The sequence below is a fragment of the Camelus dromedarius genome, chromosome 9, assembly GCF_036321535.1.
Source record: "Camelus dromedarius isolate mCamDro1 chromosome 9, mCamDro1.pat, whole genome shotgun sequence".
Classification (NCBI taxonomy): domain Eukaryota; kingdom Metazoa; phylum Chordata; class Mammalia; order Artiodactyla; family Camelidae; genus Camelus; species Camelus dromedarius.
The window spans coordinates 75,235,240-75,375,097 of NC_087444.1; the positions used below are offsets into that span (position 1 = coordinate 75,235,240).

At 48.8% G+C, this 139,858-nt stretch overlaps 6 protein-coding genes and 2 long non-coding RNA genes across 29 annotated transcripts; 4 read left to right on the plus strand and 4 right to left on the minus strand.

Moving 5' to 3' along the window:
• Positions 1-1,450: 1,450 nt before the first annotated feature.
• LOC105100152 (kallikrein-12) lies at positions 1,451-5,537 on the minus strand. Its single transcript, XM_010993122.3, has 5 exons — positions 5,501-5,537; positions 4,913-5,072; positions 3,671-3,930; positions 2,590-2,723; positions 1,451-1,722 (listed from the first exon to the last, which is right to left on the minus strand). Exons 1-5 carry the CDS (start codon positions 5,535-5,537, stop codon positions 1,567-1,569), a joined length of 747 nt encoding a protein of 248 aa, XP_010991424.2. The 3' UTR covers positions 1,451-1,566.
• Positions 5,538-17,522: 11,985 nt separating this feature from the next.
• On the minus strand, positions 17,523-58,189 carry LOC105100150 (cytoplasmic tRNA 2-thiolation protein 1). 9 transcript variants are annotated; one of them, XM_064489741.1, is made up of 13 exons: positions 58,028-58,189; positions 54,009-54,553; positions 40,089-40,149; positions 39,068-39,239; positions 37,238-37,491; positions 36,861-36,944; positions 36,092-36,250; positions 31,905-31,987; positions 25,780-25,866; positions 22,281-22,470; positions 21,702-21,970; positions 20,388-20,524; positions 17,523-18,738 (listed from the first exon to the last, which is right to left on the minus strand). In XM_064489741.1, the coding sequence occupies exons 2-13, from the start codon at positions 54,514-54,516 to the stop codon at positions 18,550-18,552; spliced, it is 2,193 nt and encodes a 730-aa protein (XP_064345811.1). In that variant the 5' UTR covers positions 54,517-54,553; positions 58,028-58,189; the 3' UTR covers positions 17,523-18,549. The 9 variants fall into 9 exon arrangements, 6 of the variants coding, with proteins under 6 accessions (XP_064345811.1, XP_064345813.1, XP_064345815.1 ...); XR_010382434.1 differs by having other exon boundaries at positions 18,646-18,738; positions 19,648-20,524; XM_064489743.1 differs by lacking the exon at positions 36,861-36,944.
• Positions 58,190-58,288: 99 nt separating this feature from the next.
• On the plus strand, positions 58,289-79,152 carry LOC116154657 (uncharacterized). 4 transcript variants are annotated; one of them, XR_010382451.1, is made up of 4 exons: positions 58,289-62,999; positions 64,473-64,637; positions 73,052-73,279; positions 77,641-79,152. It is a non-coding gene; the product is annotated as an uncharacterized LOC116154657 (long non-coding RNA). The 4 variants fall into 4 exon arrangements; XR_010382449.1 differs by lacking the exon at positions 77,641-79,152 and having other exon boundaries at positions 73,052-74,531; XR_004138581.2 differs by lacking the exons at positions 73,052-73,279; positions 77,641-79,152 and having other exon boundaries at positions 58,289-60,423; positions 62,847-62,999; positions 64,473-65,391.
• On the minus strand, positions 64,516-76,354 carry CEACAM18 (CEA cell adhesion molecule 18). Its single transcript, XM_031457110.2, is given in 8 exon segments — positions 64,516-64,544; positions 66,676-66,731; positions 68,826-68,961; positions 70,566-70,797; positions 70,800-70,852; positions 72,356-72,625; positions 73,845-74,201; positions 76,189-76,354. Coding segments are annotated over 7 exon segments (1,119 nt in total). The 5' UTR covers positions 76,241-76,354; the 3' UTR covers positions 64,516-64,544; positions 66,676-66,712.
• Positions 79,153-86,109: 6,957 nt separating the features above from the next.
• CD33 (CD33 molecule) lies at positions 86,110-92,189 on the plus strand. 2 transcript variants are annotated; one of them, XM_031457111.2, is made up of 7 exons: positions 86,110-86,188; positions 86,251-86,622; positions 86,825-87,103; positions 87,325-87,372; positions 87,554-87,650; positions 87,877-87,961; positions 92,022-92,189. In XM_031457111.2, the coding sequence occupies exons 1-7, from the start codon at positions 86,155-86,157 to the stop codon at positions 92,187-92,189; spliced, it is 1,083 nt and encodes a 360-aa protein (XP_031312971.1). In that variant the 5' UTR covers positions 86,110-86,154. The 2 variants fall into 2 exon arrangements, with proteins under 2 accessions (XP_031312971.1, XP_031312972.1); XM_031457112.2 differs by having other exon boundaries at positions 87,880-87,961.
• Positions 87,644-96,838, minus strand: LOC135322126 (uncharacterized). Of its 3 annotated transcripts, none has more exons than XR_010382455.1 (3): positions 96,698-96,838; positions 88,863-95,600; positions 87,644-88,557 (listed from the first exon to the last, which is right to left on the minus strand). It is a non-coding gene; the product is annotated as an uncharacterized LOC135322126 (long non-coding RNA). The 3 variants fall into 3 exon arrangements; XR_010382453.1 differs by having other exon boundaries at positions 88,863-96,496; XR_010382454.1 differs by lacking the exon at positions 96,698-96,838 and adding an exon at positions 96,382-96,490 and having other exon boundaries at positions 88,863-95,594.
• A 21-nt stretch (positions 96,839-96,859) lies between these two features.
• Positions 96,860-106,594, plus strand: LOC105094775 (sialic acid-binding Ig-like lectin 13). 4 transcript variants are annotated; one of them, XR_010382439.1, is made up of 9 exons: positions 96,860-96,984; positions 97,058-97,438; positions 97,652-97,930; positions 98,156-98,203; positions 100,164-100,421; positions 100,507-100,791; positions 101,240-101,336; positions 101,536-101,755; positions 103,925-103,992. XR_010382439.1 is itself a non-coding variant. In XM_031457095.2 (9 exons), the coding sequence occupies exons 1-9, from the start codon at positions 96,933-96,935 to the stop codon at positions 104,105-104,107; spliced, it is 1,665 nt and encodes a 554-aa protein (XP_031312955.2). In that variant the 5' UTR covers positions 96,860-96,932; the 3' UTR covers positions 104,108-106,594. The 4 variants fall into 4 exon arrangements, 1 of the variants encoding a protein (XP_031312955.2); XR_010382438.1 differs by having other exon boundaries at positions 100,507-100,769; XR_010382440.1 differs by having other exon boundaries at positions 100,507-100,769; positions 101,674-101,755; positions 103,925-103,982.
• Positions 106,595-107,388: 794 nt separating this feature from the next.
• SIGLECL1 (SIGLEC family like 1) lies at positions 107,389-124,678 on the plus strand. Of its 5 annotated transcripts, XM_064489873.1 has the most exons (7): positions 107,389-110,994; positions 113,499-113,662; positions 114,613-114,765; positions 120,103-120,240; positions 121,514-121,795; positions 121,919-122,024; positions 124,368-124,678. In XM_064489873.1, the coding sequence occupies exons 4-7, from the start codon at positions 120,216-120,218 to the stop codon at positions 124,402-124,404; spliced, it is 450 nt and encodes a 149-aa protein (XP_064345943.1). In that variant the 5' UTR covers positions 107,389-110,994; positions 113,499-113,662; positions 114,613-114,765; positions 120,103-120,215; the 3' UTR covers positions 124,405-124,678. The 5 variants fall into 5 exon arrangements, with proteins under 5 accessions (XP_064345943.1, XP_064345942.1, XP_064345944.1 ...); XM_064489872.1 differs by lacking the exon at positions 107,389-110,994 and having other exon boundaries at positions 113,398-113,662; XM_064489874.1 differs by lacking the exons at positions 107,389-110,994; positions 114,613-114,765 and having other exon boundaries at positions 113,398-113,662.
• The last annotated feature ends 15,180 nt before the right edge of the window (positions 124,679-139,858 follow it).

Sequence of the window (139,858 nt, forward strand, 5' to 3'; positions counted from 1 at the left end):
GCCCAGTCTCTCTGTGTCTCCTATCCCTGCCCCTCCCTCCCCACAGCCCCAGCTCCGGTGGGCCCGTGGCCTCCTCTGGGCCCCCTCCCTTCTCCATTCTAAGGGGGCAGGGGACTGGGGCATCACACAGGTGGGGCTGCTGCCTGGCAGAGGGGCAGGCAGGAGGGTGAGGGAGGCAGGTTGGGGCCTGTGAGAGTCAGGGCCCAGGGGAGGGAAGTCTTCCCTCTGCAAGTGCCCCAACGCCCAGGGCTCCTCTGAGGCTTCACTTCTCTGCCCACGCCCACCTTTCTGTCCGACCCCTTCTCCCCATCTCCTAGGCTGCCAGGAACCCCGGGATCCTCAGAATCCAGTCAAGACACTTACTCGCTGTGTGACCTAGGTCCGATGACTTCCCGAATCTGAGCCACCTCAAATTCCTTGTCTGCAAAACTCAAGTGCCGATCCCTGTTTCTCCCGGCTTGGTTGCTATCAGATCAGTCAGATCTCCCTCCGTCTTGCCCTCCTCTCTTCCCTAACCAGGTGCGGAGCAAGACTACGGGGTAGATCTGGGTTCTGACAGCAGTCAGCCCTGGCCCCAAAGCCGGCACTGCCTCTTCCTACCACAGTGACGTGGGATTGGGACTCCACCCGGTGAGGCTCGGTTTCTTCATCTGTGAGATGGGGGTGACAGCCCTGCCTCAGGGGGTTGGGATGAGGGCTCCAGGAGAGCCAAGTTCAGTAGGCACCCAGCAAATGCTCCCACAGCTGTCACGGTCACCCCGCACCCTCTCCCACCTCCAATTCCCCTTCCATTCACCTGGGAGGGGAAATCCTCTTTCCACCTCCTGGAGAAGCTGTGAAGACAAAGTACCTAAGAGGTGGGCAGAACTATTCTAAGACCTAGGCTGGGTCCTCTTGCCTTCCGAGCCTGCACCCCACCCTCCATCACTGCAAACATATTAAAACAAACGTGTATCCCACATGAAATATATGTGTGTCCTCAATTACAGGCGAGTCAAGTTGCAACTGGCTAGTTGGAAGAATGTAAGGTTTTACAGACATTTAATCCAATGGTTGTGAATTTTGATTTTGCAGTTTTCAGGGGGCATTTTGGAGCCAGTAATTCCCTCTCCCCAACCCCCTCCCCTCTTCAGGTCCTTCAGGGCCTTTAAAAAGCTTATAAGCTCTAGGCTGTGTTCCTGTTGTGCCTGATGGAGGAAAATGTCCCTTACTTTTACTGTTAACTTTCTCTACTCCATTCCTGTGTGGCCACTGCCGGGAAAACCCTCACCCTCTCTGATAATTATTTCTACACCAGTGAGTAGGGTGACTGACAAGCCCTCCCTCCAATCCCAACCAGCATGGGGATATCAAAGAGACACAGCCCCTCCTCCATTTATATTTATTTCAGATCGTCACACACTTCCTCCTCCCCCAACCATGGATCTTAGAAGGGCCGGCTGGAGTTGGAGTTCCGGGAAGATCCCCAGTCTACGAAGAGTGGGAACTGGGGTTGATGATGGAAGAGGTGTTGGTGCTGACGGTCAGAGTGGCCCCAAGCAGAGGCATGAAGGTGGAGGGAGCAGGTCAGTTGTTCCTCATGACCATCCGGATCCAGTCCACATATTTGCAAACTTTGGTGTAGACCCCTGGGATGCCTTCTTGCCCACAAGGCCCCACGGATCCCCAGGACACCAGACCCTGAAGGACTCCTCCGCATACCAGGGGGCCCCCAGAGTCACCCTGGAAGGCAGAAGGAGAAAGAATATTGCATGAATATGGGAGAAATACCGTTTCAGTTTTCCTCTCCCTCTGCACACCATCCTAGTCCTCCCAAACCATTCCTGAGCCTTGAGGACTGGGGCTCCAAGCCTCATCACCAGACCAAAAACAAAAAACAAACAAACAAACAAACAAAAAACAAAACCAGGTTCCCAGAGGACAACAGAAATGACTGGCCAATAGAGAGGAACACACTGTTTCTAACAGCCAATCCCAGGGGAGGAGGGCGGGACTCCATGCATGGTAGAAGAGTCCCTCAAGGACAATGGCTGGAGCCCTGACCAATGAGGGAAGAGCGCAGAGGCACCAATGCCCAATCCCAGTGAAGGAGGGCGGAACTCCTTTAGAGTTCTTTCCAGGACAATGGCTGGGGCCGTGGCCAGTAGGGAGGGGCAATCGTCTCTTTCTGGAGGACGTGAGAGGAAAAGGTAGCCAAATTACAGGAAGTGAGAGTCCTCCAGACCCCTTTCCTATTCCATCGTGGAATCTCTCACCCTCACCCGGGCCAGCATCAACAGGAGGATGGTGTGGGGAAGAACTGGAGAGACAGCCCGTTACCTGCCTGAGCTCCAAATGCTGGCTAACTCTTTGCCCTCCTTCATCTTCTCTGTCTCTTTCTCCCCCTCTTTTTGTGCCCCACCCATTTTTCCTTCTCGGTTTCCGCCCTCCCTCTGACTTCCATTCCCTGGCTCTCCCTCCCACATTCTGTGCCTCTCTTTTCTTTCTGACCTCATCTCTTTCCCCATCCCCTTTCCCTGACGTGCCCTCCCTACCCCTCAATTCTCTCTCCCCTATTTCCTGTCCTGGGTGTTGCCTGCAGTCGCTTACCTGGCAGGCATCCTGCCCAGCGATGCCACCAGCACACACCATGTTGTCTGTGATTCTCCCCGGGAACACTGCCTGGCAGGTGGCATTGGAGACAATGGAGAGGTTGAGGCATTGGAGCCGGTCTGGGAATGGATCTGAGGATGGAAGATGGATACTGCTGGATCCCCCAAAGCTTCCCTCATCTCCCCCAAAGCTTTGGGGCCACATCCTTCTTCTCAAGAAGCCCAATCCAAGTCCATAATCCACCCCTTCCTATGGCCTCCTCTACAATCCTCAAACCTCTAAATTTCAGATTTATGACTTGATTGCATGGTGACTATTCACTCCAGTTCATTGACCCAGTCCCGCCTGACCTTTAACCTATGACTTTGGTACTATAACTCAAGATCCTCCTGGTCCTTCCAACCTCAGATATAATGAATCTAGACCTGACTTTCTCCTTCAATCCTAGCTACTGTGACCTTTCACCTTCAGTCTTATTACCTTTTGATCTCAACTTGGCCTCATGTCTTCTGTCTCTTGGCCCCATGTTCCTTGTCTTCACCTTAACCTCCAACCTCAGCTCTACATCTTCTAAACCACTGGTCCCTACTCCAAAGTGACCTCTGATCCTAGTTTATTTGACCCCAGACTCCATGACCTCTAACTGCTGGCTCCACACACCGAACCCTATGGTTTCCAATCCCATACTAGTGGTCCCTGGTAGAATCCTAGTTCCCATCCTCAGACTGTGGCCAACATCTGGATCCCATGACCTCAACTCTGCAATGACTAACACCAGAGTCCCTGACCCATGACCCCAAGATCCTATTTACATATGCCTTTTGCTCCAGTCTGATGACCCTTAACATCACTCTGACCTCTAACCACATCCCTGACCCATGACTTCTGACTCCACACCCAACCACGTAACCACTTTTACTCCCAAGACCCCTGATGACCCATGAGCTCAGAGCCCAAAGCATGATCCTGATTTGTGACCCTTTACCCATCCATCTGCTGAGCTAGCATAACTCCTGACCTCTCACCCTACCCTCCAAACTTTTGCCCATCCTGACCTCTGACCCCAGGCCCCACTTACTCAATGGTCGGTTGGTGGTGCCCCAGCCCGAGATGTGGCACTCAGTGCCAGCCGGGGCACAGGTGGTGGGCAGGGGTAGGGGCTGGACGCTGCGGGTCAGGAGAACAGGGGTACCCAGTCGCAGAAGCCGGAGGTCATGGTCATGGCTGTGCAGGGCTCCCTGGTAGCCGGGGTGTGTCACGGAGAAGCCACTGCGCCGGATCTGTTCCGTCCAGTCCAGCTTGCTGAGGCTGTGTTCCCCAAGGCGCACCCAGTACCTGCTGAATTTCATGGCGGCTCAGTGGGTGACAGGTGTGCCATCCACGGGCTCCCAGACCCCTTGTCTCTCTCTGCAGTTCTGCATTTTGATGGCTGTCCTCTCCCTCACTCCTTCCCTTGCTCTCAGTCTCTCTCTGCCTCTTCCTGACTCTTGGTCTCTATTTCCATTGCCAGCTTTCCATTTCTAGTGTTCTTTGCATTTCTTCTCTCCATGCCACTGCAACTGTGTCGCTTTCTGATTCTCTTAGCTGGTGAGGCCCACGGGAGCAGGGCCATCTGCTTGTCCTGTTCACTGCCCTGATCCTACCGCTTAGGAGACGATATGAGCCATCAACATTGTCAACTAAGTCAACAGGGGAATAATGAGTGGGCTCTCTCTATCCTGCTTGTGTTTCTCCCTGTCCCCAAATCTCTCTGCCCCTCAGGGGGAGAGAGTATAGCTCAGTGGTAGAGCGCATGCTTAGCACGCACGAGGTTCTGGATTCAATTCCCAATACCTCCATTAAAATAAATAAGTAAATTAATAAACCTAATTACCTCCCTCTCAAAACAAAAACAAAAAAACAAATAAATCTCTGTCTCTCCATGTCTGGAAATTCTCTTTTGCAAAAAATTCCAGAGCATCAAACCTACAAAGCCCAATTCCTACACTTTACAGATTGGACCGCTGGGGTCCAGACAGGTGCCAGATGTAGCCTTTGAGGCTGCACAAAGGGTTTGGCTCAGACATGGGCCCATGACCCACACTGCATCAGGGGATGCCATATGGAAGGAAGTGGGACACAAGGGAATGTAGGTGGTGGGTGGGCAGGTCCAGGACCCCCCCAGGACCATTGTGAGTTAGTCCTACTCCTTTGCTAACCTCAGACCTTCTTGCTGAAGGACCATCTCCTTACTCCTGTGCACCCCTTTGCCCAGCGCTCCTTTTCCCATCACCCGCCCTTTGACCACCCTGGAAAAGGAGGGACCCATATGGGGGCTTACCTGCTACTGCAGTGAGCGGCTGTGAGAACCCACCTGCGGTCAATGAGGACCCCCCCACAGCGCAGGTGGATGCCCTCAAACAGCCCCACCTGCCAAGGCTGCGAGTGAGGGACACACTCCTCGCCATTATAAATCTTCTCCGTGGCCTGGTGGCTGAGCCCTGAGGACGTGGGCCAGAGAGATGGGGTCAGAGTCCTAGAGATAGTGGCTCAGATAGGAGGAAGGACACAGAAAGAGCAAGATAGAGGTGAGAGAGAGAGTCAGAGGCAGTGAGACACAGAGCCAGTGATGTATAGAAAAAGACACAGTGAAACACCCACAGTGACACAGGGAGGAAGAGAGAGAGAGAGAGAGAGATGCTTAAAGATAAGAGAGAACTAGAGATTCAGAGAGAGAGAAAAGACAGGCATAGTGACAGGAAGAGACAGAGGGGAGATGGATCAGAAGATACAGAGAGAGAGAGGTACACAGGACCCCTGGAGATGGAGGCGAATGGAGTCATAGAGTCGGCCCCGCTTCCCTCCTCAGTGCCAGGCATCATCATGAGGGAGGGGGGCAGGGGACTCCTTTTCCCTCTGGGGAACTCACCAATAAGACACAGGAGCAAAAAGATGCTGGACTCCATGGTGGGCCACCTCCAGGTTCTGGGGGGGAAGTTAGGACATCTCAGAGATGACCCTTTCCTGGTCAACCAGACCTTCCCTTTCCCCATCCTTTCCACCAGCAGCAACCTGAGAAGGGGATGGTCCACATGCTCATCCCTCCTCATGCCCGTCTCCTGCATGTCACCCTGCGCCGGTGATGGCCTGCCCCTCCTCACCTTGTCTCTGTGCTCGCTGGGTTGTCCATGCGGCTGTTGCAATTTCAGCCTGTCGGTCTCTCTGCACTCTGCCTGGCCACCTACCCTCCTGTCCTTTCATCTGCCGGCCATCCTGCTGGTCAACTCTCCCGCTGTCCACCTGGCCTCTCAGCCACCTGTCATGCTGCCTCGCCTGCCCCCTCCTTCTGTCTGTCTGTCCCAGACCAGCAGCTGACACAGCTTTTAACTCTCTTTGTCCCAGCCCATGCATCTTCCGGGTTGAGGGAAGGGGACAAGGAGATATGGGTGGGGCGCCCTCTAATCCTGTAGAAACTCTTCCTGGCTAATGACACATAATTGTGCTTTACAGTTAAATAGAGGGGAAGCGAGGAGGAGGGGGACAGGATGGCTTTGGAGAGAAGACCCAGCCCGTACCTTCTCCCTCCTCTCCAAACCAGCCAGCAGCCCTGAGACCAGTGACTCAAGGTGATGTGGGAGCTGGGTTCTAATCCCAACTCCAGTGACAAAGCCTCAGGGAGGGTGGAGCCCGTGGATACCTGGGACTCCTCCCTGAGTGGTGCAGGAAAGGGGCAGGAGGGTGGAGAGGCTAAGAGAGCAGGAGAGTGAAAATGAGAGGCTGAGAAAGAAGAGGAGGAAAAGGAAGAGCTTTCAAAATAGGCGAGACATTGTATATAAATCTCACATATTTATCCAATAATCTATATTGAGAAAGAATGTGAAAAGGAATATATGTATGGCTGAATCACTGTGCTGTACACCAGAAACTCACACAACATTGTAAATCGACTATACTTCAATTTAAAAAATAAATAAATAGGTGAGACAGAGGAGTTTCCAAACTGGGATCCCAGGAAGTCTGGTTCTCACTGAATTTTTTAAATGCAGAATCAGTTCTGTTCCCTGCTTCCAGAAGCACAGGTCTTACTGTATATATGAGGTCAATTTATTGAATTCTATGAAAGTTTTTGTTTGTTTGTTTGTTTGTTTGTTTGTTTGCTTTTTTTGGCACCAACAGAGAGAGACAGAGGACAGAGAGGGAAGGGAGAGAGAGAGATTCAGGATTCAGAATCCCTTTCTCACTCTCTCTTTTTGCTTTTATCTCTTTTTTTTTTTTTTGAAGTAATATTTACACAACATAAAATCCAGCCTTGGAGCCAATTTAAAGTCTACAGTTCAGTGAATTGCACTGCACTCATGATGTTACGCAACCGTCACCCCAATCTTAATTCCAGAGCATTTTCATCACCCCCAAAAGAGACCCCTTACCCATTAAGCTGATGTCCATCAACTGGTAAATGGATAAATAAAATATGATGTATCCATGGTATGGAGTAGCATTCAGCTATAAAACGAACGTAGTCCTGATGTGTGCTACAGAAGGATGAACCCTGAAAATGTTATGCAGAGTGAAAGAAGTCAGTCACAAAGAACCACAAGCTGTATGATCCCTTTTATATGAAAAATCCACAATAGATAGATGATGGAGCAGATGAGTGGTTGCCTGGGGCTGCAGGGAGTGAGGATGGGGAGTGCCTGCCTGCTTAGTGGGTCTCTTTTGACGCACAGATTTGCAGCTTGTGGCTTCTGGATAAAGCCAGTCTTTTTGTAGCTGGAGGGTCCAAGAGAACAGACCTCCTGCTTTCAGAGGAAGCTCTGAGCACCTTTGCCACCTCCGCCCAGGGAGTCCCCAGAATTCTCAAGTCCTGCTGCCTCACGCTTTACTCTCAGGCATCAGCAGTAGCTCGATATGAAGCCCATTCCCTAAAGAGAACTCGGCCACCCCAACACGCGGGGTGACGTCCGGGAGCACAGGTTTTCATAGACATGGAAACTGAGGCATGCCTAGATGAAGGCACTTGCCCAAAGTCACACAGCTGGTAATAGGCAGAACTGGAGTTTGAACCCAGGTCGGGTGCTGTATAAAATATATATATATATTTAATTGAAGTGTAGTTGATTTACAATGTTGTGTTAGTTTCTGGTGTACAGCATAGTGATTCAGCCATACATATATCTACTCTTTTTCATGTTCTTTATCATTATAGGTTATTACAAGATATTGAATATAGTTCCCTGTGCTGTACAGTAGAAACTTGTTGTTTATCTGTTTTGTATATAGTAGTATGAATCTGCTGATACCAAACTCCTAATTTATCCCTGCCCCTCTTTCCCCTTTAGTAACCCTAAATTTATTTTCTATGTCTGAATCTGTTTCTGCTTTGTAAATAAGTTCATTTGTATCATTTTTTAAGATTCCACATATAAATGGTATCATGTGTTGTCTTTATCTGGCTTACTTCACTTAATATGATAATCTCAGTCCATCTGTGTTGCTGCAAATGGCATTATTTTATTCTTTTTTATGCCTCAGTAGTATTCCATTGCATATATACACCACATCTTCTTTATCCCATCGTCTGTCGATGGACATCTAGGTTGCTTCCATGTCTTGGCTATTGTAAGTAGTGCTGCTGTGGATATTATGGTGCGTGTATCTTTTGGAATTGGAGTTCCCTCCAGACATATATGCCCAAGAGTGGGGTTGCTGGATCATATGGTAAGTCTATTTTTAGTTTTTAAGGGACCATCATACTGTTTTCCATAGTCTAGAACCTGTATTGTTAATCATCATCCAAACATATGAATGAATGAATGAATGAGTGTACTGAGAAGAGACGAACGTATACATGCTTCTGCAGGTTTCAGAAAAAGAGGATAGCTTTTGACAACATTCATACTGGGTTGAAACCTCAGTTCATCTCATGACTCACTGGCAGCCACTGGGACACTCTCTTGTCCTGTCCTCAGTTTGCCCCTCTGAAAAATGGGGCTGGGAGGAAGCTAAATGTCTACCTGCCACTTCCTCTTGAGGTCATCAAACAAGGCAACAAAAGATGGGTTGAGGGTGTCAGCGATGCTAAAGGTAGACATGACTAAAATTGCCCTTACCAGTTTACTTCTTTGTAAAGGAGTTGTCAAAGCTGACTTCGATGACAGAATCTTTTTTTCTATTTATCTTTACCTCTCTCTCATTTTATTTCTGTCTCATTCACTCATTCATGCATATATTTGGATGATTCATATATTTGGATGACGATTAACATCAAACATTTTGCAGTATCCCGTGTGCCCAGTTCTTTTCTGGGCAATGCTGGGACCACAGAGTTTAAGCAGAACCAGAGGCCCTACACTTCTTCTCAGTTACTGCTCTGTTCCTCTACCATCCTTCCCAGCAAAACATCTCCATGGATATCTACTCACTGCCTGCACCCCACAGCCATAGCATTTTGGGTCTCCAGAGATTTCCATGTTGAGCAATCCAGCGGCCACCTGTCGGTCTCTATCTTACTCAACCTTTCCGCAGCATTCATCTCGGCCGGCCCCTCCTCTCCTGGCTTCCGGGACAGGGCACCATGCATTTCTGGTTTCCCTCCTACTTTGCGGGCTCTCCTACCTTCATGAATAGGCCTTTTTTTCCTGCATCAGTGCCTGTACAAACAAAGGTGTTCCCAGAGCTCTGTGCTTAGCCATGTTCCCTGCATTGACTGTATACACCTGACAGTTTCACCTGTCACCCGGGGCAGGTTGGTTCTTAGGTCTCTCCCCAGCTTCAGTCATGGGCTTCCCACAGCCTCCTGGGCAACCCAAACCTACCTCATCATCTGTCCCCACCAACCTGTTCTCATCCACTTGGTCCCCCATCCAGACCCTTGGGAGATCTGTTCTCTCCAGGATCCAGCTTGCTTTTTTTCCTTCTGGGACATCCTATCCTTCCCAAGCTGGATTCAACCATTTGCATCTCCCTGTCTCTGAAACCTGTCTCCTGAGCTCTGACCCTCCCCATATACAGCCAGAGGCTTCCCTGATGCCCCTAGACCCATCTCCCACTGTGGCCCCCGTAATCTCAGCATCATCCCCCTCCCTGGTCCTCTAGCTCAGGGAGGCTCCACCACCTGCCAGTTAACTAAGCTGAATCTAGACACCATCCTCCTCCTTGCCCCTCCTCAGGCCTGTTCCACCCTTCTCCGATTCTCTTCAGCCCCAGCTTGCCTCATCCCTACCTCCTTGGACCCTCACCCAAGCCTCCTCCCTGGATCCTCAGTCTCCAGGCTCCCTGTCCCTCTAGCCCACCCCCTAGACAGCCCCAGAGGGGTCTTTTAATGTCCAGAACCAACCTTCTCTCCAGCTCACAGCCCTCCCATGGGTCTCTAGCATACATCTGGTTTTCTTCCTGGATTCTGGTTAGAATTTTTTAAAATTCTTGGAGTTTCCTGACTGGTAGGGGAAGTGAAGAGCATCTTTTGTTATTTGTAATAAACCCCAGTAACCCCACTTGAGTTTATGTTAATGAGGTGAAGGAGAGAAGGGAGGGGGAAGAAATGGGGGTTGTTACCAGGGAAACCAACCAAGGGATTAGAAGATTGGAACTTTCAGTCCCAACCCCTGACCTCTGGAAAGAGAGAGGCACCCAGGTCCCAGCTGGAGACCTGGAGGAGGCACACAACCCATTGCCAGTTGAAGGAGGTCCCCCATCCCATACCCTGTTCCTGAACATCAACTATGAAAACTTCTGACATAGTTCTGTTAAACCTACGACAGAGACTCCTTAGTTCTCAGCAAATGTAGTACCAAGCAGCACCCCTCAAAACCCACGGCAGCAGGGCCAGTGAGCAGGGCAGCACGATGAGAAAGATCCTGGAGGTTGTGAATGGAAAACGTCACCTGCCATGTCAATAAACAAAAGATGTTGCAAACATCAAGTCAACAGCCAATGAAGCCACTCTGGACTATGCACCCTGAGGGGATTCGGGATGGAGTAAAACAGGGCACTGGCCCTAGCTTGTTAAGGTGCATATCAAAGGAATGATGTCAATGAACCCAGACTCTTGCATCTTCCACCTACAAGCAAAGAGCTGAGTTCATTAACTTAAGATGTTTGTTTTTTTCCTTTAATTAACAGTATTCTTTTGATGTTCCGACTACCTGGTTTTTGTTGCAAAAACTCCTATATATCCTGGCTCCTCCTCTACCTCTTTGGAACAGCCCCTCAGAGCTATATGAGAGGCTGTCTCCCGGGCTTAAGTCATCAGTATGTCAGCTGAATAAAACGTAATTCTCAACTTTTAGGTTATGCGTTTTTGTTTGTTTTTTCCAGCCGATAAGATAATGGTCCTATCCATACTCCCACTCACAGTGCCAATTGTGATCACCCCACAGAGGCAGGAGGGACTCTTTGGTGCATGTGTGGCATCATGAATCGTGGCATATGAACCAACTCTTAGAAGAAAGAGTCCATCCTATTTCTATGGAACGTCTGCAATATTCTTCTTCAATAGCCCCTCCTCCCACAAGCCTGACTCGGGTCTCTGACCCCCTTAGCCCTCTCACAACCTGTCTGCTTTTCTCATCTTGACTTTGAAATCTGTAGAATGGAACTGTGGGCTTACAAACCCATTACTCCCATTTGCCTAGAAAGTCTAACTTAGTCCCTTATACAAGGTTTCACAAATGGGGCAGTGGCTGAGCTTGGCCTGGAACCTCCAGACTAGAGGGGAGATGTCCCTGGGGATGTCTGCAGCAGAGACGCACAGGAATGTGTCTCCATCAGCCTGGATGGTTTCCACTCACTGGTGGATCATCCTTAGTCTAGGGCCACACTTCTGAAAGACGGGGAGCTGATATTTCCCCCTTGGGAGAACGACATGAAAGCGCTTTGTCTGCTGGGCCAATGACAAGAAGTATGGTTATCTCTTTCACACCTCTCTCTCTTTGCTCTGGTCTCTTCCCCAGTCTCCTTCACCTTCTCTCTCGCTCCCTCAGCCTCCAAATTCCTTCTTGCACAGAACCTCATTGTTACTAAAGTTCCCCTGGGCAAAAACAGGAAGAAGAGGGCGTGTGGCGGCAATGTTCCTGGAGAGGGAGGGTGGAGGGCGGTCTGAGGAGCCTGTCACCTGGCTGGCTTTCCTGAATTAAGGCCCTGTTGGCAGTCAGAATCTCAGCTCAGCTACGTCATTATTTTCTGTTCCACTGGGAGGATTTGGGCAGCCATCTCCTGTTCTTTCAAATACCGAGCTGCCACCCAAGGTGGCTTGCTGTGGCACTGGGGCCTTGGAACATCATAACAATGACATCAGTAATGACAACAATACTAATGACAGCTGCCACTTCGTAAGCACTCACTCAGTACCAGGTGTGTGCTGAGTGCTTTCACACGTTAAATCGACCCTCCCAAGAACTCTCCCGAGTAGGTGCTAGTTTTTTCAAGTTTATTAATATGCTAAGATAGTTCTTACTCCTCAGATGTAGAGAATTGAATTAGTTGGTGGCTCATTATCATTAGAAATCTGTGCACATCCCTTTCTTTGTTCTCCTTATTTATATTTTTTAGAATTTATTTACTTATTTATTTTATTGATATATATATATTGTTTTATTGAAGTCTAGTCAGTTTACAATGTTGTGTCAATTTCTGGGGTACAGCATAATAATTCAGTCACATAGGAACATACATACATTCGTTGTCATATTCTTTTCCATTGTAAGTTATTACAAGATATGGAATATAGTTCCCTGCGCTACACGGTGTAAACTTGTTCTTTATCTCCTTATTTATTTTATTACCTTTTATCCTCAGTTCCTTCTGCTGTTGCCTTTCCCACTGTGCATCTTTTGCTATTATCTTTGTTATTGAGTGTCCTTTGCTATTGGTTTTATTATTGTGTATCCTCTGCTATTATTTTTGTTATTGTGTATCCTTTGTTAGTATCTTTATTATTGTGTCTCTTCTGCTATTATATTTATCATACAGCTTTTTTGAAAAATTAAGGTGAAATTTACATGTTGTAAAATTAACCATTTAAAATGCACAGTGGAATTTAATATATTCACCATGTTGTATATATATACACACACATATATATATTTTATTGGTGTATGTTCTTACAAATTGTGTATGGTTTTGTGTGCAAAACAAATTATGTATTGTTTTGTGTAATTTTAATTTATGTCAGTGGTGCTGTGGTACATAACTTATTCTTTTCTTTTTCCTAGCTCAGAATCATGCTTTTTCATTTTAAAATTAAGTATTATTTACATAAACTCAAAAATCCATTTGCTTAAAGTGTTCAACTTGATGAAGTTTGGAAATTAGATGCAGTCGTGTAACAACACTATAATCAAAACATAGAACAGTCCCACTCAACTTACCCCCATCCTTAAGCTGCCCTGTGTTCCTTTTGCAAAAGTTCCTCTCCCTTGGGGGAGGGTATAGCTGAGTGGTAGAGCATGCACCTAGCATGCACAAGGTCCTGGGTTCAACCCCCAGTTCCTCCATCAAAACAAATAAATACCTAATTACCTCCCCCAAAACAAAAACAAAACAAAAAGTTCCCCTCCCCACCCCAACCCCAGGCAGTCACTGACCTACTCTCTGCCACTATAGCTTTGCCTTTTTCAAACCATCGTATAAATGTTTGGTTTCCCTCATTAGCATAATGCATTTTAGATTCATCCACGTTTTTGCATTTATCTGTGACCAAGTCATTCCTTTATATTGCTGAGCTGTGTTCTATACAGGTTGGAAGTACCACCCTTTGTTTAGTCATTCACCAATTGTGGGATATTTGGGTTGCTTCCGGCTCCTGGCTATGACAAATCATGCCACTGTGAATACTCATCTACAAATCATTCTGTGGACATTTGTTTTTCATTTCTCTTGTGCACACACCTAGAAGTGGAATTGCTAGATGGTATACTGGGTGTTTGCTTAACTTTATAAGGAATTGCCAAATTTTTTTTAAATTAGCCTTACCATTTTGCATTGCCACCAGCAGTGTATTAGTGTTCCAGTTGCCCCACATCTTCGCCAGCACTCAGTACTGTCATTCGCTTTAACTTTCACCATCAAGGTTGGTAGCACTATGCCTTTAAGATTCCGTTTGTGTTGCTCTGCGTTATATCTAATCTGTTGTTTTTTTGCTTTTTTTTTTTTTTTTTTTTTTTTGCTGGGGGGAGGTAATTAGGTTTATTTGTTTATTTTTGGAGGAGATACTGAGGATTGAACCCAGGACCTCATCCATGCTAAGCGTGTGCTCTGCCACTTGAGCTATATTCTCTCCCTAATCTGTTGCTTTTAATTGCTGTTTAGTCTCCACCACATCCTACCATCCACAACCTCCTTACTGGGCACCTGGCTTTCCTTTAATTCCCAACACAGCAAACAGATCAGTGACCGACACTTTGCATTTGCCCCTTTGTGACCTGCACAGTCCCTGCCTTAGGACAGACATCCAGGAGTAGAACTACTAGGATGTGTATATACTAATTTGACCAAGGAGTGCCAAATTACATTCCAAAATAACTGCACTGATTTGCATTCACACCAGCTGCGCACTAGGGTGCCTGTGTCTCTGAGTACCTGCCAATGTTTGGGGTTATTTAAAGATCTTTAATCCATCTAATAAATATAAAGTGATATGTTATTTCTATTTGCATTTCTCAGATAATTCATGAGTCTGATCATCTTTCCACATGGTTTGGGGGATTTCCTCTTCTACAAACATATTGTTCATATCCTTTAACATTTTTCTTATTTATGTGTGGGATTTCTTTGCACATTTGAGGTAACAATCCTGGGCCAACATTGCACACTGCAAATATCTTTTCTTGGGCCATCACCCATCTATTTACTTTGTCCATGTTATCTTTTTTTAAAAAATTTATTTATTTTTAATGGAGGTACTGAGGATTGAATGCAGGGCCTTGTGCATGCTAGGCACACACTCTACTGCTGATCTATACCCACCCCTCAACCCTTTCCGTGCTCTTTTGTTGAACAGAAATCCTTAACTTTGATGTAATCAAAGTAAACAAGTTTTGCTTATGATTAGTCCTTCTGAGGTTTTAAAAAGTCCTGCCTCATCCTTAGGTCATCGCAATTTTTCTCTGCCACTATCTTTTATGAACTTTATAGTTTGACCTTTTGCTTTTAGGTCTTTAAGCCATTTGGTATTAAATACTGATGAAATAAAATTCATATTTTATGGCAAGACAAGAAAATTTAAACATACAATTTTATGGGTGCCTCCCTCCCCATTAGAGTATTATGTGCATCTGCTTTAATCAGACCTCCTTAGGAGATAACCTTCCTTCTCAATCTTCTGAGGGGGCCATGATGACCCATGACCCCCTATTGGCTTTGTACATGTAGATCTGAATCCTGTAAACTGTTAATGATAGGTTATTTGACGTATACCCATTGGTCTCGAAAACTTACACAACTGTGCTTTGACCTCTAATAGGCAGAATAGTCCTCTAACTGTCAGAAAGACTGTCTCCTGGGTTCTAATCCTCAGGTTGGCACAAATAAAACTTCCCATTTCTTTCTTAGATTGACTATTGATTCATTTTTTTCACTAATAGTATCTTTGTTATACCCATTTGAGTGACAGGAAGATGGAGGCATGAAGAAGGTAAGTCACATGGCTAAATAAGTGGCAGAGCAGGCATTCAAATCCAGGCGGCCTGGCCTCAGAAACCATGCTCTGCACTACAGCATGCGGCTTCTCCATCAATGGGGGTTTCTAATTCAGCAGTTGCTGAGTGCAGAGCTTTTAAATATCAGTCTTTCACTCAATCGACCCAGTAGCCCTGCACAGGAGGTCCTATTAGTATCAGATGAGGAAACAGGCCCCTAGAAGATAAAGATTCTTCATCCCAAAAACCAGATCCTTCGCAAGCCACTCTCTTTTGCTTTTAAACAGGAACATAGAGTCTCCCCCTGAATGAACCAAGGATGATGGAAGAATCACCCGTGACCTGTGTCTCTTCACCTTCAAATATTTGAAAATTTGCCTATTCACCAAAATTTATCGGTAGCCCCAAAACCAACACTCGAGGGGCTTTAGCGGCCATTCGCAGACATGCTCAGAGTGGTGAAAGTTTGAGTCGCCTCCTCCATTCAGCTCTCACACTATAAACAAGTGTCCTTTTCACCGTCTACTTAGTGCCATGTTTTGCATTTTTGTGACTTTTCTGGGTGATTCACTTGTTTAAAATGCTCCCCAACCCCCAGCATACCACCTGAAGTGTTGACTAGTGCCCTTAAGCACAAGAAGGCTGCAACGGAGAAAATACACGTGTAAGATGAGCTTCCTTCAGGCACAGGTTACAGTGTTGTTGGCCTTGAGTTCAGTGTGAATGAATCAGCAACCTATAATAAGTAACGTGTCTTTAAATAGGAACACCCATAACGCCAGATGACATATTGATTAGTTGGTGAAAACACTGTGACCAGAAGCTCATGGGAAACTCAGCCTGTATGTCTCCCGGGAGGCACTGGTTCAGTATCCTGAATTCAGTGCCCATAGTGACTTTACAGACCATGACTACTGTGAATGAGAATCAATCGTATCACTAGGCGGGTTTGATGTTCCTGCAAACTCTCTCTCCAATCCATCCATGTCTTTTCATGTCTCCTGGCCCAAGATACTGCCTTCCCTTGCCCACTCAGTCACTGCCCGGTCTGCCCCAGATTAGTCTCTCTGCTTCCATGCCCCCACCGTCTTGTCTTCACCTCCCACTCCACAGCCAGAATGATGGTATAATCTCGGATTGGATCCTTCCCCCAGTTCACCCCTCTCAAGGGCTCCCCATCACGCTGGAAGAAAGACCAAACTGTACCACAGCCAGAAAAGATCCTGCGTATGTATTTGCTCTGTTGAATCCCCTAGTCTCCTTCCCTACAGAGGCACTTGGCCATTACTCCAAGATAACACTGGCCTTCCCACAGATTCTGGAATAAGTTAAACTCAGGGACTGTGCCCTGGTGCCTGTCTCTTTTAGGGATATTCCCCCTATTTTTGCAAAAGTGGCTCTTTCTCACCTCAAGATCTTCAGCCAAATGCCAACTCCTTCAAGAAGCCCTCCCTGACCACTTTACTTAAATTAGCATTCCTCCCTAATTCTCTAACACAAAGCCTTGTTTATGTCCTTCAAGGATCACATTTATTACAGAAATCATCACAATGTGCAGTTATTTACTTTGGGTATTTGTTTGCATTCTGTGATTCTCCTAAGGGCAGTTTATTACCATTTAGCTGTCTAATAATCCCTTCAAACAGATCCAGAATCTGACCTCTTAACTCCTCCGAGGGTGTCACCCTGGTCTGGGCATCATCACTTCCCACCTGAGCTATTGCAGTTGTTTCCACACCGACCTCTTCACCCTCTTCACTGATCTTTAGATGCATCAGGTAGGCTCCTGCCTCAGGGCCTTTGCACTTGCTGTATTCTCCACTTGGGATGCTGCTCTCCAGATGTGCACCAGACTCCCTTTCTCCATCCTTTCAGTCTTTAAGTGTCACCATTTCAGTTAGGTCTTCTTACCAGACCAATCTATTTAAAAGAGCAACTTCACCCACTTCCCCAACCCAACATTCCCTGCCTTTCATTCCTGCTTTTTTATTTTATTTTATTTTTTTGCCATGGTTCATATCACCACCTGACAGTTCTTCTGTTTATTCATCTTTTTTTAACCTGGGCTTCCCTGCAAAGAATGTACTGTCTACAAAGGCAGAAGTTTTTGTCTGTTTAATTCACTGTTTATTACCTGTGTCTGCAACAGTGCTTGGCTTGTGACATGTACCAATGTTTCTTGAATAAACAAACAAAGGTGTATTTGCCAACACCCAGGAAAGTACTTACACAAGGTTGGCAATAAATAAATGTCTACTGAGAAAAATAAATGAACACAACACTTTTTGGATGCTGCAAATTTGAGGAGTTGTTATTAATAGCCTAAGGTAGTATTTTATAGGGAACCACAGAAATATTAACAGTGGTAAGTGCTTAACATTTATCCTCATAACAATGCTATGGGGAAAATTATGAGCTCCATTTTACAGATGAAGAAACAGAGGTTGTGAGTTTTATGACTTATTCAAAGCAAGGATTCCTGTGGCTGAGTATTTAACCACAGCAGTTTGGGGTCATAGACAAATATGTAACAGCACGGGGCATTGAACAAGGATGCTTTGGATAAAAGTACAGAATACTTGGTGGACAAGAGGTTCTAGGCATGGAGGGACAGATACTCCGTGCCACTTGGGATGCAAACCCCATCACCCTGGAGTTTAGAGTGTGTTGATGTTTAGTGAGCAAGGAGATTCAGAGACAGGGAATATTGGCAGAATGTGGAATGTAGGTGGGAATGGGACAATTTGGGAGATCCAGAAATGTCCCCAGGAATTTCCTGGGTTCATTTGAAAGAATGAACCATTGTGAGGACCCAGTGTTGGCCATGACAAATCAGAGGTGCATACAGTGTTGTCGGGGTAGACGACTATACACACAAGAGAATATTTTCAGGAAGAAACGTCATGGGAGTCTAGAACCTTCTTGAGTACAAAACATAGAAGGATCTAGAATATTGGCAATGAATAAATATTTGAAGGGGTATAGGATGTCGTCGAGGACATTGCATTCACGGAACATAGACTCTTGTTGAGATGGGCTGATGGAGGTATTTAAGAGAGTTCCACAGGTAGAATATTCAGTCGGTGATCCAGGTTTATGTTGAAACAGTTGGGAGACCTGGAACATTGTCTGGGTTGGGACGTTCAGGGGACTGGGATGTTGCAGGGATGCAATGTCTGGGAGACGATGATGCTGAAAGTAACTAAATGCTTTTGAAACAGCTAATGTCCGCTGGAATTGGGCATTTTGAGAACGTGGATCACTGGTTCAAGTGGAGAACTTTGGGAGGGACAGAGCAGCGTTGGACAAACCAAGTAAGAAGGCAGGTAAGCCAACCCGACTTTCATTGTGGGCCCCTCGTCCATTTCTGCTCCTGGGTTTTCCGTTCTCGGATTGTTTTGTGGATCCATGGAACATACTGAGAGACTCGGGTGTAGACGCCAGGCCGGTTGGGCTGCCCGCATGGGAAGTCTCCCCAGGAGATGATGCCATGGAGTGTTCCATTACACATCAGGGGACCCCCGGAGTCACCCTGAGTTGGGGGAGAGAGGGAGGGGTTCGTGCTGGGGCTAAACAAAAGCAGAGATGGGGACATGTGGGGAGAGAGTGAAAGATGGAGACAGAGAGAGACACACCGATGGAGGCAGAGATAAAGAGAGACAGAGGAATACAGAGAGTGGGTGAGAGGGAGCAACAGTGAGAAACAGAGATAAGGAGACAGAGAGACAGGAAAAGAGAGAAAGATGGTGGTAGATACTCAGAGAGACAGGCAGACGGACAGACAGACACTTCTGTGTCTCTCCCTGTTTTCCTGTTCCTCAGTGTCATTAAAGTGGTAACAACTTACCTCATCACCTGTTCTTGGTTCTCTGGCCCCAAATCCCACCTTGCACCTCCCTCTTCTAACCCTGAGCCTTGCTTCGGGCTTGCAATTCCTTGGTATCGGCTTGCTATTAAGTTAGTCAGTCACATCTGGGTACGGTGTGCAACACCCCTGTGCTGGCACTTCTCTCTCTGGGCCCAGGGCAGACGTTCCTAACTGATAAGGCACGTATCATGACTTCATGGTCATTCTCTTTCCCACAGAACCAAAACTCAATCTAAGAAGCATCCTCTATTGGGCAGGTTGTTTTTTGTTTGTGTGTTTGTTTGTTTGTTTGTTTCTTTGTTTTTGCCCACGTATCCATTTCCCTTTATTTCGATGACAGCCTCCCGATTTTTTCATTTGGGAAATGACCCCTCTCCCACTCTCAATCCACGCAACCTGTCCCTGCCCCTACCCGCCCCCACCATTAGTCATGGGACTCAGACTCGGTCCACCAGAGAATCCCACAGATCTGGCCAGAGTGGTGGCTCAGGGTACACTACAGCTGACCCTTGAACAGTGCAAGGGACAGGGGCGCTGACCCTCCGCAGAGCTGAAGATCCTCCTACAACTTACAGTCGGCCCTCAGGACACTCCAGTCCTCAGTCTCCGTGGCTCCTCGTCCGCAGATTCAGTCAACTGCAGACCCTGTAGTACTGCAGTACTTACTACTGAAAAAATATCCGAGCCTAAGTGGACCCGTGCAGTTCAAACTCGTGTTGTTCAAGGGTCAGCTGTAGTTAAGTCAGCTTAGTGAGAATGAAGCTCAAGATGCCTGTGTACACTGTTGGAAAAGGGATGTCCTCTCTTTCCAGGAGGGTCCTTCGAGGGCGGGATGTTAGCCCAGTGCTGCTGGGGCCATCTCACTATCATATGGGAAGAAGCTTAATTGAGAATGAAGCCAAAAAAGGAGGGAAGAGCTGAGAATTAAAGAGAGACAGACCCCAACATCATTTGTGTACCTCGATCCCTGTGCCTGAAACAAGACACCTCTGGGCTTTTCAGTTACAAAAGTCAGTGTTTTGCTTAAGTTGTTTTGAGTTGGGTTTCTGTTGCTTGCAACCAAAAGAATCCCAGCGTTTACACATCTCAACACAAGGATCTGGGCAGCCACTGTCAGTCAAAGCCCAGGTTTAAGATGAACTCTATTTGTCAGCCTTTTTATCTTGACCTTCTATGCTAGGAGATGTCTCACCTTGCAAAGACTGGTTCCCCTCAGGCTGGAAGCAAATCCTTTCCCCAAGCGTATGTCCCCACTTCCATTCTGTTTTCCCCTCCCAGCCCATGACGACATACTTACTACCCCTTGGCCTCACCTCACAGGAGTCCTTGCCACCCTCTTCTGTGCCAGCACAGAGCATGTTGGGTGTGATCTTCCCCGGGTAGGCTTGACGACACTCTTTATCTGATCGTAGCTGGATGTTGGCACACTGGAGGGTTTGGGGGTAAGTCACTGGGAAGGAGAGAAAGGATATCTGAGGGTATCTGTCCTGGACAGGCTGTGGGGTGGAGGTTGGGTGGGCAGAGAGTTGGTAGAAAATAAAGATGGGTAGAGAAAGATGGGAGAAGAGATGGGCTATGTATCTGGGTAAAGTGATGGAAGACAGAAATGTGGAAAGAAGTAGGGGGAGAGGTGGAAGAAGAGAAGAGAAGAAAAGTGGAGGGAAAGATGGAAGGAAGGTGGTGGGAAGAGACAGGAGGGCAGAGGTGGTGAGAGAACTGTAGATGAGGAAAACACAAGGAGGAAGAAAGATGGAAAGAGAGGTGGGAGAGTGGGAAAGAGTGGTGGAGAGAAGGATGGGGCACGTTGGGAAGAAAGATATGGAAATGAGACTGGCTGCTAAGGAGATGCGAAGGGCTCTTGTTGCTATAGAGTTCAACTTTATGTTCATATGTACATAATTTATATACAAAAGATATATTTATATTCTATTGTATTTAATGAATATATAATCAATATATTAAATTATTTCTAAATTATAAATGATATATTTATGTTTAAATATGTATTTATGTATAATGTATGGATTATTTATATACAAGTATATTTAAATAAATACATAAACATATCATTTATAGATTAAGAAATAAATCTAATTTCTACAATTTATATATTTAAATACAGATGTATAATTATGCATATCCATTTAAATAAAACATGCATCTATACTATATAGTGTATATTTTATATATGTATAAATTTATATACATTTTATAAAGGAAACATACTTTTATATATGGTGTATAACATATATGTAATACATAACTTTATATTCATAAATTTATGTATATTTATATAAAGGATAACTATATAATATATGATACATAATATATCATAAATAACTATACAGTTAAATTTCATATTTATATATTCTATAAGGATATATAAAACTATACATTATATATTATCTATAACATTTTACAATTTTATATATTTATACATTTATATGAAAAATAGATTTAACTGTATATATTATATACATTTTATATGTGATATCTGATTTATCACATATACAAGCATATATTTTAAATTTTTTATTTATAAAGAATCCTCCAACCTATCCTCCCATCTCTGCCCCAGTTTCCCCAGACAAACTGTGAGATCTCAGGCCACTTGTGTGGGTGCATACCCTGGGGGCTGGTGGTGGTACCCCAACCAGACACCAGGCAGCTGGTGCCAGGAGGGAGGCAGTCATCGTGGGAGAGGGGCAGGGTTTGGATGTGGCTGGTGAGCTGGACGGAGGACTGCAGTTCCAGAAGCATGATGTCATGGTCATGGTTCAGGTGGGTGGGGCTGATTTGGTAGTGAGGGTGGGGGATAGATCGAACTACCTCCCTCACCTGCTCTCCAGCCTCCACACACCCCAGGGCATGCTTGCCCAGGTATACTGTGTATCCCCTGTGGGTGCAGGAAGAGGGTGGTTAGAGGACCTCAGGAGCCCATCTCCATCCCCAGTCTAACCCTCCCCGATCCCACCTTCCACATCTCCAAACATGTCTCCTTCCACACTCTCAAGTCCAACCCCATCCAAATCCTCTACTTTGACTCCACTCCCACACCCAACCCCCACATCTCCACCTCCAAACTCATTCTCACCCTTGTGCCCATCCCAACTCAACTCCAACCTCATCCTCAAATTCAGCTCCACCCACCCACCACCCCAGTCCCAGTCTCATCCCTACCCGAAGCTCCCCCAGCCCCCACATACTCCTTTAGACAGTGTGCTGCAGTGAGGACCCATCTGGGGTGGACCAGGACTCCCCCACAGAGCAGCCGCCCTTGCACTAGCAGGGCTGCCTGCCAAGGCTGAGAGTGGGGGAGGCAGGTGTAGCCACCCTGGAGAAACCCATTGGTCCCGTTGGTGCCGTTGAGAATCTTGGGATACTCCCGAGGGATGCCTGGTGAAGAAGAGAGAATGTTAGAGAACTGGGGCTCCCAGGGAAAGGAGGCCTGGAGTTGTGGTCCCTGGGCTTGGAGACGCAGTCAGAATTTTGCTCTGGGTGACACATTTGTTTATTTGTCGGTCTCTTGGACTTGCCGTTTTCTATGTAGTGGAGATGAGTCAGGACAAAGAGGTGATGTCTTTTTCTGTAGAAGTGCCAAACCCTCCACTGGAGGTTAAAAGAAGATATCATAGAATGGGGATGCTTCTGATAGGTAAGCCAAAGGCTGACTTTCTTCCCAACTAAATTTTCTCTCTTGTTCCAGCCTGGGGACAGATTTCAGGAGGTAGAAGTGAGCCTAACCTACATATCTACCCAGGCAGTATCCATCCATGCGTCCATGCATCCATCCATCATCCATCCATCCATCCATCCATCCAACCCTCCATCCTTTTAACACATATTTTATTAGGTGGCTCCAAGGCTTTAAATACCATTCATAGGCTAACTACTTCCAAATTCAAAGTTTGAAGGACTTTGCATCATCTGACCCTTGCTAGCTTCTTTAACCCCTTCCCTCACCTCTCCACTCACTCTGCTCCAGACTCATGGACCTGTTCTTCAAACATACCAGATCATTGTGCTTGCAGCCTCTTCTTTATGGACAGTTCTTTCTCTAGACCTGCACTGTTCAGTACAGTAGCCACCAGCCACAAGTGGCTACCTCAATTTAAATGAAATAAAAAATTCAGTTCTCCAATCACACCAGTCATATTTGAAATGTTCAATAGCCCCACATGGTCAGTAGCTACCACATAGCACAGTGCAGATATAGGACATCATACATGTGAAATAGTCTGCCGGATGGCACTCAGAATCTAAATGTTACATGTCTGGGTCCCTTTTGACTCTGAGAGCCGAGTTCAGATGTCACCTCCTTAGAGAGGCCATCCCAGGTCCCTGGCCACCTAGTCTAATACTGCCCCTCTTAGCCCCCCATCCCCATTATTCCCCAAGACATCCCCCTAGTTGAGTTTCATCATAGCTACAGTCACTATGCATTTCTCTTTATACTTGTTTGCATTTAGTCTCCTCACCTTGACTGTAAGGACCACTGACAACAGGCACCGTAACTGCTCTGTTCAGTGCTGCACCCCAGGACCTCGGACAGCACCCAGCACACAGGCGGTGCTCAACCAATGGATGGTGTTTGTGCTAGGCACTATGCCTGGCACTGGACCCACAGCAGTGGGCAACAGGACAGAGAAAGCCTCATCCTGAATGTGCCACTTTCTGGCTGGGTGATCCTGTACGAGTCTCCAGCCTGTTTTCTTAGCTGTAAAGAAGGAACAGCAATAGCCTGTCTCTCACAGGGCAGTCGTAGGATCCCTAAGATCTTGCATCGAAGACACGACAGGACCTGGCTCAAAGCGAGCACTCAGTGAGTGGGGACTGTTATTAATAGCACCCTCAGAAACTGAATCACCATCATTTCTCTTTCAATTCTGATTTTTGTCAGGAGAAAGTCTCACAGTGGTGGTAATATGCTTAAAAGCTTAATATGCTTGTGTGTGTGTGTGTGTGTGTGTGTGTGTGGCATTGTTGCTTTTCAATCTTATACGTCATTGCTAACAATTTTACCATAAAGCTAAGATAGGAGGTTATGCCATTCTGCTTAATAAAATATTGATAGCTTAAAAAATGCCTGTCTAGTTTCACCAAATTAACTTTTTAAAACCAGGAGAAAGCAAAAGTTGTCTTCCTCCAGCAACCTAAAAATTAAGTTGAATCATTTTGTGGGAGGTCAAAAAGGGTCAACTATTGGCAATCTCTGGTGGAAATGAAACATATTGTTTTGGGTTCATTGTGCAGGATTGATTTTTTTTTTCCTCTTAGCTTTTACTTATAGCAAAGGATGCTGTTTTCCATAAGGACAGTGATATAAACTTTCAATATGCCTTAAGTGAAAAAAAAAGTTGCCTCTAAGAAGACCATTAGGTTTAAAATAATGATGATTTGCTGGCATGCACAGTGTGACAGACAGGGCAGGCAAGATGGATTAGGGTCCTGACTCAGGCACCACCGGGTGCCTCAGAATCCTGGGTTTTTCAGCTGTGAGACTGGGGTAATTCGTGCAGCTACCTCATAAGTCCAGTGAGGGTTCCACAAAATGGTGGAGCTCCCAGCCTGAGGCTTGGTACCCAGGAGGGCTGAGGACACAGTCATGAATCCTGGGAATGCCAACAAAGGAAGTAAGCCACCCCACCTTCCGGCCCAGGGTGGTGATGGGTACCTGAGGCCCCTCCCCCTGCTCCAGGTACCAGCTCAAGGGTCAGGTCCTTTGGGGGACCCCTTCCAGGCCAGGAATTGCCATTACATCTCTTGGTTTCTTTTGGATTAGCTCCTTGAAGCTATCACCTCGCAACACTGTTCTAATTGTTATCTAATCATTTGGGTAATTATTTGAATGATGGCTGCATCCATCTCTACTAGGATCTGGGTACTGAGAGCAGGAACTGTGTCTCTGCTTGTAGAGCACCTAGCACAGTGCCTGGTGCTCTACAGTTGTTTGTTGAATGAATGCATGACGCATGAATGGAGGTTTCCAGAAAACTTGGCTGCAAATACAGGCAAAGGGCTTAAATGTGAGGAGTGGAATCTTTGGGGGCCAATTCTGGGCAGAATCATAAATCTGGGGTCACCCCAAGGATTAAAGAACACACTAGAAGGTTCTGGAAGTTCCTGAGAATGGAGACAGAATACTAATAAAGTCGTAATAACGACTAACTTTCCAGGCTCTTCCATCTCCTACGCACATGACGAAGTGTGTTGCCTCATATCAATATTTACAGCCACCCTTTGTGCTAAGGACTTAATGTTCCCATTCTACAGTTGAAAGAAAGGAAGCTAAGCTACTTGCTCAAAGTGGCAGCGTCAGGATTTGAACCCCCGTGTATGTCTCGTCTAACTCTCAGGGAGGCCTTGGACGTGGGAGGGGTTTGGGGTGGACTTTTCAGGGCAGAGTAGGATAATCAGGGAAGGGGCTAGTGCGGAAGATCTAGAAGACTTTAAAAATAGGGCAGGCCCATCTGAACTGAGATGCCCCAGGGAGAGGTCGGTGGGGAGAGGGGGCAGACCCCAGCCGGGAAACCAGGTCACGCCGGGACAAGCAGGAAGCCCTCAGCGTGTCCTGGCAGGACCCGGCCCTAGTGGGCGGGGGCGGAGCTCGCGGCTTCCACGCCCCCTCCCCCTCCCCCTCCCCCTCCCATCCCTCCTACCATTGTCTGGAGTGGCCACCCCGCCTCCACCCCCACGCATTCTTACCTCCTGACAAGGCCGCGGTCAGGAAGGCAGTCACAGCGGCCAGGGGCCACATGGCGACTCTGAGGTGGAGGGCAGGGCGCTCAGAGCCTGAGAAGTTGAAGGACATGTTAAGGGCTGGCCGGAACCCCCGTCTCTGGACACCACCCACCTCTGCTCCCGCAGTTCTCAGTATTGAATCTCCTCTCGTTTACTCTGAAAACTCTGATGCTGGAATCTTCACCCTCACCCCCAGTTCCATCTTTGTGGGGAGCAGTAATGAGGCGGAAGGGGCGGCGTGCACTCCTCCCCCTGTAGCCCTCCCCGCTCTCCCAAGCACCTCCCCCCCACGCCCCGCCCCGTCCCGCACCGGCTTGCAGCCCCTCGTCCCAGGTGGCCAGGCCCTCCACGCCTGCCCTCCAGCACGCTGGGTCCTTATGCACTGTCCTGCCTCTCTTGACCCTCTCCGTCCCCTTCGTCCCCTTTCTCCCCTCTCTGGGTGGGTCCCAGGCGGCTGGTCTCACACTGAGCATCCGCGTGCTTCATTCACCTCTCAACACCTCTGCAGATTTCTATCTCTAGAACCAAGCCTCTGGCTTCTGTCTCCATCTCCCTGACTCAGCTCTTTCCCTCTTTCCCCTCCCCTCCTCCCCTCCAGTGCTCTCTCCCGGATCCAGGCAGACCCTACCTGGGTCAGGGGCCCTGGTGAAGAGCTTCTGCCAGCTGCCTCCAACTTCAGCCCCGACCCATGGCTTTTAACCCCTGAACTCCCTCCCCCAGCGCCTTCAGCATTTCCCTGTTGCTGGCCTTCCCCTCTCCACCCTCAATGGCTCAGCAGGCTGTCGCCAGGCACCCCCCAGCCTGGGCTTGGCCCTCCGCTTGGGGCGGAGCTTCCAGGACAAGCTAAGACCCAGATCTAGGTCCGCCCAAGCCCGAGTTGAACCCACTGTGAACTTTCAGGCAGCAAGACCCACCTGGAGGGAAGGGAAAGGCTCATTTCTCTCCCCAGGCCCACCTGAAATCCCTATGGACTTCCCTAACATCAACCCATTTTCCACCCCACTATCTCCCCTCCAACCCTATGCACGTTCTTAATATACGTCAGCCCTCCATTCTCAACTCACTACCTAATTTTAACCGAATCCCTTATCATCAGCCTATCCCTGAGACCCAATCCCATTGAAACGCTCTACAGCAAACCCAACGCGGCTGAATTCCAGTACTCAGCCTCATCTGTAGCCCCAACTCCATCTCCAGGCCTTTTTCTTCTTAAACACACAGGAATGCCCACATTTATTCTACCCTTCAGACACAAGAAAGAACTCTTCAGATGGGTGGGTAAAAAGTCAGCTTGGGCTTGGATGGGGCAGGGATTGGACCTGGGAAAACAATATTTCAGATAAATGGCCTTTTAGGAGCAGGGCTGGATGGGGTGAGGGAGTTCATGTGGAGAAGAAACTGGGGAGAAAGAAGCAAGAATCGGAAAACTCGGTTGTGGGGGGGGGGCGCTGGGATGAGGGGGAAGAGGAAGGAGGAAGAGATGTTGTTTCAGGAAGGAGTAGGTGTCTCCTGGAACTGTGACTGGGTGGGGCCATGAGTTAATCCTAGGGGGTGGAGGGGGCAGGATTAGGGGTTATGGAGGACAGAGGTGGGGTCAGAATTCGGAAGGAAGCCAGGGATGGAGACCAGTTGGAGTTTAGATAGAGAGACACAGTGGTGTTATGATAAGGATAAAGGGTTGAGATGGATGGAATAAGGGTTCACATCAAAACTGGTGTGGTCCAGGGGGCAGGGCATAGCCCAGGGGTAGAGTGCATGCTGCACAAGGTCCTGGGTTCAATCCCCAGGACCTCCATTAAAACAAACAAACAAACAAATAAACCTAATTACTCCCCCAAACAAAACCAAAGAAACAAACAAAACTGGTGTGGTCCATACCAGGGGAGTTAAAGTTTGGACACAGGGGTCCAATCTAGTATTAAAAGATAATTTTTCAAAAAAAATGATCTAGCCATGACTCTTCCTGCATCTATAAAATGAGCAGATATCAAAGATGTTGTCTTCATTCATTAATAAATGATGGATCTAGGAAAGAACCACACATGTACAGGCAATAAGGAATGCTGAAATGAATTTACAAATAGATGCAAAACTGGCTTATTCTATATGGAAGGGAGGGAATTGCACTTCCCCCCGACAAAACTCATTTGCACAGTTATGGACAAGAATTATTTATATTTTTATATAGTTATAATTTACGGAGTTGTAAAGCAGCTCAAAGACAGTGAAAGAAACAGACCTCATAAAATCGGATAACCTGTCTAGTTTTTCACTGATGATACCTGTTGGATATATCTTAAAGTCTTTCATAGGTTTTCCCTCCCCTAGGAGGAGAAGTCTGTGGTCAGGTTTAGCAGGGAGTTAGGGGAGTTCTGATGATAGTGTTGGGGATGCAATTGAGTTTGGGGAAGAGAGTGAACACAGGGTGAGGATGGGGTGGGAGTTGGGTTTTGGCGATAGGATTGAGTTGTAGATGAGGGAGACCTGGGGATAAGGCTGTTGATGGAGCCCTGTTGGGTTGGGGCTGAAGATGGGGCCAAAGCTGAGGCTTTGGATGGGGAGGTGTTGAAATAAAGTGGAGTTGGTGTTGTGGGTTGACGCTGATGCTGAAGATGAGATGTGCTGTCGAGTGTCTGTGTTGGGGGTAGGGTTTTGGTGGGAGCAGGGTGGGTCAGAGCTGTGAGTGCCTCTCAAGGTGACAGAGAGGCTGCTGTCCTTCCCCACCTGGGAATTACCCCACCTTCCAGGGCTGGGCCCAGAGTGGGGACTGGGTTCACTCTTTCTGAGTAGAGTGGGGTTCAGGCTGAGTGACAGGAGGAAGGATGCCAGGTTAAGTGAGGTAACAGGCTTGTGTGGGAAGTCGGGGTACCTGTGCCCTCTTGTGGCTTGGGTCCAGAAAAAAAGCCTTTTTCACTTGGGAAGGGCTGGAATCTGGAGTCAAAGTGGCTGGCTTTGGCATTTGCTAAGGGGTGAGCACCAGGTCAACACTGATTTCAGGGCTTATGATTGGCTGACTGTTGTTGAAGGGAGGTCTGGACCCACCAACGATTGGATGCCTTCCACCCCCTCACTTGACTGATAGGGCAGCTGGGGCCCACGGGGTCAGTGAGCTGCTGCAAGCCACGCAACAACCAGACCAAATCCAGGTATACCGTCTCATAGATCAGGGTCTTTCCTCCTCAAAGAGCAGGGCTGGAGAAAGAAGGAGTACGGACTAGAAGAAGAGACGGTGCTCCTAGTGGTTCAGAGCTGAGACTCTTGAGCGAAACTGCCTGCTTTCAAGTGACATGGCCACTCTGTGCCTCAGTGTCCCATTTGTAGATGGATGTTGTCAACAGTACATGCCTCACAGAGGAGAGTTAAGTGAGTTAATATTTGAAGGCACTTAGACGAGAGTCTGACACGAACCAAGGGCCACAAATGTGCTTGTTCAATAAGTAAAGGCAGAGATGGAGGCAGTGCAAGGTTCCTGGGGGCCCCACCCTAGGTTGGCTTCAAAATGGAGTTCTTTTGTCAAGTAGGAACTGGAAGTTCTGGTTGGAAGTGCTGGCTGGGACCAGAAAGTTGGCCCCACACCCAGGCCTGGAGCAGAGGTCCCAATGTAAACGTGAAAGGAGGGGGAGACAGAGAAAGACACAAAGGGATAAATACACAAATAGAAAAACAGGGTGGATGGGAGAGGGCAGAGGAAGCGTAGGGAGAGACAAAGGCACAAAGGCCTTAGAGGTAGAAAGACAGAGAGACGCCTGGGGAAAAACCAGACTTGGGCTTTTGGAGAGAAGTTGAGACCTGTGAGTTTTTCTTTAGAGCTGGATCCATGTGATTAAGGATGTTGGCCCCAGTCATCATCTTTGTCATGCAGCAGCGAAAAACACCACTTTCCACCCATCAGAATAGCAAAAACTAGAAAGGTCAGTCTTGCCATCTACCTGCATCTGTGCCCACATCCTCTGCCTCCTCTCCCATGTCTACAGATGAACAGTCTTTGCCTCCGTCTAAGACGGACCCCTCCACCTGTGCCCGGTGTCCCATCCCCTCTCACCTCCCTGAGGACATAGTTCCCGCCATCAGTTCTCTGCTCCCTTGCCTGCATCATCAGTTTCCTCCCCAGTGAGCAGTCCCATTAACACACAAACATGCTACAATTTCTCCCACATTCCATCAAAAGAATTAAAAAAAACAAAAAAAAACAAAAAACCTTCTCTTAACCTTCATGCTCTCCTTCCACCCTGGTCCAGTTTTGGTGCCCCTGACTGCAATTCTCTGAAACCTTGGCCACACGTACTGTCTGCAGGTCCTCTCCTCCTGTTGTCTCGTGAGCCCACTCCATGCAAACTTCCTCCCCGGCTACTCCACCAACTATGGCCCAGTTAAGGGCACCCATGTTGCAGAACCCATCAGCTAGCTCTTTGGGGTTCATCTTACTTGAGTAATCAGCAGCATTTAACAAGTGGATCACTCCCTTTTCCTTCCAAGTCTTCCCTCGGCTTCTGAGACGCTACCCCTTCTTCATCTGCCTCATAATTCACTGACTGCTTCTCATCCATGTCTGGTGCTGTTTTGTCCTCCGGTCTCCAACCTCTCCATGGTGGAGCACCCCAGGGCTCAGCACTTGGCCCTCTGGGTTCTCTGTGTCTACGCTCACTCCCTCAGTGATCTCGTTGGCTCTCGTGGCTTTAAATACCATCAACATGCTGACGACTCCCAAATTTTATGTCTCCATCCAGACCTCGCTCTGAACAGCCAATTGCCTACTCAACAAATTCACGTTCAAAACTAGACTCCTGTCCTCCGCCCCAGCACGTTCCAGATAGCCTCCTCTGACAGTCTTGGTCTTCTCAGTAAAGGGTCCCTTTATTCTTCCGTATTCCTTGGCCAAAACCCTAGTCTCCTTCTTGAGTCCCTTTTCTCACATCCATTTTGTTACCAAACCTTGCCAGCTCTACCTTCAAAATAGATCCCAAATCAGACCATTTCTCCACACCTGCCATCCCTGCCACCCTGGTCCCTCCCAGCCACCATCATCTCTCACCTGGGTTACCTCCAGTTTCTCACCTGGTCTTGTTTTTGTCCTTGTCTGCCTACACTCTATTTACAACACAACCACCAGAGCGATCTTTCAAAACGTAAGTCAGGGCAGGTCATTCCTCTTCTCAAAAGCCTGCAGTGCCTCCCACCTCACTCAGAATGAAAGTCAGGTTTTCTTATGGTGGCGGAGAGGGCTCCACGCCATCTGGCCCCAGTAGTCCTCTGACATCATCTACCCTCTCTTCTTTTCCAGCCCTGCTTATGCCAGGTGCGCTCGCACCTCACAACCTGAATACCTGTTGTTCCCACTCGTGGAGCCCGCTTCCAAATCAGGCCTCTGCCTGGTTTCTTCCATTCTTGTCATCCTCTCCCTGAAGACTTCCCTGACCACTGTAGCTGGGGATCCCTGAGACAGGTTCAGGGGATCACTAGAAGGACTCATAGAACTCAGAAAAGCTCCTGGGCTCACAGGTTTGGCTTATCACAGTAAAACAGGAAGGCACACGGGGCTGAGGCCTAGAAAGACCAGGCGCCAGCTGCCAGCTGTCCTCTCCCGGTGGCTTTGCCTGGACCACCTCGCCTTGCCCAGCAACAGTGTGTGATGACACGCACAGAATGTTGTCCACCAGGGAAGCTCAGCTGAGTCCTGGAATCTGGGTTTTTTACTGGGGGGTCAGTCACACAGATACGTGGCTGTCCCCTGGCATGGCTGACCTCAGTCTCCAGCCCCTCCACGGGTCAAACATGCCCCCAGACCTCCACCACAAATGACCTTACTCAGATACCTATCTGCATAGCCCAAGGCCCCAAGGTAGACAAGGACACTGCCAATAGGCAGAATGTGCCAAGGGCTCAGAGGTTATCTCCGGAAGTCAGGCAAGGGCCAAACTTTTCTTTGTAATGTTCAGGGTTTGGACGACACAGGCTTGCTGTGTTAACCCCTCACTGCACAACCACCTGCTTAAAATGATCACCTTCTCTGACATTCTCTGTCTCCTTACTCCACTTCACTTTTCTCCAAGGCACTTACTCCCATCTGTGATTCTTTATGTTTTACTTACCCATTTGTTTCTTGTTTGACTCTCCTCTAGAAGTGAGTTCTCCGAGGGCAACAATATTATCTGCTTTGTTCCTAGAACAATACCTGGCAAATAATAGGATTCAATGAATATTTGCTGAATGAATGAACTACAGGTATTTTTGAGGGTGTAGGGAGATACAAATCCTTTTTTTTTTTTAATTGGGGTATAGTTGATTTACAACATTATGTTAGTTATCTGGTGTACAGCATAGTGATTCAGTTACACATATATATGTATATATATATATATATATTCTTTTTCATTACAAGTTATTGCAAGATATTGAATATAGTTCCCTGTGTTATTCAGTAGGATCTTGTTGTTTATTTTATTTTGAAAATTTGTGTGTGGGGTGCTAATTAGTTTATTTATTCATTCATTCATTTATTTCTCATGGAGGTACTGGGTATTGAACACAAGACCTTGTGATTGCTAAGCATCTGTTCTATCACTGAGCTATACCCTCCACCTCCAATCTATTTTATATATAGTAGTTTGTATCTGCTAATCCCAAACTCCTAATTTATCCCTTCCTCAGCTTGAATCCTTATCTGGATGAAATTTGCCAGTACCTGAGGAAATTGATTAAGATTACGCCTTTTGGTCCAATGGTCCTGCTCCTGTGAATATTCCAGAGATGCCTTCTGTCGGTATTTAAGGGGCATGCTCCCCAAACAGTCGTTGCACTGTTGCTTAGATAGTGGAAGGACCATAGATGTCCATCTCTGGGGACACATGGTAGAGGCATACCATGGAGTGGTGCTTTTCAGACTCTAACAAGCATGAGTCCCCTGGGGATCTTGTTAAAATGCAGATTCTGGTTCAGTTGGTCTGGGCTGAGGTCCAAGACTCTGACTTCCAATAAGCTCCAGATAATTCCCATACTGCTATTCCCTGGACCACAGTAGACTAAAGTATTCCTGTCCAATAGAACTTTCGCAATAATGGAAATCTAGTTCTCTGCGCTGTCCAATATGGCAGCCATGTCTGGTTACCAAGCATCAGAAAGATGGTGAGTGTGATCGAGGAATGGAATCTTAATGTGTATAAAATCTAGCTAATCTTAGCTTAAAAATTAAATGACCACACATGGCTAGTGGCTACTATATTGGACAGCACGGGTTGAGAGGACACTGTGGCAGTGAGGAGTAACATACCAGATGAGCAGATGACAGCATAGATAGACTGTTAACACACCGTTCTGGCCATCTTTGGTGAAATAAGATCACCTGTTTAATACGGCAACCTGACTCTTCACCCACACTCACCTTCCTTCGTACCCCATTTCACCAAATGCTTCGATCGACTGACGCTATTGTTTTGTATACCACTAAGAAAGGAAAAGGAGCTGTCGACTGAATTGGGATGCCGTGCTAAGACATAACGCTGTCGGTTAGTTGTAAGATGCCTTCTTCTTTCAGAGATGTTAAAAATGGGAGAGGAATGTGCATCTGAGAAGCAATACAATAGGGTGTTCAACCATTACAACTGGAAAGACGAGTTGGAAATCTGATTAAAGTGATCTTTAAACTGCTTTTACTTAGCTTTATAGAAGGATGCAGACAAAGAATTACAGTATGGGCTATATCTTCATCTCTCTGGGGGCCCAAAGCTACTCAAGTACACAGCTGCTTTCAACCCCTTTCCTTCTCAGAGCCCGTATGGCCACCCCATGTGAGAGCCAAGGTGTGGCTGTATCACCTCAAAGAAAGGTGCAGCTCCACTTCCCAGCAACCTTTTTTTCTTTTTTGACTGAAGTATAGTTGGTGTACAATATTATATGTTACAGGTGTATGACAGAGTGATTCACAATTGTTAAAGGTTATGTTCCATTTATAGTTATTGTAAAATATCGGCTATATTCCCCCCTCCCCCTCCAGCAATCTTTTGAGCTGCTGTAGCTGGCAGGTCCCAGACCTCTGGGTCTCAGGATTTTCTGACCCCGTGCTGTCTCCCTGTGCAAAGCAGGTGAACACTTGTGTGGCCACACAGCCTCCTACTGTATCTGAGTTCTGCGGCATCCAAGCACAGAACCATGAGAAGAGGGACAGTTGGGAAGGGATGTGCAGATGCTCACCATGACAGAAGTAATGTGATAGATATAAACAGCCTCCAAGCAGAGATATCTGTAAAAAATTATTAGGAATGGATGGGTTTGGAGTATTTATTGACTTTTAAAAATACATTATTTAATTGTAAGTTTATGTAATTGAATTTTTAATAAATGGCTGTGTTTAGCAATGGCCTCTCTGAATTCCTGCAAATTTGCCAGCAGGCTCATTCATCCGGGGTGGTGTGAGCTGGCTCTGGCACACAGACAGGGCCTGCCACCCAGCCCAAGTGTAATGGCCTTTTTATTTATAGGGACTCTCTACTTTTAAATTATGTTTACTGTTTCTTGTCTGTCACCTCCTGCTAGAATGTAAGCGCTGGGAGGAGAAGCGTTTGGATTTGCCTGGTGTGTTCACAGCTCTACTTCCAGCACCTGGAACAACGCCTGGCATGTAGAAGGTGCCCATAAATAGACGAGGGCCTGGCATGTAGGAGGCACCCAGTAAATAGCCATTCTTGAATGAAAGTAAGAAAGAGAATGAACGACCAGTACTACAGAAATACAAAAATAAATAAATAAATAAATAAATAAATAAATAAATAAGAGAATACTATGAACAACTATCTGGAGACAAACTGGACAACCTAGAAGAAATGGATAAGTTTCTGGAAACACACAATCCACGAAGACTGAATCAAAAAGAAATAGACCACTTGAACAGACCACTAGAAATCACTAGAAATGAAATAGAATCAGCAATAGAAAACCTCCCTACGAACAAAAGTCCAGGACCAACTACATATAAAAATAGATTTTAAGAAGTTTCTTTTGTATAGCACAGGGAACTATATTCAGTATCTTATAATAACCTTTAATGGAAAAAATATGAAAACAAATATACATATGGATATGCATGACTGGGACATTGTGCTGTACACCAGAGATAGACACATGGTAATTGACTGCACTTCAAAAAAAAAAAAAAAGGCCAGGACCAGATGGCTTTTCTGGAGAATTCTACCAAACATACAAAGAAGAACGCATACCGATCCTTCTCAAACTCTTCCAAAAGACTGAAAACTCATTCTTTGAAGCCACCATCACCCTGATACCAAAACCAGACAAAGACACTACCAGAAAAATAGATACACTGGTTGGGACTGGAGCAGAGTTAGGGGAGGGGGGTAACTGGATTTGTTCATCCATCTGTTAATTAATTGTTGCGTTTTAAAATACTTGATAAATGAAACTTAAAATAAACAAAGAAAGAGAATGAGATTCAGAACACAGTGATTTCATGCAAATTAGAAGCAACACAATGTGACAACACCCGTGTTCCAAGGATGCTTGGTATTTGAGGCCATTTGTGTTGGTGCCTGTGGGGAGGGAGGGGACCAGGGCCAAGGAGGACAGGTCTCTGTCAGGACTTGCACTCAAGGGTGTGATTAATTCAACTCTCCTCACTGAGATCTGATTAGGAAAATGAGGACCTCTCTATTTGAATAGAGTTTTCCAGGAAACAAGGTAGGTCTTTGCCCTCCCTGCCCTGGACTTTAGAGAGGAGGCTTGGGGAGGGGCAGTCCTGCTCAGGGCCACACTGCAAGGCTGGGGCGTTTCTTTCTACCATACCAGGTACAGTGGACGGTGAGGGGGCAGACCCCCAGGGGACACCGTGCACCTCTTTTTGGGACACAGCTCCTGACTGGGTCTGTTGGGGCTGCTCTGTGCCCATCGTGGATGAATTAAATGAATAGATAAATGGAACTTAGGGTTGTTAAAATTTTATTAGTAGTAATTATCCAGTTTTGAGAGACACTAAGAGTTTTGAAAATTGTCTCCCTTGGAATATGGTAACAGTTCGGTGCCTTTTGTCTTCATGCTCCTGCTCTGTGTGACTTAAGGACACCTTGAATAATGATGGGGGTGTTGTGGGGGTGGGGAGAGAACCCCTGAAGGAACTGCTCTGGGAGAGGGGAGTTCTGAGCCAGGGGTCAGGGTCAGGATGCTGGGGTCTTGGTCTGAGGGAGGAGGAGCTGGGGGCCAGGCTCCCTGGGTCTTGACTGGAAAGAGCAGGGTCTTGGGAAGCAGGCGGGGAGGTGGTATTCTACCACACCGGCTATGAACTGCTCCGCATGGTTTCCTGGATCCAGGTGTGGTACTTGCACAGGTTGGTGTAGACGCCGGGGAAGCCAGGCTGGGCACAGTGCTCCATCCCCCAGGACACGAGGCCCTGGAGCTGTCCTCTGCACACCAGGGGTCCCCCGGAGTCACCCTGAGTGGGGAGAGACAGAGATGGAGACACCTACCAACAGTTGGCCAGAGCTGTGGGTGTGGAGAGCCCAAGAGGCAAAGATGGGGCGGGGGTGGGCTGAGACTGGACATCTCAGCCCCTGGGCATTGTGGGTCTCTTCCTTCCCTCTTCACGGTTCCCACTCTATCTCGGTCCCTTGGGTCTCTTGGGCCCCTGTTCCACTTAGCTCCATCTCCAGAAACCTGTGTGCCTCCAGATCTCCTGTCTCTGGAGTCATCTCTCAGGATGGGTGACGCTCCCTAGAGGCCCTGAGCACAGCCGTCTAGGTGCCCATATGTAATGACGGCAGTGACAGCAGTGATCAGAGCTCTGTACTCCTTCCGTGGACCAGTCCATCTAATTCCACCAACTAAGCCATGCTACGCCTGTGGGGCAGGTGAGGAAACTGAAGCCCGGAAGGTTAGGTCCATTACTCAGGGCGAGCAGCTAGGAGGCAGCCTGGTTATCACAACCCTTCTTGGTCTCTGGGTTGGAGGCGGGGGGAACGCCACTGGTCTTCATGCTCTTGAGGTCCTTTGTAAGTTCCAGCCCCAAACACCCCCCTTCCTCAGGCTGTCTCCCTGGGCCTCACCTGACAAGAGTCCTTCCCTCCTTGGGGGACCCCTGCACAGACCATGCCAGCAGTGATGGCTCCAGGGTAGGCCTGCTGACACCTCTGATGGGAGATGATGTTGACGTTCACGCATTGCAGAAGGTTGGGCAACCTAGCTTTAGGGGGCACTGAAGGGTTAGAACGGGGATACCTTCCAACAGGACCCAGGAGTCTGAGCCTGAGCCCCTCCTCCCTCAGACCCAGGGGTCCATTCCCCAGCCCCACCTCCCTCAGACCCAGGACTCAGGCCCCCAGCCCCTCCTCCCTTGGACCCAGGGCTCAGGCCCACAGCCCCTCCTCCCTCGGACCCAGGGTTCAGGCCTAGCCCCCGTCTTCCCCGATGCAGGACTCCTCACTGGTAGGACTGGAAATGGTGCCCCAGCCCGACACAAGGCAGGGAGTCTCCGGGCTGGCACAGGAGCTGGCGGTGGCGATCGGCTGCACCGCCCTCCCCAGCCGCACGGGCCGCTCCAGCCGCAGCAGCATCAGGTCGTTCTCGTTGGTCCGGGAGTTGTACTGGGGGTGGCGCACCTGGCGAACCACGTGCAGCACCTGCTGTGTGGCCTCCCAGCCGCGCAGGTTGTGCTTGCCCAGGGCTACTCGAAGTGTCCTGGCCCATGACCCACAAGAGTGGTGCTGCTCAGCATCTGCCATGGAGACCCCTCCCCACCCTCCAGCCCCGCCCCCTCCCCTGGAGATGAGTTTTCCTCAAGCCTAACCTACCTGCCTTTAACTGCAGGCTGTGTTTGCTGTTCTCCTGTACCCTTTCCCCCAGCCTGGGCATTCTCTCGGGGCCCAATTCCACCACCCTCCCCATCCCCTCTTGGGCTGTGTTCTGCCTTCTAACTTGGGTATAAGGTGATGGTTGGGCATTCTTGGCTGAGTTCTGAGGTCTGTGCCTGGTTCTATAATTTGGGTTCTAAGTGAGACTCTGGGCTCTGGCTCTAGGCTCTAAATCAGAATTGGTATTCTGGAGTTGGCCCCAGGGAGGCTCCATCCCAGTTCTAGCCTGGCCTTTGGGTTCTAGACATCTTGAAATTTGACGCTAAGCTAGGAGCTGAGTTCTAGACTGAGTCCGGATTACAGCATACTTTCTAGATACTGGTGTGTGCTCCAGTTTCTAGGTTGAGTTCTGGGCTCTTGATTAAGTTCTGGCTATGAACTGGGTTGTAGACAATGGTTTGAGCTCTGTGCTCCAGTTGGGCTCAGGGTTCTAAACACTGGTCTGAATTTTTGATTCTAGGTCAAGATCTAATTTAGATCAAATTGCAGGTGATAGTCTGGGCTCTTGGTTCTAAACTCTGGTCTGAGCCCTTGGCCTCTGGTTGGCCTCTGGGTTCTAGATGGAGCTCCAGGTTGTGGTCAGGATCCCAGGTTCTAGATGTTGTTTGCATTCTGAGCTTTATGTTCTAGACTCTGGGCTGAGCTCTGGGCTCTGGGTTCTGTACTGAACTTCAGTTTATGGCATTGGCTCTGGTTTACGGGCACTGGGTGAGCATTCATCTGGACTTGGACTTCTAGTCTGGGGTCTAAGGTAGAGGTTTAGATCTAGAATCTGGGAGGGGCTCTGGGTTCTGTTTTAGATTGTGGCCTGCATTCTGGGATGTAGATGTTGGGTTAAGGTCTGGGTTCTAGGCTTATCAAAGAGGAGCTATAGACTAGACTCTGGATTAAACATTGGATCTAGAAGACAACCTGGCTCCAGGTCCTTTCTCCTATGCCTTGAGCCATAAGCAGGGTTCTGGAACCCACAAGCTGGACTGTGGGTTCTGAACCTTACTCTGGATTCTAGGCAGTGTTATGAGAGGGGTCGTGAGTTTCTGGAGGTAGATTGTGCCCTGAATTCAACCATCAGTCTGGAACAGGCTCCTAATCTTAGTCTCTATATAGAGCTTGGCCTCTGGATGGATCTCTAGGTTATATGTTAGGTTCTAGGTTCTGTGTGGGGCCCTAAGCTGTTGTATGGGTTCTAACCTGTTGATCTGCTTTTAGAATCTCAACTGAGTTCAAGATGTATGGCTGGATTCCATATTCTGAGCTGGGTCTGTGCTTCTAGGCTCTTATCTAGACCCCAAACCAGGACCCAGCTACTACACTGGGTTCTAACAGGCTGGAGGGGCCCAGCTGAGCTCTGTGGCTCCAGACTCCGGGACTCACTTGGCCCAGGATGGGAAGGGGTGACTCACGGGCGGGCGCAGTGAGCAGCAGTGATGGCCCACTGGTCGGACAGCAGGACCCCTCCACAGAGGAAGCGACGCGAGGGGCCTGTCAGCAGGGCCGCCTGCCACGGCTGGGAGTTCCGGGTGCAGGTGTAGCCACCAATTATCTTGTTCTCGTTCCCTTGGCTCTGTGCCAGGGCTAGGGAGAGGCAGGGGTGAGGTGGGGTGGGGAAAGCAAATGAACTCAGGCCCTCCACCCCCCAAACCTTTAGGGCATCTGGGACCACAAATCCCCATTTCTTTGCCTAATCCTTAAACCACCCGCTTTTATCTCCCCTACTCAATAGGAGACATGCCAAACATCGCCCCCATTACTGTCCCAACACAACCAGGGGGTTTTCTGACACCCCCTTACCCCTAGGCACCTCCATAGTGTCTATTATTGGACCCCAGGGCTACTTTATCCAGGGCCCTGATCCATCTCCTAACATTGCCTCCACTTGCCCACAAGCGTTTTCTATCAGTACTTTTCACAATACACCACAATTCCAACCAGTAACCCTCCAGCACAATCAGGGAGCTCCCCGTCCCTCCCCCAGACGTCTCACTCAGTGTGACCCTGCCCCGCGCCCCAGGATGCACTCTGTCACCCCACGCCCACTCTGCAGGCCACACCACTCTCCTTACCAGGAGCCCACCACCCCGGCATCACCCCCTCCACCATTTCTGACAACACGCTGTCTCTCCCGTATTCGCTCTTTCTCTGACACAATCAAGAAGTGTCCCGTGGCCCTCCTTTCTAAGAAGACCCAGTCAAGACCTGCTGGTTCTGCACAATTCCTCATTTATTTACCTCTGTCTCCTACAAGCCTGCAATCTCCTAATATCTCCACGACTCAGAACTTGGGCATCGCCTCCAGCGCCCTCCTGTGCCAGGATCCCCAAGCTACACCCCACTCCTTCCCACCAGGTCACCTGCGAGCATCCCTGGTCCCCAGAATCCTTCCCCATCTCTTCTCAGAGTCCTCAGACCCCACTGCTATCTTACCTACAGCCAAGATCTGAAGTGCTGTCAGCAGGAGGAACATTCTGGGGGTTGGGGTTGGATTCTGGCAAATGGAAAGAAAGAAAGTGAGGAAGAAGGAGGCTGCAAGAGACCCAGAGGTGGTGGGACAGAGACAGAGAGAGCCTCTCATGCAGAGACAAAGGTGCTTAGAGACATGGATGAGGCGTAGGGTAGAAGCCAGAGACCTGGAGGGCAGGGTCTGGGGGCTCCTTGGTGGCTGAGAAGGGCTTGGGTCCTGCCTTGCTGTCTCCTGCCTGGAGGAAGTGGGGATCGTGTCCTCCTTCTCTGTCACTCGTGGAGGCCTTTTATCCCTGGTCTGAGTAGCTGGCCCTGCCCCCCGCCCATCTCTTGACCTTTTTTTTTAATTGCCTAGTTCCCATTCCAGGATCGCTGGTCCCATCTCCTCCCTCCACCTCTCCGGCCAGAGAAGCAGCCACAATTGTTAATGAGAACCTGCCTGCCCAGTGGGTGAAGGTGTTATAATCTAGGAGGAACCCAGGGCGAGGGACCCCAGGGCAGGGTGGATGGGGTGGTAGTGGAGGTTCAGGGAAAAGTGCTGGGAGGTGCTGAGAGAGGGAGGGACAGAGGCAGAGAAACAGTAAGAGAAACAGGCCAGAGGAAGAAGTGTCAGAGGGAGAGGGGCTTGAGGGAGATGGAGGAAGGGCAGGAAGATGAATGTCGATGGGACAGAGGCAAAAAGACAAGCTAGGCGGGGGGTGGGCACAGAGCCCGAGATTCACAGAGAGATGAGAGTGGAAGAGCCAGAGAGAGAAGCAGAGAAACAGAGGGAGGAAGGGGAAGACAGAACAGAAACAGGAGCAGAGAAAGAAGGCGGAGAGAGAGAAAAGAGGCAGAGGTACCCCACCCTCCAAACGCGCACACACAGAACAACAGCAGCGCTGATGCAAGGAGGGGGAGGTGGTGCTGCGCTGGGAGACAAGGAGGCGGGAGATGCAGGACCAGGCAGAGGACAGCAGGGCGATGGGGGAGTCAGGGAGGCAGATACGAAAGACGACAGGAAGAGAGGGAGGCAGGGGGTGGGGATGGGGAAACGGCAGGAGGAGGAGGTGCTGGAGGCACCTGGTGCTGGGCCTGCCTGTCCCCCACACTTTCTCCCTTTGTGGTCCTCACAGTCCTGAGAGGTGGGAGAGCAGGGACCCCGGCAGGGGGCTGGGAAGGGGGATCAGGGCAGAACTGGTGCCCCCAACTAGGGCTCTGCAGAGAGGCTGGGGAACAGAGAGGTACAGAGACCCAGAGAGAGGGGGACAGGGACCCAGAAGGAGAGAGAGGGAGACAGGGACCAGAGAGGGGGCGTATAGAGACCCAGAGACAGCAGGAGAGACAGAGCGATGCAATGGGGAGCCTGAGGTGGGTCTGGGTTCGAGGCACCCATCCTAACTTGGGGCAGGGCCCGCTGCCCTCAGCTCCTCCCCCAGCCTCTTAAATTCCCTAATGACTGCAATTTGTCCCTGGGCCTGGGCAGCCCATCCCAGACCACCACGCAGTGACTCAGGAGGCCACGTCTCTGCACTCTCCCTCCATCAGCAACCCCGGGGCTGACTCCCAAACCACTTTCCTCCCGTCTCCGCCCCAGGGCCGTTCCCTGCTCCTGGGGAGTCTCTGTGCTTCTGAATCCTCACAGGGCAGCGGCAGGCGCACCTCCTCTGTGAAGGTGTGTTTAGGGCAGTGGGAGGAGAATATCCTCCAGGTGGGTGGGGAGGGATCTGGTCCAGGCTCTCCCCAGCCCCATCCCATGTCTACCCACCAAGGGAGCCATGGCCATCTCACCCCCACCCCTACCACCTTCACGCCAAGGCTGTTCGCACCAGCTGCTGCAGACAACAAATGGAGCTGATGTACCAAATCCGCAGTGTCCTTTTAGCCTGCACTTTTTTTATAAGGGGCAAAAGGAAACTCAGTCTGGTGTGATGTGTGCTCTGACCAGGGGTGTTGAGGGCCTGATGAAGTCCCAGGGGCAGGGAAAAGTGTTCCCAGAGGGCGGGCTGTCTAAGCCGGGCACTGCGGATGAGTAGGAGTTCATCGGGGGGGATGGGCGGAGTGAGGTGTGGGGGTGGGAGGGAGGAGCGCAGCTCTGAGTAGGGACCTTCAGTCAGTCAGGAGGATGGCGCCGGCCCAGGGTGCTAGAGGGACAGGTGGCCATGAGGGCAGGGCCAAGGGTGATTCTAAGCAGCGGAGAGAAGAGCCTTTAAGCTTCTCACTGCAGACCTTGGGCCAGAGCTTAGGAGCGCTGTCTGGTTAGAGACACTGGTGGGGTGTTACCAGCACAGACAGACGGCCCTGGAAACCAGAGCACCGCGGGGCTCACATGGGGAGATTGTACAGAGTGGGGAGACCAGGGGCATCTTCCTGGGACCACAAGAAGACCCCTAGTTTAGGGGGTAGGAGGCCAAGAAGGAGTGATGGAAGACTTAGGGAGAAGCCAGATTTTTGAAGAAAGTATTGATGGGAGTGGGAGCCGGGGCTGTGGGCAGAGACGAGCGTGGAGCAGAGGAGACCCTGGGCAAAGAGGACTCTCTGATGCAGAGGGACAGGGAGGGTATAGCTCAGTGGTAGAGCGCATGCTTAGCCTGCACAAGGTCCTGGGGTTCAATCCCCAGTACCTCTATTGAAAAAAAAAAAAACACAAGGACAAAATACACTGAAGTGCATTTGGAGCAGGGTAATAGCTTAGTGGTAGAACACATGCTTAGCATGCACGAGGTTCTGGGTTCTATCCCCAGGACCACCATCAGAAAAAAAAAAAGTTGTGGAGGGAGGAGATGGTGTCTGAAGTCTGGTTATGAGAGGAAAGAACAAAACAACACTCATGTTACTGAGGGTTTGGCCCAGCCAGGAGCTGTGCTCTGTTCTTTCTGCTTTTTTTTTTTTTTTAAGTTTTCATGTTCCAAACTTTTTAAAAAATTCATTTTTTATTGCAGTGAAATGCACATAACATGAAATTTACCTTTTAAATCATGTTTAGGGTACAGTTCAGTGGTATTAAGTACATTCGCAAGGTTGTGCAACAATCCCCACCATCCGTCTCCAAATCCTTGTCATCTCCCCCAGTTGAAACTCTGTCTCCATTAAACACAGGTGGCTCTCCATCCTCCGTCCCCCAGACCCTGGTAGCCTCCATCCTACTTTCTGTCTCTAAGAATTTGACCACACCAGGTATTCCTGTAAGTGGCATCCTACAGCAAATGTGTGCTTACTTTTTGTGTGTCCGGCTTATTTCACTGATCCTAACGTCCTCAAGGTTCGCCCTCGCTGTCGCGTGTCAGAACTTCCTTCCTTCTTAAGGCTGAATCCTGTACCATCATGTGGATGAGCCGTATTTTGTCTACCCAGGTAACTTCTTTATGTGGGTTAGCGTCTTTCCTTCCTCCTCCCCTCCCTCCCCTCCTCTCTCCCTTTCTTCCTCTTTCTCCTGCCTGCCTTTCTTTATTCTCTCTCCCTCCATTCAACAAATATTTATTGAGCATCTACTATGTTAGTAGTCATGGGTTTAAATGCTGAGGATACAGTAATGAGCAAAATAGACCGAGATCCCTGCCCTATTGATGGAATGAAAGGCAACCCCGGAAAAGAAAGTTAAATAAATACAGTGTATATTACAAGCTCTGCAGTGCTGTGATGCTGTGAAGAACCATAAGAAAGCAGGGAGAAAGGCTGGGTCGGGACCCAGGTGACCTTTGAGCAAAGAGCTAAAGGTAGAGGGATATCTGGGGGAAGACTGTGCCAGACAGAGACACAGCAAGTGCAAAGGCCCTGAGGTGGAAGGTCTGGTGTGTCCAGGGACCAGTGAGGGAGCCAGCGTAGCTGGGGCAGAGTGAGCAAGGGAAGAGAATAGGAGGAAATGAGGGCTGTGAAGTCATGGAAAGTCCAGACAGACCAGGTACTATGTTGTGCCCATTTTACAGCCTGAGAAGTGGAGGCTGAGATGGGGGAAGCGGCTTGTCCAAGGTCATCCAAGCACAGGAGGAAACGCACAAACTCAGGACTATCTGAATCTTCTCTCTGCCGTCTCCCGAGGCGACTTGAGCATCAATTCCATCTGAGCACTAAGTTGGGCGTCCAACACTGTTTCTATGCATTTTTCATAAATTAACTCACCGGACCCTCCCGACGGTCTCGTGAGAAAGGTGCTCTTGTCATCCTCCGTGCGCGGACGGGGAAGTGGCGACGCCCGGCCACGGTTACACAACGCGGGTGGCCGCGCCATGACTTGAACCCAGGCGGCCGCGCCGTGACTTGAACCCAGGCGGAGAGTTCTAAACAACCGCACGGAACTTGATGCCCGACAACAAAGGGGCTGATGGTGCAACCATCCAAGAGGTGGGATTAACCCCGGACAAGAGGGAAGCCGCCTCTTCCATTGTTTAGGAAGGAAGAAGGAAAGGGCGGGTGAGGATGTGGCCGGAAGTGGAGGGAGGGTCGTCCAGGGAGACCGGGAGGCCGAGGCCAGCTCACCTCAAGGGGCACCTGGACGGGGGGGGGGGGGGGGGGGGGGGGCTGGAGAGGTGAGGATGGCAGGTACCCAGGTGAGGTTGGCGATCAAGGATTTAAAGAGGCATCCGCTGAGCGGCTAGATGATTTTGTTCTGTTTTGTTTCCCTCCAGCGAAGAGCAGGCACTTGCAGGGCTGGGTGATGGTGGGAGGAAGGCTGAGAGGGGAGCTGAGGGCAGCGTGGGAGAGGGGCTGGGGATAAGGCGCACTGTGGGGGTAAAGGAAGGGCAGATAGAAGGGGCTTGGGGAGGCTGCATGAGGAGGGTCGGGGTGCCTTTCAGGTGGAAAAACAGGTGTGGCAAAGCCACCCACAGCTCTGGGAGCGTGGGAGGGGGTGGTCAGGGAGTGGGGTGCTGGATTTTGTGGTTTCAGAGGTGGAGCCCGTTCGGATGGAGATAAGGGCCAGGGTGTGACTGTGGGAATGGTGGTCTCTGGCCACATCGAGGGTGAGGGACTGAGAAACCAGGGGGTCCTCTCTCCCTGGGTCTGCTGACTCCCCATGTCAGCGAATGCCTTTTTCTACCTCCACTTGTAACCAAGGACTTTGCCTCACAAGAGCTTTATGAGATTAGAGACTCATTAGTACCACATTAGAGATGAGGAAACCAGATCTCAGATAGAAGTCACTTGTGCAGATGACATAGCTGGGATCTAACCAGGGAACCAGGGTCGTTTGTCTGCTAAATGCCATGCCACTCTGTCTCCAAATCTGCCTCCATGCCATCGAGGGCAGGGAATTCTCTGCTGGACCCTTGTCTCCTGAAACAGTCCTGTGTGAATGTGCATGAGATGCATGTTTGAGCGATGGGCAAACAGACCCTCACTTCTGCCTTCTGTCCCCCGCCGGTTTGGGGTTGGCAATTTCTCTAGTACCTCCCGAGTGTCACGTCTTGCTTAATTCCCCCATCAGCCCTGTGTGGTGCACACAATCACTCCCATTCTACAGATGAGGAAACTGAGAAATAAGGTCAGTTGCCCAACACGAGCCACTCGTGGAGCTGCGATTCGAACCTGGGCCCGGCTGACTCCATGTCCCTCTGCTGCTGATCTCACGTGTCTCTTTGATTACCCAAACTCTCCCTGGGTAATCTCTCAGATGGCTCTGAGCCAGCACCTGCATCTGCTACGTGCCAAGAAGCTTCTGCATGCATACCTGGGCACCCCTGATGCTCGGTCCACAGCCGACGAACATCTCTGCCCCACCTCCTTCCATCTTCATCATCAACCACTTATTTCTATTTAGGCTCCATGGTCCACCTCCTCCTTCCTCGAGTCTTCCCTTTGTTAGTAATAACACCATCCTCTCCTCAGTTGCTTCTGTCAGAAGCTGGGAGTGGTCCTTGATCCCTCCCTCACGCCCACTTCCCACTTTGGCAATTCCTGTCACCTTAGCGCCAAATAGATGCCAAATCCACCCACTCACTTCCTCTCACTCATCTGTGCCTAAGCTGCCTTAATCTCTCACCTGGACAGGTGCAACAGCATCCAAACTAGTCTCCACACTTCCACATTCGAACCCCGTTCCCATCTCCCCAACTCCCACCCAAGTCCATTCTCCACTTGGCAGCCAATATGTGTGTATATATATATATATTTATTTATATATATATAAAATATAAAACAATATCACATTAAAACCTGCTTAAAACCCATCCATGATTTCCCACTGCAATTATGATAAAAACCTAAACACTTCCAAGGTACTCCATGTCTGGCTTTATGTCCGCCTCTCCAACCTCATCATTCCATCACGCACTGTGCCTCAGGCTCCCCCCGCCTGGGACTTCCTTGATTTTCTTCACATGGTAGGTGCCTTCCCACCTCAGGGCCTTTGTCTTTGCTGTTCCCTCTGCCTGGACATGTTTCCCAACATTCTGCCCATGATCACTTTCTCTAGAGTAGACATTCCACTCTAGTTTCTATCTCAGCCCCCTGTTGGTTTCCTTTCTATGCCTCATTTCAATCTATAATTGCTTTATGTGTTTGCCTCCTTGTTTATTGTTGCTGTTCTTTTTCCTTTATGGCGTTTATCACCATCGATGTCCCCATGTTTTATTTACTTCCTTTTATGTGTAGACTGTCTCCCACAACTTGAGTGTCAACTCCAACAGGGCAGGGGGTTTTGCCTTCTTTATCTGTGTTCCCTGGCACAGAGTAGGTGCTCAGTCAACATTTGTGGGGATAAAGAAACATCTCTCTCACTCAAACTGAGGCTTCATGATGGCAGAGACCTTGTCTAGCGTGCTCACTGCTGAATCCCTGGAGCCTGGCTCTGTGAAAACAGGCTGAATGAGAGTGAGATTATCGAGAACCTTCTTCTCCCCAGACTCTCTGCCTCCCTCCAGAATATCTGCTTCTCCCCAGACTCTCTGCACCCAGTGCCTCTACATCTTCAGACCTTTACATCTTTAGACCTACAGTCATCTCCAATTACCCAGCCCTGGGAGAGCACACACTGAGGGAAAGATGGAGAAACCCATCTTTTTGAGATTGGGCTCCAAATTCTTGCAGGGAAGAATGCTTCTGACTCCAGGGGGATGGTACCCCAGCATGGGGCATGGGGATTTCTACCTCACCAGCCCTGGTCCTTTCACAGACCTATTGCCACGTTCCATAACTATAAAGGACCCCTTGTATTTATGTAGGGGCTGTGTTTACCAAGTCCACAGGCCTCAGCAGAAGCCCTGCTCCGTGATGACTGGAGCTTCCTACCTCAGCAACAACCCTGCCCCACCCGCGGTGTTTTCTATGGCTTTCTCCCGCAGCAAGACTCTCCCGTGTACACTACGGCTGTCTGCCTAAGTGGCAAACTTTATTTCTGTTCAGTCTGTTTAGTGAGGCTTCTCTTGTATTTACAACTTTGGGTTTACGCTGGAGCTCTTGCACTTACAAAACACACCTTAGGGTTTAGTAGGATTTCCACCTCTCTTAAGTCGCCCTCATGTCTGTTCCCACCATTCCCACCCCCTTGGCTTTGGCTTCTCCCTGGCTTCCTGGCCTATAAATTTTCCCCCTCCAGTCCTCCTAGAATCGGCCCCAGAAAGCTGTTTCTGACACCAGGGCGAGCTCCGTCTGCTCTAAACCCTTCCCGGTGCCCCATCACCCCCATGGAAAGCCCGCCTTGAGCAGTGGTATTCTGCCCCTCCCCAGGGGCCTGGCCTCCCCCCTCCAGCCCCTCCCCAGCCGGCCTGCTCCAGGAGCAGCGCTTCCGCCCTGGTTCCAAGCGCTTCCTTGCCTGCAGGCCTTTCCACCTGCTGTGCTTTCGGCGGTACACTGGGCCCCCTCCCCTCCCCTTTCCCGTGCTCATTCTTACTCATCTTCTGGGTCCTGGTTTAAACACTGCCTCCTTCAGAAAGCATTCCATGACGCCCCACGCTGAGTTAGCGGCCCCACCTCTGCGCTCCCCTGGGCCCTTACTAATCCCCGCCGGGACACGTATCCCCGTGGGTCTTGATTTACCCACGTCCCTGCAGCCTCTCCCACCAGACGGGGAGCCCATTGAGGGCAGGGACTGGGGCTGAGTCAGCTCTGTTTCCCCACTGCCCCGTGCAGGGCCTGGCTCCTGGGAGGCACTGGCAAATGTTTGCTTCATAAATAAAGGGATTATCCTCATCACTCATTGGCTCAAAAATTCCTGTGGATTCCATCTCAAAACCAGAGCCACACTTATGCAGTCTGGCCACTCACCCCCTCCATCACTCCCTTGCCTCCCTTGGAGTTTGCACCTGCTGCTGCTCTGCCAGCAGTGCTCTTCCTAGGAATCTGCAGAGCCCACTGCCTCCCCTTGTGTGGGTCTCTGCTCAGCTGTCACCTTCTCCACGAGGTCTTCCCTTTCCACCCTACTCACATGTGTGGCATGCTCCCCGTCTCCAACTTATCAATTTATCACCACCTGACATACTGCACGGTCTCCCTATTGTTCTCCTCTCTTTTCTGGCCTCTCCCGGGGCAGGTTTTTGCTTTCGGCCACTCCTGTCAAAAGTTGTGTGCTTCGATATTTGCAGGGTGACTGAATGAATGGACACCTGGGTCTTGAGGTCATGGAAGGTTTCCAGTGTTCATAGGGGACCTTCAGATTCCTGCCAGACTGTCTCTTGCCCTTGGAGGCTGGCTCAGACCAGGGGGCCCAGGAGGGAGGTGGGAGGAGAGAGCAGAACTCCCCAACCAGGCAGCTGGAAGCAGACCTTGCTATGCAGTCAATGGCCACCCAATGCAAAGTGGGGTCACAGTGACCCCTTGTGGCTGAGGCTGAGAACAGCATCTTCCCCAGCTCTCAAGTGGGATCTTCTGGTCACATTCCCCACTGAACGAACTGTGGGTGAGTTTGAATGAAGTGAGCTGTGTTTAACATACACAGAGGATTTTGAAACTTTAGTACCTAAAAAAGGTAAAATAGCTCAAGGTTTTAAAAATATTGATTACATGTTAAATTAGAAATATTTTTGATATAATGGGTCAAATAAAATATATTAAAATTTCACTTGTTCCCTTTCCCCTCTTAAAAAATATGGCTATTAGAAATTTTTTAATTACACATACGGTTCACATTATATTCCCATTGGCTAGTGCTACAACAGAAATTTCACCAACCACCCACCTCCTGGTATGAAGGGAGAAACTGGGTTACAGAAGAGAAAAGTGCCTTGCTCAAACCATGCGGTCAATCAGTGGCTGACCTGCAATAAGGTCCCAGGTCCCCTGGCTTCCAGCTGACAGAATAGCAAGAGTCAAAAGCCCCAACTCCTTCACCGATTTGGTGCTGTGTGACTTTGGGCAAATGACCTCACCTCTCTGCGCCACAAGTCTACCCTTTGTAAAGTTGCGGATCAAAACGCAGTACATCACGTCACTGATCGAACACAACGGAGGGGTACTCCGCAGTGCCCGGCACCAGAGAATCATCCCAATTGACCGTGATCATCTTGCGCCCCCTACAGTCCGTTGTCTCCACCGCAGCTAGAGTGATTTTTAGAAAATGGAAGTGGGATCCTATCTCCGCGAGACCCTGCAGGACCCGCCCTGGCCGCTGCCTCATCTCATCTCTTGCTGTTTTTCTCTGTCCACTCTGTTCTGGCCACACTTCCTTGCTATTCCCTGTACTTACCAACTTTATTCCCAGCTCTGGGCTCTTGCATCGACTGTTCTCTCTGCCTGGAAAGCTCTTCCCCAAGATGGTTTTAGGATTCATTCCTTTGCTTTATTCAGGTCTCTGCTCAAACACCACCTCCTCAAAGAGGCCTTGCCCAGACCCCATGGTCACTGGCTCTTGCTCTCTCCTTATCCTGCTTTATTTTTATTTGTTGCATTAATCACTACCGGATATTATATATTCATTTTCTTATCTGCTTCTCTGTGAACTTCATGGGGCCACGGGGCTTTTGTCTTTTGCTCACTTTAAGTATTACTAGTACTGGCACATGGGCCGCAGACGAGGTACTCAATGAACGTTTGTTGAATGAATAATTAACCTGATGCTCGATTAACTCACAGAAGAGGCAGGACATCTGATCCCTGTCCTCCAGCAGAATCTAATTAGGAAACGTGAGACCCAAAGAGTGTGGATGGCCACATATGAGGACAGGACCCAGGGGCTGGGGTCTGGGGGAGTCCTAACATCCTGGGTTGGGCAGGTGGGAGGAGAGAATCATTAGGACCCTGGAGCATGTGGGCAGGAAGATGAGAAAGGAGGGCATTCCTGAAAAGGGACCGGCCCGGCAAAGCTTGGAGGTGGGACTCAGAACACCACATCTCCCCAGGGGTCAAGTAGGAAGCCTCTGGGTCTCACGCCTGTCTGAATGGGCAGAGCGGCAACTCTGAAACCCAGAGCCCCCTGGTGGCCAAACCTTAATAAGAACAACCAAGTCTGACACCATTTATTGAGTACTTTATCAAACACAACAGTGCTTTGATGGGAAGCTTTGATTCTATTTTCAGAGAGGTTAAGTCTTTGACCTCCAGAATCGGAGGTCTGGGAAGCCCACCCCTGCTGCTCCCGAACCATCAAACAGAGATACAGGTGGTGGGGCGGGGGAGTTAAGGACTAACCAGCGCCTGCAGTATGCGGGGTGCTCACAGAGAAGCATCATGATTACTGTAACTGACGTGTGTCCATCAAGTTAAGTGGTTTGCTTATCCCACTGCTGGCAAACATGAAACATCAGGCACACAGTAGGCGCTCAAGAAGGGTTAGGACTATCCGAGCATGCCCAGAACCCCACAGCCGTGCAGGCAAGCAGCCCCCTAACTCCCACTCGCTCAGGAGTGGGAAGCTGTTCAGTCCTCTCCTCCCTGAGACTCAGGAGTCCCGGCCCCCAGGCGCCTCCCCCGCCCCAGGAGCCCAGCGCCCCAGTTTCTGCAGGGTCACAGGTTGCAGTTCCCGTTTCCCTCCCCACCTCGCACCGAAGCCGGAGGCCAAAGTAACTCAGGTTTATCCACAGTGTCATCTGCAGGCGGCCCCGCGCTCCCACGGCGTCGGATCCCCGCGGAGAACTGGCGTCTCTAGAAGGCGGGGACCGGCTCGGAGGCCGGGGGTCCGGACGGCTCCGGCTCCGCCTCCCGCGGCGGCCCGTCCTCGTCCAGCCCCCGGCGGCCCTTGCCGATGGCCAGGCGGGGCCGGCCGCGGTTCAGGCCGTCCAGGAGGGCGCAGGCCTGGCAGAGCGCGCGGCTGGCCAGCGCCCCGCAGCGGGCGCAGGCGCCGGGCGGCGGGGGCCGCGCGGCCGGGGCCAGCGCCAGGCGCTCGGCCGAGTGCACGAGGTCCAGCACCGCCGACGGCCGCGCCGCCTCCAGCCGCTTGAGCAGGTCGCGCGCGTGGCCGCGGAAGGCCTCGGGCGCGTACACGCACTCCTCGGAGAAGTAGTCGAGGCGGCGGAAGTGCGCGTACAGCACCACCTCCTTCTGCGAGGCCAGCTGCAGCGGGCGGCAGCGCGGCAGCGCGCCCCCCTCGCCCGGCGAGCCCAGGCCCCCGCCCCGCGCCAGGCGGCCCGCGTCGCCCCGCAGGAAGTTCATGAGCACGGTCTCCGCCATGTCGTCGGCGTTGTGTCCTGCGAGGGGGAGAGACGCGGGGCAGGTGAGGCGGGGGGGCGCCGGGGGGGAGGGGGCGCGGCGAGGAACGAGGGGGGACCCCACCCAGGCTCCCGTGGAGCAACCTGGGAAGCCCCCCTTTGCCCCCCACTTATTGCAAACCAGGCCCCGTTTCATGTCGTGAGTACAAGTGCTTTCAGCTACAAATATTATTTCAGCCCCACTTGGAAGTGTACTTCAGAAGTCAAAATGGGAGGGAAGATATAGCTCCGTGTAGGGCACGTGCTTAGCACACACAAGGTCCTGGGTTCAATCCCCAGTACCTCCATTGAATAAATAAATAAATAAGCCTAATTACCCCCTCCCCCAATAAATAAATAAATGAAAATTATTTTTTTAAAAAAGTCAAAATGGCATTGAATGGAGATTGTACAGGGGATTGTTGTGGTAAGCAGAATTCACACCCCCACCCTCACCCCAATATGTTGGGTCACATGGCAAAGGGTATAAAGGTTGCAGACACAATGAGGGTTACCAATCAGCTGACCTTAAGATTAAAAAAAAGCAGCCTGGATTATCCAGGCAGGCCCTATGTAATGACAAGGGTCCTTAAAATGGGAGAATCAGGATGGGAGACGTGGGGACTGACACAAGTGCAGATGACGAAAGGTGGGACGGATTCAGCCCGAAGCTGCTGGCTTTGAAGCTGGAGGAAGGGGCCAAGGAACGAGGGTAGCCTCTAAACACCAGAAGAGGCAAGAAAACAGATTCTCCCGTAGACTCTTCAGAAGGAATGTCACCCTGCAACACCTTGATCCCACGGAGACACTTGCCTGGCTTCTAACCCCCAGAACTGCCAGCTAGTAAATCTGTGTTGTTTTAAGCCACTCAATTGGTGGTAATTTGTTACAGCAGCCATAGAAAAACTCATAGTTGTTGACACAAGCGCCTTTGACTACACAGACTGCAGTGTTTTTGTGTTATCTTTGTTTACAGAGACCAGGGAGAAGGTAAGTGAATATTTACACATCATTTTAAAAATGCATTGATTGTCACAACCGTCCTCTCTCACCTGGACCACCTCAGCTGCCTCCCTCCAAGCTCATTTCCTTTGTTCTGCCCTCGCCCCTCCGACTCAGACTCCTCACCACTGCTAAGGTGAACTTCTCAAAGTCAGAGTCCTTAGGTCATGTCCACTGCTTTCCCCGCTACTCAAAGGATCAGGTCAGGTGTTAACTCCTCATGGCCATAGGGGCCCCTGGAGCCAAGCCCCGCCCACTGCTAGGGCCTGACACCACACCCCACTTCCTTCTTGGGGCATCTCAAACTGGCCTCTGCATAGATGGTTCTCTCTGCCTGGAGCAACCTCCCCTATGCCCACTGCCTCCTCACCCTGAGCCTTCAGATCTCAAAAAACCTCCTTGATCCCTCTCTGCATGTCATATTTTGCTCACACAGTCTATGTAATTTTTTTCAGTACCACTTATAATCATTTATTATTTCATATTTGAATTGTGCAGAGGTATGGGCTTATTTCTGTCTAGTGCATATTTTCTCAGCCCTAGCATGATGATGATGATAGCATATACAATATATATGTGTAATACCTACTATATATTAATATATACACTATATGTAATCTGTAAATTACAGTACAGATAATAGTGTATATATACACACATATACTTTATTCCTACCAACTCATCTGTCATAACAAATGCATGAGCCAGAAACCATTAATATTCTCATTTTAAAGATGAGAAAATAGAGGTAAAGAGGTTAAGAATTTGCTATGGCTACAGCTTGGATCTGGCATATATTAGAAACCAGTAGTTGTTTGCTGAAGGGATGGATGAGAGTGAGAGAATAAAAGAGTTATCGAAGAGAAGAGATGCCAACAAGAAAAAGGAGGTAAGAGGTGGAGAGATACTTTACAGAGACAGAGAAGGATTCTGAAGAGATATTTGGGGACCATGAGATCAAGAGTACTAGAGGCAATTAAAAATAAGTAAATAATCAAAAACTTAATCCCCAGAGACTAACTCCCACCCTCTTCTCCAGCCCTCCTCACCAATCTGTGTACACCAGGTTGGTGGCCAAGAACCAAAGTCTTTTAGATACCCTAGCTGGCCCCATCCCTAACACAACCCATTCTGTCCCTCAGGGTATGAACCATGGGGGGTGGGGCTCCCGCCCTACGCTGGAGCATGCGCATATCCCCTTTTTCCTGCTCGTTTCTTCCCCTAGGACACTCGCAGTCTCCTTTACCACTTCTTAGGCCTGCGCCCCAATTCCCTTGCGGTTTCCGCCCCTCGCCCGCGCATGCGCCCGTTCCTTCCCATACGCTCCTCCTGCTACGGCGCCTGCGCTCACCTGTCACAACGTGCGTGGCTCCCACGAGGCGCGCCCCTTCTTCCAGCGCCCGGCGCCGCAGCACCCCGCAGAAGGTGCAGCAGGAGCGGCTGCGGCCGGAGCCGGCTGTGCTGCGGGCCACGGCGTCCATCGTCCAGCCCCCGAAGAGGTCTGCGTAGGCCACGACGGTGAGCGGGAGCTCCCAGCGCGCCGCCTGGCGCCGCACGGCCGCCAGCGCCGCGTCCCGGTAGCCGCCGATGCCCTCGTCCACGGCCACGAGGCGCAGCGAGATGCCCAGGCGCGGGGCCAGCTCGCGCAGCACGTGCGCCAGTACCGTGGAGTCCTTGCCGCCCGAGGCGCCCACGGCCACCACGGCGCCGGGCGGCAGCAGGCGGCCCGCGACCACTGTGTGCAGCACCTCGGCCTCGAAGGCGGCGCAGAAGCAGGTGCCGCACAGCGCCTGGCCCGAGCGCGGGCGGCGGAGGGCGGCGCGCGCCTTGTTGCAGGAGGCGCACTGTGGGGCTGGCATCTCGGGGTCCGGGCGAGGCGGAAAGGGTAGGCTTCTCCTGGATGGGGAGAGAGAGGAGGCGGGTTACATGTGGATTTCGGATTGCAAGGGTCCTTGCCTACAGAGAGGTTGCCGGGATAGTGTTCCTGCCAGGAATAGACCAGGATGAAGTACGCTTCTTCCGGAATAAGGGAGGGTTACCTGTATAGAGCTGACCCTTGAACTATGTGGGGGTTAGAGGCGCAGTCAAAATACCCATAACTTTGGCCCTCTATATCCTCCCTAGTCCCACGTCCGCAGATTCAACCAACTCGGGGACAGAATAGTACTGTGTGTATTTATTGAAAAAAATCCAAGTATCAGTGGACCAGCGCAGTTCAAACCCATGTTGTTCAAGGGTCAACTGTATTCTGGTTTAAGGAGGCTGGTGCCTCCAGGAAGTCTTCTTGGATTACACGCATTACACACCAAGAAGAGAAGGAGCCTAAGAATTGGTTGGCGCGTGAGGGGAGAGTGAGAGACAGGCAAGTTACACCCGGAATTAGGCTTGATTCTGTTTGGAGGGATAGAGGGGCATATTAAGGACCAGTTTCGTTCTCCAAGGAGGCCACTCCTGTTACAGCCCTGATCAGAGACAGGATGATTATCACTGACTTGGGCTTCCAGGGCCCTTCAGAGAGCTTGGGAGGGGTCAGTGACCTAAGTAAGGCCAGGGAGGCCAGGGGACTGCAGCTCTGTTAGAGGAAGGGGGATGAGCAGGAAAGACCAACTGGATTTCACTTTGGTGGAGGTGGGATAGCCTCCAGGAACGGGTCCCGACTGCATCGTCTGATCACCACCTCCAGGGAGACACAGAAGCAGCATGGATCATACCTCCAAGGAGACCAACTAGGGCTGTTTTGGGGGTGGGAGGTGTGTGGGCCTACAGGATTGCTGTGGTATCAGAATCTCCTGCAAGCTTCTGTGGGTTTACCAAGACATGGGAGAGGGAGGGTATAGCTCAGTCATAGAATGCGTGCTTAGCATACACGAGATCCTGGGCTCAATCCCTAGTACCTCCGTTTAAACAAAATAAAATCGTGGCGCTATTAAAAAAAAAAAAAAGGCATGGATCAGCCCATCCTGGACTTTCTGTTCCTCCCTCCTTCCCTCCCCCCTCCCAAGTCCTCCCCACCCAGAATTCTAGCCCCCTGACACCCCCTCGTTTGACCCACCTGTGCATACATTCTGTGACTGTATGCTTACTGTCTGCAACTTGTGATGGGAGGGACCACTCAGACATCTGACAGGCATCTCAAAACCCAGATTCCTGATTCCCTTTCCCAAACTTGCTTCTCTTGCAGTAAAGGGCCACTCTGTCCCTCCAATTGCTCAGGGCAGGAGCCTTGGGGTCCAGGACCCTGGACAGCTCTTTCTTCTCTCCCTGGCTGCCTCTCCCCACTCTATCTGTGGGTGACTCCAAATTGCAATATCAAGTCCCAACCTTTGGTACAAATGCCCCAGAGGGGCATCCTCAGACCTCATCACCCAAGCACCCAACCAGATTGTGGCAAATCCTGTTTTCAGAACAGATCCAGAAGCCAAACACTCTTTGCCATCTCTACAGCTGTGACCCTAGTCTGTCTGAGCCAAGTTTCTCTCCTGGTTATTGCAGAAAGCTCCTCCCTGGTCTCCTGGCCCCATGCTCCCCTCCTCCGCACGCTCAGTTCTCCACAAAACAGCCAGTGGGCTCCTTCCCAGGACCTCTGCATCCTCCATGCAACTCATCTCACTTGATTCAGAGCTTATGGCCTCTGAGACTCCCTTTTCCTCTGACCTCATGCCCCACACTTCTCCAGCCACTCTGGTCTCTGCTCTCAAACTCCCCAGGGAACACCTACTGCAAAGTGTTAACACTGCTCTTCTCTGTCGCTGGGCCCAGCAAGCAGCCCCCAGGACCTATGGACCATGACCATTTGGCACATCTGTCACACCTGAACAATGCCCCCTTGAAATCTATCTACTCCCTACTCCCACCCTCCCAGCCTTGACTTGATTCTCCCTTGCTCTCCTGGTTTTCCTCCTGCTCAGCCTCCAGTCTCTTGGAGAATCCTCTTCGTGGTTCTCAGGTCCTGCTCAGCTCATTTTCCTTGTGGGTGGCTCTAAATCATGATGGCCACCAGGCTGGTCCTCCAAATGCCCCACAAGGACCCCGCTGGTCCTCTCGGATCCTAAATGCCTGAACTGACCAGTCTCCCCCTCCCCAGGCAGAAACTTGTTCTTGTCCAGCTGTTTCCAGCCTCCTGAGAGCACCATCACCTTCCACCCAGCTCCTCTGCAGGACAGGACATACATAAAGTCACTCTCGACGCATCTCTCTTCTCCCCCTAAATCTACAGTCTCTCAGTCCTCGGAGGTTACCTCCTGAACGAGGAGATGAGTCTGTGCAGATTGCCAGAGGCTCATAAGCCACAACACGAAGTTTTAACTTTATTCAGAGAGAGATGGGAGCCATGGGAGGGTTTTGTGCAAAGAAAGGATAGGATCTGCCTTAGGTTTTAAAAAGGGTCCCTTTGGCTGCTGTGCGGGGAACAGACTGTGGCAGGCAGGGGCAGAGGCAGGGAGGCCAGTGAGGAGGTGATGGCAACAGTCAGTAAGATCATGGTGGCCTGGACTGGGGGTGTGGGGTGGGGTGTTGGCAGTGGAACTGACAAGAAATGGTGGGATTTGGGATCTATTTTGAAGGTAGAGGCCACAGGATGTGCACAAGACTTGGATTAGGGTAGAGGGTGGGGTCGTGAGAAAAGAGAGGAGTTAAGGATGACTTGGAGGTTTGGGCCTGAGTACCTGGGAGGAAGATGGGACCACTTAGTCAGGAGGGTCGCTGACCAGATTTCCATTTGGACATCCCAGGTTTGAAGCGCCTGTTAAGCATCTTCCGCTTGAAGAGTTTATAGACCCCAGGCTATAAACTCTGGGCTAGAAGAGCCCCTTGTATACCTCCATCCCATCCTGACCATGATTCCACCATTCCTGGTGACTGGCCTGTGTCCCCTGCTGTACTGTGAGCTCACTAAAGGCAGGGAGTGGGTCTGCTTCGTCCACCACTGACTTCTTCTGCCTCGTACGGGACTTGGCAGAGGATCAGTGCTCAGGAAAGACGTGTAGGATGAGGGAATAGTAAATGCACCCAGAAGACGGGCCCCAGGCCCCAGGGATGCCTAAGACTGAAGCTTTATCAGAAGGACAGGTAATGTGTAACGTCATTCTATCAGGACAGAGGTTCCAGGACAGAGTAGGGGCCTTCTGAACGTACCCAATTGGAGGCGGGGTCAGGGAAATGGTCGAATCCCAACCAGTGGGAGGGGGTGAGGGGGCAAGAGACATACCGAACCGCTGCGTCCAAGTGGAGGTCCTGGTAAGAAGGCCTCTATAGGCGTTGGGAAGTCAGAGGCGCGTGTCATCACCCCCAGAGAGACCCTCAGCCCTCTCACGGCACCGCAACAAAGAGCGGGCGCTCACGGGCCAACCAGCTGAGGGAGGAAATACTCACCTGAGCAGAATGCGGTGCAGGGATGTCCAAACTGCGTTACACGCGGAACTCTGGCACGGAGATGGCTCCGGAAACTGGACTCCCACAAGGCCTTGGGGGCTGTCTTGCCTGCGGCTCCCAGAACCCCATGCAGCGGCTCTACCGGAAGCGCCCTTTGTTACAGAGCCCGCTTGGCCTACAACTCCCAGCAACCCTTGTGGCCCATTCCCCGCCCACCATTCCCTAAATACACTGCCCTGTTTCCTTTCTGCGCCTGCGCACGGGCCTGGGATGGCGCTATGCTGCGTGTCCTTGGAGGCAACGAGCTGTCACTGTACAGGACGCTTGAAAGGCTAAGTGGCTGCATTCGGATTATCTGCTTTTATGGGATTGTTATAGGCTTTTAGAGGCATTGTAGAGCATATTATTTTTATCCTTTGAGATGGGGTTGCGGGTAGGAATTGAAGTTGGGAGTGCGGGGCTTGGTCGCGGGTGTAAAAGGAGGGGACAGCGCATGCGCGGGGCAGAAACTGAGGAAAGCGGTATTTGCAGTGGATCTACGCGTACATTGAATGGGTAGTAATGGTGCGCGCGAGCGTGTCGAATGGAGAAAGGGAGCAGTGTTTGAGCTGAGATCTCTGCGCTTGCCTCAGCCCTAGAGGCTCCAACTTCTGAGACCGGGGGGTTCCAAAGGCTCAGGTCCCTGAAACCCACTAGTGCCTAGGCCCAGGGTCGTGGAGACTCCGAGTTCCAGAAACCCAGAGATCCAGACCCCTGACACTTCCAGCAGCCAAGAGAACCAGGACTCCAGAGACAGGTCTCCCCCACCAAAGCCCGGGAACCTAGAGACTTCATCCCTCTACCAAAGACCAAGGACCTCGGAGACTCCTGAAACTGAAATTTAGAGGCCAAGGGAGTCACAAGACTCAGATCTCTGAGACGCAGGAGACCGGAGATCCTGGGGGCTAAGAAACTGAGAGTCAGGGTCCCCAAACCCAGATTCCCCCCAAAACCGGGGCTCAAAATTCCTCACAATGAAGGGACCAGAGCCTCAGGGATCCCGAGACTGAGAGGTGCACAGCCCAAGGGGTGTGGACCTTAGTGAGTGATGACAAGAAGGACAAGACAGACTCTGTGGAGGCTATGTTTTCTTCATGACAGGGGAGCCATGATGCCTAATTTAAGATGAGATGGCCTCCATGAAGTCACCATCAAGGGTCATCACGAGCCAGTGATGGTTGTCACTGGCTTATTGGTTCCTTTGTGGAATGATCATTTCCTGAGGTCTTCTTGTGCCAGGTTGGCCCTGTGCTAGATACTAGTGACACAAGTGAGGTCGTGGTCCTCTGAGTCCCCTGCCTGGTGTGGGAAGAGGGAGAGAAACACAGTTAATACGGTGATAAAGCTTGATATGGATGTTAGGAACTCTGGAAGCTGAGTCTCAACTACTGCCAGTCAAGGCATCAGGAAAAAAAAATCAACCAGAGATTACTAGGCACCGTGCTGTTCTTTACGTGCACTGTCTCAGTTTGTTCATCTGTAAAATGGGGATGATAATAGCAGAACTTGCCTCTTAGCGTTTATATGAAGTCAAATTGAATTAACAACACCTACAAAGCGTTTAGAACAGTGCCTGGCAGATAGTACCTGCTCAATAGATGGTTATTGCTTGTTCCGGGCTCTTGTAGGCAGCCTTGTAAGGTGGTCCCCAATGACCCCCACCTCCTGGTATTCATGCCTTGTGTGCAGGCTAGACCCAATGGCTTTCTTCTAATGAACAGAATACAATCAAGGTGGTAAATATTACTACCAAGATTATCTTACAAAAGACTGTGACTCTTTCTCTGTTCTTTCTCTCACTCTCTTTCTCACTTCATGAAGCCCAGATGTCACATTGTGAGCTGCTTACCTTGAGAAGACCTGGGGCTGGCTTTCATTGGACAACCAATGAGGAACTTTAAATCAACTGGCATCATGATTACAGCCTATAAGAGACCCTAAGCCATATAACCCAACTAAGCTGCACTCCAATTCCAGCCCCAATGAAACTGTTGAGATGATAAATGTGGGGTTTTTTTGTTTGTTTTGGTTTTTGTTTTAGGCCACTGAGCTTTAAGGTAAAAATAACCTCTGGTCCCTCTGTCCTAGGCAGGGGTTGGGGGAAGGCTAGAGGGTGGAGCCTAAATTCTCAACATTGGGGTCTCCAAAGGGGGACCACCCCTCTCCCACCTCAGGCATCCTTCCAGCCCCTTAAGAGAGAAAACAGAGGAGGAGGGTCCATCTGCCCACTGCACCCTGAGCTCTCTGTCCACTTCACTCAGAGTGAGGTCCCACAGGAAGAAAGTAGCAAGGCCAGCAGCAGGCATGGGAGACACGGGTGTGGAGGTGCAGACACTGTCACATGGTCAGTCTCTCAGGTGAGTGACCTGGTATCTCGCCATCCAGCATTCTGCCTGGACACCTCCCCAGGATGGCCTCCTAGATTGCTCTGCTCAGCATGGCCAGGGTTGCTCTCCTCATCTCCTCCTCCTCCCCACAAGCTGGCATCTCTCCCTGGATTCCCCATCTTGCTAACAGCCCCCCGCCTCTTTCTTTCAGGCCAGTCTCTGAGGAGTCAGCTTCCCCCATCCTCCCTTTCTCCTGCTGCCTCCAAAAAGTCACCACATCTTGTTCACTTTTTCCTAAGAACAGCTAGCATCAGCCCCCCCAACCCTTCTCAACCCTTATCATTTCCAAGGCTTCCTGGACCCCCTCATCTTCCTACCTTCACTTCCCTTGACCTACATGGGGACAATCATCTAAAAGCCATCACTGTCCAGTCCTTCTGCATTTAAACATTTGTTTGCCCCTTTGTCTAGAGCAGAGGGTGGCAAACTTTTTAAATAAAGGGGCAGATAGTCAAGATTTTTGTCTTTTCAGGACATACAATCTCTGTTGTAGCCACACGACTCTGCCTTTATAGCATAAAGGCAGCCCCAGACCACATGTAAATGAATGGGCATGACTGTGTTCCAATAAAACTATTTAAAAACACAGGCAGTGGGCCAGATTTGACACATGGGTGGGGCTGGTCTGTAGTCTGTCCATCCCTTACCAAGAGGATAAACCCCAAACTCAGCCTGCAGCCTTACATGTTCTGACCTCTCAAAAGCCTGCTTCTCCAGAAGGGCTGGGATTAGGGTGAGATTAGTAAGGCACCCACCTCAGAGGCAAAATTTAAGAGGGTGCCAAAAATCTCAGTAACTGAGATAAATAATGTTTTAAAAGTGCAAATTAATGGCAAAAATACCTGATGAGCAGACTGTCAAAAAATCTAAATAACGACAGAATCAGTAAACTGAAGTTAGTAAAAAATTATTTTAAGATCGTGACTTAGTAAAGAGAAATTGTCAATCAGGGCAGTGTTCTCAGTTAAAAATCTGAGAAGCAGGGTAGATTTTGAAAATATTCTTCCTGCATTTGCTTCTAGGAAAGCACAATTAGAATCAGTTCTGGCTTGGGTATAAATAAAATCAATGTAAACTAATGTTACGATACACACCACTTTTCAAGTGTGCAATAATATTTCAGTTATTTTAATGTCCTGGGGGAAAACTGACCATTAAAAATACCTTAAAAAACACAGTGAAAGGGGCATACATTTTTTCCCTCTGCCTCAGGCTCCAATTGGTTCAGAAGGACACTCTTACAAATCCCACATTTATTTAAATTTTTGATACTGTGTTCTCCACAGATTATTTTTTGCATTCATTGTGATTTTTAAAAGCTGGGGAAGGGGAGAGTATAGCTCAGTGGTAGATCGCATGCTTAGCATGCATGAGGTCTTGGGTTCAGTCCCCTGTACCTCCATTAAAAAATAAATAAGTAAATAAGTAATACAAAATCTAATTATGTCCCCCGAAAAAAATTACAAATAAAAATAAATAATATATAAAATTTTAAAATATTTTTTTACTAAAACCTGGCATTAAAATATTATTTATCTCCATTACTGAGGTTTTGAGTACCCCTTTTATTTTGTACTCACCCTAACCTCAGTGCTGCTCTCCAACTCTTTTTCTACCACTCCCCCCACTTCCCTTTTTCAGCCTGTCCCCCCTGGACTTTTCATTAGCCTCAAACATGACAAGGTCATTTGTGCCTCTGGGTTTTTGCATGAGATGTTCCTCCCTCCTCAAATGCCCTTCCCTCCCCTTTCCACTTCTCATTCCTGTTCTGCCTTCATGCTCTTATGTGAACATCACATTTTTCATTTATTTATTGTATTTAGAGTGTGAGTGAAAGCCTTTGGAGGGTTTTGAGCGGTTGAGTAATTTGCATCCTTTCAGTCAGACTCGTAGAAATCAAACTCTGTCCCATTTTTAAAAGAATCTTATATTGTAGATTAGACAAAACTGTGTGAATGTGGTGCCAGGACATTGGAGGAGACCTCGTAAACCAGGAGCCCTAAGCTTAGGTTTCATCAGCTTTTTTTTAAAATTTTTTTATTGTTGAAGTACAGTCAGTTGCAATGTGTCAATTTCTGTTGTACAGCACAGTGTCCCAGTCCTGCATATACATATGTATATTCATCTTCATATTCTTTTTCATTGAAGGTTATTACCAGATATTAAATATAGTTCCCTGTGCCATACAGAAGAAATTTGTTTTTTAATCTATCTTTATATGTAGTGGCTAACATTTGCAACTTTCAAACTCCCAAATTTATCCCTTCCCACCCCCTTTCCCCCAGTGACCGTAAGACTGTTTACTTTGTCTGCGAGTATCTTATTTTTTTTATGGCGGCTACTAAAACTTTCTAAATTACTCATGTGGCTTGCACTGTATTTCTTTTGGACAGCATTGCTCTAGAAGAAAACTTAGAAGAATGTTTGCGGCTATGCAAAGATTTCTTAAAGGACATCCAAAATACTAAGCAAATTATACATTTATATATGTATTAGACTTCATTAGAAACTTCTGTTCATCAAAGACAGAGCTAAGAAGATGAAAGGTAAGCCATAAACGAAGAGAAAATTATATCTACATAGATAGATAGATAGATATCCCTGAAAGGGAAGTTGAACTTAAATATATAAAAGAATTCTTACTAGTTAATGAAGTAACAGGGCCCAAATGGAGCCACATGGGCTAAGCTTCCCGTCAGCAAACCAAGACTTAATACCTAACCTAATTGCGGCAATTAGGAAAGATCCAGGAATGTGACCTTTAACCAGCCTACCTGGAATTTCCTGGTCAGCACTAGTAAGATAATATCCCATATAGACCTTTTCTGTCGCCTAAAGAAAGATGAGGTAATTTGTTCTTTCCTTGTCCCTGCCCCGCCCACCGCCCCCGCCCCCGCCTCCGCCTCTGCCTCTAAGAGCCTTCCGTTCTGTACAGCTCATTGGAGCGCCTTTCTGCTTATTAAATAGGATGCTGCCTGATTCATGAATTGTTTAATAAAGCCAATTAGATCTTCAGATTTACTTGATTGAATTTTGTTTCTTAACACCAATGACAACCTAACTTAAAAAAAAATTTTTTTTTTTTGTGGGGGAAGGTAATCAGGTTTATTTATGTATTATTGGAGGTACTGGGAATTGAACCCAGGCCCTTGTGCATGCTAAGCATATGCTCTAGCACTGAGCTATACCCTCCCCCCTCAACAACCCTGATTCTTAAAATGGGGGAATAAAAGACTGGATCATACATTTTGTAAGAGAAGAGATCCAAATGGCTGATAAGTACATGGAAAGGTCCTCAGTATTGTTGGGTGCCAAGGAAATGACAATGAAAATCACAATGGGTACCCTGTCACATCTGCTACAGCGGCTGAAGTTTAAAAGCCTGAGCACACCAAATGCCGGAGAGGGTGGGGAGGAACAGGAACTCACACATTTCTTGGGGAGGGCCGCTGACATCCACACAGGGTGTTCTTGGTGAAGTAAAATCTCCCTTGTGGCATGTGCAGTCCCTCAGGAAAAAGATCCTCGTTCAAATAACAGGGCTTGGCCACTGTCCAGCCCTGCCCAGGACGCCTTCTGGGTTTGAAGAGGGAAATTCTAACTGCCCCCCACCACCACCGCCACCCCTGCATCCCCGCAGTTCAGACCAGGGATTAATTCCAGCAGGCGGTTTTCACTTCTGAATCAGACTGGGGATTGCAGCTGGGGTGTGGAAGGTCTTCGGTGCCCTTGCTGGGTCTGAACTGGGCGTTGGAGTCTGACAGTAGCTTTCTTCTAAGAAACAATCAGACACAGGCGTGGCCTCCTGGGCCATTTGCCAAGCACCTGGCATGTGTGCCGGACTTTGCCAGGTGCTCTGACAGAGCCTGTGAAACACAGAGTGTCATTTCATCATGTAGTTGGGGAAACAGGCACAGAGAGGTTATTCGGCTGCTTCAGGGTCACTCAGCTGCTCAGGGCAGGGCTGGGATTGAACCCCTCGCCCGATTCTGAGGATCTCTTCTTTCATCCACCACCAGGTCAAGTAACCAGCAGACACCTTGGCCACATGTTTGCAGGAAATAGCATCACTTGAAGACTTTTTATTTTTCCTATAGAAGGGGGGGGAAATGACCCAGACTCAGGGACAAGACAGATGCAGATGAGGAGATGAAGGCTAGAGGACCCCAGCCCACTTCCTTTGGGTAAGTTGTTCGTTTATTTCTTTGTTTTCCTCCAGATTTTCAAAACATCTTTTTAATATTGAGGCAAAATTTACCAAAAATGAAATACACAGTTCTTTGGGTACAATACCATGAGTTTTGCCAAATGTGCACACCTGTATGATCAACGTCCCAATCAGGGATGTACAGGTTTTCCGTCAGCCCCAGAAAGATCTGGGTGCCCCGTCCCAGACAGTCTGCAACCCAACAGCCGCTATTCTGTGATTTCTGTCACCAGAGATTAGTTTTCAATGTCCTTGAACTTTATATAATTAGAATTACATAAATTAGTAGAATCATATAACTGAAATAGGTTATATTAATTATAATCTATAAATATATTTGTATTATTAATACTACATTATATAATATAAACTAATATTAATTAATGTATATAACATAAAATGATGCTATATATTAATATGCCAACACTATGATTAATGTTAATAGTATGATTTGTTATATAATTGTAATTTATAAAATAAATTTTATAAATTATAAACTATATAATGATTTATATAATTAAAATGCAGTATGCACTGTAGTGTCTTTTTTTTTTTTTCCACTCAGCAGCCATATTTTGAGGTTCATCCGTGTTATTTTATCAGTATTATGTTCCTTTTTGTTGCTGAGTAGGATTCCAGTGTATCACAGTTGGTTTACCCATTAATCTGTTGATGTGAATTGGGTTTGTTTCCAGCTTTCTGCGATTGTGAATAAAGCTGCTGTGCACATACTTGTACAAGGCTGTGTTGAGGTGTACTTTCATTTCTCTCAGGTGTTGGGAGGCAGGGCTGAGATGCGGACAATGAGGTTAAAGTCACATGTTGGCAGCTCAAGGGTGTCTGGAGACCCCACCCCACCCCCAGCTGCCAGGGAGACCAGCGTCCAGCAGGCAGATAGATGGGAAGATGGTCTGGATCTCAGGAGGAAGGTAGAGACTGGGCATGGACAATGGAAAACATCAAGGGGTCCAGTAGCCCTGGCGTGAATACCTGCCATTGTGGGTTGAACTGATACAAAAAAGATACATTCAAGTCCTCACCCCTGATAGCTGTGAATATGATTTCATTTGGAGATAGGATCTTTGCAGATGTGATCAAGTTAGTATGCGGTCCGGCTGGACTTGGTAGGGGAGTGCGAAATCCAGTGACTGTCCTTATACAAACAGGGAAGTTTGGACACACGTAGGGAGGAAGGGCATGGGACGAAGGAGGCAGAGATTAGAGTTAACGTTGCCACAAGTCAAGAAATGCCGAGGATTGCCGGCGATGGCCAGAAGCTGCAAGAGGCAGGGAAGGATCCGCCCTAGAACCTTGCAAGGATGTGTAGCCCTGATTGAACACCTTGATTTTGGTCTTCCGGCCTCTGCAGCTGCGAGAGTGTACATTTCTGCTATTTTAAGGCACCCAGTTTGTGGTAATTTGTCACAGCAGCCCTAGGAAACTAATACATTCGCTTAGCACCTGCTGGGCATCAAATCCTCATGTATTCTGTCTCATCCAGTCCTCACTGTGAGTCTTGAGAGAATCAGAATTATCCTGGGTCAGGAGGCCACAGTGAGCTGCTCAAAGCCTCAGAGGCCAGCAAGTGGAGGGACCAGGTTGAACACGGGTCCGTGGCCCCTGTACCAGAAGGGGTCTTAACCAGTGGCCCCTGGGATTGCCTTGTATCCAGGCACTGACCTGACTGCTTTGTGTACATTCATAGTCAAACAGTTCCTAAGAGTAGTGATGTCCACAGGGGCAGGCCGGCCATTCACACGTCCCACATTCAGCCAGGAAAGGGTCTCTCTTTCTTCCCCTCTCCCTCCCTCCCTCCCTTCCTCCCTTCCTTCCTTCTTTCCTCCCTTCTTTCCTTCTTTCCTCCCTCCCTTCCTCCCCATCCTTCCAGTTTAACTGCCATGAAAATGAACAATCCCCACGTGACTGGGCTGGTTCCCACTCTTGACCGTCCCCTCTAACCTGTCCCTGAGCCCTTTCCACTTTCCAGCCTAGCCCGCCCCTATGGGGTCTCTCACCTCTTTTCCCATCTGGTCTTGTCCTCCAGGTCTGAGGTCATGTACCCCAATGTGACCTATGGGGAGAAATTAAGGAAGAAGTCAGATCTGGGTTCCGTAAGAAACTGCCAGAACACAGGAGAGTCCTGGGTAGATGAGGGATCAGCTTCTTTCCAAGACCCCACCCTTCTAAGGGATCTGATGAATCGGGGGGCATAGCCTTTATGCCAAGAGTCCCCAGCATTCCCCACACTTTTAATATTTCTGACGACTTCAGGTCCCTGCAGAAAGATACCACGGGGCAGGGGCTCGGGGATGGAAAGGAGGATGGATGTACCTGGGAAAGGAATTGGCACTGCCCGGCCTGATTTCTGAGAATGGTGATGATGATAACGAATTTCACACCTGTTGTATGCCAGGCACTCTGCTAGATGATTTACAGAAATTATCTTAACCCCTCCCAACAGTTACACAAGGTAGATACGTTAACCCCACTTTATGGATGAAGAAACAGGAGTTCAGAGAGGTGATGTCACTCGCCCAAAGTCACATAGCAAGACAGCGACAGAAGCCAGTATTCTAGACCTGGCCTCTGACTCCCAGCCCCCTGCTCTCATGCCAGACGGGAGACCTCAGACTGCAGAGAACATGACAGCTCTAAGGGGAGTGGAAGAGTAGAGATGTCAGGTTGACACCTGGCTGGGGAGAGGGGGTTATGCCTGGCTAGGGGGCTTCTTCCAGGATGTGGAAGAAGAGGGGACCCAGACCTCCCTGAAATACTCTCACTCCCTGGAATTTATCACAACCGGTTTGGAATAGTACATCCAATAATGATAATGATCATGACTGTGGATGGGTCTATTCAGTGCTTACGATGTGCCAAAGCCTTGTTCTAAGTTCTTCATCAGTAATACGTGACTTTACCCCCATAGCGGATATCCCTGTGACATTGGTACCAGAAGTACTCCCATTTTACAGATGGCAAACTAAGGCACAGAAGGGCCAACTTGCTATTGTCACATTGATGGTCAATACTGTAAGCTTCTTGATATAGAGACCTTGCAATGATCACAAATAGGCTTGATATCTAAATACTAAAAAAATGAAAAGAATGTATCTTCTAAAATCTTCACCATCATCACCACAATCAGTATCACCACCACCAGTATCACCATTGTCACAACCACCCCCATGACAACCCTCATCACTGTTACCACCACCATGACTGTCATCACTGTTCTTATTAATTCCCCATCCTCTCTGTCACCATTGTTCTGATAATTTCCATCATCATCATCTCCATCACACTGCTATTCTTAACATCTGCTCTGGTGGTTCTCAGCCAGTGCAATTTTGGCCCCCATGGGACCTTTGTAATGCTTTGAGTCATTCTTGGTTGTCTGAACTGAGGGTGATGGTGGCTGTTGCTACAGGCATCCAGTGCATAAAGACCACTCGTCCTACAGTGCACAGGACAGCCTTACCCCCCACCACTGAAATAATGATCAGACCCCAGGTGTTGACAGTGCTCAGGCTGAAACCCTCGGGTCTGCTCTGTGCTGATAACACCGCTAAGCCCTTCACCGTCCATGCGGTGTGTCCAACCCCCACATCACCCTCCAGGGCAGGTACTACTCTCCACACCCTCCACGTGGGGCTGGGAGGATCTGAGAGGAGGAATGAGCTGCTCAAGATTACCCATCCAGCTGGAGGCAGATCTGGGATTTGAACCCAGATTTTAATCATGACTCCACCCAATCTCTTTCCCCTGCATACTGACCTCTGTTACCTGTTTCCCCAACTTCTCTTGGTAACTAGTGAGTACCATGTACAAAACACATGCTGGATGCTTGACACACACCCCTGTCGTTCACACACCTGCCCTTCTACGTGGACCTTCAGTATCTACACTGTAAACAGAAAGCAACAGGGCTTAAGAGAAGCCACTGCATGAAACCCCTCTGGTATTTAGAGACATGACTGACTCCAGACCCCCTACTCTCTGCTATAAGCATCTGGTCCTCAAGACCTATTTGTTTGCCCAGATGATCCCTGACAACCCAGTGCCTGGCTTGTCCCTTCCCCCTCTGGTTCCCCCTCTCAAGGATGTGCTGGCTCTTGAGTCCTAGTCCCCAGCCACCATCCCACCCTGGGACCAGGGTGACCCGTACCTGGTGGAGTAATGTTTGATCAGGGTATGGATCAGGATGATACAGAAGAAGCCACCTCCCAGGACTGTCATCAAGATGAGAAGCACCACCCAGGTTCCTGAGATGGTGAAAGTTTTGGTAACAATGGTCCTGCGCCCTAGAAGGAGAGGATACATGGAGGTCAGGACCACCATTCACTCATCCATTCATTCGTCCACACATCTGTTCTTGGAAGATTTATCAGCATCTGCTGTGTGCAAAGCACTGTTCCAGCTATTCAGGACTCAGCAGTGAACAAAACAAACTTCCGGCTCTGACAGGGCTGATATTCCAGCTAGGAAGTGGACAGCTGACATTTAAGCAAAGAGGTGTCTAATATCAGGGCAGGCAGCAGTACACGCTCCAGAAAAGCACGAAGTGATGTAAGTGGAGAGAGAGCGACAGGGTAGGGGGTGCGGTTACACAAGGTCATTAACTCCTCCCACAGATACTCATTCACTGAGCACCAGCTATGTGCCAGGCACCATCTTATGTCCTGGGGACAAATGGTTATCAAAGAGCTTGCCCAGTCTCTGTCAGTCTTGAAGTTTTATAGTCCAGGGAGGGTCGACAGGTGTGAATTGGGCGGTCCCACAAAACACCGTGTCTGGTGCATCGTTGGTCAGCAGTGTGGAGTGGCTGAAATAGCTGTCTCCACCCCTCACTCAGTATCTGCGTGTGGCTTTCTCTGCGAGCCAGGCTGATGGCTCTGGTACCCTGTCTGATGTCCTTGCAGCAGCTCCGTTGTGTAGGATCCTTACTATCTCAGCACTGCAGAGGGGGCACCTGGGGCTCAGGGAGGTGATGCTGCTTGTCTCTGCATCGTGCACGGCAGCAGCAGAGCTGGGATTTGAACTCAGGTCATCGAGTTCCAGAGCCCTGCTCTGCATGCCTGCTCTCTCCCTGAGTGTGTCAGCCTCTCTCCTTGGTGCTGATGATGGGACCAGAGCTTGCTGCAAAGGTGCTTGCCCCATTTACAGATCCCTTCCCAAGCCCAGTTTCTGAGGCCACATCCACCAACAGACCTCTGCTTCCCCTGCACCACCTCTGCTGGCATCTCTCCACGTCCTCACCTCAAAGCAGCCAAACAGATCCGTTGAGGGCACAGGCTGTGAGGTCAGACTGCCAGGGTTTGAGTCCTGCCTCCAATGCCAGTTAGAACTGGAACATTGAATAAAGCCCTCGAATTCCTTGCAGCTTGATTTGCTCACCTGTAAACTGGAGGTGATGCTAATAACAGTCACTTACTCTGTAGGGAGACTTGGAGTGTCATACAGATGAGAACGGCGGCTCCAGGCACAAGTCAGTGCTCAGCAAATGCTGGCCGACCTCATCTCCCTGGAACCCACCCTGACTGATCTGAGGACTTTGGGGGCTTCATAAAGGAGGCAGTTTCTCCCTTTCCTCCTTCCTTCCTTCCTTCCTTCCTGCCTGCCTTCCTTCCTGCCTTCCTTCCTTCTTTCCTTTCTTCCTTCCTTTCAAATCGAGGTCCTGGGGATTGAACTCAGGACGCCATGCAGGCTGTGACTGAGCTATATCCCTCTCTCTCAAGGAGGCAGTTTGGACTCAAACGTCGGCGGGTGGGGGGATCTTGCCCAACCACGGTGAGCACGGCACTACAGGGTGGAGACGGCAGTCCTGAGGACAGGCACCGCCCAGCAGAGGCATGGAGGCGGGGAGACTGGGCAGCGTGAACCCCAGCGGGGCAGCGGCTGCACTCACAGGGCGCCTGCACCTGGACTTCCTGGTAAAAGGTCAGCTGGGTGACGGGGTTCTCCCCGATGCATCTGTATCTGCCCATCTGGTCCCAGGTCAGATTCAGGAGGGTGATGTTTTTCTCTGAGAAGCTCAGGAGGGAGCCATTGTGCATCCAGCGGTACTTGGATTCCGGTCTGGAGTAGGAGACACACTCCATCTCCACCTGGGAGCCGATCTCAGCGGACAGGACGCCATTGGGACGCCATTGAAGTCATTCGGATTGGTCCACAACAGCACATAGTAGGGTCCAACTGCAGAGACAGCGCAGGAGACCCGGAGCTGTGCCTCTGACCGCTCCGGGTCCCGTCTCCTTCCCTCAATCCACATGCAGTCCTCCCGGAGCCAGGAGGTGACCCCACTCTGCACCCCAGTCAGACCCCCAGACCCACCCCAGGCAAGGCAGCTGGGCCAACAACAATGACAATAATAGTAGTGGCTTCTGTCACCTGCACTCACTGTGGGCCAGCCCCATGGGTGCCCTTGGTGCCATAATAAAATAGGTGTCTCTGAAGCAAGCAGCAGGTCCCTGCATGCCAGACACTGTTTTAAACACGATACACATTCACCCACTCACTTAATCCCCACACAAGCAATGCAACCAAGTCCACCCTGGATCCATTTCATAGATGAGAAAAACGAGGCTTCGAGGAGAGGATTAGGGAATCAGCGGTCCCCGGTCGACTAAGGACTAAGCAAGTACCGCTATGACCTGGGAGGAACTTCGCTAAACAGCTGCAGCCCCTGGGTCCTGGGTCTTGATTCCAAACCTCTGACTATAAGCAGAGGATGATGGTCAGAAATTGTCTGCTCTGGGACAGGTTTCTCTGGAACTGTGACCACAGCCCATGTGTTAGGACACCTGAGCTTCTGCAAGAGTGGTTCCTGATTTAAATGTGAAAACAATCCTAGACTGGTGATTTTTCCCAGTCGAAGGTGATATAAGAGTTGGATAAATGTGAACAGTCCTGGAATGTTTCAAAGATTCCGAGTTTTATAGCATCTCTAAGTTCAATGTCTTTGATTTACAAGACCCGTTTAAGAATTTGAGCAAGTCTTGTTGGGATGCCAACTTGCCTTGGTGGGCAGCAGCATGGTTAGAAGTAACAGAGAATGTATGAAACACATAACTGAGCTTTTAAAGCGAACTGTCTAAGGGAGTATAGTCAGTTCCATCCCAGGAAAAGCAAACGTGAAGGTCATTTTACTGTATCTAGAAGAACAGCATAAAATAATCAATGAGCTGAATTGGAAAGCTCAGGGAAAGAAAGGTTTTGAAACCGAAGAAATGGAATTGAAGAAACAACTGGTTGTGAGGAGGGGAGGGTCGAGCTCAGTGGTAGAGAGCATGCTTAGCATACACGAAGTCCTGGGTTCAATCCCCAGTACCGCCATTAAAAAAGAAATAAAATAGTAAAAGTAAATAAATAAACTTAATGACCCCACCCCAAAAAAAGAAAAAAGAAACAGTTGGTTGTAAGCAGTCCCTTCTTTACACAAAAGCCTGATGGCAACAAACTCATAGTACTTCTAATCTGAGAAGCAGGGACTCGGGCCTCTATTAGAAATTGAGTGGAGGCCGGTTCTGAGCAGTGAGGACGGTTCTGAGGTCCAAAGAGTTAAATGGCCGTAGCTGGGATTCGAACCCAGGGCAGCTGGCTCATGCTTCCTCTCCAGGTCTGCCTGTCTTATTGTTACATCCTTGGAAGACCCTGAGCCCGTCCCTGGCTTCACTCCCATGACCCCAGAACACTCACAGAACACTGTCAAAGAGATGGGTTCACTTCTTTGAATAATCTCTGGGAGGATTTCTATCCCACACTGAAGTGGTTTGTCGGAGTGGCTGAATCTTTGGATGATGAGGGTCTTGCCATCTGGGGAGACTGTCATCCGGCTGTTGCTGGACACTGGTATGTAATCCACATACCATGTGACGTTGGTGGCATTGGTGTCGCAGACGGCAGCCACGGATTCCATGTCCTCTACCACGGAGCTGGTGTTGACCGAGATGCCCGGGATTTCTAACTCTGGGTGGATGAAGCAGGAAGGAGGAGATTAGGGTTTGGATCTGCCTCCCCAAAGCTCTGCTTTTCTCCAAAGAGAGGTTTCAGGTTATGTTGGTGACAAGCCAAGAATCGTAAGATGGGATCTGGGGTCTTGGCAGGAGAGCATCCCTGGGGCTGCCAGGGACAGAGAAGTAGGGAGTGGGCAGAAGGCAGTCAGGATGCGGGCGCTTTCCTGAGCTCATCGACTTATGCACTGAGCCAGCTCTGTGGCAGCCGTTGCAATAATGGTGAGTTCTTAGCATAGGTGTGTGGCCTAATGGTTGTTTCTGAACCCCAAAACCAGGACACCCCCATCCAAGGAGCTGTGGGTAGAATTCAGAGTGAGAGGTGGCTTTTGGATTCTCCATAACAATTCCTCCCATAATCTGAGCCCCTTTCTCTTTACAGATACTTCCTCCAACCTTACAACAGACCACAATGGTAGACAGTATGCCCATTCTACAGATGAGAAAACTGAGGCTCACAGAATGAAGACAAAGACCATGTGGTATATATGGAGACAGAAGTAAACAAAGGTATTTTCAGTCTTCAAAATCTATGCCGACCTGCCGTAGCCCTGTAGAGCTGTCTGGAGTAGACAGAACTCCAAGAAGGCCCCACGATCTCCACTCCTTGGTATGCACCCTGTTTAATCGCCTCGCCTCAAATGTGAGTGGGATTTGTGACTTTCTTTTAGCCTAGGGAATATGGCAAAGGTGATGAGCTATCACTCCTACCGTTAGATTTTTTTTATGTAAGACTCCTTCCTAGCCGACTAGAGAGAGATGCTTCAGATGAACTTGAAGAAGCAAAGAGCCATGGTGTGAAATCTCCCTGGACAGAGTCACACACATGAGAACACAGCCCCGGTCAACATTTTGTGAGTCTCAGCATATGGAATCGGCTAAGCCATGCCTAGACTTCTGACTCACAGAAATGAGCGTTGTTCTAAGCTGCTAAGTTTGAGGCTATTTGCCATGCAGCAGTGGATAACATATACACTGACAGTGTAACTGGAACCCCTGAAGGTAGTGAGTGCTCCATCTCTGGAGAGAAGCTAGACGACCATCTGCCAAGGCTCCCAGTGTCATCTGGAAGTGGATGGGAAACTGGACAATTTGAGCTCCAAGAGGCCTCACTGCCCATACCTCCAGGTCCAACTCCCCTTGCAGTCAGACAAGGGGGCAACCTGCCCACTCACCTTGAATCTTGAGCCAGCCAGTTGCTCTCTGGGTCCCGTTGATGGCATCCACCCGCACAGTGTAGTTCCCCGTGTCATTTAATTGAGCCCGAATGATCAGCAGGTTACCTGCGTTAGACAGGGCTTCCCGGCCACTGTACATGGGCCCATACTGCCGGGAATCAGACGTGCTGTCGTAGCTAATAATCATGTTTCCCTCGGTGTCATTTGCACCCCGGTGCCAGCTATATTCCTGAGCATCCTCAGGGGCGTTCCCGAGGACCAGGTAGCTCCGATATCCCTCCACCCCTACGAGTGTGTCTGGGATGATGTAGATTTGGCTGGAGGACTGGCGGATCCCACAGGCCAGCAAACTGACTGAGGAAGACAAAGAGAAAAAGACACACAGACTGATTTACACCCCCAGGCAATGATCCACAGAGACACTGGTGAACAGGCTAAGGGTTTCTAGCTCCTGAATGACTCCCTAGCTTGTCCCTTCCTCTCCACTCCCTCAGCCCCTGCCCTGGTCCATTCTTTCCTCATCCTTTTCCAGCTTGACCTCCTCCCTGGACACTCAGCCTCCAATCCATCCTCACATGAAAGTTATGTGGATCCTTATAAAGCCCCACTGGTGACCCTGCTCTCCCCCTGCTCAAGTATCTTCCATGGCTCCCCAGTACTCTCACAGTAAATTTCAAACTCTTAGCATGGCTTATGAGATAGTTTTTTTAAAACTGAAGTATAGACAGTTTACAATGTTGTGTCAACTTCTGGTGTACAGCACAATGCTTCAGTCATACATATACATACACATATTTGTTTTCATATTCTTTTTCATTATAGGTTACTATAAAATATTGAATATAGTTCCCTGTGCTGTACAGTAGAACCTTGTTGTTTATCTATTTTATATACAGTAGTTAGTATCTGCAAATCTCGAACTCCCAATTTATCTCTCCGCACTCCCTTTCTTCCCTGTTAACCATAAGTTTGTTTTCTATGTCTGTGAGTCTGTTTCTGTTTTGTAAGTAAGTTCATTTGTGTCTTTTTAATTTTTTTGAGTCCACATATAATGATAGCATATAGTATTTGTCTTTCTCTTTCTGGCTTGCTTCACTTAGAAGGACAATCTCCAGGTCCATGCATGTTGCTGTAAGTGGCATCATTTTATTCTTTTTTATGGCTGAGCAGTATTCCATTGTGTGTGTGTGTATACACACACACACACACACACATATATATATATACACACACACACACACCCCACATCTTCTTTATATGAGACACCCTTAGAGAGAACTGGTTTTTAGGACCCATCTAGCCTCTTCTTGGATCACATCTACCTCACCCCATCACCCCACGTACTTCCTTATTCATTCATTCATTGACGAGAAGACCCAACATCCATGCTGTGTGTCTCAGTGGCACATACAGCTCTCTCTGGACATACCACACACTCTCCTGACTTCAGGCTTTCTCCAGTGCTCTTCCTCATTTGTGGACCACTGATCGCTGCCCTCCCCACCTCATCTCCATCCTCCTTGTTGACTCACTTCTTCTCATCCTTCAGTGTTCAGCTTTGGTGTCTTCTCCTCCCCAGCCTGGGTCGGCCACCCTCTCAGGGCTCCCCCAGCCCCCTCTTCCCAGTCCCCATCACTCTGGGTTATCAGAGTCTGGTGACAAATCTTCCTGTTCCACTGGACTGTGAGCTCACTGGCCACCTCGGTGACCACTGCGTCCCCAGCACCCTGAACACAGGGTGGAACCCAGCAGGAGTGTGCTCAGCATGAGTATGTGGGTGGATAAAACGGCCCCAAGACTGTCAGCATGTGTCTTTGATTTAGCACCTAAGTTCAGTGGAGTGAATGTGAATGGGGGAGGGGACCTGTTATGTCCTAAGTCATGGGTGAGCATCTGATGCTCTGTGACCCCTAAGCCGTGACTCCGTGGAGGAGACAGCTGAGAACCCCTGCTGCAGGGCTCCAGGTGTGGACCCTGGAGTTGTTTGAGGACACTATACGTGGCCATCAGGGAAACATGAAAGGCATGCATATCAGGGGGAGGCAGAGAGTCCTGGGGGAAAGTGAGGGATTTGGAAGGGGTCCAGCTGGAGAGGTGGGGCAGGGCATCAGATCCTATGGGCACCCAGATGAGGTGATTGCTTGGAGGTGTGCATGGGGGTCCCAGTTCATCATTCCGCGGCTGCATAAAAATGAACATGTATGTGTGTGTGTGTGTGTGTGTGTGTGTGTCTGTGTCTGTGTGTCTGTGTACCCAGGGATGTGAGCTCACGAAAGTCCTGGTGAGCATCCTGGGCCCTTCACTTCCTCCTCCCCTCTCCCAGCAAGCCCAGATCTCTTACCCACAAGGACCAGTTCCCTCCAGACGCTGCACCTGGGTGTGGAACAGTCCATGAGCTGTGTGGGTCCTTCTGGTGGAAGGGTCTCTCCAGGGACCGGGCAGCCTCCTGATCCCTTTATACAGCTGCTTTATAGAGCTGCGTTGCCTCAGGCCTGAGCTGTTGTCTCCTCCCCCATCCTTCCTCAGGGATGGACTCTGAACCTCAGAGTGGGAGGGGCTGTCTGGGAGGCATTCCTCTGAATCTGCCATTGTCTTTAAGGCTTTATACCCACAAGGAAGGACCATGGACCAATGGCAATTGAGAATATCAATGGCCATTATGGGGAACTTTTGAAATCCCGAAACTTACTTAACACTGAATTGGACCACTTGGGAACAGAAAAAAGCACAAAGAGCATCACTCATCACCCATATACACGGGGTTAAGTCACAACCCACTGCAATTACCTACCAACAGTCCACCCTGAGAGCAATTCAGAGGAAAAAAAGTGAGTCACTGTGCGCTTTGGATAAGGCGGCCCCAAGGTCCATATCTCAGGAAGAATCTCAGTGACCCTAAGCTCTTGCATCTTCCCGTACATAAAAAAAAAGCACTAAAATCATTAACTTGAGATAGCTGTTGTTTGTGATGAGCAGTGATCTTTTACCAACGATGTGCTTGCCTACACATATTTTCCAGCTCAAAAATTCAAGTATGTAGATAAACAACAACTTTATACCTTCCAGCACAGGGAAGTATATTCAATATCTTATAGTAACCTACAATGAAAAAGAATATGAAAATGTACATACAGATGTATATGTATGTGTTAATTTCTGGTGTATAGCATAGTGATTCAGTGTTACATATATATATTCCTTTTAATATTCTTTTTCATTATAGGTTATTACAAAATATTGCTTGTAGTTCCCTGGGCTATACAGTAGGACCTTGTTGTTTATCTATTTTATATATAGTAGTAGTAGTAGCAGCAAATCCCGAACTCACAATTTATCTCTCCACCCACCCCTTCCACCACTGTGAGTTTTCTATGTCTGCAAGTCTGTTTCTGTTTTGTAAATAAGTTCATTTGTGTCATTTTTTTAGATTCCACATATAAGTGATATCGTATGATATTTGCCTTTCTCTGTCTGACTTACTTCACTTTGTATGAAGATCTCCAGGTCCAACCAAATTGCTGCAAATGGCATTATTTTATTCTTTTTTATGGCTGAGTAGTATTCTATAGTGTGTGTGTGTGTGTGTGTGTGTGTGTGTGTGTGTGTGTGTGTGTGTGTCACAATTTATATATCCAGTCATTTGTTGATGGACATTTAGGTTGTTTCCATATCTTGGTGACTGTAAAGAGTTGTGCTCAGTTTTCAAATTGTGGCATCCCAGTTTTTACTACCAGATGCTCCCCCCTCAACCCCAGCTACCCACCTCAACATATTGTACTTTTCTCCTTGTCAGTGACTGGCCCGCTGCACGGCCATTTTGAACGGCTGCAAGGCAGGCTGTGATATGCCAACCAGCACTGACAGGACCCGTTCCCTCGGCGTTGATCTGATTCCTCACGTCCAGCAGCAGGGCTCACGCGGCGTGGGGCGGGGAGCGCGGGGAGGAGCGGAAGGCGCTCCTGGCAGAGGGCGTGGAGGAGGGGAGCCGAGCTGTGCGGAGCTGCGACGGGTCTGCACACTGAGACCAGACCGAGACAGACAGACCAGGGCGCGCGGAGAGAGAGGGGAGGTGGCTGGCTGAGCGAGACACAGAGACGCGGGGGAGAGAGAGCACATCCCAGAAATGTTCAACCAACAAGGTCTTTCAGACTGTACTTGGGAATATGTTCATCTTTTATCTTTATAACAACATGTACTACTTTTTTTTCATTTTTCCATTTTATTAGGTAAAATTGGTACAATTTGACTGCACGTGTACAATATATTGCATGTAAATACATACATACAATATACTGCTCATATTTTTAAAATTTACATATATGTGCTGTTCACTGTTTCTAAGAATAGCTTAGACCTTTAGCTTTTTAAACTTACATAGTTGTTAAAGGAATAAAGCCAACCGCAAAATAAGAATCAACAGAATGCGGTAATCCAACCATAAAGGACAGTCAGATGTGCTTACACATATTCAAGAGATCAATCATCTAAGTTATAAATAATTAGTTCATTTGTGTCCTTTTTGTTTTTAGATTCCACATACAAGCAACAAGTGTTACTTCTTTAATTGCAAAAGGAATGCACTGGCTGCAGAAAATTTAGAAAATGCTTAACAAACAAAAAGAAGATAGAACTATACCATTTTAATAAGAATTTTAAATAAAATAATCTATTATGCATAGCTTCCAAATACATATTTATAAATATATAAATATTTATAATAAATGCTTTTAATTAGATGAAGATTCACATATTTATGTAAATATTTACACATGTATACATTTCACATGTATAATTATCTAGATAAATTAAAATAGTTTATAAAGAAAATAAATATACAATTATTTATTATAATTTAATTAATACCATTAAAGATCACCGGTAGTAATTTGATCACCTGGAGGTATATCCAGCTTTTTCCTACATATATTTTCAGTTTTGATGTATTATATATACACGCATGCACGTATCTGTATTTTTACCGAAGTGGAATCATACCATTAAAAAGAAATAACGGGCCCAAAGTGGAGTCAATTTTGCAGAGCCACATCACCAGACCAAAACTTAGTAACTAACCTGAGGGCAGTTTCAGTCTCTCCCAGGAGTGGCACCAGTGAGTTAATCCACACAATCAGACCCCCTGCCTTTCCCTTCCCCCGAAGAAAGGTGACTTTGCCTGAAACAATCCTGGTTTTCCTCTTGCTAATAACTTGCCCCACCCTCTTCTGCTTAGTAAAAAAATTTCCATTTCGTACCACCCCTCGGAGTGCCTTCCTACTTGCTAGATGGAGTGCTGCCTGATTTGTGACCTGCTAAATAAATTTTCAAATCTACTTGGTTGAATTCTGTTTTTCTTCTTAACCATACCATGAAATATCCTTCTTTATTTGAGCCAAAAGTCACAACCAAGCCAAAGATTGGGAGAAGGAAGGAATTTATAACTCGCAGCAAGTAAAGAGAGCACACCAGAGATCTTTCCCAAAGCGTTGTCTCCCCCAACAGCCAAATGGGGAAGTTTTAAGCTAAGAGCACATGCATATTCATGGTGGGGCTTAGGTGGTTTATGCATATTCATGAGGGGGCTTGAGCAGAGGAGAGGTCAGCATAGAATTGGGACATAGGTCGGCAGAGTCAAAGCTTTAGTTGATGGAAGCCATGAGGGCCAGAAGAGATCAGCGTGTCATCCCTTTGGTTGCAGTGGACCTGGTGGTTGGCTGAGCACTGGAGGGGGTTTCAGTTCCACAAAACAGCTAATCTTTCCTATTGTAACAGAACTGGGAGGCTTTACAACTGATGTGTTATCTTTGCTATTGTTACTTCTCTTGCCTGATAACAGTCTTTTGTTCCTGCCTTCCTTTGCTCCCTTAAGATCATTAATTACTGAGCCCTGTTCCAGGGCAAGCATTGTGGCCGGGCTTAGATCACAAAATGGCTTAGGTCAAAAATGGTTTCTCTTATGTCAAGACACCCATTCCTGGTTCTCTTTCTCCGGAGACCCCTTTACCTTATCTGCTTACACCATTTGTGAATTTTACATGGGTCCCAGAGGCAGACTTGGGTAGTAAAGAATTTAACTTTAACCAAAGAGGGGTCTAGTCTTTGCCGTCAGCTCCTGGGAGGGAACTTCTGAGCCTTAGAATCTCCTTCTTCTTTTTTTGTTCTGTTTTTTAAATAATTTTGTTTGGGGTTTTTTTGGGGGGGGGTTGTTTGTTTTTTGTTTTGGAGGCGAGATAATTAGATTTACTTAGTTCTTTTAATGGAGGTACTGAGGATTGAACCCAGGACCCCCTGCTTGCTAAGCATGTGCTCTACCACTGAGCGCTACCCTCCCCCCTAGAATTTCTTTTCCTTTCTTTTTTCTGACATCTGTCTTAGCAATAATTTTTTTCCCTTCTTCAGTTCTATTAGGTAGAATTATCAGAGTTCAGCTGCACATACACATTATTAGAGTCTCTTCCTTGACACATGCCTTTGTTTACCTGGGGACTGGAGCCACAGCAGATAGTCTAGCAATGGAATTTATGATGGAGGCTTTGGGTCACGAGGTATCAGCTCTAATTCTGAAGAGGCTGGAGTCTGGGGTCAGCCATGTGGCAGTCAAGCGTAGCTATGTGACAGAGCCTCAATGAAAACCCTCAGGGGAGCTTCCCTGGCGGGCACGTTGTCACCCATCAGTGCTGGGAAGAGGCAGTGCTGTCCACGACTCCATGGGGAGGACAACTGGAAAGTCCACACTGGGAAATCCACCGGACCCTCCCCCATGCATCCTCCCTTAACTGATGTGAATCTGTATCTTTTCGCTGTAATAAACTATAACCATGGAGATAACAGCTTTTAGTGAGTTCTGTGAATCCTTCCAGTGAATTATCAAAACTGAGGGTGGTCTTGGGGACCCCTGGAGTTGCAACTCACGTCAGGAGTGAAGGTGGTCTTGGGGACTGCCCCCTAACTAAGCAGAACTCCTGGATGGTGCAAAGCATTTGAGGAGAGAGTGTGGTTATAGAGGGGACTCTCCGACCCCACTGCCAGGGTTCCCATCCAAATGCTGCCACTTATCTGCTAAGTAATCTTAGGCAAGTAACCTTCTTCCCCTAAGCCTCACTTTCTCCACCTGTAAAATGGGGATATTAAATGCCTCCTGTCCCTAGGGTGTTCTGAGAATTAAATGAGTTAATACACACAAATGACTGAGAACAATGCTTCACACGTACACAGTTTCAGTAAATGTCAATTCCTGTAATTATGCATATTTTGAAATCTTTTTATACCTATTACTGAACTTAAGAAAAGAAAAAAGAAAAACTTGCTCTAACAGGATTATCCCATTACATTATCACATTTTTTTTTCCAGAGAAGGAAGTTGAGTGTACTCAAGGAGTGTTTTCTTAATAGAATTGGGCACTTCTGTGGAGAAAGCAAATCCAGCTATATAATTTGTGGGGCCCAGTGCAAGATGAAAATTCAGGGCCCCTTGTTCAAAAATCAGGGGAAAGATGTCATTAAAGGTACTAAGATATAAATCTTTTCCTTTTTTTCTGCAGCCTTTCTCTTGACTCATCAGGGTGTTTTATATTTGCTGTTCAATGTCATTCTAAGAAAAATTAAAATTTATACAATTAGCCTAAATTTCCCCATTCATCTTTGCCAGTTATAAACACAGATATAAGAACATTAAACTCCCACAGGAAGGCATGCACTTTGCACGATTCCTAATTTGTAGATGGTATGTATTTTGCTCTTAACAGAATAGCGGAAACACTGCACAGCATTCACTCAGCTTTTTGGGAGATGGTGAAACACATCTAGCATAAATTTGACTGTTTTAGCCACTTTTAAGTACTACTCAGCGCAGGGGCATTGAGTACATTCACATGGTGTCACCATGCCCACCGTCCCTCTCCAAAACGTTTTCATCTTCTGAAAGTGGAATCTGCACTCATACAAAAACGCTCTGAGTTGGTCTTCTCAGGATGTCATAATATAGTACCATCGACTGTGTGGTTTAAACATTTACTTCCTCACAGTTCTGGAGCCTAGAAGTCCAAGATCAGGGTGTCTGGTTCCTTCTGGGGCGCCTCTCCTCCACTTGTATATGGCTTGTTTCTTCCTATGTCCTAGCAGGGTCTTGCCTCTTGGTAGTCTTTGCCCTCATCGCCTCTTCTTAGATGGACACCAGTCAGATTAGGTTAAGATCCACCCTAATGACCTCATTTTAATTTAATTATGTCTCTAAATGTCCCAACTGGGGGTTAGGACTTCAACATACAAGGTTTGTGGTTTTTCTTTAAATTTTTTTTTTTAAACGGAGGTACTGGGGATTGAACCCAGGACTTTGTACATGCTACGCTCTTGCTATAGCGCTGAGCTATGCCCTGCCCGCAACATATGAGTTTGGGGCGGGGGGGGACACAGTGGGTCCATAAGATTCCCTGTTACCTGAACAGTTTTTATTTTTCATTTCACTTCATGATACAGGCACATTCCAGCAACTTTCTCCTCCTGCAGCTTCCTGATGAATAAGAAAGGACTGAAAGGGGAAAAAACTCTGGGGCCCTCTCTTTCCATTTTCTTCTGAGTCATCATTTGCCACCTAAGTTGTTGGCTAATGCAGGGAATTCATGTGATAAGAAGGGTTATAATAGGATTCTTTGGTCTTTTGTGTTTCTTAGAATGTCCTTGCAAGTTCCAGTTTGAACGAAAAGGGTGGCGTTTCTCAGGGTCATTAGCACCCCCACTTTCTCAGTCTTAGACAGAACACACTTAACCTTTTTTGTGGGGGAAGGTAATTAGGTTTATTTATTTATCTTTTAAAGGCGGTACTGGGGACTGAACCCAGGACCTCTGGCATGCTAAGCACGCGCTCTACCTCTGGGCTCTACCCTCCCCCAGAACACGCTTACCTTGATTCACGGTGAGTCTCACCAGACTCCCACACCTTGTGGTGCTACCAGAATTCTGCACCTGGGTCATCTTGAATGTTATCTACCCAAAGGGCAGAGAGGAATGGGTGTCTGTGGCGGTGATGGAGGATTGTTTTCACTAAGGGGAAGGGGGGAATAACTGGGGGAGACCAGCAGCCTCTGCCACAGAGAGCATCTGATTGGATCTGCTTAGCATCACCCAGCACGGAGCATCCCCCTCACACAGAGCTTTGTGCCAAGTTAGTGCAGAAGAGTGTCCCTCTCTTTTACCCGGACCATACGTGGCCAGCGATGACTGGTCTGGTGAGTCAGGACTGAAATGGATAGATAGTAAGAACTGGTTTCGTTCAGAGCCTAGTTCCGGTTGGTGGCATGAACCTGAGCGTTTAATGCCCTCCAGAGGTTGGAACACATCCTCTCCTGCCTTTAAGCAGATCCCAGGGCTGGACCTGACCCCTTCCACCCTGGATTCCCCATAACGTGGAACACCTTGACTGGACCTTAGTCAGGAGTGCGAGGCTTCCTCTGTTATCAGCCACTGAACACCCCAAATTGGAGAAGTCTGACAGATGTTGGGGAATTGGTTCCCTCCAGAAAGACATGTTAATACCGGATGCAGCTTTCCTTAGCCCGCCCCGGGGCTCCCCTGGGAGCAAGGAGCAGCCGGCGGAGCCGTCTTAGGGAGCCCCGAATCTCTTTCTGGAGTCCAGCTTTGTACTTTCTTATTAGAAGAGAAAAATATGACAACCCCTCCTAGGGCAACGTTCTGCCGGGTGCAGCATGGACGTTAATAAGGCTCCACTCTTACCGGTGTATCAGGCCTGGAGATCACAAGGAATATTAACTTGGGATCTTTGCGGAAATGTAAACGAAGTGGAGCCATGATAACCCCCAGCCTGCGTCCTCGTGGACCAGCCTGGGCAAACCAAGTGCATCGGACCACCAGGGGGAGCCATGGAGTTGTGAAATGCAGCGACCTTGATTTGGTCTCCATCTTCATAGGGGTGCGGTAAGAACTGGGTAGACAGGGTAAGAGGCAGGAACGCCTACCAGCTTCCAGAGAAGAAGGAAGTGGAATGGGAAAACAATAAACCAATATTAATATAGCATTGTTAATAACAACCAATAATAATAACTATTTCCTATTTATCATTCCTATGTAGAAAGACTGAAAATCTTTATTCTAATAGCTTTGTTTTATTTAGTACTGTATTATTTAATTATTTTACTTTGATGGGGGGAGGTAACTAAGTTTTATTTTTAGAGGAGGTGCTGGGGATTGAACCCAGGACCTCAAGCGTGCTTAACAAGCACTCTACCACTTGAGCTATACCCTACCCCCAAGACTGTAAATCTTGAGATAGATTAGCCTCTGAATGAAGGGATGGGTTCGGAGCTAGGAGTCAGGAAAAGCAATTGATGGTGAAAGAATAGGAACTGAAAAATATGGACTGAGGATGGTGGAAACCCGGGGCAGCGATCCCGGTAACTCCCTAGATGAGCAGCAGAGGGCGCCCTACCAACGTTCTGCAAGGAACGTTGAGCTGGCGGCACAGCCGCAAGGGGGCGTCATGGGGGCAGTAGGTGCACAGAGTCCAGTTTCTGAAGGAAAATTACTTGACTTCGGTGGGCTTCAGTGTCTTCATCTGCAAAGTGGACATCGCAGCTCCTACCTTTGTGAATCTGAGAATGAAAAACCAGGCTGAACAAAGTCAGCACCAACAACACAAGAAAAGCAAGGAAAGAGAGAAGGCCGTCCATCATAGGCACCCTGGAATCCAGCCACATCTAAAGCCAGGTCTAATTGTGTCCCGAATGAAAAATAAATAAATAAAGGGGACTCAGGACGCAGAGACATACAAGACAGGAGTCCGAGCCCTGGTGGACAAGTTAGTACTTACTCCAGTCCACATTTTGTCCCTCACTAGTTAGTTATATTTGTGTACAGGGGCGGCGGGGGGGTGGGGGGAGGTGGGAATCTGGAGCGTAGAGTTAAAAACAGATGCTTTAGGGACAAGAAGATGAGATTCAAATCCTGTCTCCAGGCATGAGCTGTATCTGTTCTCTAGAAAGCGAGGTCGTGAAATAGCGCAGTGTTGTAATGGTCTATTTGCTGTGAACTGATAACCAAGGAACTTTAATCACATAAACAAGTTCTACGATTTCGCCCCCAACACTTTATGTTCTTCGTGTCACAGTTTACATCGTTTTAGCTTGTGTGTCCATTAACAAACTGTTGTGGTCATCACTATCCTTAATGCTTTTGTCTTTTAACTTTTATACTAAAATTAAAAGTGATGTACACACCACCATGGCCCTGACACAGTGATCTGTACTTGTCTCTGTATTTACCTTTACCAGTGAGTTTTATGCTCCCACGTGCTGTCATGTTTTTAAGTTTATTGTTCTTTATCAGGAATTGACAGATAAGAGGATAACTTTTTTATTTCCACTAGGATATCTATTTTTATTTTATTTACTTATTTATTTATCTAAATGGCAGCACCGGGGATTGAACCCAGGACCCTGTGTGTGCTAAGCACATGCTCTAGCACTGAGCTCTACCCTCCCTGCTTATACTACTCCTTACCATCCTTTTACTTGAACTGGAAGACCTCTCTTAAGCATTTCTTGTAAGGCATTACGCTAAGGGGAAGCAAGCCAGTCACAGAAGACAAATGCCTCATGACTCCACTTGTATGAAGTCTCTAAAATAGTCAAATTCACAGGAGCAGACTTTCTCCATCCCAGCAGTGTTGACCTTCAGGCTACATGATTTGTTGGGGAGGGGGGGTGCTCAGGGAGCACAGCATGTTTAGAAATTTCCTGGTCTGTACCCACCAGATGCCAGTTTCACCCAATTCCCAAACTGTGACAGTCAGATGTGTCTGGACACTGTCAGATGTCCCCTGGGAGAGGGGCAGGGGTAAGAACCACAGGTCGGACAACAGTGTGACCCTCTCCGACCAGGGCAGCAGGACTCAGACAACCCCCACCCCCGTCTCATGCCTCGGAGGCCTACAGAGGCCCCTGCTGAATCCCTCGCTGGTGAGGGTGGACCTCGCCAAGGCCCAGAGGCCTGATGGACAGAGCCCATATGCCTGGTCCTGGCTCTGGCGCTGCAGGCACGCGCCCGAGATGGGGGGCAGGGCAGGGGTCTCCTCCTTGCCTGCTCCTCTCCGGGCAGGTCTCCAGGGTCCCTGGGCCGAGGGGTGTCCTTCGCTCTGTGCAGAGAGGGGACCAGCTCCGGCTCCCGAGTTCCTCTTCTGTGAACGGCCGAGTCTCGTGCTCCTCCCGGCTTCCCGTGGGTCTCCCCGGGGCCCTCCCTCCCTTTCACTTTCCCCTTCTCTTTTCAGACACAGGACGCGCAGAAACCCTCCGACTCAGAGATGCTGCGGCTGCTGCTGCCCCTGCTGTGGGCGGGTGCGCGGGCGCGCGGGCGCGGGGAGGCGGCGCGGGCTGGGCTCACCCCGGTTTCCCCGCAGGGTCCCTGGCTCAGGTACCCCGGCTGGAAGTGCAGGAGTCCGTGGCGGTGCAGGAAGGCCTGTGTGTCCGCGTGCCCTGCTCCATCCGTCCTTGGGGCTACTGGGCCATCTCTAGTCCAGTTCATGGCTACTGGTTCCGGGAAGGGGCCAGCGTGTTCCAGGATGCTCCTGTGGCCACGAACAACCCAGATCGTGAGGTGCTGAGGGAGACCCGGGGCCGATTCCGCCTCCTTGGAGACCCCCGGAATAACGACTGCTCCCTGGACATCAGAGATGCCAGGAGGAGCGACGAAGGTTCATACTTTTTCCAAGTAGAAGGAGGAAGTTTGAGATGGAGTTACATGTTTAACCGGCTCTCCTTGCATGTGACGGGTAAGGAGTGGGGTCCAGGAGAAGCCACAAGGGAAGAACATGGGGGTCCTTGGCAAAGCTGGGATGGGAGCCCCTCCTCAGAGGGCATTGGGGGTAAAGCAGGTGGGGGCTCAGAAGGAGGAACTGGACCAAAGCCTGAGGTTTCTCTTGAGGTCACATGTCTAACCCTCCTCCACATCCTCCTGTCTCCTTGCCTCGGCAGCCCTGACCCACACACCCAACATCCTCATTTCTGGGGCTCTGGACGCTGGCCGCCCCAGGAGCCTGACCTGCTCAGTGCCCTGGGCCTGTGAGCGGGGCACACCCCCCATCTTCTCCTGGACGTCAGCCGCCCTCACCTCTCTGGGCCCCAGGACCCTCCTCTCCTCAGTGCTCACCCTCACCCCACGGCCCCAGGACCATGGCACCAACCTCACGTGTCAGGTGATGTTCCCCACAACTGGGGTGATCGTGGAAAGGACCATCCAGCTCATCGTCACCTGTGAGTGCTGAAGCAGAATGCTGGGGTTCTGAGGGTGTCAGACCAGGAGGTCCAGGCTGGGGTTGCTGGGTGCTCTAGCCCTGGAGGCCCGACTGAAGGACACCAGCCGTGGCCCTCCTGCATATCTGTGGCTTCTGGGGTGGAGTGGGTTGGGGAGATGCCTATACTTATTTCACTCCATGCCCCCAACTGAAGAAGGAAATCCACTCTCCCCATCCTAGGTGCTCCACAGAATCCAGCAGTCAGCGTCTGCCTGGGGGACGGCACAGGTAGGAAAGAGCTCCCCAGCCATGGGGCATTGATAGTGGTGGGTTCTCGTCCAGGTTGGGCCAGAGCTGGACTTTCTGTGCTCAGATGATGCGGTCAGGTGGGGTGCTGTGATTGGACATGAGAAGCCCCTGTTGGTCCTCTTCCCCCAATATCCTCTCCCCAAGTCTCTCTTGTCTGCAGGGGAATCAGGGACCAGGGCAGGAGTGATTCAGGGGGCCATCGGGGGAGCCGGTGTCACCATGCTGCTTGCTGTCTGCCTTGGCTTCATCTTCTTCATGTGAGCTGGGTTGGGTGTGGGCCAGAGGTGGAGAAGAGGAACCCAAAGGGTTGTGAGGACCCAGAGCAAAGGCCAGCCCTGGTCTCAGACATCCAGGATTGGGAGGGGGGTGGGGGGTGGGGCTTGTCATAAAGCCTTGTTATAAAATTTCCCGGGATCTCCCTACCCTTGACCTGCCTCAGTCCCCTCACTCCAGCCTCAAAAAAGTGACCCTGATGTCTCCCAGCAGGGTGAAGACCTACAGGAAGAAGGCAGCCAGGCCAGCAGTGGGTGTGGAGGACATCCACCCTGCTGTGGGGACAGCTTCCCTGGTGAGTGACACAGGCATCCGGGCATGCAGCTCCCCCTGCACATCTCCCAGGGTGGCCCAGAGTCCTGCTCTATTCAGTGTGTCCAGAAATGAGCCCACCACCTTCCTGCCTGTTTGAAAATGCCGATTTTATTACTACTCAGATATGGGAGGCCAGCAGATCAGGAGGCAGCTGATTGCCATGGAAAAGACAGCTTGTTACAGTTCCCAGAGGAGGGGGCATGCCACAGCATACAGGGCCATGAGGGGCAGCACCAGGGTCTGTGAGGAGACAGAGGGAGCGAGGCAGAAACCTGAGCAAGAGATTTTATTGTGGTTTATGCAGAAAGGAACAGGCGAGGAGGGGTAAGCAGGTTTGGAGTTGTCTGTGAATAACTGCGGCGCGCTCTGGGGTGTAGGGGCTGTCTCTAGCTGTCTGGTACCTGACCCTGAAGTGATGAGAGCAGGAGGATGACGGTCCAGCATGTAAGAGTTGGATAAAGGAAGTGGTGGGGGTCGTGAGCTTTGGGCTGATGGGTTTGCAACATCAAAGGCAGGCTTGCAAGCAGATCCCTTAGACTCTCTAGACATTGACCAGCCCTGGCAGGGGCAGTCCCTCTAGAATTAGCAAAGCCCAGATGTCAACACTTCAGAAACACATGGTTAATACAACGCTAAACATACTTCTCCTGCTGGGTCCTCTGTCTCCCTGATGCTACTCTTGTCCCTGACTCCCAACCAGAGACCTACCCCTGTCCCACCCCAGTACCCCCCACCCCTTCCTGTACTGAGACACGACAGAGCATGTCTGTGCTTCTTCTAAATACAGTTTAATACAAACACCCCGTTTGAGCTGAGATCTCCTCTTCATCTGCATCCTGCTTCAGCCCTCCCACCCCTCCTCCCCAGCACATCAGCCTTACCTCCATCAGAAACCATTAACCCCTCATGCCCAAGTCTGAAATGCACGGCTTCTCCACACTGCCAAACAACCTGGGGGACCTTTAAGGCAGGAAAACCATTTACTTATTAGATTACCGGTTTATTATGAAAGGATATAGCTCAGGAATGCATGAAAAGCCAGATGAAGAGATACACAGGGCAAAGTATGTGGGACGGGGTGCAGGGTTTCCAACTCCCCTTCCAGACACATCACCCTCCCAGGACCTCCACCTGGTCACCATCCCAGAACCTTCTCGAACCCCATACTATTGGGACTTTTATTAAGGCTTCATCATGATTAACTCCATGATTGATGTATAACTCAATTTCCAGTCCCTCTTCCTTTTCTGGACCATAGGGGATTCCAGGCTCCTAGTCATGGCTTTCTCTGTCCCATCCAAGAGCCATTTTGGAACCAACCTAGGGTTGCCTCATTAGAATGAAAGACACTCCTATCACCCAGGAAATTCCGCAGGATTTAGGATCTCTGTGTGAGGAACCAACATGAGACAGATGATGCTCCCAGTGCTCCTGTCACTTGGGAAATTACAAGAGTTTTAAGGCCTCCGTACCAGGAACTGAGGGCAGAGACCAGTATATATATATATATATATATATTCTAATACTTCACAAGTGATGCACTGACCCTCGTTTTAAATGCGATCACACTGGCTGCTGTGTTGAGAAAGTCTGTAGTGGGATGGGGTAGAAGAAAGGAGCCTAGGTAAGGAAGACGCTCAGACAGCCCAGGCAAGGGATGGAACAGCATGGAGTAGTCTGCCAGGGCTGCCATAACAGGATACCATGGACTGGGAGGCTTAAACCACGGAAATTAATTTGCTCACAGTTCGGGAGGCTGGAAGTCCAAGGTCAAGGTGGCAGCAAGCCTGGTCTCCCCTGACGCCTCTCTCGGTGCCTTGCAGACGGCACTTTCTTGCTGCGTTCCCACATGGTCTTCACTGCGTGCTGTGCGTCCCTGATCCCTCTTCCTCTTCTCATAAGGACGTCGGTCATTTGGGGTCCTGTTCTAATGGCATCGTTTAAACTTAATGACTTACCTCTTTAAAAGTCCTATCTCCAGACACAGTCACGGTGGAGGTTAGAGCTTCAACATATGAATTTGGGGCAGACACAGCTTAGTCCATGAGACAGACTTAGTCTAGGGTAGAATGATGATTCTGATGTGAAGCGGTTGGGTTGTGGACACATTTTGAAGGTAAAGCCAACAGGATATGCTAATGGAGTGGCAGAGTACATGTGGGGTGTGAGCAAACAGAGCTCCCTGCTTCTACCTCATAGGAGCCATAGATGTGCAAGATGACACCACAGGTGTCCTTAGATGTCCTTGGATACCCTTAAATGTCTATAAATGTCCTAAGATGTCCATAGATGTCCTTAGATGTCCATAGACATCCATAAATGTCTATAAATGTCCTTAGATGTCCTTAGACGCCAAAGATGACTCCAGTGTGGTTGCCCTGAACAACATGAAGAATTGAATTGCCAGTTCCTAAAATTGCTGTCTCTGAAGGAGGAGTATACCTGCAAGAAGGGAATCAAACTTTTATCTTGGTTACTGTGAGTTTGAGCTGCCTCTGAGACACCCAAGTGTAGATGACAAGCAGACGGCAAGAGTCTGGAGCACAAGAGGGGAATCCGGGTGGGATACACAGAGGTTCAAGGGATCATCTACACCAAAGTCTGATAGTAGATGAAATCACAAAGAAGAGGAAGGGTCCACAGACAGAGTCTGTGACCCTCCATCATTTAGAGTCAAGAAGATAAGGTTGAAATAGCAAGACAACCACTGAGGAAGAATAAATGACCAGGAGAATGTAGGGGGGGGTCCCGGTAGTCAAGGAGAGATGGAGCTTCAAGGAGAGAGAGCCCATTTGTTTCAAATGCTGAGTAAGATAAGGTCTGAGAAACAACCATACGTGCTATCATAGCTGATCTTGACAAAAGATCTGGTAACCTGATGGAGGCAGTTATCTTGATTGGAGTGAGTTCAAGAGAGAGCATGAGGAGATGGAGTGGAAAGACTTTTTTGAGAAATGTTGCAATAAACCTAGAGCTAAGAAATATAACTGCAGCAGAAGATGGTTGTACTCCTAAATCCCATGGAACTTCCTGGGTGAGACCACCATCTTTTGTTCTAATGAGGCAATTAGGCTCCTGGATCAAGGCTGGTCATCAGAAGGACCAAGCTGAGATTAGAAGCTTGAAATCTTCAGCCCCACTTCCCACTCCCCAGAAAGGGGAGAGGGGCTAGAAATGGAGTTAATCAGTATACATGCCTATGTGATGAAGTCTCCATAAAAATCCCCAAAGTATGGCGTTTAGAGAGCTTCTGGGTTGGCAAAGGAGCTGGGAATATGGTGCACTCAAAGAGAACATAAAAGCTCCTTGCTCCTTCCTACACGCCTTGCCGTACGCATCTCTTCCATCTGGATGTTCATCTGCATCCTTCATCGTATCATTTTATAATAAGCCGAAACACAGTAAGCAAACTCTTTTTCTGCGTTTTGTGAGCCACTCTAGCAAACTCATTTAACCCAAGGAAGAGGTCCTAGGAACCTCTGATTTATAGCCAGTTGATCATAAACACAGGTGACAACCTGGACATGGAGGGAGAGGGCGGTCTCATGGGACAGTGCCCTTAACCTGTGGGACCTCACACTGCCTCCAGGCAAGTAGTGTCAGAATTGAGTTAAATTGTAGGACACCCAGCTGCCGTGGGAGAGCTGCTTGGCGGGGAGGAGCTTGTCCTCAACGCCCTCCTGTGTATCCAGTGCTGGGCACTTAGGAGGCATCAGAGCGTCCAGGAGTGGAGTTTGTGATCGATAGACATGCGACCTCGGGAAGCACTTAACTTCTCTGAGGTTTAGTTTCTCTCTCTGTAACGTAATAGTATTTTCTGCATAGGTCTGTGTGCATGTTCAGTGGAACTGGAAAACAACCTACAGTGTTCTATTTGCTGGATGACTGAATATATGCAAACTTGAGAAATGTTTGGTTAAAAAGAAAAAGGAAGAATGAATAAATGTTCTGTTCCAGAGTCAAATTCACTTCATGGACCCTTTCTGCCCTCTCCCCCTACAACTTCCTTGATTGGACCCCTTTCTCTGCTCTCCACCCAGGGTCTCCAGCAAGAGTCCAAGGTGGAGGGTCCTGATGAGCCCACGAGCTCCACAGGGACCGCCCCCACCTTGAGGATGGAGCAGGAGCTGCATTACGCCTCCCTCGCCTTTCACGGGATGACTCAGGAGGGCACCTACACAGACTATGCAGAGATCAGAACCCAGTGAGAGAGCATCAGCCTCGGCCAGAGCGTCCACATCCCCTGCAGGAAAGGGGACTCAAGGGTTGATTCCTGGAGACGTCACATCCCCGTGGGCCAACTCCAAGAGTTTGTGAGCTTCCGGCTATGTGGGCGCTAGCTTAGACTTTGCAATCAGAGCGACCTGGGATCGACCCACACTCTTTCATTTACTACGGGCATGGCATCAGGTGAGCCACCTTACCTCCCCTGCCTCGGTCTCCTGCTTTGTGGAGGAGGTGTGAGAAGTCCAGCCTCACAGGGTTTCTGCGAGGATTAAAGAAAAGTATGTATGAGAAACACACAGCAGAAGGCCTGGTATGTTGTGACCTTTGTCAACTGAAAAAAAAAAAAAGCACAGCCTAAAAATTGTGAGTTATGTTTGATTCAGGGACCTCACTGAGGACACAGCCTGGGAGACAGCCTCTCCGCTAGCTCTGAGGAACTGCTCCAGAGGTAAGGGAGGAGCCAGGCTGTACAGAGCTTTTGCTGAAAAACACAAACATGTGGTTGATCAAAAGATTACTGTTCATCACAAAAATCAGACATCTCAAGGAATTGATTCTAGTGCTTTTCTACGTATGGGTAGATGCAAATATCTGGGCTCACTGAAATCGTTCCTTAGATGCACACCTTAACTCTCTAGAGTGGTGTCCCGTTTTTGTCCAGCCTGAATTCGCCTCAGGGCTCACGTTTGGGAGAGGCTGCCGTGGCTGACGGCAGCATCTTTTGCTTTCTGAAATGGCAGGTAACATTTTTTTGCCCTCACATTTCACCCAGAGGTTAGGTATGTCCTGCCCTGGACACCACATCAGCCACATGTCTGTCAACTCTTTACTCAGAGCCCTTCCGTGGATCCCTTCCTTGACCTGACCTCCAGCACCACGTCTCTCCATTCCTGAATCTTCCCTTTCCATCCTGCCTGCCTCCTACTAGCCCTGCTATAGGCAAAATCACATATTAACCTTTAGAGAACTTCCTAAAGCTTAGAGCTGACTGCAGCCAGAATACTGCTCTGTCTCCTTAACCCAAAAGAATAATTTACAAACTTCTTGGGTTGACACTATAGGTCAGGGGTCAAGACACCTTTTTGGTAAACAGCCAGATAGTAAATATTTAGGCTTTTCAAGCCACAGGGTCTTTGTGGCAACTATTCAACTCTGCAGTACAGAAGCAGCCAGAGGCACTTTGCACATGAATTAATACAGCTGTGTCCCAACACAATTGTATTCACAAAAGCTGGCTTCCCCCGGGCTGTAGTTTTCTGACTTCTGTTCTAGGTTATCCTTAATCTCATCCAGTCTGCTTCTCCATCACCACATCCTAAAACCATCAATCCCTCCAGCCATTCTCTCTGTAGCCCTCCCGGAAGCACTCCTCACTGTCCTGGAGAATCTGCATCTCTCCTTAGCCCCAGGTCACCACCTGGCTAACGCCTTCTTATCCTCAAAAATGTACATCTAGGTTGAGAAGGTGGAGGAAAGCAGAAGCTAGTTTGTAAACTTCCTCCTAAAAAGCCTAACATTCTAATTTTCCTAAAAAATCAGTTGAAAGAAAAATAGCCCCAAATATACCAGCAGCACCCAAACCATGACAGGGATAAAGCATGATGCCTCAGTTCATTAAGTGACACTTACAGAAACAAATGGAAGATTCTGGCGTGGTGGAAAAAACGCATAGTGCCCCCACCCCCTGCCCGACACCCAGATGGAACACTTGGGTCAGACTTCTGTTTATGATAATGTCAGGCTGTGCGATGTGAGTCAACCCATCTGTCGAATACGTTAAAGGTGAACGGTTAGACTTCCAGTCCAGACAAGATGGCATTGGCTCATTGTTCCCTCCGGCTGCCCTCTGTTGACAGCTTAAAACTCTGTGAATGGTGCAAGGAACAATCAAAGGAGAATTCTGGAGACTGGTAAGAAGATGGAGAGTTGGCTTAGGACCCCAGGGCTGTAGGCACAGTACAGAGGCAGGGCATCTCAGTCCCCACACCCAACCGAGGACAGACACTCAGACCCGCCATTTCCCAAACCCTGACCGAGAAAAGGAAGGCAGCCAGGTAGGCTCATTCCTGGATGTGGAGGGGAGGGGGCAGGGCACAACTGTTAAAGGAATGACACAGGTACCTGGACCTCCCACGCTGGCCCGTGACCCCCAGAGCCCACGGCTCCTCGTTCCTTGACTCTTACCCCCTCCCCCTAACCCCTGCCACCTCACCACAGCCCAGCCCTCCAGGACACTCTGCTCAGCAGATGGGAGACAGGCAGGCACCCAGGGTGCAGGAGCAGTGACCAGCTCAGCCAGCAGAGGGACCGGCCTGAGCAGAGGCCTGCGGAGCACGTCGTGTCCTGGGGAGGCGAGCGGAAGTGCGGCCCGTGGAGTGAGAGCCAGCGGAGTTCAGAGCCAGTGTGCGGAGGGGAAACAGAGGTTGCCTCAGGTTACCACATCGTTCCCTTCCCCTTTCTCCTCCCGTCCTCAGATCCGCCCCAACCTGCAGGCTGACGGCTGGCCTCTGTGTGGGCTGCGTCCATCGTGGGCCGCTCTAGGCCGCTCTGGGCATTTCACTTGTACGAACACGTCAGATCTTCGAGGTGACCCCATCTGTTCATTTGCTAGGCCTGCCACTACGAAGTACCACCGCCTGGGCGGCTTAAACAGCAGAAGTTCATTTTCTCAGGACTCTGGAGGTTAGAGATCTGAGATAAAGCCGTCTGCAGGGCTGGTCCTTCTGAGGCCCATCCCCTTGGCCTGCAGACAGCCGTCTGCTCCCTGTGTCTTCCCTCCGGTGTGTGTCTGTGTCCTCACCCATTCTTCTTACAAAGACGTGGGCCCTATTGGCTTAGGGCTCACCCCAGTGACCTCATTTTGTTACCTAGTTGATCGCTGGTTGACTGAACCCACACCAGGATCCTAGCCCAGGCCGAGACCTGCTGTCCGATCGGATTTGCACAGCCAGTAATGAAACTGATGATGACAGAGGGAGAGTACAGGCTTTATCCAACGGCCAGAGAAAGGAGAAGTGGGAACCAAGTCCATAAATCAACTCCTCAACCCAATTTGGGTGGACACACCAAATATGTAGGAGGGTGGAAGTAAAAGGAGGGAATTGCAAAGAGTAGGAGGAATATTCATGCGTTATCCGAGGCCAGAGGTGTGGTTTGGACCGAGAACTGATGCAATTTTCCTTTCCAGTTCTTATGTGGGCTTTTCCAGTTGTTGTCATGGCAACTGTCAACTGTCTTGGCGCTGGTGAGTGTGTCATTTAGCACGCTAATGCATTACAATGAGTGTATAATGAGGCTCAAAGGTCCACTGGAAGTCAAATCCTCTGCCATCTTGGGCCTAGTTGGTTCTAACTGGTTCTTGTTTTTTTTCTCCTTGAAGCTTCCTCCTGAAACTTAGATAAGAGTAATTTGTTTCTATTTAAGGGAGGGGTAGGGGTATGATCCTGGGGCACCAGCCTCAGTAACAATTTTACCTTAATTACCTCTTAAAAGGTCCTGTCTCCAAATACAATGACATTTAGAGGTACTGGGGGTTAGGTTAGGGTGACACGATTCAGCCCCCAGCACTCTGTGATCATAGGCACTGGAGCCCACACAGAGTGGTTAAGCCCCTGACTAAGGCAGCACAGCAAGCATCAGGGAACCAGGCTCCAGCCTAGAGCCATCAAGCTGCGGAGCCTATGCCCTGCCCCTTTGTCGGAGGCCTCAGATGATGAAGCCCCAGGGAAGCACTGACAACAACGCTCTCACTGAGGGAAGGACTCAGAATGACCCCTGAGGAATGGGCAGAGCCAGGCACTTGAGCTACGAGACTGCCACACCAGTCTGCAGAAAACACCCACCTCCATCCTCGAATCAGATTTTCCTACAGATGAGCGTTGAAAATTGTGATCTCCCCATGTGACAGATGAGAAAACTGAGACTCAGAGGGGAGAAGAGCCAGGCCCACCTGCCCCCAAAGCCCAGCGCTCCCAGCGTCGTGCTGGGCTGTCATCTTGCTCCAAGTGTCCGGCTCCCAGACCTGGCGTGTGCAGCCACCACCAGGGATGCCTGGAGCAAGGGGCTGTGAGCAGGTCGGTCAGTAAGCCTCCTGCCCACCTGTAGCATCATGTCCTCGTGACCCCCTCCAGTCCTGGTCCCATCCACTCTGGCCATTTATATGAGGGAACTTGCCTTCTTGCTGCATGGAGCAATCGGGCTTCCTGCAAGCCCCTGCCTGTGCTGCCAGCATCACACACGGTACCAACGGGAGCTGGGGTTCCTCCGCCCCTCAGGCCTCGGAGAAGTTCTCAGGGACAGAGACAAAGTCTGTTACATTCTCCCCTTGGACTCTACTCCCCTGAAAGGAGTAGATACTCGTGTGCCCTTGACATGTTCATGCAGTAATTATTCACCACCTCCTTCGCCCCTGCGGGACCCATCCTCATCTTTCCCGCCTGGAGTGTCCCCGGCCGGCCCTTGCTGAGTCCCACACCCAGCGGGGACTCACCGGCCTGCTTTCCGGTGGGAGGACATGGAGCTGCGAGCAGCGACTGGGCTGCGCTTGCTGCGTGCGACCCTCAGCCGGCCCTCAACTGGAAAGTAGAAGGGGTTATTCTCCAAGGTCCACGCAGCTCCGGCAGCGAGCGGATGCCTCGTTCCTCTTTTGCGGTCAGTCACCTTTCTGACTTCAGTCCTGGGCTTCCTGCTGGGGCTTCCTCTCAGTCCCGTGACACCAGGGCCCCATGATTCTCACCCCAGAGATGCTGCGGCTGCTGCTGCCCCTGCTGTGGGCAGGTGAGCGGGCGCGGGGAGGCGGCGCGGGTGCGGGGAGGCGGCGTGGGCTGGGCTCACCCTGGTTTCCCCGCAGGGTCCCTGGCTCTGTATGATGTACACCGGCTGGAAGTGCAGGAGTCCGTGGCGGTGCAGGAAGGCCTGTGTGTCCACGTGCCCTGCTCCTTCCAGCCTTGGGGCTACCGGGCCAGCTCTAAGCCAGTTTATGGCTACTGGTTCCGGGAAGGGGCCAGCGTGTTCCAGGATGCTCCCGTGGCCACGAACAACCCAGATCGTGAGGTGCTGAGGGAGACCCGGGACCGATTCCACCTCCTCGGAGACCCCTGGAATAACGATTGCTCCCTGGACATCAGAGACGCACAGAGAGGGGACACGGGGACGTACTTTTTTAGGGTGGATGGAGGGCCTTTTATGAAATATAATTACAAACAGGACCAGCTCTCTGTGCACGTGATGGGTAAGGATGGGGTCAAGGAGAGGACACATGCAGGGGTCCTGAGGGCCCCCAGCGCAGGGCAGGGAGGGGATCCACTCTCTTCTCATCCTGGGAGGGACCCAGGGGGACCCAGGGGACAGGATACTGGGGCTGGCCTGAGGCAGAGACTGCTCTTGGGGGCACATTTGGGGTCCCCACCTCCAGGGTGTGTGTCTGTGTCTCCCTCCTTTCCAGCTCTGACACAGACACCTGACATCCAGGTCCAGGGAACCCTAGAATCTGGCCGCCCCAGGAACATCACCTGTGCGGTGCCCTGGGCCTGTGAGAGGGGGACACCCCCGACCTTCTCCTGGACTGGTGTCGCCTTCACCTCCTTGGACCCCAAGACCCCCCATTCCTCAGTGCTCACCCTCTCCCCCGGGCCCCAGGACCATGGCGCCAACCTCACGTGTCGAGTGACCTTCCCCGGAGCTGGCGTGAGTGTGGAGAGGACTATCAGGCTCAACGTGTCCTGTGAGTGCAGGGCCAGGACACTGGGTCCCTGAGGGCGGTGGGTGTTGGGGAGGGAACGGGAGAGACTGGGCTACTGGCTGCTGGGTCCTGCGAGCTGGCACCAGGGAGGAAGGAAAGAGGAGACACTTCTGTGCCCCCTTCCTATTTGCAATGTTTCTCGGGGGAAAAGGGCCAAGGCCCACCCTCTTGCCACTGAAATATGAACAATTGTGTCTGTCTGTCCAGATCCACCCCAGAAGCTGACCATCAGCGTGCTCCAGAAAGACAGCACAGGTAGGGCAAAACTTCTCTTCTCCAGGAGTGTGGTGGGAGTGAGGTCCGTCTCTACCCTTCAGAGCAGAGCTGCGGTTCAGAACTCAGATAGGAGCGAGGCTCAGGCCGGGTGTGGGGACAGCAGAGGGAATTCCCCCTCGTTCACTCATCAGCATACAGGCTGGCCTCCCCCTCCCGCTGACCCTGCTCTCCTGGGGAACCGCATGGCCTCTTCCTTGCCCGATGTTTGTGGCTCTGCCGGCTGCCAGGGCTCTATCCTTGTCCCCAGCCCTGCTTTCATTCCCCTTAGGATCTGGACCCCACCTTCTCTTCCAGTTTTCTTCCCTTATCTTAATGTTACTGTTTAAAATAGTAAGCATAAAATGTGTCACAGCCTGCTCAGGCCACCATGACAAAATACCACAGACTGGATGGCTTAAAAAATAGCTTATTCTTGCCAGTTCTGGAGGCTGGGAAGTCCAAGATCAAGGTGCTGGCTGCCAGGGTTCCTGGGGATGGCTCACCTCCTGGCTTGTAGATGGCCTCAGACCACCAGGTGCCAATATCATGGCCTCATTTAACCCTCATCGTCTCCCAAAGGCCCATGCAAATACCATCACACTGGGGGTTAGGGCTTCGACAGATGAATTTGAGGGGGACACAGTTCAGTCCCTAGCAAAATTTCATACGTATAAAATAGTATTCAACATCTTGTGTACCTCCACTGTTGGGTATCCTTCCAAACGTAACCTACACATACACATTTAAAAACACACACGTATGTGCAGACAGTACTGTACACATGGCTTGCATTTTTACTATTATTTTTAATTAACTTTTCATGTGCAGTAATTTTATATTTACACGGTGCAGACGTGCTCCACAGACCTCTCACCCAGCAGTCATCGTCATTAAAATCTTCCATCACCATGCCACATTTGTCACGGCTAAGGAAGTGACGCTGGTCCACACATTGGTCCATTTCTACAAACTAGACTCCCCTTTTCCTCACAGTTAGTCTATCTCGGAGACTTTCCTGTATCACTAATAGGAAACCTCTATTCTTAATGATGACTCCATGGTCTTCCAATTAGATGGTTTGTTTTGTTTTGTTTTGTTTTGTTTTAAATGGAGGTACTGGGGACTGAACCCAGGACCTCGTGCATGCTAAGCATGTGCTCTACCACTGAGCTATTTCCCTCCCCACTGGGTCTCCCAATTAGAAGTAAAGTATACAGTAAAGTACTTAATGGGTCCCCCCCTTAGTGGAAAACTGTGGCATTTCCAATCTTTTGCAAAGACAAATGAGACAAATGGGTGTGTCTGGAAGATGAGTTTCGAGAGGGAAGAAAGTCCTGGATCAAAAGGTATGTTTGCGATTTCTGTAGGTACTGCCGAATCGAGCTACATGGAGATAGTTCTATTTAAGCTCCCACCTTCTATTTGCCCATTTCTCTGCTAAGCATTTTCACCCTTGCTGGTACCCTGAGTAAATTCAGTGTCATTTTAACTTGTATTTATCATTTTGTGAATAGACTGAGTATCTTTCATTACATTTAAAAACTATTTGTGTTTCTTTGGGGACTTTTTCTTAATGATTTGAAGAAGCTGTTTTCATGTTAAGGCAATCAGCTGTGTGTTAGTTGAAAGGATTAATTTCCAGCCTAATCATGGCCTTTTGATAAAGGGTGATTCTTTTTTGAAGTTGCAGTCAGTAGCGTACTGGAGAGGCGGTCACCAGTTGGCAAGAGGCAACTATGCAATTGCGTCTGATTTTCCCAGTTCTGGGTTCAGTTAGTTCTAACTGGCCAAGATGGAAGTTTTTACACAGAGGAAGTTGACAAATGCTACAGATCCGTGTGCTATTAGCCCATCAGGAAATGGAAGAGAAGAAAGGGATCTACATTTTGAGGAAGAGACTGACAGACACACAGACAGACAGACAGACACGGAGACATTAGCTTTCTCTCTGTCTTGCCAGGACCTGAAACTCTGGGCAACAGTTCATCTCTTCCAGTCCAGGAGGGCCAGCCTCTGCGTCTGGACTGTGTTGCCAATAGCAACCCTCCTGCCATGATGAGTTGGAAGCGGGGGAGCCTGACCCTGAGCCCCACAAATTCCTCGAACCCTGGGGTCCTGGAGCTTCCCCAGGTGGAACTGGGGGATCATGGGAAATACGTGTGTCGAGCTTGGCAGCTGTTGGGCTCCAAGGAAGCCTCCCTGAGCCTCATTGTGAAAAGTGAGCTGGAACACACCTGAGGGGAGGGTGCCTGGGGTCTAGACAGGGGAGAGGCTTCTCTGATCCCTCCCCTCTCTCCCCACAGAAACCCCACAACTGTTCGGTCCCTCCTGCTCCTGGGAGGACGAGGGTCTGCACTGCAGCTGCTCTGCTCGATCTCAGAGGCCCTGCTCCCTGCGCTGGCGGCTGGGGGAGGGGCTGCTGGAGGAGAACCTCAGCAATGCCTCCTTCAAGGTCACCTCCAGCTCCTCTGAGCCCTGGACCAACAGCTCCCTGAGCCTCAGTGAGGGGCTCAGCGCCAACCTCAGGCTCAGCTGCGAGGCCCAAAATGCCCACGGGAAACAGAGTGTGAGGATCCTGCTGCTGCCAGGTCTGGGGACTATGAAGGGCTGTGCTAAAAGGAAAATGGACAGGACCTGGTTAATTCTGGGCTCGAGGAATTGAAGGAAAAGATGACTGACAGGAAGAACAAATTTGGATGGGGGAGATGGGGAGCTCATTTTCTGATGTGCTGGCTAAGCTGCTGTGGCCCAGGGAAGGGGGACACGCCAGGCTGGGTCCTAGAAGACATTGAGAGGGAGAGAAAAGGGTCTGACTCTGGGCAAAAGGGGTACTAGAGTTCAGGGTCCTCGGGAACTAGAGTTCAGGCTAAGGATGGGCCTGGGGGAGCAGGAAGCTGCAGTCCTATAGAAGGCTGGGGACAAAAGACAGAGTCCTGGATAGAGTGAGCGCACACGTGGGTCATGGATTTCAGACAGCTGGATGGTCAGGTGCCTGCTAAAGGGGATTGGAGGTCACCCCAGGTCTCTTATCTGCAGGGAGACCAGGACCCAGGACAGGTGTGGTTCCAGGGGCCATCGGGGGAGCTGGTGTCACAGCCCTGCTTGCTCTCTGCCTCTGCCTCGTCTTCTTCCTGTGAGTGGCAGCCCCGGTTTAGCAGAAGGCTTCCTAGGCGGTGGTATGGTTGTGGGAGGAAGGAGGAACTCAAAGTTTCTTCAAAACTCAAAGCCCAGAGCTGAGGAAACTGGCGAGGTGATGAAAGCAGGAAGGAGTATATAGATCATTGAAACAGCATCAGGAATTTAGCCTCCTGACATCTTGGCCATGTGTGCAGTCTGGTGCCAGCATCCGGGAGGACGGTACATGCATTCTGGTCATGGTCTCTGCAGCTGGACGGCAGCCTGCAATCAGGTCCTTCTAGGCTCCCTCCAGCGAGCCCACCAGGCTGAAGGGCCTTGGTCTCCCTCCTCAGAGTGAAGATCTACAGGAAGAAATCAACAGAGAAGACACTGAGCAGGGATGGAGTCCATCCTGCGTTGAGTCCCGTCTCCCAGGTGAGTGATGTGGGCAACTTTCCCACCAGTGTCTTGACTGGACACTTCTCCACCCAGACATGGGCCACAGCAGCTTAGCCAGCACATCAAAACTTGAGTTCCCCACCTCCCCCATCCAAATTTGTTCTTCCTCCCAGTCATCTTCTCCTTCACTTCCTCGAGCCCAGAATTAACCAAGTCCTGTCCATTTTCCTTTTAGCAAAGCTTATCTCCATTTGGCTCCTTCCTTGCTGAACCCTCACTGTCTCTCTCGGGTCACTGGTTCCATCTCTCCTCCCCGAACAAGCTCTCGGCAAGAAATTCCCCAAACAGCTGTCACTCGGTCACCCCTGTGCTTGCCCCCCGCTGTCTAGATCCAGCAGAAATCTGATGTGAGCCACACGTGTAATGTAAAACCTAGGCATGTTACAACGGTAGAAAGAAACATGAGATCGATTTTAATGTAATATTTTATCTAACCCAACACATCCAAAATATTATCATTTCAACATCATGCCATCAGTAATCAACACAAACATACAAATTATTAATGAGATACTTTGCAATCTTCTTTCATTCTTTATACAAAGATTTTGAAATCCAGTGGGGTTTTTTTTCTATTTTTTAATGAATTAAAAAAAAAACTTGATATGATTTTTTTTGGCGGGGGGAGGTAATTAGGTTTACTTATTTATTAATGGAAATACTGGGGATTGAACCCAGGACCTTGTGCATGCTAAGCATGAGCTCTACCACCTGAGCTATGCCTTCCCCTCTATTTTTTTTAATTAAAAAAATTATTTTTGAAATCCAGCGTTTAGTTTACACTCATACACAGCACATCTCCATTCTGACTCACACATTTCACATGACCGACAGCTGCATGTGGCTAGGGCTACCACATTAGGCGGCACAGGCCTAGACAATCAAGCCCAGATCCTTCAGTCTGGTGTTCTGGGATCTGTCCCCTGCCAAGTTCTCCAGCCAGCTTCCTGTCCCATCCCACAAAATGAGCTTACTATATACTATGATATTGTAACTTACGATAAGAAATAGACATTTGGTCTTCATCCCCATTGCTGGCACAGGGCTCCTAGAACCCTTGGAATTTCCTGTGATGAGAATGATAAAGGTGTCTAGTAAGATATTAATGGGGTGACTTTTAGAAAGCACCTAAGGATGGAAACTGGCTGCCAGGAGAACGAACCATGTGATGGGAGGGCTGGAATTTTCAGTCCCAGCACCCAACCTCCTGGGGTGGGAGAGGAGCTGGAGGGTGAGTTTAATCGCCGATGATCTAATCAGCCGTGTCTATGGAATGAAGCCTCCATAAAGCCCCAAAAAGATGGGGTTCGGAGAGCTTCCTGGTCAGTGAGTAAGTGGAGATTTGGAGAGAGTGAAGCAATTGGAGACGGCATGGAAACGGCGCCCTTTCCCCATACGCTGCCCTGTGCATCTCTTCCATGGGCCGTCCCTGGGTTACATCCATTTATAAAAGGTAATCTAGTAAATACAGTGTTTCTCTGAGTTCTGTGAGTGGCTCGCGCAAATTACCGGAACTTGAGGAGGGGGGTCGTGGGACCGACCCTCTGATCTACAGCTGCTGTGTCAGAAGCACAGGTGGCAACCTGAGGCTTGCGATTGGCGTCTGAAGTTGGGGGGTGGGCAGTTGTAGGACCCAACCCTTAACCTGTGAAATCTGGTGCTATCTCCGGGTAGACAGTGTCAGAATTAAGTTGAATTGTAGGACACTCAGCTGGGGTTGCAGACATGCTTGTTGGTGTGCAAATCTCCCCCACATCCCTCCTCCACGTTGTAATTGGTACCAGAATCCTTACAGATCCAGGCAGGGCCTGACAGTTTCTTACTGTCTCCTTGTCCTGATACACTCTCCAAGGTCAGGGATCTTATCTGCTGAGGAGTCACCTGACCTGGCTCACTCAGGGTGTTTTCCTACCTGTAAAACGAGGATAACATTAGTACCATCCACAGAGGGAGGTTAAAAGGATTCAGTGAGATGTGTAATAAGAAGCAGAACAGACTGTTATGATTAAAATGTGTTAAAGGTACGAATGAATGAGTGAATGCGTGATACGGATAAGTGAATAAGTGCCCCCCGCCTCCAAGCCCCAAGTTCCCTTCCCCAGACCTCAAGGACCACCTCTGAAGCCCTGCTCTCCTCCCATTCAGGGTCACCTAAATGAATCCTGGTCAGACAGCCCCTCAGACCACTGGACCCCAGCTCCAGCTGCCGCCACATCAGAGAAGGACCAGGAGCTCTGTTACGCCAACCTCGATTTCCAGGGGTGGAGGTCGCACAACTTTCAGCACCAGGAGACCACCGAGTACTCAGAGATCCAGATCAGGAAGTGACGACCCCGCCCCCGCCCCCGCCCCCAGGAGCTGGCTGGAGCCCAGAAAACGCACCTCTGAGGATAATGTATGTCAGGCACTGATTCTTGAAGATGTGACTGCCCTCTGAGCCAAAGCTTGTAAGTGGAAACCTGAAGTTACTTGGAGAGGCTGAAGGTCACGGTTAGAGAGTCCCGGGTTCAAATCCAGGCTCGGGTAACGCTGAGGGTGTTCCATCAGGCAAGTCATCTCACTTCTCTGTGCCTCAGTTTTCTTCTATGAAAAATGGACATAATATTCATTAGGTACATTGTTAAGTGGGAAAATTGCACCATGGGTGTTGTTAAGCACTTTGTTATATGTTCAGTTTACTTCGGATTGGAGGGAGATGTCAGCTTTTGGCTCTATAGCATACTTCTATTTTGTATGACTACTTTTAAGAACATGTACTATTTTATTGTTTGTTTTTCTTTCTTTCTTTTTTTTTCTTGTCAGGGGAGAGCAAGCCATGTATCATTTTTAAAGAGTAAATTTAAATGCAACTCTCTAGATGGAGAAGGTATTGCCCAAGATCTATATCTAACAAAGGGCACCCAGAGTATATAGAAAATAAAGATCAAAGAGGGAGGGTATAGCTCAGTGGTAGAGTGCATGCCTAGCATGCCTGAGGTCTTGCGTTCAATCCCCAGTATCCGCATTAAAAAAGTAAATGAATAAACCTAATTACCTCCCTTAAAAAACCCAAAAAACAAAAACAAAAAACAAATAAACAAAAAGACTATATAAAGATCTTCCACAATCAGTAAAAAAAAAGGCAGACAACTCAATAGAAAGAGAAGACAGTCAGGGGGAAGGTGTAGCTCAGTAGTAGAGTGTGTGCTTAGCGTGCACAGGGTCCTGGGTTCAGTCCCCAGCACCTCCTCTAAAAATAAATAAGTAGAAGCCTAATTACTCCCCCCCAAAAAAATTTTTAAATAACTGAATAAGATAAATAAAACCTAATTACCTCCCCCACCCCACCCCTAAAAAAAGGAGATACTCAAATGGCCCATTATTATCAGAAAGGGGTTCAACTTCAGTAACTGTCAAGGAAATGCAGACTAAAGTCACAATGACGGTGCCACCGCACAGCCACCACGTTGGCTAAGATGGTAAAAATAATTATCAAGGAAATCAAGGGTTGAGGATATTGCATTATGTGAAATAAGCCAGTCACAGGAAGACGAATGCTGCGGGATTCCAGTTCTATGAGATATTTAAAGAAGCCCATTTTGGGGGGTGGGGGGCGGATAATTAAGTTTTTATTTACTTATAGGACCTTGTGCATGCTAGGCACGCACTCTACCACTGAGCTCTCCCCTCCCCTCCATGAGGTCTTTAAAGAAATCAAACTTTTTGAACTGGAAGGTGGAAGGACCCGGGGATGGGGGCGGGAGGAGACTAGGCTCAGAGGAGAGACAGATAGGAAGTTGCTATTCAATAGATAGAGAGTTTCATTTTTGCAAGACAAAAACATTCTAGAGATCTGACGGACAACAATGTGCATAGTTAATGCTACTGTACTGTGCGCTTAAACATTGTTAAGATGATAAATTTTCCTTTTTTTTTTTTAACCACGATTAAAAAAAAAAGTACTCTCTAGTGGTTACCAGGGGCTGGGGCCTGCGGGAGTCGTCGGACAATTAATGTTTACTAGGCATAGCATTTCCGTTTAGGATGATGAAAAAGTTCTAGAGATGGATGGTCGCGATGGTTGCACAGTGTGAATGTGCTTAATGCCACTGAATTGTACAGTTGAAAAATGATTAAAGTGGCAAGTTTTATGTCATGGGTATTTTATCACATTAAAATTTTTTTCTTAAAGAAAAGCAAGTGTTGGGTGGTGAGGATATGGTTCAAGTGGTAGAGCGCATGCTCAGCATGCGCAAGGTCCTGGGTTCAATCCCCAGGACCTCCTCAGAAAATAAATAAATCTAATCACCTCCCCCGCCACACACACACACACACACACACACACACACACACACGCACAAAGAATATCAAGTATTGGTGACAATGGGGAGCGGCTGGAACTCCCCTACACTGCTGGTAGTAGTGAGAATTGGTACAACCTCTTGGGGAAACGTTTGTCCTTCTCTGCTAACGCTGAGCCCGTGAGCCGGCCGTTCCATGTACCCAGCAGAAGCACGCACGCATGCGCACCACATGTAGACAAGACTGTTCATAGCAGCACTCGCCGCAGGGGCTGAAAAAGGGAACCTGCCCAAATGCCCATCAGCAGTAAGGCAGCTAACAACAAGGTCCTACTGTCCAGCACAGAGAACTACACTCAGTATCTTATAATAAAACATCGTGGAAAAGAATATATACATATATATATGCATAACTGAATCACTATGCTGCACACCAGAAACTAACACAACATTGTAAATCAACTATACTTTAATTAAAAAAAAAAAAACAGTAAGAAAGGTGAAGGGACTATAGGTTATTCACGCAATGGAAGAATGAGGTAACAACTCCACACAACATCTATGAATCTTCAAACAATGTGAGTGAAAGAACCCAGACACAGAGAATACAGACTATGTGATATGCTTGATACAAGGTTCAAAAACAGACAAAATTCAACTTTGGTATCAGGAATGCAGACACTGATTACCCTCTGTGGGCAGTGGCTGGAGGAGGGCAGTAGGGACCTCCTGGGGGTTCCAGTAAGGATCTGTTTCTTGATCTGGGCACTAATTGCTAAGATCAATGGCTGTCTGACTTACTTCACTTAGTATGATCATCTCCAGGTCCATCCATGTTGCTGTCAATGTCATTGTTACATCCTATGTTAAGTTTTTTAAAAATTATCCTCATTAAGTATCTAACTCTGATTGCATTCACTCTTTGAAACATTTTTGTTTAGTAAAAATCTGTGATTTGTGCCGTTTTCTATATGAAAAATCTTTAATAAAATTTACATTATGTTTTTTAAACTGAAGTACAGTTGATTTACATGTGTTAGTTTCTGGTATACATGTATACATTCTTTTTCATATTCTTTTTCATTATAGGTTTATAAGATACCAAATATAGTTCCCTGTGCAATACTATAGGACCTTGTTGTTTACCTATTTTATATATAGTAGTTTGTATCTCCTAATCTCAAACTCCTAATTTATCCCTGCCCCTAGCCTTGCCTCTTTGTTAACCATAAGTTTATTTTCTATGTCTGTGAATCTATTTCTGTTTTGTAAATAACTTCATTTGTCTCATTTTTTTTTTTTTTTTTTAGATTCTGTATATAAGTGGTATCATGTGACGTTTGTCTTTCTCTGTCAGATTTACTTCAATTGGTATGATCATCTCTCGGTCCATCCATGTTGCTGCCAGTGGCATTATTTCATTCTACATTAAATTGTTAAAAAGATTAGCCTTGTTAAATATCTAACTCTGATTGCCACCAAACCATAAGCTCCCCCCAGGGCAGGGACAGTACTGTGTCCAGCCTGATATTTTCAGAGCCCAGCCTTGGACACAGCACATAGACTCAGCAAATCTTTGAAATGAGCTGAACTCAAGCTCACAGGGAAGATGCCACCAGGCTCCGCTCTGGCGTCCCATGTTTTGTTTCCAGCCCAGGCCTCTCTCCTAAGTTCTAAATCCCCGTGTCCTCCTCGCCATCTCTCCCGGACTGACCTCAGGCTCCTCGTTTAATGCATCCCAAACTGGACTCTGCATCACCCCTCAAGTCTGCTTCTTATCACCTCCCCGCCCCACCCCCAGTCCTCCATCCAGAATGTGAGAATGTCCGTCCTTTGCCCTGACTCTCAGTAACTGGCTGAGGAGAGCACTTCACCCTTGTGCCTGGATTAGCTCCAACTCCTCACCGAGACACAATTTCTGGCCAGGCCCTCCCTGGATCTTGTGAAACAGACCCCCTCCCCTTCTTCATCTCTGGTCTCAATTTAGGCTCCTCTCTGTCTGTTCCTTTAAGAGGTCACTGTCCGAACCACTTCCTGAATCAGATGAGTCTGCATCTTCTCCTGCCCCAGGGGATTGTAAGCTCCCCCTGGCCTCTGTATAAAGTGCCCGAAGGCCCAGCTCCCAGGTCCCTTGGTACTCAAGACCTGGCTTCCAGAAATTAGCACAACATTGGAAATGGACTATACTTCAACTGAAAAAAAAGAAAGAGAGAGAGAGAGAGAAAGAAAGAGAGGGAGGGAGGGAGGAAGGGAGGAAGAAAGAAAGAAACAAACAAACAAACAAACGAAGGAACGAAGGAATGAAGGAAGAAAAACCCAAACAAACAAAAAAGACCTGGCTTCCAGTGTGAAGCCTTCTTCACCCTTACCTATGATCCAAGGAAAGATTCTGGAACAACTTCCTCTGGAACCCCGCAAATTTCATTCGTCTCTCCATCATAGTTTTAATCCCAGGGCCAAGAGTCTGTCTAAATTGTATTAGTGAAGATGGCAGAAGACAGCTGTTAAAATTGTAAGCCCCTTCCAAATAGCCAAAAAGTGGGAAAAAAATCCAAATGTCTAACAAGGGGTGAGTGGAAACAAAATGTGATCTAACCATATAGTGGCATGTCATTTATGAAAGGACTGAAGCAGTGATCTGCTACATAATGGATAAACCTCGAAAATATGCAGGTGGGGGTGTGGGGGCTCCGGGAGGGTATAGCTCAGTGGTAGAGCACGTGATTAGCATGCATGAAGTCCTGGGTTCAATCCCCAGTGCCTTCGCTAAAGCGGAAAAAACATCCTAAATGAAAGCCATCAGACACAAAAGGTCACATTTGTACAAAACATGCAAAATATGTAATCCTGAGGGACAAGAAGCAGATTAGGGGCTGTCAGGGGCTTTGAGGAGGAAGGAATGGAGAGTGACTATTTAATGGGTATAGAGTGTCTTTTTGGGGGTGATGAAAAATGTTTTGGAACTAGGTAGAGGCATTGGCTGCACAACATTGTGCACATAATAAATGCCACTAAATTGTTGGCTTTAAGATGGTTAATTTTATGAGAATTTCCCTTCATTCAAATAATAATAATAATGATAATTTAAGCTCTTAAAGTCATTCTGCCAGGATTCAAACACCTGCTTCGCCACTTAACCTCTTGCTACTTCCACTTGCTCATTTGTCAAGTGAGGATGACAACGTCTCTGAACTCATTTGGTTGTTTGGAGAATCCAGTGAATCCATGCACACAAGCATGGCGCCGTGTGCCAGGCTTGGTGAGACTGGTGACCGTCAGCTTTGGGTGCCTGGTCAGAATGCAGCCAGCCAAATCCTGCTGAGGTAATCATTCGACCTACTAAATGACCTCTAGGTTTGAAGCTGTAGATGTGTGGCACCCTGATCCAGTGGGCATTCCCGTAGTCACAGGACAAGGATGCTGACATGCCAGATAGCAAAGAAATATAAGGCTTATTTCAAACCTTTACAGCCAGGTTCTCTGTCAATTCCCTGCTCCCTCACCGCCCATTCCCATGAGTCACCAAATCCCTAATCTTCCCCCTCTTCTCTGTACCAGCCTGACCTCTCTCCCCCTGACCATTCAAAAAACCCTCCTCCTCCACCTCTGGGCTCCAGTCTCACCTCGTCCAGCCCATCACCACCACATTCGCAGAAGGAGCGATACCAGCTCCAACTCAGTCCCTCCCCAGCTGAACATCCTTCCATGCCTGCCCCTTCCCCTCAAGATGAACTGTCAACGGCAGTGACAGTTATTCAGGAATTTTCACACTCTCACCCTCATCTATTCTACCCACCTCTCTCAGCCACCACCTTCACACATCTCAGCCACATGCCTGCCACTTCCTGAAGATCTCATGCCCCGTCCTTTCTTTCCAATCTTCATTCACATGGTTTCATCCCACTGTAATATTGTCCCCTTTTCCCATCTTTGCAGTCCATGCTTATCCTTTGAGATCCGGCTCCAATATCCCCTCTTTAGACAAGCTACCTTCCCTGTCTACATTCCTGCCACCCCTACCCTGCACTTTCCCGTGGAATGGGTTAGAGCATGGTTTATCCGCCTCTGCACTGTTGATATCTGGGCATTTGAGGTTGAATGCTGCTCTGTCGTGGGGGCGTGTCCTGTGCATTTCAGGACGTCAAGGAACATCTCTGGCCTCTACCCAGGAGATGCCAGTAACTTCCCCTGCCCAGTTTTGACAACCCAAAATGTCTCCAGACATTGCCAAATGTCTGTGGGAGAGAAAAAGTCCCCAGCACCGGCTGAGAACCACTGAGTCAGAACCTCCTCCTCTGCACTTGCACAATGCTTCAAAGAATGGCCAGCTTTCTCCAGTTCTTCTTTTCAAAGTCACTACAAACACCATTTCTTCACTCCTGTCAATTCCACAACAATTAAGTGCATTTCTGTTTCTTTGAATTGCATTCATGAGGGGAGTTTTGGGAAATTCCTATATTGGCTCTTGATTTCTTTGTTCCTCAATTTTTTTTTTAATTCCCAAATTGTGTACTTACACTATGCTAAGAATAACAACAGGAAGAAGATATGGTTCCTGCCTCAGAGGAGTTCAAGTTCATGGGGTGGGATCTGGGGAAGGAACAGAAATATTTAGCCTATTCAAACACAGTGTGATGAGGTTCCTATAAAGATGAGCATAGGGTATTGAACAGATAGTTACCGCTCATTGTCTGGGGCCCCAGGGCAAGAGTTCTGACTTCTGCCTCAGGGGTGGGAAGAGACAAAAGGCTTCTCAGCTCTTTTTCCAGCTGCACCTTGAGGGAAAAGGAGGAGTTGTCTGAGCAGAGAAGAAGAAAAGCAGCCCAGGTAGTTGCAACATCAAGTACAAAGCAAGGAGGTGGGAGAGGACCTGGCAGCTGTTTGGACAAGAGCAGTCAGTGTGCAGTAGCTGGATCCTGGGGTGAAGGAGACAAGGTGAGGTCACACCCCTAGAAACTCTGGGCTCTGCTCTCCAAGGGCTTTGTATCCAGGCTGAGGAGGCTGGGCTTCATTCTTCAGTCTGTCACACACACGCACACACACACACACACACACAAAATCTAGACTTCTGTAAGGAGACTTTGTTCAAAAGGATTATTGCAACAGAGGAGAGGAGACGCGTCAGAACAAGTCTTAATACATTTTACAAGTTGGAGAACTTACAAAGCATCTCTTCCAATCACAGTGGAATGAAACTAGACATCAGTAACAAAAGGGAAACTGGAAAACTCACAAATATGTAGACATTAAATAGCACACCCTTAAACAATCAATGGTCAAAGAAGAAACCACAAGGGAAATCAGAAAATATCTTGGGAACAAATGTTAACCAAAACATATCACACCAAAATGTATGGGATGCTGTGAAAGCAGTGCTAAAATAAAAATTTCTAGCTGTAAATGTTCACACTGAAAAGGAAGAAAGATCTCAAATAAGCCACTTAACCATACAGATTAAGAAACTAGAAAAAGAACAAACTAAACCCAAAGCTAGTGGAAGGAAATGAATAATACAGATTAGAATGGAGACAAACGAAAGAGAATAGAAAAGCAAGAGAGAAAATCAACAAGATCAAAAGTTTGTTCTTTGAAAAGATCAACAAAATTCGCCAACTTTTAGCTAGGTCAGCCAAGAATGAAAGAGGAAAAGTCTCAAATTACAAAAATCAGAAATGAAATTGAGGACATTACTGCTGATTCTACAAAAAATAAAAAAGATTTTAAGAGAGTACTATGAATAATTGTACATCTCCAAATTGGGCAATCTAGATGAATGGGAAAATTCCTAGGAACACACAATCTGCTAGGATGGAATCATGAAGAAACAGAAAATCTGAATAGACCTCTCACTAGTAAGAAGACTAAATCAGTCATTAAAAACCTCCCAACAAAGAAAAGCCCAAGACCAGATGGCTTCATGAGTGAATTCCACCAAATATTTATAACATGATTTTAAATTAATATCATTATTTTTTATTTTTTTAATGGAGGTACTGGGGATTGAACCCAGGACCTCCTGCATGCTAAGCAGGCACTCTACCCCTGAGCTACACCCACCCATTCCCAAACATTTAAAGAAGAATTAATACCAATCTTTCTTAAACTCTTTCAAAAAATCAAAGAGGAAGGAACACTTTCTAGCTCATTCTATGAGGTCAACATTGCCATGATACCAAAACTATACAAAACCAGTACAAGGAAATAAAACAACAGACCAATATTGCTTAGATATGAAAGCAAAACAGGCAACAAAAGAAAAGTGAAAAACTGGATTTCACCAACATTAAAAACTTTTGTGCTTCTAATAACACTGTGAACATAGTCAAAAGGCAACCCACAGAATGGGAGAAATTATTTGCAAATTACGTGTCTGATAAAGGATTAATATCTACAACATATAAAGAACTCCTACAACTCAACAAATACAAATAAACCAATTTTTAAAATGGCAAAGACTTGAATAGACATTTCTCCAAAAAAGATATATAAATAGTAATGAGATATCTCTTCATACCTATTAGGATGGCCATTAATTAATTATCAAAAAAAGAAAAAAGAAGGAGGTTGATGAAGTTGTAGAGAAACTTGAACCCTTGTTCATTGCTGGTGAGACTGTAGAATGCTGCAGCCACTGTGGAAAACAGGAGGAGCCTCAAAAAATTAAACATAGAATTACTGTATGATCCAGTAATTCCACTTTTGTGTATATACCCCAAAGAAATGAAAGCAAGTACTTAAACAGATATTTGTAAACCAATGTTCATAGCAGCATTATTCACAGTAGCCAAAAGATGGAAACAACCCGAAGTTGTTGTTTGACAGAGTCTATTGACAGAGTGGATAAACAAAAAGTTGGATGCACATACAACAGAATATCATTCAGCCTTAAAAGGGAGAAAAATCCTATTCTAAGCTACAACGTGAATGAACCTTGAAAACATTATGCTAAGTGAAATAAACCAGACACAAAAGGACAAATATTGTGTGCCCCACTTAGATGAGGTTCTTAGGCTAGTGAAATTCCTAGAGAAAGAAAGTAGAATAGTAATTCCCAGGGGCTGAGGAAGATGGGAATGGTAATGGTTGCACAGTTTTAATTAAGTATGTTAAAAAATTTTCTGAAGCTGGAGAGTGATGATAGTTGCACAGCAATGTGACTGTACTTAATGACACTGAATCGCGTACTTAGAAATAATTAAGATAATAAATTTTATGTAATGTATATTTTATCACAATTTTTAAAAAGAATGTTGTACCATGTTCATGGTCAGTTTGTCCCCAAATTCATCTGTTAACTCAGTGAAATCCCAAACAGAATTCTGGAAGGTGTGGGTACGTGCATGCGTGCATGCGTGTGTTCGTGTGTGTTGAACAAGGGTTATTAAGAGGAATAGCTCGATCAGGTTTCACGTAGAGTGATTTTCATTAACATGGTCAAGAAAAGCTCCTGAGAAGAAAACTGGCGCCTAAATTTCCATGACACCGCTCACCACTACTGATTGGCTCAAGCCCTCAAGATTGGTTCCACCCCCCCCTCGCCACGCCCCCCACTGGTACTTTCAGCTCCTGATTGGCTCCGGAGGCTGTGCATCAGTTCCAAGAGGTATGTGCTCATGCGCAAAGTTTCATCTGCCTCAGCGATTGGTTGTGGAATGCTAGCCATAGTGCAGTCACTGATTGGCTGTGAAATAGGCCCATGCAGTCGCTGATTGGCTGCAGGGTAGAGGCGGACCGCGCGAGGCACGCCGGCGGGACCCAGGGTCGCCATCTCAGATCCTTTCCGATGCTGACAGGCCACATCGGGCCTCCGGGGGCTTCACGGGGCCCACACTTGGCCCTTTGGTTTTTCTGTCCGTCGTTGAGTGCCGGCCCTGCATTGGGACTGTCCAAACTGGGCTTCCATGAAAGGGGGGCTTCCCTGTCGGTCAGGCGGTCTGTCACTCAGCTTGGGCAGCTAGACAGCCTCGGGGTCGGTTAGGCCAATTCTGGATCAAATAGGTAGGCTCCTTGGGAGCCAGTTCACCGACTAGTCGGTAAATTCCCCGGCAGCCTGTCTCATGTTCATCAACCTGCCACCTGGTAGTTCCCCTCATTCAGGTTGAAGGGCAGCCAGGGGGTCACCAGCCTGCCAGTAAAGCCACCATCGGTCTGGTTAGTGCCCTTACGAGTCAACAGTTAGTCCCTTTGTAAATCTTTTGTTTTTGTTTGAGGTTTCTTTTGGCGGGGGGTGGGGGTGGGGGGGGTTAAGTTTATTTATTCAATTTAAAGGAGGTACGGGGTATTGAACCCAGGCCCTCGTGCATACTAAGCACACGCTCTACTCCTGAGCTATAGCCACCCCCTCCCACCCCCCAATCTGTTAATCAGATAATCCACCTTCACGGCCTGCCCTGTTCATCAGTCAAATTAAACTCCCTCTAATTCAGACTCTTAATAAGTAAGCTGATCCCCCTATAAGACATTCGGTCATTTGTCACACCGTTATCCCGCATGGATGCCAGTTAATCAGTTTCGCAGTTAGTCCTCGGTTTCTCTAGAAAATCAGTTTTCCAGGCAGCATATGGAGGTCAGTCATCCAAACCTCAGTCCTGCCCTTAGCAAGTCTGGAAAGCCCTTTGCCTCATTTACACTCTGCTGAGGAAACATCCAGACGGAGGTGTGCTGAAGACAAAGACTGTCCCGGAGCCCTGGGAACAAGAGACGAAGGTAAAATTGAGGGGAGAAATGATGGGTGAAAGGAAATAAAAGGGACAGAAAAAAGTGGGTGCTTGAGGAGTCGTCCCATGTATCTCTAATGCCTGGCAGGGAAGGGCAAGGAGAAACTGATCATTCCATCAGAGCTAGAATGATTATCCACCTCCAGCGATAAAGCCCACGCACGTTCCAGATGAGGAAATAAAAGGAAAACCAGAGAGGGGAAAAGAGTTGACCAATTTATTCAGTGATTTACTGGCAAATCCAAGACCCCGACAGGGCTCATTCCAACACCCAAGTGCAGTTTTAAATCGCAGAAGGGAAAAGAAAAAAAAAAAAAAGGCAGTGCACAAAAGGGAGTGGTTGTGAGGTGTGAAGAAGAGAAATGCTTCATTACCTGGGAGCCTGGACAGCATCTTCTCTATGTAAGAAGAAGAAAGGAAATCTGTTGTGACATGTTAGAGGCCAAGAGTGGGGGCAGAGTCTACTCAGAGGGTCTGTAAAACATGTAGAAATGGGGACAGGAAAACAGAACTGGCCAGAGGACCAGGAAAACAGTGCAAGGGGTTTAGAGGTGGGAAAGAGTGGTCCCAAATCCCATACTGACCAGGGGGTGGTGGGGGGTGGGGGGCAGGTAGGTAATTTAATAGAGAGCAGCTAACATTTATTGAATACATACTGTGTAAGGCTGTTCTATTTATTTATTTAATCCTAAAAACAACCCTATGAGTGATTATACTCCATGTTTTAATCCATGTTTAATATGAAGTGCTGTTATAATCCATCTTTTATTTATTTTTTACTCTTTTTTATTAATTTTTTTTTTTTAGATTCCACATATAAGTGATATCATATGGTGTTTTTCTCTTCCTGGCTACTTCACTTAGTATGACAATCTCCAGGCCCATCCATGTTGCCACAAATGGCATTTTTTTATTCTTTTTAATGACTGAGTGGAATTCCATAAATATGCCACAACTTCTATATAATCCATGTTTTAAATTTGAGGAAACTGAGGCCTAGGGTGAGGTGAAGCATCTTGCTGGCCATCACACAGCTAGCCAGCTTCACACCCAGGAAGCTGAAGTTTTTTTCAAAAAGGAAAGAGAAGCTGAAATTAGATAAACAACAAGGTCCTACTGTAGAGCACAGGGAACTGCATTCAGTATCTTATAATAACCTATAATGGAAAAGAATATGTATGTGTATAACTGAGTCACTATACCTTATACCAGAAACTAACACAACATTGTAAATCAGGTATACTTCAATTAAAAAATTATTTTAAAGAGAAGCTGAAAGTTTAAAATTTTCTGTGAAATAGCTTGATTTTTAAATGTTATCCCCCACACAGAAAGTGTTGATTTTAAGAACTAATGTCACGCCTGGCAGGAGTGTCTTTGTTTGCCTAGGGCCTTGCATCACCCTGAATAGTCTAAAAAATGTAATTTAGGGCAGGGGCTGGCCACACCAGCTACTTTAACAATGTGATTTACAGTAAGGTCTTTGGATCCTGTGGTATCAGCTGACCTTCAGAAGGCGTGAGAGAATAAAATGTCAGACAATCATGCCCACGTGATGGAGGCCCAATAAAAACTCTGGACACAAGGTTTGGGTGGGCTTCTCTGGTTGTCAGTATTCTGTGCCTCTTGTCACAAATGAATATCAGAAAATTCAAGTTGCTCTCTCCGCGACTCCACAGGGAGACAATGGGAAGCGCTCTGGTTGGAACTTCCCTGGACTCTGCCCTATGTGTTTCTTTCCTTGGCAGGTTCTAATCCATGTCCTTTAATTGCAATAAACAGTAACCTTGGGTATAACAGTTTCAGCGAATCCTGGGAGTACTGCTAGTGAGTTAGCAAACCTAAGGGTAATCCTGGGGACCCCCAAACTTGCAACTGTTAGAAGGGTGTTTTTAGGTACCCCTGAAATCTGAAGTTGGTGTCAGAAGTGAGGGCATTTTGTGGACTGTTCCCTAACTTTGGCATCGGAAATGAAATTTGCTAGAACAAACATGACTCACTGAAATATATCATTTGGGAAAAGGAAGGATTTGAGGTCAGGGGATAATGAACCTTGATTCCCGGCTGGCCCCAGGGTCACTCAAGGGTATGGAAATGCAACTGTTCTGCAATTAGTTAAAGGAGGTAGAAGTTACCAAATTTTTTTAAATTGATGGATCCAGCCCCCAAAGGAGTTGATTCACTGGATGCATAAGGAAATGCAAAATAACACGAACAAGCTAAATATACATTCCTTTGGTTATTTTTATCTGTAATAGCTGAAGTGAAAGTAAAGAAGGTGAAGTGGATCCTGACACTGAGCCAAGTTTGGGTTCTGTCCAAGGTACAGCCGTTAGCCTCAGGGCTGCTACTAGAGGGAAAAGTGATGTTGAAACAACAGAGAGCCAAGGATGTTAAAGTGATTCATGGGGGAATGAAGAAAGATGAAGGGGAGAGTCAAAGGACGCATCCCAAAAGGGAAGAAATCTTTAAACAGTTATTCAGAAATGGGCTGAATAATGTGGACACTGATGGGGTCAAAACAAAGGTCTCAGGGCAGCACTCTTGGAGATTGGGTGGACCAGTGGGAACCCTGGATGGCTCCTCAGCATTGTAGGACCTCGATCTGCTCTATTTACCCGAGATTGGACGAATTTAAAAAGCCACAGGACAAATATGACAATGAAAAACCTGACTTCAGATTGCCTGAGGTGATGGCCCCATAATCTAATCAAGATAAAGATTGATAAAAGGGCCTGGGTTCCTTGGTCCCACTCCCAGCTGGGGACTCAAAACCCTACATGTGTTGCTGATAGATGCAACTGGTGTTCCAGGTTCTTGTCCTGTCCCAGAAAGAATTCAGAGACAAGACGTAGTGGTTAACAAAAGTAAAGTGAGGATTTATTAAAGGATGCATAGCACACTGTCAAGGGGAGAGCGGGCAGCTCAGGGGAGCGGCTGCCCTGAGCTTCTCTGGCAAGTCAGCTACATAGGGCGTAAAAATGAATGGGCGGAATATTCACTGGGGAGGGAAGGGCTTGGGGTCGTATTCCCTGATTATCATCCCAACTCCACCTTCCCAAAGGGAGGAGAGATTTTTGTCCTTATTTAGTCAGGATCGGAAGTGTCATGGCGTCGGTACGTGTCGGGTACTTCTAATCTGCAAGGCTAATTTTACTGAAATGAGGGCTTAATGAGCAAAAGGTTACATTCAGACACTGGAAATTCCTGCCTTTTCTCACCTTTCTTTGTTCTTCTACAGGCCACTTGTCACAAAAAGCATGATCCCTTATCAGGCCAAAGGTTCCTGCTTTTCTTTCTCTGCCCAGGGACCCCTGCTGCTTACATGATGTGTGGTTTCCTGCATTTGGCTTGTGCCCCTCCTTTCTGCCCAATTCCTGCCATTTGGTCTGTGTCCCCCTTTCTCTGTTCATATCTAGTGTTCTGCCTGCTCTAACACATGCACATGAGTGGTAAAATTGTCAAGAGGTGGAGAAGAGATGTTTCTGTAACCCCATGCACCGTGATTCTAAAACCTGTTAGTAAATCCTAGTGGGAGTTAAAGTTAGACTGGGAAACTCTGGGACTTCAAGGATGGATAGGATTAAGGTGACAGTTTGGTTGAAAACTAAAATGTTTGAATAGATTTTATGTGAAGTCGGTGTGTCGTCTCCTCCTTTACCTGCATGTCAATAGATACCATGTATGGCGGGGGAACATCTCCCCAACCTAGTGTTATAAAACAGAAGACATGTAAAATCTCCCTTCAGCCAAAATTGATTGGACATGATGAACGGGAACCAGTAAGATTGCCCAAGCCCGCACAGGTTGTTCATTTGAAAAATATGGGCTATCTGGTGGATGAAAGATGTTAGACGCCCAGTGTCTGCTTGGCTTCTTTGGATTTTGGAGGACACGCATTCTCCATCGGGGGTTACTGCTATCCCCTATCCATACAATTACTGGAAAGAAGTCTTGGAGTCTTCATGTGGACAGAGGTTTATAGCAAAAGCCAGTGGATACCACCCAGTGGTGACTAACGGGATTTTCTTTTTTACCAGCGTGACCTAGCCAAATGAGTTTGTCTTCCTCGTAGAAGATGTGTAGAACTAGGCTGGGCAGGGTCGGTGTAGCGGTTGCACCAGGCCATCAGGGGACTAGGCTTCTTGACTTGCTTCTGCTAAAACATCCTGAGTGGCTTTCATCCCCATGGTTACCTCGTGGTTGCCAAATGGCTGCTCCACCTCCAGCATCACATCCATATTCTAGGGAAGAAGAAGAAGGAAGTGACAAGCAGGAAAGGACAGTATCAGGAAAGCAAAAATTTCCCAGGAATCCCCAGCCCACTTCCACTAAAACAATGTCACATGGTCCCCCCTTAACTGCAAAGACCATAGCTTGCAATACTGCACCCCTAAACGGGTTGAGTTTGTTCATAAAGAAGAGCAGGGGAGGTGACTGTCTGGCACCTACACAAAAACAAATAACTCGGTTACGAGGAAAAAATTACTTCCCCAGAAAAAAACAAATAAAATCACCTGACAGTTCTGCGAGGGGAGAGATTACCCACTTCTGGCTGGGTGGGGAGATCAGGAAAGGCTTCATGTAGGAAGCAGCATTGAACTCAGATTTGAAATTGAAGTGGGATTTGAATGCAGACAGGGGAGAGTTGCAAGAGGAAAAGCTGTGGAAGGGGGAAATCCCTGGGTCCCGGGAGAGGTATGTTTAGGGTGAAATTTGGGAAAAGGAACATTTCCCCTTCGGCATGGAAAATGCTGGAAAAGGCAGAGGGAGACAAGGCAAAATTGTGGGGAACCTTGTTTGCAAAACAAGGAAGTTTGAAACTTTTCCCATCAGCAGAAGGAATGCCTGTCAGTTTTTATTCCCTTAAAGATGTGAAGTCTGTCCCATCCACTCCATCTCTCACAGCCCATGCACTGACTCAAGCGTGTCAATCTTTCCAGATCACTGCACCAGTCTCTCCCCTGGCCACCTGGCCTGCAGTCACTCCGCCTCCAAGCCGTTTCTCACATGGGCCCCAGAGGGATATTCCAGACGCTCAGGCCTGCACCTTGCCCTCCGCAGATCTCTATTCATTTGAGAGAAAATCCAAAGACTTGGTACCTGAGACCCTCCCAAGTGGGCTGGGAGCGACAGACTAGGGGAGAAAGGAGAAAACAGCCATGGCCTTGGGACTTTACAGAGGACCATGGCAGTGCCACCCTGTCCCTAGACACTCAAGCATCCCATCCCATATAATTCCTGCTTCTCAGAGTGAACAGGCCTTCAAGATGACCAAAGAGACAGAAGCCCCTGGCTTGCTAAGAATACTTTCTGCTCTCCCCAGCCCGACAGCCTCTCACTTCCTCATCCCTTCTGAACCATACGGTCCTGGTGTCGGACCCAGTCCTGGAAAAGGCCTTGGGCCTTCCCTGCTCCTGAGGACCATTGCTGCTGCAGATGGTTCTGCCACGGCTGCAGCTGGGTGAGTGGGATGGGAAGCAACGCTGGAGGGGTCTGAGCCCATGGTGGGATGGGCTACAGTGATGTGAAGATAGAGGCCACAGGATGTAGGGTACCAAATAACAGTGTGCATTAGACATCTTTGTGTGCCAGATTCGGGAGGGCTGGGCGTGTCTGGGGCAGACAGCAGACTGGGTCAGGGAGCAGAGATGAGGGCGGGGTGGGAGCTCAGTCGGGGGGTGGAAGATACCACAGCACAGGGAGCCATTTCAGTGTCACTAACATGTGCTGGAAGCTCCAAGGTTAGTTTTCAGCATCTGTTGTCGGTCTCCACAGGCCTGCTTGCCCAGGTGGGGCAAATCAGTCATCTAGCGGGGCAGCCCTGGAGGACAGGCTGGGCAGCACTATGCCCTGCAAATTCCTCATCCCCCTGGGTGACCTGGATGAAAAGTCTAAGATCAAGGGCTACAGTTCTGGGGGAAATGACCCCTTCCTTCCAGGAACCTCAAACAACTCCGATGAAAAAGTATGTGGAAACACCAGGGCCAATTCCTCATTATTGGAGACCTTGAAGAGCGTGACTGTTCCCTCTTAATCCATGATCTCACCAAATGGACAGCACATCCTACCTGTTCTCTGCAGATTGAGAGTTTCACGTGTTTTGACCCTGAAACTGGCATCGCAATCTTTCTTAAGATGAATGCTCAGTCAGTCAAAGGCCGCTGGAAGTGGGAAGAAGAAAATCTCGAAAGGGGTTCTGTGTTGAATGGGTAGCACTTGGCCATGCATTGAGCTAGGAACACAGCAAACCTCAGGGCATTCATTCTTACAGCAGTAATAGTATGATGTGAGTTCAGTGAATATCCCAATTTTTCAGACTAGGAAAGAGCAGAGAGGGAAAAGTGACTTGCCAACAGCATCCGGATAGTAAGTGATGGAGGAAAAATTTCATGAGAGGGGGGGCTGGGAAGGGGCGGAGCCTAAAAGGAGAGCTGGGGATGGGAGCAGTAGAGGAGGCTGGGAAGTCTAGCCTGGGCAGGGGTGAGAAAACAAGGGTCACAGGCAATGGAGATCCTCAGAAGATTCCCTTGCCATCCGTCTAGAAGTTCGAGCATTGAGATTCAAGCCAGATGAGGGGAGAGGGTGAAGGGGAACTGGTTCTGAGGTCTGACTCTTCCGGGCTTCCAGAAAGTCTGAAGCTCCTTGTGCATCATGAGTAAGGAGAAAGTAGGTCCTGGAGGAAGTGGAGAGGGAATCCAGATGCCTTTCTGACTCCTGACCCTCCCTCCCCACAGCGCCGGCCAGGCTGCTCCATTCCTCTTGTTCCTTGAAGAAGACACTGCAGTGCAGCTGCTCCTTCCATGGGATCCCCACGCCCTCCGTGCGGTGGTTGATGGCAGGCCCTCCCGTGGGTGTGAACGGCCCGGACAGTGGCCTCCAGGTGACTTCCCTCATGCTTGGCCCCTGGGCCAACAGCACCATCAGCCTCACCGAGCAGCCAGAAATGGGCACAAGCCTTCTCTGCGAGGGCAAGAACCCAGAGGGAACCTATGCCTTGAGCATCCTGCTGATGTCAGGTGAGGGCAGAGGGACCCAGCGACTGGGTGGGTGCTGGGGCCAGCGGAGGGAGCCGGGAGGGCTTTGACTCCGGTTCCGAGATTTCAGGAGAGAAGCCCTTCTCACGAGCTTTCTGCTTCCAGGAAAGAGTTCTCTGGTTCCCCAGACCTTCATGGACGGGCTGATCCAGGGCGTTTTCTACGGAGCCATTGCGATTACACTGCTCTTCCTTTGCCTCGTCCCACTCATGTGAGTCCCGGGATTAAAACTCACCTGGCAGCCCCTCCCAGCGCCTTCTACCCGCAGGCCCTGGCTGTGGGGCTGGCACAGAGAGGGTAGGACAGGACCCCTGCCCTCCAGGAACTTAGGGGTCTGGCGCCAGACATGGTCCCCACAAGCCAGAGCCATCAGGACTATACCTAGCCACAAAACAGGCCCAAGGGACAGAGGCTTTCAGAGATTGTCATTAAAGAGAAAGCAAAGGAGGGAGTGGAGAAGCCAGCCGAGTCCCCAGGGCGCCGTCTGAGGGTCAGCAGGGCTGAGCACTCATTTAGTGGAAAGGAGTAGCTGCAGACCCCAGGAACACGTTTGGAACTTCTGGTGTCTTTCTGCAATGTCAGGTGCATTGAGAGTGACAAGTAATGGCTAAAACTGAAGTTGAGAACATTTCTTGGTGTTGGTTCCTGAAGATTCTTTTTTTTTAATTAAAAAATATTTAATGAAGGTACTGGGGATTGAGCCCAGGACCTCATCCATACTGTGCACATGCTCTACCACTGAGCTATACCTTCCCTGCTAAGACCCTTGAGAACTGGCTAAATGTATTGGCTGGAAGCCTGGAGTGAGAAGGGCAAATTTGCCAGAGGTCAGGCCAGAGAGTTGGGCAGGGGACCCTCTGGCCAGTCCAGATGTCTTGGACTTCATCCTCCACTGAGAGCCATGGCAAAGTAAGCTGGGAAGGACGGCGTGAACTTAGGATGGGACACAGACCTGAGAGGGAGAGGCAGGAGGCCTGAGGCCAGGCAGGAAGCTGGCACCGCCGTCTAAGCCAGGCCTGAGCCGAGCAAATGATGAGAGACAGAGAGGTGGAACTTGGGAATGGCTGTCTATCAGGGCTGAGAAATAAGAGGAGCAGGTGGCAGGGGAGACTGGGGAGCTATTTTTAAAGTATGGTCAGCTAGACTTAAAGACCAAAGACAATCCTTCATGGTATGCAAAGCCCTTTCATAGCTGACCTCATCTGAGTCCCGCCGCCTGATAAGCATTGTGTCCCCGTTGTGGAGAGGATGTAAGCGACTCCCAGAGAGGCTGCGTGGCTTGCCCTAGATAACACGGCAAGCTGGCAGTGTATAGAGGCTCTAAGCTTCTCATGGAGACCAGAGCCCCACTTGTGGGGGTGGAGAACCAGAACTGATCTGGAGGGTCATTTCCTTAGAGTGAAACATATCAGAATGAAGCAGGCAAAGAAAATTGCAGCAATCAAAGCAGAAAACAGCCTTAAAGTCAGAGTGTGCCAAGAACCTGAGATGTCTCTGAGGCCCGAGGAACCAGAAAAGCCCCATCTTCTGAGAGCCGGACAAGGGTGGGTACCGTGTGTGTGGAGCCCAGTCTGTGAGAAGACGGGTAATAAGACCAATGAGGAGAGGCGCACACGGTGTTTGAAGGAAGCATCGCCCTCAGTCCTGCAGGATGTCTAGAATTCCAGGATGGGCTTGCAGGTCATGTTACAGATGGAAGCGAGGGCCCAGGGAGGGGAAGAGGGAGGAAAATGAAGGGTGATTCGAATCAGCAACACACACACACACACACACACACACTCCCCCACTGAGAAGCGGGCTGGGAGAAGAGGCAGCAGAGTGGAAATCAAAAGCGTTGGTCCCCGAGTGTTTGGTGGGCTGCAGTCCGCAGATGCCGCAGGCCCGGATCAGCCCAAAGCGCTTGGAGACCAGGCCAAGCCCAGGTTGCTCCTTCACGTAACCTGGACCCCACATCCCCAGCAGGGCTTGGAGGGGACAGTGCCGGGCTTGCTGGGCCTCGCTGTTACTTACTATTTACGATTCTCTAGGACTGGAAATGCCCTGCTGCTCTCCTTACACCCTGCACTAGGAGCCAGTGTCCCTTTGTGGCTAAACCATGCATCTGTTAAATTCCACCAGTATTTCCTCCAGTATCCCCTGACCTCCACACTGGGCAATGCTGGGATCTAAGAAATGGGTCAGACCCAGGCCCTGCCCTCAGAGAGCGACCAAGCTGGTGGAGAAGGCGCCCTCACAGTAACAGGGCTGAGCTGGGGGTTATGGTTGCCCAGAGGAGGGAGGGACTGAACCGTCCTGGAAAAGTCGGGCAAAACTTCCCAGGGAAGTCTGCGGATCAGGCGGGTGGCTCCTGGTGCTGGGTTTGCAACAGAGGACCAGCAAGAGACGACAGGGCTGCAGGCTCCAACCATGGGATTTCGAGGAAAGGGGAAGCCAACCCCTGCTCCACACTCCCTTTAATTCTGTGCTCAAAGGAAAGACAGAATTCTGTCTTTTTAGATTTGGATACCTCACCTCTAGACCTGTTCCAACATCCTGTCTCTGCCCTGCCCTGCAGGACCCATTGCCCTAAGCTTCCAGGAGAAGCAAGATAAGCTGGACCTGACGAAACCTATGAAAACGACGTTCACACCTGGAGTCCCCACCACCTGGGAACTGCCAGCATCCACAGCAGCTTTAGAGAGCCCTGCAACCCTGAGCTCTCGAACAGACTCGGAGCCCCGGAGTCTCCTCAGCTCACGGAGCCCTCTCAAGCCTCGTCTGTCCCTCTCACTGGCTGTCTATTGAATAGGGTTCCTCTTGGACCTGGTCTTTGAACCTTGGAAAGCAAACTCCACGATCTGTTGTTTGGGTGAGCCGGAAGAAATATGCCCCATCCTGGGATGGTGTCAAAGAAAGGAAATAAATGTGAGACCGTGAAATGGGTCCACCAAGAAGTAGCTTTCGAGCCCCTGCTGTGTGCCCAGTCCCTGAATACACATATAAGGGCGCCACGCTTTGGAGCCATCACATGTGGATTGAATCCTCACTTCAGTGCTTAGTGGTTGTATGTCTTTGGATAAGACCTTTTGCCCACCTCTCTTCACTTTAAACTTCAGTGTCACGTGAGGTATGCCTGGGTAGAGAGTGAGTGAAAAGCGGTGTCCAGAGATACAGGAGGAGGAAAGACAAAGATGGGCCTTGAATGCCAACACAAGGCGTTGGAGCTTTATCTGGTAGGCCCTTATCCTGACTCCCTCAGGATGTAAGGTCAGTGGGAACAGGGATCTTGTCAGTCTTGTTTTCTACTTGTATCGCCAGCACCTAGAATGACTCCTAAAACGTAACAGGCTTTCAGAAATGGCAAATAATTGAATGAATGAATGAATTATAAACTTTCGGAAGGTCTGAAGCAAAGCAGAGTCACCAGATGCATAGTGAAAGCTCATCCTAGGAGTAGTTATTGAAGACGTATTTAGAAGAGGCAAAACTGGAGGCAACAAGCCCAGTTAAAAGGTTATTGCAATATTTCTTGGCCAGAAGGGAACACAAGGAATGAGAACAGGATTCTGGCAAGAGCATGGGCCACGGCTGTGTGTTCCCTTCAGAATGGATGGCAACCTCCTTTCTGGAGCCAGATGCTGGTAATTTTTCAGAGGTTGGGCAAAGTGTCGCTCTTTGCTGGGGCATTATTTATGAGTAGTCCAGTGGTTCTCCCTTCCTCACCAGTGAGACAGTCATCCTGGGCTGAGGGGAGATGTTTATATAAGCCTCACGTGTGTGCATGCAGTTCGCACGTTCCACAGAAATATGAGCCATACACTGAAGCAAAGAAGCCAGACACTGGCCCTGCCACCATGGAGCTCACGGTCCACACAGGTACACAGACGATGAAGAAATAAACACAAAGTTATAGCTTAAAATGTTGATAAGTGCCAGGAAGAAAGAGGAAAGAATGCTTTGAGAAAGTATAAGGGACCAGGCGAGGACTGAGAGTCTGAGAAGGCCACTCTGAGGAAGTGACATTTGTGCTGAGACCTTAAGGAGTATGAGGAGCTAGTTAGAGGGAAAAGCAGATTCTAGGCTCTGAGATGGGAGAGTGAAGAGCCCAGAAGGGGGTCCATGAGGCTGGAGCTCAGATTGAGGGGTGACGTTCCAGGGGGCCAGACCTTTCAGGGTCTTGAAGGCTCTGATGAGAAGTTGAAGCTCTGTCCTCATCCGCAGTGTTATGACCCGTGGGCTTTGTAATTTTGGAAACCGGGCTCCGTATTCATCAGGACTCTCTGAGAATCTTGTGCCAGAGGTTTTTGAGTTGAGGCCAGAAGCCTCGTAATTGGTTTGGTGTTTGCCTCTATCAAAGAAAGAAATCTACTAGGGAGAGGGGACAAAGATGGGGAGAAGGAGGGAGACAGGCTTGGGGGAGGAGAGGAGAATGAGAAAGGATGGGAACTGGGTTGGGAATAGGTCAGTGATGGGTATGGGCATGAAAACGTAAAGTTGGGTCTTGTTTTGCTCGCGATAGGGGCCTTGGGTGCAGGACAGGTAAGAAGGTTGATGAGGGGGAGGGGGCAGAGGGAGAAGCAAGGTGCCTTCTGATTGGCCCTGAAAGTCACACAGTTGGCATTTTGCTCCTTGATCAGTGGCTTCCAATCCGCCCATCACCTTCTTGCCCACAAGTCCTGGGTTGAGGAAGGAGAGCTCCTTAATGGCTGGAGTTCTGAGGTCTGGCAGGGGTCTAGAGCCGCCTGCTCAAGAGAGACGATCCTCAGACGTCCGCTAGAGCCCAGGGCGCCCCGTGGTGACGGTTGTCCGGCTCAGACGTTGGAGGCTCGGCCCCCCCTTCGCCGCCCCTCGGGGCCCCGGAGGCTCCCGCGCGCATCGTCGAGCCCTGATTGGCTCCGGGCCGACTCGCGCATGCCCACTGGCGCGCCTGCAGGGCGGGGCTGGTGCGGGGAGAGCAAGAGGCGGGGCGGGAATGGCCTTGTGACCGCCTCCTGCTGGGGCGTCGGTGAGGCTCTGGGACGCCCAGGCCACCTGATGAGCGAGTTATAGGTCGGCTGATGAATTAGCCTTCCTCTCCCTCAGTCACTTCCGGGTGAGTCACTCAGTGGTGTGCACATGGTTATCCTACGCGTCAGTTCTTCAGGCTCGTCGTGACGCATTAAATCAATCCAACAAGTCTCAGAACTCCAGAGCGGGGTAAATTTGGGAAAGGAAGTGATAATTTAGGGGGAGAGGAAAGAGGTTGCCTGTGGTGACACCCCGCGGAAGCGCCAAGGCCCAGGGAAGGAAGGGAATGAGACTTGAAAAAAGATAAGAATTTTCAAGTCTGAAGGACCGTTACATGCTGGGCAATAAAACCCACCCGTTTTACAGATGAGGAAAATGGGGGGGGGGGGGAGCCAAAGAGGAGATAGTGCTTGTCTAAAGTTGTCCAGTGGAACCACCCCAGAGCTCTCCTCAATCTTTGATTTGAGATTGTACGTAAATCACTATATTCTCTGAAACAATTAGATTCTGAAATTAATTCCTAAAATTTTTATTTTAAAAACTAAAGTATATAATCAGACTGAAAGGAGAACTAGACCCATCAATTATCCCCTCTCTGCAGAGACCCTGTTTCAAGTAGGTCACATTCACAGGTATGTAAGAACAGGCCTTCAACATGTCTTCTCATGGACACAATTCCACCCATTGCACAAGAGAAATTAGAAAGTATTTAGCATTGAATGCATTTTAAAAACAACATAGCAAAAGCTGTGAGATGCCACTAACGCAATGCTGAGGCTAGAAAAGAAGAAAGGGCTCAAATCCATGGTAAGAGCTGCCGCTTTAAGAAAAGAAGAAAAGGAAGAGAGGGAAGAGGAGGGGGAAGTGAAAGAGAAAGAAGGGCAAATTAAACCTGAAACAAGCAGAAGGAAAGAAAGAACAGAAAGCAAAAGTCAATTAAATTAAAAACAGAAGCAACACAGAAAAATCAATGGAAAAAAGCTTTTTCTTTGTTTTGTTTTGTTTTTTAATTTCAATACAATTGTTAGACCTTGAGTAAACTAATTCAGGAAAAAAAAGAAAAGGTGCAAATTATGAATACCAGGAATGAAAGAGTGGCTATAACCACAGATCCTAAAAACATTAAAATGATAATAAAGCATATATGCCAATAAATTGGATAACTTAGATAGAATGGAATTCCTAGAAAGAAACAAATGACCATATTTTATTCAAGAAAAAATAGATAACAAGAGGAGCCTTATGCTATTACAGAAGTTGCATTTATAGTTAGACATGTTTCCATCAATAAGATTCTAGCCTAGAAGTCTTCACTGGTGGATTCAACCTAACATTAAAAGAAGAAATAATATCAATTCTACACAATCCTTCCAGAACATAGAAGAGGAGGAGCACTGCCCTACTCATTTTGTGAGGCTAGCATTACTCTGGTTATCAAAACCAGACACAGAATTTCAAGAAAACTGTGGACCCTGAACTATCATGCTGTACACCAGAAACTGACACATTATAAACTGACTATACTTCAATTTAAAAAAAACCAACTGTGGACCACTATCCCTGTGATAATAATACAAGAATGCTCAACAAAAATATTATCAAATCAAACAATATAAAAAAGTATAATAAGTTATGATCATGTGGGTTTATCCCAGGAATGCACAGTTGATTACATTTGAAAACCAACCACAAAGAAAGACTTACGATGATCATCATCTCAATAGATACAGGAAAAGCATTTGACAAAATTCAAGCTCCATTCATAGTTAACAACAACAAAACACAACTCCCTGCAAACTCTAAAGAAGAATATTTCTCAACCTGATAGTGTATCTATGAAAAATGTACAACTAATGTCATCTTTAGTGATGGAAAGACTGAATGCTTCCCACCTAAGATCAGGAGTCAGGCAAGGATGTACACTGGCTCCATTCTATTCACTCCTCTGTTCCGCATTTTACTGGAGGTCCTTGCCAGTGTAGTAAGACAAGAAAAAGAAATAAATTGTATACTACTAAAAAGGAAGAAATAGAACTGTCTTTATTCACAGATAGCATGACTGTCTACATAGAAAATCCCAAAGAATTTACAAAAAAAAAAAAAAAACCCTGCTAGCATTTGTGAGTGGATTGGATTTGTGTAAACTAACCAAAGAAGAGAGACTGATGGACGTATTCTATAGCTTGACTGTGGTGTTCATAAAATGTGTGCATTTGTTTGTCATAATTCATTGGATTCTACACAAAAAATGGATACCTTTTATTTGATGTAAACTGTACCTCAGGATGATTTTTAAAAATATTTCCAGATGCCCAGCAGACTTATATTTGCATCTGATCCATTGATCAGAACTATATCATGTGGCCACCCACATGTGCAAGGGAAGCTAGGAAAGTGAGTATTCTTTATTTCTGGCCTGCTTAGTGGTTCTGGAAAGAGATAACACCATTATGAATGTCTCTGGGTCAAGCCAGAAAGCAGTGCCAGGCACAGCGTACAGCTGAGGCTCAGACTCAGGTATCCCAGTTCCTGGCGAATGCTTTTCAGAAACAAGGAGCAATAGTACCCAGAAAGGAGAGACTTGTGCTTGTACAATTTTTTCAGCAAATATTTATCACACAAGAAGTTTTCTAAGCACTGGGAAAGACACAAAGATGTATTTGATGTAGGGCTTTCTCTTAAGGAGCTCACTCTTGGATAGATTGATTCCGTGGTAGGGCATTTCATCAGTTTCCCAGCAAGAGCACGAACCAAATGAAGAAGCCGTATAAATGGCAGTAGACTGTGCAGGGTTGGTGTCGCAGCTCCACAAGGCTGTCAGGGAACCAGGATCCCTATACTGTCGTCAATAATATCCTCAGTCTGTAGCTATGATCTACATGGTTGCCTCATGGCTGCCAGACGGTTGCTCCACCTCCAGTATCACATCTACATTCCAGGGAAAAAGAAGAAAAGCAACAAGGAGAAAGTAGTTGTACTAACATCAGAAAGCCAAAACTCCCAAAAGTCTCCAGCAGGTAGCCTCATACGTTTGGTATTTCAAGTAGGCAGGTCTCTTAAAATGTTTGCTTAATAATAAATCTAGCAGCAGAGTCCATGGTTTTTTTTTATTTTTGGATTGTACACATGGGACACGAGAAGAGCACAAGCCTACAGAGAGATACGCAATTTAAGAAAACAGAGATGTCAGTTACAATGTTACTGTTACCAGAGCAAGAAATTACCAAGTAAGGCAACTAGTCAGAATTCCATTTTATTTGGATATCGTTTTCATAAACATGGAATAATTTCTAATGTCTTTGGAGTCTCATAAGACCACTTTGTTTAAATTGTTCTTCCAAAAGCGGATTTGTATTAACAGAACAGAACAAGTCAGTAACGGTCATGAATATTCATACAAAACTGTATATTGCAGAGGAGAACATAAATTATATCCTTATAAACTTTCTTCCTTTTGTACAATATCAAATCAGAATCCTTGAACCCTTTTATAACACAGAACAATACCTTTTGATTTATAGCTGCAGGGGAAGGGAACATCTTCAATTCTTTCTGAAACTTGTTTCCTTTATTATGAATATGTGGGTTTTTTTTTTTTTAACCAGGCTCTCAAATTTCACTGGCTAGTAGTATATGCAAAAGATCAGACCTTCAGATTTCAGTAGTGATGGTAAAAAAAAAAAAAAAGTAAAGGCTGCATAGGCTTTTATTTGGTGATAATAATTTAATAGTATTTTTCTTGTACTTGGCCCATTGGCCAGGACTATGTTACATGGCCAGCCCCAGATATAAAGGAGGCAGGGAAATCATTGTTTTGTTTTGTTTTTTTAAAACCAGGGACTTCCACACCTAAGAGATGGATGTATAGGAGTGCTGAAGAAAGTTTGAGAAAGGAGGGTTTTTTGTGTGATTATGGGGATCCAGGAAGGCTACCAGGAAGAAATTGCATTTGACCTGGACTTGGAAAAAGAGGTATGATTTGAATGTGGGTAGAAGGGAGGGTTACAGAAGGACGCCATTGAAACGGGAGTGGGGTGTGGCCCAGGACAACGTGCAGAGGTAGGAACATGCGGAGTGTATGTGGTATGTATATGTGTATATACCGTTTTCTCTTTGGCATGCAGGGAATGGCAAGGGCGTGGGAAATGGGGCAGTAGAGCTGGGGCAAGTGTGAACCCAAATCATGGGCAGCCTTGAATGCAAGGGGAGGAAGTTTGGAATTTGTCCCGTCAGCCATAGAAATGTCTTTTATCGCTCAACTGTCTCCTAAATACGCCTCATCCTCTCCATCCCCCATGGCCACTGTGCCAGCTCAGGCCACATCGTCTTCCTGTTGAGCTGTTGCTTCCTCCTCAGTGCAGGCCCAGAGAGACCTGTACAACGCCCACACCTGTTCCCCTGTGGTTTAGAATCCTTCCGTGACTTCCACGATGTCCCCCTCGACCTGGGAGACAGCCCAAGCTCCTCAGCCTGGCATCTGAGACCCTTTAAAGGAGAAGGGGGCTGGGAGTGAAGACTAGAGGAGAGAGAAGAAAGCAGATGTGGTCTTGAGGCTCCCCAGAGAGTCCTGGGGAACCTTCCCTGTCCCTGTCCCGGGAGGTCCTCAGCCTCTGATCCCACAAGGCTCCCGATTCACAGATAGACAAAGCTTAAGGGTGACAGCAAAGATGAGAGCCCCTAGTAAACTGAATTTATTTCTACTTCCGCCCCTGTCTCTTACTACTGCCCCTCTGCTCTTCCATTCCAAATCCCACCCTCCAGCGCGTGTGGGTCTGAGGACAAGAGTTAACAGCATGATAGGTCCTGACCCTCTCTTGTCCCCGAGGTCCGGTTGGCGCTGATGGTGCTGCCACTGCTATGGCTGGGTAAGCGGAACGAGAGGCAGTGGGGAGGTGTTTGAGAAAGCCAAGGGAGGGCTGGGGGGGCGGGGCTGGAAGCTGGGCTGGGCTGATGTGGGGTGAAGGGGTGAGGACCTAAAGAATTCAGTGCACGATAACTAATACATAATAGACATGGTCCATGTGCATATTCTGTGGTTGGCACGGTGGCCTACCATGTGTCCCATCTTCTCCACCCAACAACTCCCTGAGGAATTATTATCCTCACTTCACAGATGAGGAAACAGGCTTTGGGAGATTAAGCCACCTACCCAAAGTCACCAGAAATGTGGCCAGTGGAGTGCCGGACTCTTCTGACCCCTAGTTCCATTTTAATGCTGCGCCCCTGACTGACACTATAGAACCCAAATGAGAAATGTGTCCACATCTGCTCTGTCAACATCATCACTTGCATGGTGGGTGTTATTAAGTCACATCCTAGGAGAAGAAGCATGGCGGCCCAGAGCCAAGTGTGCCGAGATGCCTGATGTGCTCGTCTGGAGGAGCAGACTTCACGTGTGGAGACCCAGGCTCCTGGCCTGACGCTGCCAGTCTTTTCTCTGTAGCCTCAGGCAGGGCCCTTCCTCTCTCTCTCTTTTTTAGTGGAGGTACTGGGGATTGAACCGGGGACCTTGTGCATGCTAAGCACATGCTCTACCACTGAGCTCTGCCCCCACTCCCCTTAATCTCCCCTGAGCCTTAGTTTCCCCATACGTCTAGGGGAGCAATAAGAGTATTATGAGAATGACTTAAGCTGATTTCTGTAAAAGTGCTTGGAAATCTATAAGCTTACGCAGGTCGGCATTACTACCATCATTTTAAGATGTCATTGCTAGAAGTGGCCTCAAGAACCATGACGTTTACCAGTACCATCCTGTACATGACAGAGCTGTCACCTAGGAAATGGAGAAGGAAGGGGAAGAAATAACTGTTCGCTAAGAGTCGACAGCTCAATTACAATCTGCGATTATGATTACAGGTGCCACGTGCCTCTGCAGTTAGCATCTTTAATTCTCACAGCATTGCAGCACTGGTGTTATTGTACCCATTTTTCTGATTGAGTAATTAAGATACAGAAATGATGTGGCATGGCCAAGGTTGCAAGACACAGTTACCACCAAGAACAAGAGAAATTAAAAAAACAACCTCAGCAGACTAGATTGGAGCGGAAAAGACTAGATTGGAGCGGAGCAGACCACCCTCGGGTTCAGTAACTCACAAGGAGGACTCGCAGAATCAGCAGAGATTGAAATCAGCAGAGGGAAGAGCACATAGAGCAGGATCTAGGAGAGCGCAGGCGCCAGCTCCCCGTTGTCTTGTCCCGGAGGACGGTGCCTCTGCTCCCAGCTACCACGTGTGACAACAGGCCAGTATTGCCAAGCAGGGGAACTCGCCGAACCACAGTGTCCAGAGTTTTTAACTGGGCTCAATTTTGTAGGCATGGCTGACCACCCCAATGGCTGATCTTTGTCCCCAGCCCCTCCAGGGGTTGAATTGATACTTTATTGTCCAGGCCCCTTGGTAAATCACACCATTAGCATCGACTGTCTGGTGAGGCCCAAAGCCCCAGGTAAACCAAGACACCCATCATTACCAGACAGAACATTACCGGGGCTTAGAGATTCCCCGCCAGGCGCCGAGCGAGAGCCACACCTTTCCAGGATAAGCTTAATCCTCTAATGCTGGTAACAGGTAAGACTCTGGAGGACACTAGGTGAGTCTGTATTTTCAGCTTGAATCTCTCTCCACAGGGTTACTTTCTCCCGTGTTGGAGGAAGTCAAGAAGATATTGGTGGAAGCGGACCTGTGTGCTACAATCTCTTGCGTATTTGAATTTCCCAAAGAATCTGCAAGCCGTTCCATGACTCTGAACTACTGGCTCAAGAAAAGCATCAGGTCCCCTGCGGCTACAAAGCCACCCACCGCTGCCATAGCTGATAACACCACGGACAGATCCCACACCATTTGGAGTCTTGCAGAACAAGACTGTACCCTGCTCATCCCCAATATACTCAAAAGGGACAACGTGACATTCTTACTCTCTGCAGATCTGGGAGAAAACAGTGCTTTCCTGAGGGGGAGTATCAAGCTCTCTGTGTCAGGTGACATTGGGTCTCATGCAATGGATGCTTTGGGAAGAAGGAACTCCAGAGGGTGTTCTGATAATTACCTGGGTTTTGCTTCACCTGGCACTAGGCTTTAGAAAACCTTAGGTATTTCATTCTTACAACCATAATCCAACGCAATAGACACAGCTGATAAATTTTTACCCTGAATAGGAATGGCAAAGAGAGGGGAAGTGACTTGCCAGCAGCGTCCAGCCTGTAAGAGTTGGAGACGTAAATGATCATAGATCAGCTGAGAAGGGGCACAGCCTAAGAGGGGAGCTGTGTTGGCGGGGAAGAGGCAGAGTAGGAAGAGCTGACCTGAAAAAGTCCAGGCTGGGGGCCAGGTGAGGAATCATAGGCAGCGTAGATCCCCAGAAGATGGACTTACCCTCAGTCTTGAAAGTCGGGGTTCTGGTTCAAGCTCTGCTATGTTAAGCAAGTCTCTTCAGTTTGCTCCCCCAGACACCATGGTGTGCTCCCTCCACGCAGGGAAGGGAGATAAACGTGTGAAAAGCCACCAGTAACAATAATCCCAAATTCCATGAGGTGGCGGAGTCAGGGTGGGTGCCAAATGGGCTCGAGGGTGGGGAAGCACTTTGCAGCCTGAAAACTCTGTGCATCTGCAAAGTGTCCACGAGGGTCCCTTGTCTCCAGGCTTTGGGTCCAACCTGTCTCTCTCCTCCAGACCTGACCCAGAAACCGGAGCTCCACATTCCAGAGATCCTTGCATCTGGGGAACCTGTGACCTTGGCTTGCACCGTCAGAGGCAGCTGTGAAGAAGCCAGAGCCCTCTTCCTCTCCTGGGAAGGGCCCGGTGTGTCCTCCAGCACGGATGGCTCCAGCAGCTCCTCCTCCCGCTCGGGGCTGCGCTTAGCCCGGAAGCCTCAGGACCACAGCACTGCCTTCGGGTGTCATCTGAACTTCTCCCTGGCTAACGTGACCAGGAGTAGCACGGTCAAACTCCAGATGGCCTGTGAGTGCTGGTGGGCAAGGGGCGAGCCAGAGCCTGGGAGGAATGATGGGCCAAAGAGCAAGGCTGAGCCCTCGGCTGGGGGGCCCGGAGTAGTCCGGGGAGCAACCTCATCTTTCCCTGGCCTCTGGGGCCGAAAGTCTAGAGGTAAGAGCTGAGCCCGGGTCTGCGGCAGACAAGGAGACAGGATAAAGGGAACTGTGCGGAGTCCCAGCTCCTCTGGGCTTCCAGAAAGTCTGAAGCTCCATATGAGTCACAAATAAGGAAAAGACTGGGCCCTGGAGCAAGGGGAGAAGGGAAGTCAGGACGCCTTGCTGACTCCTGACCCTCCCTCCCCACAGCGCCGGCCAGGCTGCTCCATTCCTCTTGTTCCTTGAAGAAGACACTGCAGTGCAGCTGCTCCTTCCACGGGATCCCCACGCCCTCCGTGCGCTGGTTGATGGGAGGCGCTCCCGTGGGTGTGAACGGCTCGGACAGTGGCCTCCAGGTGACTTCCCTCATGCTTGGCCCCTGGGCCAACAGCACCATCAGCCTCACTGGGGAGCCAGAAGTAGTCACGCGCCTCCGCTGTGAGGGGAAGAACCAGCACGGAATCCACGCTTCCAGCATCTTCCTGATACCAGGTAAGTGCACAGGGGGCGAGTGACTGGGCTGGAACGACACCTAGGGACCAAGGTGAGGGTGGGTGCAGAGCCAGAGGAAGGAGTAGTGGGTCCAACCTTACAGCCTAAGGGGAAGAATGGCTATCACTTCCCTCTGATTCCAGATAAGAATTCAATTTCCAGTGTGTTCGGGAAGGGGCTGATCCAGGGCATCGTGCATGGAGCCATTGCGTCAGCGCTGCTCTTCCTCCTCCTTGTCCTCCTTGCGTGAGTGTCAAGTTAAAATTCACCAGCCAGCCTTTCCCAAGGCCTGCTCCATTTATTCATGTCCTTTATTTCTCTCCCGTGATTCTTCCAGTTCATTCAGCTTTGTCTGTCCTCTTAATTCGCACTCTTACGTCATTACACTTCAGGTACCAGACCACTAGGGACCACCCCGATAGCCCAGAGGCCACCGAAGTTATTCAGACTCGCCAATCCCAAGTCTGCTTACCCCACCTCGCCTTGCCTTTCCGTGGAAACCACAACAAAAGCTCCCACCCACGCCTGCCCCTTGCTCCCTCGGCCTCCTGACTGACCTGGTGCTTCTCTGTGGGTCTTCGGTGGGACTTGATCTGCAGGAACGTTACGTGGCCAAACCCCAAGCTATTGATTGATGCTGATCGCTCACCTTGGGGCTCTCCGACCCACATCTCTGTAAGGGCAGGACTGTGGCCTCAAATTCTAAGAGGAAAACATTTTTTCTCAACCTAGCGCCCAGGCCATATTAGACATGCTCCCTTGTCATCCTTTTGAGCAATGACTGGGTTTTTCCTTCTAGGTCCCCCTCCATGTAGGGGTTGGAGGGGTCTCAGCTCCAACTCTCCACCTCATGTGGACCCAAAGCCTTGCCAGCCTTCATCACTGGGCTGTTTAAATCAAACCCGGTGGTTACCCTAACCAGCAATGCCCCTTGCTCTCCAGAAAAGGGTCGCCAGGCTAGTTGGTTCATCGCGTCTGATTTTCAGTTCCTTGCTTCCTTACAGCCTCAGCCTGCTCTCTGTGTGGTGATGTTCTCCTCAGCATTTTCAGGCATTGTTGTCAAGGGAGGGTTTTTTCAGACAGGAAATGGAGGTTCAGATCCAATTCTCTCAGTGCAAAGAGCATCGGATGGAGACCCACCGGGGCAGGACAGGGGCAGATGATTGTCTTTGTAAGGTAGCTCTGGCCGCTCTGTGGAGACGCATGACCTAAGGGGGACTGGTGAGCAGGCTGGCAGATGACAGGGTTGAAGAGGAAGGGGACCAGTTATATCATCGGTGGTGCACCCACACGGGAACACCACACTGCTGTAAAAAGACTGAGGGAGCTCTCCGTGTACTGATATGCACAAATACGCCAGAAATTTTGTGAAGGAAAGAAAGTGCAAAAGAAATTTGTCCAGAAAAAAATTGCATATATATCAAAACTTTAGGGGGCCAAGAAGAAGCAGAGGAAAGGCACAGTAGTGAAGGGTCACCAGGCTGGGGGGCCTGGGACTTTGTCCTGGGGGCACTGGGCGGTCACTTGTATCTTCATTTGATGAGGGGAGGGGAGTGCTGGCCACACAACAAGCAAACAGTGGGAAACTTGGTCTCCTGACCCCCAGCCCAGGGCTCCTTCCGGGAACCTGGATGTGCTGAGCACAGCATTAACCCCAGGGCTCGTTGCCCCAGAATGAAGATGCTTAAATGGTGGGAGGAGAGTCACAGTCCCAAGGCCAACGAGGCCCTGATCCTCAAGAAACCGAAACCAGAGCTGCTGGAGGAACCAGAAACACCCATGGAGTATAAAGCTGAAACTTCGCTCGTCTCCGTTGAAGGTAAGTCCCTGAGCTGGGCTACTGCACTGCTAAGGCCACCAGAGGGCACTCGCGAGAAACAGAGCTTCCCAGGGGCCCCCGTACCCGTGAGCCCACCCTCCCTAGGACTGGAGCCCAGAGGCTCTGCACTCAGGGCAGGCTCTCCAGCTCGTTCCAATGCATGGCCGCCGGAGGGGAGAAGCAGGGCTTGGCATGAACGGAGCATCCGTCCAGTTCTTCAAGCAGGCGTTCCCTTCTGGCAGCCAAGCCCCCTGCGCCACGCACGGCCTGCCAGGAGAGGACAGTGAAATCTAGAAGGGGGCATTACGAGTCTGCTTGGGCTGCCTGGACAAAGGACCACAGGCTCGGAGCTTAAACAACAGAAATTTATTTTTTCATGATTCCAGAAACCAGAAGTCCAAGATCAAAGTGTGGGCTGGGTGGACTCCTTCTGAGGCCTCTCTCCTTGGCTTATAGACAGCCGTCTTCCCCTGTGTCCTCACACGGCCTTCCCTCTGTATGAATCTGTCCTGATCGCCTCCTTATGAGGACACTAGTCCTGTTGGATTAGGGCCCACGCACGTGACCTCACTGTACCTTAACTGTCTCTTTATAAAGGCCCTGTCTCCAGTCACATTCTGGGCTCCTGAGGGTTAGGGCTGCAACGTATTGATCTAGGAGAGGAAGCGACACGATTCAGCCCACAGAAGCTGGTTGGACCCCTCTGTTTGAGGGAGACCCAGAGAGGGGAAGGGGCTTGCCCACGGCAGGGGGATGCCAGGATCTGGGTCTCCCACAGTCTAGGGCTCTTGAGCGAGAAAGAAGACTGTGGACACGCAAACTCCAGGACAGATCAATTCCAACGTGTGGTTCGCAGCCGTGTAGATCCAGACCTGCGCAGACCCACAGGGCAGGAGCGGGCGACTCCAGCTCAGACTCCAAGGCCTCCTGCCGCCCACACCAGGGGCACGCCTGCTCCCCGCCCTTGAGGAGCCTGCGGTCTGGGCAGGCAGGCCGGCACTCAGGAACACAGGTGAAACACGAGAAGGAGGCAGTACTGGGAAGTGGACCGTTGCTACTGCAGAGTCCGCACGGGGCTGTGAACCAGAGTGACCGTGACCCGCCTGCAGCCTCAGGGATGCTGCCGCCAACCAAATCCAGCCCCGGCATTCTACGGAGGGAGAAAGGGAGACCTGTAGAAGGGAAGTGAGACCCTCAAGGTCTCTCTGCAGGGACACTGGGGATTATGGTTTCCCATCCTCCACATCCCCATATCGCAGATGGGGAAACTGAGGCTCAGAGGGCCTCAAGTCACACAGAAAGTCTGTGCCCTGCTCAGGGCCCCTGGATCCTAGGACTCTTCGCCCCTGGAGCAGCCATCCCTGTCTCTGCCCATTTTCTCCTGATCTCATAAGGCTCCACTGCAGAGGCTGCAAACCCAGAAGCCCACGGGAGCCAGGCAGGTAACAAAATAAGTGCCCGGTGGGGCCCACATCCATCTTAAGAGCAGGTGCCCCAGCTGAAGGGGGTGCCAGACAGCAGCCCTCTCCACTCGCATGCCTCCCTCCACCCTCCCACCCCGAGGGGGGCTGGGATCTCTAGTGCCAGGTCTTCTGATTTTTTTTTTTTTCTCAGAGAAACCCAGAGATCCAGATTTCAGGGTGAAATTTCTGGATTCAAACATGTTGGTAATCAAGACCATATTGTTGTGTTTTTTTTAAAGCAACGTGGGCCTAAGAAAAGCCACATGGAGGGGCCTTTCATCTGCAAATCTGGTCAGAAGCATAGACATGGAGGGGACACCCTTCAGGAAAAACGCGATGTCCCCGTGGGTGGGCGGCAGGGTGGGAACGGCAGAGAGCCAGCAGCAGCTCCGCCAATAAAGATGACGTGGGAAGTGGATCATCTTCCAAGAAATGGTTACAGGGCCAACCTTCTTCCTCCAGAGTCGAGAGAGACAAGAGGGCACTAAGAGGTCGGATGGGCAGGGCTCCCACCCTAGGCTGTGTGACATTGGGCCAGTCACAGCCTCTCTGAACCAGGATAAGAATCAAAAACTTGAAGTGCAGTCAGGAATCTCATGGGGTAAGCCCACGCGGAGGGCCCGCGGGGCCGTCCAGCTCACTCCCTACTGAGCAGACGTTTGCTGACATCCATTGTGTTGGGGGCCCAGGACCACCCTCAGGTTCAGTGATTCACTAGGAGGGCTCACGGAATTCGGCAGAGCTGTTACACCCACAGTTACGGTTTATGGCCGCAAAAGGATAGAGATTAAAACCAGCGAAGGGAAGAGGCGCACAGGGCAGAGAGACCAGGAAGGGGCTTCCAGCTGTCCCGTCCCCGGGAACTGACCAGATCACGTGATCCCCCAGCAAAAATGTGTGCAGCGTGCATGAAGCGCTGTCAGCCAGGGCACTCCCCTGAGCCTTGCCGTGCAGGCTTTTATTGGAGGTTGGTTACAGGTTACATAGACCCTGATTTCCAGCTCCACCACCACCCAGGAGGTCAAGCTGATACCCCATGACCCAAGGTGTCCCCCATAAATCACACTGTTAGCATTGACTATCTGGTGTGTCCCAAGGTCTCCAGATAAACAAAGACACTCTTATCAGGCAGAACATTCCAAGGGCTTAGCGGTTGCCTCCCAGGAGCGGGTCCAAAGAGTCCTCTCTTTGGAATGGGC

Bases quoted from the DNA above. Each gene is read 5' to 3' on its own strand.
- LOC105100152 (XM_010993122.3), bottom strand. From the start codon at position 5,537: ATGGAGTCCAGCATCTTTTTGCTCCTGTGTCTTATTG. The intron at 3,931-4,912 runs GTAAGCCCCCAT...CATGAAATTCAG, and splicing joins GCCGCTCACTGCAGTAGCAG to CAGGTACTGGGTGCGCCTTG. The intron at 1,723-2,589 runs GTAAGCGACTGC...TCTGCCTTCCAG, and splicing joins CTGGGCAGGATGCCTGCCAG to GGTGACTCTGGGGGCCCCCT.
- LOC105100150 (XM_064489741.1), bottom strand. From the start codon at position 54,516: ATGCCAGCCCCACAGTGCGCCTCCTGCAACAAGGCGCGCGCCGCCCTC. The intron at 36,945-37,237 runs GTGAGGAGTCCT...ATCTCCCATCAG, and splicing joins CACCATTTCCAGTCCTACCA to AGGTGTCAGCAGGCCTACCC. The intron at 31,988-36,091 runs GTGTGGTAGAAT...ATTATTTGCCAG, and splicing joins TGCGGAGCAGTTCATAGCCG to GTATTGTTCTAGGAACAAAG.
- CD33 (XM_031457111.2), top strand. From the start codon at position 86,155: ATGCTGCGGCTGCTGCTGCCCCTGCTGTGGGCGG. The intron at 86,623-86,824 runs GTAAGGAGTGGG...TTGCCTCGGCAG, and splicing joins GCTCTCCTTGCATGTGACGG to CCCTGACCCACACACCCAAC. The intron at 87,104-87,324 runs GTGAGTGCTGAA...TCCCCATCCTAG, and splicing joins CATCCAGCTCATCGTCACCT to GTGCTCCACAGAATCCAGCA.
- LOC105094775 (XM_031457095.2), top strand. From the start codon at position 96,933: ATGATTCTCACCCCAGAGATGCTGCGGCTGCTGCTGCCCCTGCTGTGG. The intron at 96,985-97,057 runs GTGAGCGGGCGC...GTTTCCCCGCAG, and splicing joins GCTGCCCCTGCTGTGGGCAG to GGTCCCTGGCTCTGTATGAT. The intron at 97,439-97,651 runs GTAAGGATGGGG...CCTCCTTTCCAG, and splicing joins GCTCTCTGTGCACGTGATGG to CTCTGACACAGACACCTGAC.
- SIGLECL1 (XM_064489873.1), top strand. From the start codon at position 120,216: ATGGTTCTGCCACGGCTGCAGCTGG. The intron at 120,241-121,513 runs GTGAGTGGGATG...CCCTCCCCACAG, and splicing joins TCTGCCACGGCTGCAGCTGG to CGCCGGCCAGGCTGCTCCAT. The intron at 121,796-121,918 runs GTGAGGGCAGAG...TTCTGCTTCCAG, and splicing joins GAGCATCCTGCTGATGTCAG to GAAAGAGTTCTCTGGTTCCC.